The following is a 144179-nucleotide window of genomic DNA, read 5'->3' as shown; positions in this document are numbered from 1 at the left end:
TAGTATCAGTTGATGGCATATATATAATGTGGTTGATCTTGGGAAATGAGTAAATGGTGTAGTATTAGCTTTTCACATTATAAAATAACTTCTTTGAGACAATGTGTTAATAAAGCACAGTTAGAAACTAGGAGTAAACAGGACATGGTTGCACTGACCGAAACGGACTAGTCTTGCATTCTGGAAGATTCAAATAGAGTCCGGTCGTCCTGTTTGCGTCTCCCACGGTTTCCCTCGGGGTTTCTTCTGGAAAATTCTTGGATAGTTTCTACTATTCAGGTGATGGTCAACTACCTGACACTTCCCTGTAAAGATGACGTGTCTTTGTGTAAGCGCATATATTACTTATGTTTCTTGCTATTACTCTGTAATACCATGACATACGCAATAACCATGAGAAAGTGATCCAAGGATAAGCCGAGCGGAGTGGCAGTGCGTTTTGAGGCGACATGTCACGAACTGCGCTGCCCCTCCCACCGGAGGTTCGAGTCCTCCCTCGGGCATGGGTGTGTATGTTGTTATTAGCGTGAGTCAGTTTAAGTAGTGTGTAACTCTAGGGATCGAGGACCTCAGTAGTTTGGTCCCTTAGCAACACACACACATCTGAACATTTGATCCAAGGATGAATGAAACTGTAAGTACAACTGCTGCTAGCAGTGGCGTGAAAACGGCTGCAAATTTTGCAGACACCACAGCATATAGCGAACACAAGTCGTTATGTTTCTCTGTAGGGTAAATACACAACTAGCCATTAAAATTGCTTCACCAAGAAGAAATGTAGATGATAAACGGATATTCATTGGACAAATATATTATACAACAACTGACATGCGACTCCATTTTCATGCAATTTGGGTGCATAGATCCTGAGAAATCAGTACCCAGAACAACCACCTCTGGCCATAATAACGGCCTTGATACTCCTGAGCATTGAGTCAGAGCTTGGATGGCGTGTACAGGTACACCTGCCCATGCAGCTTCAACACGATACCACAGTTCAAGAGTAGTGAGAGGCGTATTGTGACAAACCAGTTGCTCGGCCACCATTGACCAGACGTTTTCAACTGGTGAGAGATCTGGAGAAAGTGGTGGCCAGGGCAGCAGACGAACATTTTCTGTGTCCAGGAAGGCCCGTACAGGACCTGCAACATGCGGTCGTGCATTATCCTTATGAAATGTAGGGTGTCGCAGGGATCGAATGAAGGGTAGAGCCACGGGTCGTAACACATCTGAAATGTAACGTCCACTGTTCAAAGTGCCGTCAATGCGAACAAGAGGTGACCGAGACGTGTAACCATTGGCACCCCATACCATCACGCCGGGTGATACGCCAGTATGGCGATGACGAATACACGCTTCCAATGTGCGTTCACCGCGATATCGCCAAACACGGATGCGACCATCATGATCCTGTAGCCGGCCGTGGTGGCCAAGCGGTTAAAGGCGCTACAGTCTGGAACCGCGCGGCCGCTGCGGTCGCAGGTTCGAATCCTGCCTCGGGCATGGATGTGTGTGATGTCCTTAGGTTAGTTAGGTTTAAGTAGTTCTAAGTTCTAGGGGACTGATGAACTTTGAAGTTAAGTCCCATAGTGCTCAGAGCCATTTGAACCAATGATCCTGTAAACAGAACCTGGATTCGTCCGAAAAAATGACGTTTTGCCATTCGTGCACCCAGATTGAGTACGCCATCGCAGCCGGTCCTGTCTGTGAATCAGCGTCAGGGGTAACCGGAGGCATGGTCTCCGAGCTGATAGTCCATGCTGCTGCAATCGTCGTCGAACTGTTCGTGCAGATGGTTGTTGTCTTGCATGTCTTGCAAGCGTCCCCATCTGTTGACTCAGGGATCGAGACGTGGCTGCACGATCCTTTACAGCCACGTGGATAAGATGCCTGTCATCTCGACTGCTAGTGATACGAGGCCGTTGGGATCCAGCACAGCGTTCCATATTACCCTCCTGAACCCACCGATTCCGTATTCTGCTAACAGTCATTGGATCTCGACCAGCGCGAGCAGCAATGTCGCGATACGATAAACCGCAATCGCAATAGGCTATAATCCGACCTTTATCAAAGTCAGAAACGTGATGGTACGGATTTATCCTCCTTACACGAGGCATCACAACAACGTTCCACCAGGGAACGCCGGTCAACTGCTGTTCGTGTATGAGAAATCGATTGGAAACTTTCCTCATGTCAGCACGTTGTAGGTGTCGCCAGCTGCGCAAACGTTGTGTAAATGCTCTGAAAAGCGAATAATTTGCATATCACAGCATCTTCTTCCTGTCGGTTAAAGTTCGCCTCTGTAGCACGTCATCTTCGTCGTGTAGCAATTTTAATGGGCTGTAGTGTATATCTTTTGATGCACAAGGTAGACTTTGAAATTCGCGCCCCTAAGCTGCTGTGTTTCTTGTTACAAGGAGTCCAACTCTCTCCCCGCCCCTCATTGTCGTGCTTTCCCACCTCCGTAGCAGAGGACGTTACAGCGTGCATGTCTGGTGGCTCCAGACTAGGGGATCCTGGTGGTGGGTAAAATTTTCACAGCCAGTATTTGGCCGGCAAGGAGAGGAGAGATGAAAGCGTGAAGTTCTGATCACTAGTCTTTGAGCCAATGTCCTGGATGAAATTCCAAATCTCTGTGTACTGTCTCATTAAGTGAGGGAATGTGTCATTATTGATGGGGACGTGAATCTCGGCATCTCACTTGGTGCTCTTCTAGAGGAGAGGACTTGCGTTTCATCGTCTCCCTTCTCTCATCATCATCATCATCATACAACACAAACATAACACTGCACTATACTCGCATCCATTACACTCACCAACAATTTACATGTGACTCATCTCTCATACATCCGTATGGAAAGGGGCCAATAGCGCAGGGGAAGCATACCCTCTCCACTAGGCGGTTAAAACCGCCCGTAGGACATATCACCTAGTAATGCTACACGACATTCAATTTAATTTTTACTGTCGTGCTTCCGAGCACTGCCGCCCTGCAAAGCACAGACAAATCATAAATCAGCTGAGCGATCGTAATGCGAAATATGCTAGAGCTGGAAGAGTGTCACGCAGGATAGATTACGATTATATACGTGTGGCGTTGCTCTTTAGGCTGTGTCCGAAAGAACAGATAACATTCTTGATCCCGCAGCCATACATGTGGGTGATGAAATGAAATACATTCTTACAGCTGCCGCACTAGCGCACTGAAATGAATTCAATGAAAATTTTGTACCAGACCGGGACTCGAAATCGAGTTTCCCACTTTGCGCCAGCGGTCACTTTGGCAGCTTCTGCTATACGATCTTACTTTCCGTCCGACCCGAACAACCCAAGTTGTCGCACACTACTTTGGCCCCCTGTCCACCATTCTCGGAGCCCGCCGCACCACGTGGGATTCCCGCTAGAGCTCATATGGGAGAGTGCATCCGCACTGGTATGATGTTAGCGGCCGTTAAGCCACACATATTTTTATATCCTCGGTTTCTATTCTTTCGGGCACGTCCAACCGTGGTCACTCGAGTGAAACGGGATATCTGGGTTCGAGTCCCGGTCCAGCAAAAGTTTTTACTTGTTGCCATCGAACTCATTTCAGTGCGCAGTTGCGACCAGTGTCATAATTTATTTCATCTTGTATGTAAATGGTGTTTTATTGTTATTGTAAAAACCCAATTTTTTGCTTGCAGCTTAATGTATTATCTTTTGTTACAATTAGTTTCGTCCCACGTAGATCCTCCTCATGGTATTTAAAAGATCATACATAATAACTAGGTAATTTCATACACATTGTTGCTAGGACTTGGAGTGTTCCTTTGTTGAAGACTCTGTACTGTCGGCACTTCATGAATGTTCTGAACGAGTAGTATACATCAACATATAATTTAAATTTCCTAATTTTCAGTCACATACAGTGTGAGTTGCTAAATAAGAATAAATGGAGTGAACCAGTAATCGAAATGCATCGAATCAGTTGTAATAAAAGATCATATAGCTAGGAGGTCAAAATGACTTTCGTTAACATTGAACTACTATTTCTTATCGCTCTTGAAAATGTTAAGTGATGTTTTACCTTTCGTTGTGAACAATCAGCCTTATTTCCCGTTATTGTTAATGAAAATAGCCACTGTTGTCATTAATGTAACAGCCATTGCCCTCTTCATTCACTGATCAGCAGTTCACACCCGAAGTGTTTACATTTTATGTTAAAGGTTTAAATCTTCCTTTTCAGGCGTTGTTTTTATTTATTAACAAGTTTTACGAGCTGTGGACTCCAATGTAAGACAACAGGTTTACACGTTTCCATTTCATATTATTAGACTAAAAATTCAAAATTTCTTCGGTTAGAACGAAGGTCAATCCTGACTTTTATGCACTCTACACTCATATAATCTTGCTGGATTTCCAATGCTTTTCTCCCCCACTGGCTTTTATCAGAAAGAACGTTCTCCACTGAGGATTTATTGGCCTATTCGTCTTGAAATGCGCTCCACGGGAAAAGTCATTTAAATATAAGTATTCTTAAAGAAGAGTAGCATACGTTCGTAATATTTGAGGTTTATTAGAAGCTTGATATCATTTTGAGCACTGATAAGCGTGAACAGTTTTTCCTGTGGTGAAATGTGCGAATATTCTAAGCCACTGGTACGAAGCTGTTATTTCAAGACAATATTATTTAATTTTCCCTGCCTTGATAATCTAATACATATTACCTTCCGTAGTACAAGATTTATTTTTTAAAGAATACCTTTTTTATAGCACTCCACTTAGACAATCTGCAATTTGCATGAACTGTAACACTTTCAGCAACGAGAGTTCAGAAGTACAGTTAACAGGTTAGGTATGTGACATTAATATTTTCACATCATGCCAGTAATAACATTACTACTCACATGGATGTGCATCGATCTCGTCTGCTTTTTCATGGCGTCGTCGTCAATGGTAGTTCTCTACGGAACTGCAAGTAGCGACAGAATAAATTTTCTTCTTAATTGGGTCCATAAAGTCGGTAAAGTAGGTTGTATAATGTGTATTTCAATTGTTATGATGTAGCAGTTGTATTGTTACTCTGACAGATATTGTGAGATTCCATAGAACTTGAGTTTCTCCATCTCAGGTCTACCTTCAGTTAGTATTACGAACAATATTTCAGTACTCCAGAAAGCGTCTAGTACGTAAAAAGGTGTAAAAATAATTATTCACAATAAGACAAATAAACATTATTAACTAAATGACACACTGAACTGTTTACTCTTACGAGACAAGATGTAGTAGTATTACGAAGAGAAACACACGGGAGAACATTACCAAGTGAATCAGCTTGTTGTACATAGAAGGTAAATATACAGATCACTAGTATTTAATTTTCCAATAAGAAATAGCAAAATAAGAAAGCGAATAAGTCATTACGAACAGCATTGTGAAAGCATATAGTAGTCACGATAGATAATAAGGCAATACCCACCACAGTGGTACAACTTTGCATGCCTAATAGGTCCGCAGATGATGAAGACATTGAAAGAATGTATGACAAGGTAAAGGAAATTATTAATGTAGGTAACGAAAACGAAACTTTTAATTTGAAAGGGGAGTTGAGTTAAAAAGTAAGAGTGGGTAGAGTAGAAAAAATAGCTGGAAGGCATGATCTGTGAATAAGGAATGAAAGGGGAAGTCGCCTGGTTGAATTTTTCACAATGTATAAATTAATCACTGCTAACATTTGGCTAAAGAATCATGAACAGAGGTAGCATGTATGAAAAAGATAGGAAGTGATAAGACAGAGGTTTCAAAATCAGTTTTTGAACTACAAAACAGTTCCAGATGTTACAATTTATTGATTGTGTACTAAAGTTTAAAACTGAGTAAATCGCGTACTGGAACGAAATAAAACAGGCAGGATCTGGACAAATTAGAAGATCTGCCAGGGTCTGGATAAATTAGAAGATTTATCCAGTCACGACGCATGACCCCTATTCATACCTCTGTCTCTGTCGGTATATCTTTTCTATTGATAACATAAGTGCTAGCTGCAAGAACCACAAATATTCTTGGGCTGCCGGAGGCAGATATCTGACGAAGTAGTGTATCAAGATGAGAATATTTGTCCGTTTGTCTTTTTCGTATCGTCTAGTCTCATTTAGCCTGACGAGTAGCACCAGATACGCAACATGTAATACTCAGTAAAACTGTTTGTGGGTATGTTTAGGTAAAACTCAAGATACACGATTCCTAATTAAATAACCATTTCTATGTTTCAAGTTTTCCTTCATCACATGTAATGTGGACTCATTTAGCTTATAGGCTGAGCCAGTCCTACGAACGTATTTTAACCCTCATACACAGGCAGCTGATGTTCTCAAGTTTAGAAGTCAACGTCCTTTGAAGAAGTTATCTCCTAATCATTTTCATTAGCCTCTGTTTAGCTGTTCCATATTTCATGGTGGTCCTTCATAAGTTTTCACCTCATTTCATATTCTTCCTCGTCGTCTTAAACTTGTCTTTTGGTGGTGTCTGCAATTGTGCGATTTTTTTAACCATCTCTTATCATTTCTTTCAATGACATATCCCAATTTTTTTCCGTGTCAACTCCTTAGTCCGAGTCAGCTCATGTCTTCCTTCTATTTTACATATTGCTTCCTGCAAAAGGCATTTAGTATGCATATTTCTATTTTGGTGAGCGTCATTTTGATTTCGGTTTCTTGCTTTTGTGCTGAAGCTGCGTCTGTCGACAGAACCAAGTATGGCGATAAGAATAGTAAAACAACTGAGTATTTTTTCTCTTTACGTAGAAGAGACAGACCGCCCTTCATGTAAAATCCCCGAATTCCAGTATCTTTTGTAGGTTACTGTTACTGAGTTGTCTTGTAACATATCTCCGAAATACGTTTGTACACGTGGGGTGCTACATAATTTCATTGTTGCCTGATCCATGCAATCATCATGAGTTTATTTTGTACTAACTGCATTAAAGATCTGCATTCTTTATGAAATTCTTCTTTAGTTAATAGTTACCTGCTAGCACCTCTGTTTCATCTGTAAATCTTTGGCGATTCAGTTTCTTCCCTGCTACGAATTAAAAAAATTTCAGAAATACTGGAATTCCCAGTTTGTTTCCTGGTTCAGTGTAAAAAAGGAGTCCCTCGACTAGTTTTATTTAAATTGTGATGTGCTGTTCATTAATAAAAGAAATGTAAGCTCGTATGACGGCCAAAATATTATTTGCATGAAAGAATGTATATAACCGTAAATAAAATACATTTTCATTTCTGTTGGGATACTCGTATTAAAGCGGCTCACGTTTCGGTTACATTCGCCCTCAGCGAGCCTACGCAGCCTTCCATCCCACCAGAACATGATTACTAGTTACGCTTATTAATATACCTCAGTCCAAAAATTCAATTCATTACGGCGTAATTGACGGCTTATTAACACTCTTTATGTGTGTGCGTGTGTGACACTTAATTACCACCCTGCCTGCTAATTAAAGCGCAGCGCTGACTACGTGATAATTATAAGCATCCGTTTGTCCTCGGTGGAACGCAGAGACAGCTCGAAGCGGACAACTGCGAGTTGGTGGTACCGACAGCCACCCACAGTTAGTCAGCAAAAGTCCAAAACTTCGAACCAGCAGAGGGAGAAGTAGACGACGTACACTCAAGCACAAAGATGATCTTGTGATTGCCCTCTGGTTTACGAGCTACAATATTCAGTTATAATGTAAATATATGGTTGAAGATGAATGGTTTCAGTATCCTACAAATCTCCTTTTTGCTCTACCATAGTTTGTAATGTAGGACTTAAAGAGATCCTCTCGCAGATGTGTTTAGCAAAAAAATAGTGAAAATATTTTTATTGCTCCTGTTACTTCATGTGCTTTATATCACACGTTTGCTATAAAACAATAGAACATTACTAAAAAAAACACAAATACTACACTGACCACACTTCGACTCATCGGTAGCCGTTGTAAGAAATTAATGTATCAATGATGCTATACTGTGGGACCATACATTCCATAGCGATTCCGAAAGCAGCAGGGATAATATAACGGAGTGAAAGGCTATTCAATCTTGTGCAAAAACCAGATAGCAGAGGGGCATGAATGGAAAGCAGTGGTTGAGAAGGGAGTGAGACAGGGTTGTAGCTTATCCCAAATGCTATGCAATCCGTACAGTGAGAAAGCGTATAGGAAACCGAAGAACAGTTTGGAGTAGGAATTAATGTTCAGGGAGAAGAAATAAAAACTTTGAGGCTTGCCAATGACACCGTAATTCCGTCACAGACAGGGAAGGACTTGGTTCAAATGGCTCTGAGCACTATGGGACTTAACTTCTAAGGTCATCGGTCCCCTATAACTTAGAACTACTTAAACCTAACCAACCTAAGGACATCTCACACATCCATGCCCGAGGCAGGATTCGAACCTGCGACCGTAGTGATCGCGCGGTTCCAGATCATAGCGCCTAGAACTGCTCGGCCACCCCGGCCGGATGGAAGGACTTGGACTAGTAGCTAAATGGAATGGACAGTGCCTTGAAAATAGGTTATAAAATGAACGTCAACAAAAGCAAAACTAATGGAATATAGTCTAATTAGGTGATGCTTAGGGAGTTAGAATAGGAAACGAGAGACTGAAAGTAGTAGAGTTTTGTTTTTGGGGCAGAGAGGATATAAAATGTATACCACCAGTAACAAGAAAAGCGTTTCTGAAGAAGAGAAATTTTTGGCATCGAATATACACTCCTGGAAATGGAAAAAAGAACACATTGACACCGGTGTGTCAGACACACCATACTTGCTCCGGACACTGCGAGAGGGCTGTACAAGCAATGATCACACGCACGGCACAGCGGACACACCAGGAACCGCGGTGTTGGCCGTCGAATGGCACTAGCTGCGCAGCATTTGTGCACCGCCGCCGTCAGTGTCAGCCAGTTTGCCGTGGCAGACGGAGCTCCATCGCAGTCTTTAACACTGGTAGCATGCCACGACAGCGTGGACGTGAACCGTATGTGCAGTTGACGGACTTTGAGCGAGGGCGTATAGTGGGCATGCGGGAGGCCGGGTGGACGTACCGCCGAATTGCTCAACACGTGGGGCGTGAGATCTCCACAGTACATCGATGTTGTCGCCAGTGGTCGGCGGAAGGTGCACGTGCCCGTCGACCTGGGACCGGACCGCAGCGACGCACGGATGCACGCCAAGACCGTAGGATCCTACGCAGTGCCGTAGGGGACCGCACCGCCACTTCCCAGCAAATTAGGGACACTGTTGCTCGTGGGGTATCGGCGAGGACCATTCGCAACCGTCTCCATGAAGCTGGGCTACGGTCCCGCACACCGTTAGGCCGTCTTCCGCTCACGCCCCAACATCGTGCAGCCCGCCTCCAGTGGTGTCGCGACAGGCGTGAATGGAGGGACGAATGGAGATGTGTCGTCTTCAGCGATGAGAGTCGCTTCTGCCTTGGTGCCAATGATGGTCGTATGCGTGTTTGGCGCCGTGCAGGTAAGCGCCACAATCAGGACTGCATACGACCGAGGCACACAGGGCCAACACCCGGCATCATGGTGTGGGGAGCGATCTCCTACACTGGCCGTACACCACTGGTGATCGTCGAGGGGACACTGAATAGTGCACGGTACATCCAAACCGTCATCGAACCCATCGTTCTACCATTCCTAGACCGGCAAGGGAACTTGCTGTTCCAACAGGACAATGCACGTCCGCATGTATCCCGTGCCACCCAATGTGCTCTAGAAGGTGTAAGTCAACTACCCTGGCCAGCAAGATCTCCGGATCTGTCCCCCATTGAGCATGTTTGGGACTGGATGAAGCGTCGTCTCACGCGGTCTGCACGTCCAGCACGAACGCTGGTCCAACTGAGGCGCCAGGTGGAAATGGCATGGCAAGCCGTTCCACAGGACTACATCCAGCATCTCTACGATCGTCTCCATGGGAGAATAGCAGCCTGCATTGCTGCGAAAGGTGGATATACACTGTACTAGTGCCGACATTGTGCATGCTCTGTTGCCTGTGTCTATGTGCCTGTGGTTCTGTCAGTGTGATCATGTGATGTATCTGACCCCAGGAATGTGTCAATAAAGTTTCCCCTTCTTGGGACAATGAATTCACGGTGTTCTTATTTCAATTTCCAGGAGTGTAGATTTAAGTATCAGGCAGTCATTTCTGAAAATATTTGTGTGGACTGTAGCCACATGCAGAAGTGAAACATGGGCGATAACCAGTTTGGACAAGGAGAGAATAGAAGCTTTTGAAATGCGGTGTTACAAAAGAATGCTGAAGATGACATGGCTACATCCCGTAACTAAAGAGGAGGCGCAGAACAGAATTGGAGAGAAATAAAATTATGACATAACGTGACTAGAAGAAGGGTCGGTTGATAGGACAAATTCTGAGACATCAAGAGAAAACCAAATTTCTATTGGAGGTACAGTATCGGCCGGCATCTGACGGCCGCACTTTGAAACACGCGCAGCAAGTCACGGCGCTGAGTTTCCTACAACCGCAACCGAAGCATGAAGGCGCTGACACGAACATTTATGCCGCTGCAAATGACTGCAACCAATCCCTCGCCGGAGCTTCAGCGGGAGGTCAACTTAAGTTAAAACATAGGCGCACAGAACCCATTTAGGTGTTTACCGTTTCATAACGTTTACAGACTTTCATTGTAGTCAGGGCTCGTTATTTACGTAATATCCATTGTATTGAAGACCGTCTGAAATGTAAACCTTTCTATCTGTACATATTCCAACATTCAAATCTACTGTTAGCAACTGTTGCTGCAACTACAGCCAGCAAAGCTATATATTACTTTTACTAGTTGTTAGTAGATGTAGTATAATTCAAAATATGAATTCTCTGTGCACGAATCACATCTATTGCTCACTTACGTATCCACCAAATTACTACAAAGCGTACGAAGGAAGTTACAGCCGGAGAGAAGTGCGATAGGTTGAAGATTGTTTAGAGGGAGACCAAGAGATGTATACAGTAAGCAGATTCAGAAGGATGTAAGCAGCAAGAGTTATTCTTAGATGAAGAGGGTTGCACAGAATAGAGTAACATGGAGAGCTCCAGCAAATCAGTTTCGCCTGAAGACGACAACGACAACAACAGCGAAGTGCTGTCACCTTTCTAGACAATGTTAATAACACAATGTAACGAAAAAGTCTCTTTCAAGATCACACATTTGTTTATGTAATTATTATGCGATACTACCTGTGCCCACTAATAGTAATTTCTGTCAGATTGTACATCTACACCTATAACTAAATCTACATCTATCCTCCGCAAACGCCGGCCGCCGAGGCCGAGCGGTTCTAGGCGTTTCAGTCTAGAACCGCGCGACCGCTACGGTCGCAGGTTCAAATCCTGCCTCGGACATGGATGTGTTTGATGTCCTTAGGTTAGTTAGGTTTAAGTAGTTCTAGTGCTCAGAGCCATTTGAACCAGTCGCGTATGGTTCGCGGGAAGAACGACTGCCGGGAAGCCTCCGTGCGCGCTCGAATCTCTCTAATTTTACATTCGTGATCTCTTCGGGAGGTGTATGTAGGGGAAGCAATATATTCGATACCTCATCCAGAAACGCACCCTCTCGAAACCTGGACAGCAAGCTACACCGCGATGCAGAGCGCCTCTCTTGCAGAGCCTGCCAATTGAGTTTGCTAAACATCTCCGTAACGCTATCACGCTTACCAAATAATCGTGTGACGAAACGCGCCGCTCTTCTTTGCACCTTCTCTATCTCCTCTGTCAACCCGACCTGGTACGGATTCCACACTGATGAACAATACTCAAGTATAGGCCGAACGAGTGTTTTGTAAGCCACCTTCTTTTTTAATGGACTACATTTTCTAAGGACTCTTCCAATGAATCTCAACCGGGCACCCGCCTTACCAACAATTAATTTTATATGATCCTTCCACTTCAAATCGTTCCGTACGCATACTCCCAGATATTTTACAGAAACAACTGCTACCAGTGTTTCTTCCACTATCATATAATCATACATTAAAGGATCCTTCTTTATATGTATTCGCAATACACTACATTTGTCTATGTTAAGGGTCAGTTGGCACTCCCTGCACCAAGTGCCTATCCGCTGCAGATCTTCCTGCATTTCGCTACAGTTTTCTAATGCTGCAACTTCTCTGTATACTACAGCATCATACCCGAAAAGCCGCATAGAACTTCCGACACTATCTACTAGGTCATTTATATGTATTGTGAAAAGCAGTGGTCCCAGAACACTCCCCTGTGGCACGACAGAGGTTACTTTAACGTCTGTAGACGTCTCTCCATTGAGAACAACATGCTGTGTTCCGTTTGTTAAAAACTCTTCAATCCAGCCACACAGCTGGTCTGATATTCCGAAGACACTTACTTTGTTCATCAGGCGACAGTGCGGAACTGTATCGAACGCCTTCCGGAAGTCAAGGAAAATGTCATTTACCTGGGAGCCTGTATCTAATATTTTATAGGTCTCATGAACAAATAAAACGAGTTGGGTCTCACACGATCGCTGTTTCCGGAACCCATGTTGATTCCTACAGAGTAGATTCTGGGTTTCCAGAAATGACAAGACACGCGAGCATAAAACATGTTCTAAAATTCTACAACAGATCGATGTCAGAGATACAGGCCTAAAGTTTTGCGCATCTACTCGCCGACCCTTCTTGGAAACTGGAACTACCTGTGCTCTTTTCCAATAATTTGGAACCTTCGGTTCCTCTATAGACTTGCGGTACACGGCTGTTAGAAGAGGGGCAAGTTCTTCGCGTACTCTACTTAGAATCGAACTGGTATCCCGTCAGGTCCAGTGGACTTTCCTCTGTTTAGTGATTTCAGGTGCTTTTCTATTCCTTGGACACTTATTTCGATGTCAGCCATATTTTCGTTCGTGCGAGGATTTAGAGAAGGAACTGCAGTGCGGTCTTCCTCTGTGAAACAACTTTGGAAAAAGGTGTTAGAATTTCAGCTTTACGCGTGCCATCCTCTGTTTCAATTCCATTATCATATGAGAGAAAAGTCACATGTGAAGTGTTGGTGAGTGTAATGGATGCGAGTATGTTGTAGTGTTATGTTCGTGTTGTATGACGATGATGATGATGATGACGAGAGAAGGGAGAGGATGAAAAGCAGTGCCGGTATACAGTCCTCTCCTCTCGAAGAGCACCAAGTGAGCTGCCGAGCTTCACGTCCCCATCAATAAGACACATTCCCTCACTTAATGAGGCAGTACACAGAGATTTGGGATTTAATCCAGGACATTGGCTCAAAGACTAGTGATCAGAACTTTACGCCATCATCTCTCCTCTCCTTGCCGGCCAAATACGGGCTGTGAAAATTTCACCCACCACCAGGGTCCCCTAGTCTGGAGCCACCACACATGCACGTTGTAACGTTCTCTGCTACGGAGGTGGGAAAGCACGACAAGGAGGGGCGGGGAGATAGTTGGACTCTTTAAATGCTGCCTCGGAATGGATTTGTGTGATGTCCTTAGTTTAGTTAGGTTTAAGTAGTTCTAAGTTCTAGGGGATTGATGACCTCACATGTTAAGTCCCATAGTGCTCAGAGCCATTGGAACCATTTGAACCTCCGCAAACCATCTTATGGTATATGGTGGAGGGGAGTGGTGGAAAACTGGTGTAGCACATTCATTTTCCCGTTTCCTCTTTCAGTCGCGAATGGTTCTCCGGAGGAAGATTGCCGGTAAGCCTCCGTGTGGAATTGAACCTCTCTCATTTTGTTTCATTGCCCTTTTGCACAGGAGGAAGTAATACGTTCATTGCCTCCTCCAGGAACGTATTCTCTTGGAACTTGAAGCCCACCAAGAAGCAGATTGCCTTTCTTGCAGAGTCTGCCACTGGAGTTGGCTGACAATTTCCAGGACACCTTCTCACTTACTAAATGAATCGGTAACGAAAAGCGATGCACAACTACGGACCCTCTCATTTCCCGCTAGCAGTCCAGTTTGGTGCAGATTCCAGACTGATGAGCGATATTCGATTATTGCTCGGACGAGGATCTTATAATCTACCTTCTTCGCATGTGGACAACACTTCTTGAGGAATGTTCCATCTTTAGACAGCTGCCTTCCCGACGATTTATTTTATGTTATCACTCCGCTTTAAATCTTTTGTATCCCGCCTGGAAGGCGGCGCGTGGGTTGGATCAGGAAAAGGTAAAACACGTCGGTACTGCTGTACGAATTTAAAGCCCCTTTACTCAAACAAACAGAGTACATAACTTGGAATGAGGTGCGAAGCTGAAGCGAAGTGTCCAGACTGGCTGCACCTGATGAAATGGGCCGAATCTGTTGCGATGCTCGTAGAGCTCTCCAGTGCCGGGTAGAGGGCGCTGTCATCGGTGTCGTAGTACCAGCTTAACTGGTACCTAAGCCGTGGTATCGTAGCTATCGATACCACAAAATAGCTCCGTACGCATACCACATTTAGTGCATGTGAATGCATCTAATCGTATACTAATGGGTAATTTAGCCTGTTTATGATTAGTATGTTACATTTGTTTACATTTAGGTTGTACTGCCAGCCTCTGCACCGAGAGTTGATCCTCTGCAAGTATTCCTGCAATACGCTAAAATTTTCAAACGTTGCGACATCTCTGTATACACCAACATCGTCTACAAAAAAGCTCGTGGGACTTCTGACGTTGTCCACTACGCAATTTAAGCATATTGTGATGAGTACTGGCGTTATGACCGGACGAAACTACAATCGTTCGGCCCTATCTGTGGATTCTTTGACTTTTCTAGGATATGGCTCATCAAGACTATAACATATGAAATATTAGTTCACTTTATTACATGAATGACACAAAGATGTACTTAACTTGATATAATCCTGTGTCACAGGAGTTCTTGATGATTAAATCATCACTTTGAACTAATTAACAAACTGTTCCCTTGAAGCGCGACGTTCAAAATTTACAAAAGTACATTTGGACAACACTTGCGCTAATAGGTGATTCTGACTGCTTCAGCTGAAGTCACAAACTCCTCCTCGGCTATACACTGACCTCCGTCAGGACACACTGCTGTGCTGAGAGAGGGGGCATGTCTTCTTCACCACCTACCATGAACAGCAGCGAGACATCTCTAATGTCTGTGGTATCGGTGTGCGTTGGCGACTTTGGTGTTGCACCATGATCCTTGGACGATACCCCAAATGGTCCTATAATACTCTCTTGGTGTAGGTGTGAAGTTACTTTTACGTCTGCAGACTTCTCTCCGTTGAGAATGACATGATGTATTCTGTTCACTAGAAACTCTTGAATCCAGTCACACAGCTGGTCAGAAATATAGCACGTTCGTACTGGGTTCATTAGTAGTCACTGCGGAACTGCATAGAACGCCAACTGGTCATCAAGAGACATGACATCAACTTAGGCATCGGTATCTACTGTTTTTTCAGATGTCGTGGACGATGAAGGTGAGCTCCGTTTCACATGATTGTAGCTGTTACAGCCCATATTGATTCCTACAGAGATGAAACTTCCTGGCAGATTAAAACTGTGTTCCGGACCGACACTCGAACTCGGGATCTTTGCCTTTCGCGGGCAAGTTTGGAAAGTAGGAGACGAGGTACTGGCAGAAGTAAAGCTGTGAAGACGGGGCGTGAGTCGTGCTTGGGTAGCTCAGTTGGTAGAGCACTTACCCGCAAAAGGCAAAGTTCCCGAGTTCGAATCTCGGTGCGGCACACAGTTTTAATCTGCCAGGAAGTTTCATACCAGCGCACACTCCACTGCAGAGTGAAAATCTCATTCCTATAGAGATGTTCGATCTCCAGAAACGTCATAATACACAATCGTAAAACATGTTCCAGAATTCTACAACAGCTCGATTTCAGAGGTGCAGGTCTGTAGTTAAGTACGTCTGTTCGACGAGCCTTCTTTAAGACCAGAAAGACATCGCACCTTCTCCCAATCACGGCAGTCGCTTTGCTCCTCCAGTGACGTAGGGTACGCTGCTGCTAGAAGAGGAGCAAGCTATTTAGCATGTGGTATGTAGAATCGTACGGGTAACCTGTCAGGTGCAATAGCCTTTCCTGTTGTGAGCGATTTCAATTTTTTTTTTTTGCACTTTTTTTATCTCATGGTCACTTATTTCGGCATCTGTACCATTTTGGCATGCGTGCTTCGATTTAAAGGGCTTTAACTTGGAAGTGCGATCCGATAATACAATCACGAGCAAATACATTAAACATTATTGTTATTTGGTAGAGTTAGCATTCTTATCTCTTGCAGGCTCTGCTTAGTTCTCTGCGTCATAGCCGCGTATGATAGCCGACCGGTCTTAGGCGCCTTGCCATGTTTCGCTCGGCTCCTCCCGTCGGAGGTTCGATTCCTCCCTCGGGCGTGGGTGCGTGTGATGTCCATAGCGTAAGTTAGTTAAAGTTAGATTAAGTAGTGTGTAAGCTTAGGAGCCGATGACCTCAGTCGTTTGGTCCCATAGAACTTACCACAAATTTCCAAATTTTTTCTGCGTCATATGACTGTATAGTCGCACCGTGGATTGACTGCCGGTGTGACAGTCGAGCGCAGGCTGTTCTGGACGCACGGGTTCAACACATTCGATCGCGCCCACGATGTTTGAAATGTACCCCGTAGCTCGATTCGAGAGTAACGTCAGTTGGCGGGTCAACTGGTACACACGACAGGAACTGCCATCAACCATCGCGGTTGGTAACAATGGTAAATAATAAATCCATCCCCGATCATATAAGGATTTGCAAAATCTCCGTCTTAAGAAAACCTGGTTTTTCTTGCTTCTCAATATTTATGACGTCATATCTCCTGAACTATGTGTCGTGTAATTTGTGACGTGACCGGCACATACTACTGAGCGATATTTTATGGTTTTTCTGCTCATTTCTTGGCTAGTTTTGGCAAGAATATAATGCCTACAGAGTGTGGAGGAAAGCTGCAGATTATCTTTTTAGGAAACGAGCGGGCCAAATGCACACCTCATGGTCTAGCTTGACCACAGGAGGTCAGTCAGAGAGGCTCTGGAAAAAGCAAGATGGTCCCCACGGCCTTGAAGCTGGAGGAAGCGATTACGATAAGTTCTAGCCCCAGCCTTCGTGGCGAATCCTGCTTTCTCCTTTGAAGGCAGCGGCCGCTAAGCCTTTGCAGGTCTCCAGAGTATAACTGTGCGTGAGAAATTCACTTTCTTGTTCGCAGATCTAAGAACTGTCCGACACATCTACCTTCGCCCAGCGCGAGAAAATTCACTGTCAAATTACAGCAATGTATATATTGTAATACAAGAACTTGTTTGGCACTGCTTTACACCAAAATATAGCTGCCTTCCTAGTCACACTTCATTGCAACTACACTTGATTCAAAATTTCAGTGCGCCATATGATGTTAATATAATTGTTACTGTCTTATTATTCATTTTATCTCACCTCTATGTTGCTCTCTGTGTATAGCACAGTATTTACATAATACCATGTAAGTAGCATTCACACAAGCTGGTTACTACAACTGTCAACTTAATCTGTAATATTACATGCTCATAATGTAAGGTTTATCTTTGTGTTTTAATTTTCATTACGTTATGTCTGTTCTTTAAAAAAAGTCATACTGTGAAATCAAAGCAGTCTGTATATTGTAGTACCTCTGAGAGAGAACATATTTGGCACTGTTGTATCTGTAAAACTGCAATCTTTGTGCCAACTTCACATGTGGCAAATACTTTTTGGTGTGTGTGTGTGTGTGTGTGTGTGTGGTGCTTAAAAACAATATGGTGATGTGCAAATCATATAAATGCGTCTTATATTTTACAATATTTGAAAAATACAATCCTGCAACTTCGCAACAAAATTGCGTGGAATTTTCGATGTAAGTACTATAACCACTTAACGTCACTTATTCATTTACTCTGTATTTCATCGTTTGGAGGTTAGTTACGTTCATGTAGGGCGCTTCTAAAACTGTTTTCTACCGTAGGGCACCAACACACGAAGAATATTTTGCTACAGTGAAAGAATAAAAATCGAATACTGACCAATTTTTAAAGTGCATCTTGCAAATCTTCTGAACAGCCGTCTGATGATGAACTTGTCAGTTCGAAACCGGTTACGGGGCTATTTACTTAAATAAATAAGAGTATTAATAGTGGCTGGTTGCTGTCTTCTTCTTTGTAAGAGTCAACCTACATTAATTGTATACAGCCACGGTCTCAGCATGTCAGTTTTAGACAAAATAGCAAATTCATTGCTTCTTTTTTATAAATCTTGTTACCCAATCAAATGAGTCTTTTTCGCCACCATGTTTATGCGCGGAGGTCTCGACCAGTGAGTGGAACATGGGTAGTAGCTGAAACCAACCTCTAGCTGTTAAGATGGATTCTGTAAGCCAAGAAGGGGAAATTTGTGCTAGATTCTTCTGTATTCTAGTAAATAAAGAGCGAAATTGCCACTATTGCTTGTGGCAATGGCTCTAGGCCCTCACCTCCACGAATAGTTGTTCTGAAAGTCCTGAGTTAGGTTTAGAGGAGGAGGGTTCTGGGCACTTGTCGCGGGGAAGCTGTTTGGGGCACTCGTGGTCCAGAGGTCGTCGGTGGCAGCCTTTTTCCGCCGCTATCTCGACGATCTCCGTACTGGGCTGACGTACACGTTATGGCGCACGTTTACTAAGTGTTGATTAACTTTTGCATTTTGCACTAGCTCTGTCCACTTCCTAAGCAGCTCAAACCTTGCGGGATTTGCTACTCACCTTGGGTTACCTGCTTAGTTGTAGTATATCTATTACCCTTGACTCGTTTATTTTCCATTTGCGAGCTGCACAGACTAGGAAGTCCTTTAGCGCTTCCCAATCGGTCTTCCACGTAGATGAGGTACATCCACAGTGTGAGCAGGATATTCATGATTAAATTGAGCTGCCGGCCAGGGTGGCCGAGCGGTTCGAGGCGCTACAGTCTGGAACCGCGCGATCGCTACGGTCGCAGGTTCGAATCCTGCTTCGGGCATGGATGTGTGTGATGTCCTTAGGTTAGTTAGGTTTAAGTAGTTCTAAGTTCTAGGGGACTGATGACCTCAGAAGTTAAGTCCCATAGCGCTCAGAGCCATTTGAACCATTAAATTGAGCTCCTAGACAGTTTTGTGTTTCAGCATTTACACGGCTCTGTGGGTATTTCGTTGGAGCAATTTCTCAGTCAACATAGTAATGACCTGATGAAACTATAATCGTACGCCCATAACTGTGGGTTATTTGATTGTTCTGGGAGATGGCTTATCGGAATTACAACACATGAAATGTTATTTCACTGTATTACATGAATAATATAAGATTTCGTTCATTTTATACAATCCATTGTCACAGGAAGGAGTGAAATAGTTACAAATGTTCTTGAACTGCAATATGGCGCACAGTACACACAATTACAAACTCTTCTCTTGAAGTAAAAGTTCGGAAGTTAGGATGTACAGTCTTAGACAAAAAACGGCCGCCGGCCGGCCGCCACAGAGATTAAGTACGAGTCGTTCACTTAAGGTGGCCAATAAAACTGATCGCCCCTGACAACTCTAAGTCCGGCCATCTGCACAATCTGGCAACGCTGTAAGATGGGGAAGTGTCAAGAGGAAGTGTCATCTACTTCCGAGGTTTTGTCGGATTGTGTGAGCTCGTGGTCTAGTAGAATCTAGTGGATTCTAGACTTATGGTCGCCTGTTCGCGTCCAACTGTAATGCTTTTTTTTTTCGGCTCTCCCCTAAAGTTATGAATCTGATTGAACATGGAACATAATTCGCTTCACATTCTACCCACCGGTAATAACAATAACTTCTACAAACAATTCCGCAGGACAGCTCATGGCTGCGACGTGATCAGAACAGCTTACACTCGAGCGTTTCCTCGCGCTGCAGCGGCTACCGGCCACCGGCCAGCCGCCACCCGCCGCCTGATATCCGGCGCCGCTCAGGTGAACGCGGCGCGACGCTGTCAGTGTATGTGTCAACTGTCATTTTCGAATATCAAGCTCTAGTTACCATCTTACAGTTAAGCATTGGGTTTTGCTTACCTGAAAATCATGAACCATGGTTAAGCATTATAAAAATTGAGTCGCACGTGGAAAAAGGTGTAATATCTCCAACACAATATATACATTTGGTATAACAGAGGGGTGAATGCAGAGGAGGCAGCTAGAAAGATTTGAACTGTGTGTGGAGCGAGTGCTTTTGGGAAAAATACGCCAAAAAAGATATTCTTGTTTCAACAAAGATTGTTCTGGCATGAATGATTTTCCATATTAAGGAAGTCTCGACTACTGATATGTGTGATGGATTACCACTTAACCATCAAGCGACATTTGCATTCAACAGGGAAAGTTCAGAAGTCTGGTGTAGGAGTACTGCTTGCTCTAATTCGAAACAAAAATCACCGGAGTGACTATTATTGAACGTCATCAGGTCGCTCATTGAGCACTCCTATGCAGTACTGTTACTGGTAACGAGTTATGATGCCTTTACCGTTAACTTTCTAAGCAGAAATGAAAGGCTGAGCCCCACCAAAAGACAAACTCGAGCAAATGGTAGTGTGAACATAATAGTTTACATCTGATGGCACCAAGAATGTGTTTTGGGCTACGAATTCTGCTCCAAGGAGTGTGTGCATCACAGCAGGAATTTGCTGCCAACAACTGAGACACCTTTCGGTCGCAGTGTAAGAAAAACGACCGACAAAACTACATCACCTGTCCTACTGTACGATAACGCACTCTGTTGATTTGAGAAACAAAACTATCCAGGAGATTGATAGGAAAGTCGTCTTTCAAGCACTTGTATTGATAGGGAAGTCATCTCTCATATCGTCATATACTCGTAGAATTTTACGTTTCCCGCTCTTGATCGATCAACCGTCAAGACAACTCATTTCTAGACGAAAATATTCTTCAAACCACACTGGTTTAATAGCATCGTTAGAAGCAGTAGGTTTCCACGGGCGTGAAATTTGTAAACTACTTTAGCATTGTCACATTGTTTTAGATATCGTGAAAGAAAATTCTGCTGCTGATTAATTTCTGTTAGATGATTACTGTTGCGTTCAGTAAACTAATGGAAAACGCAATTAAAATATTCACTGCACTAACACAAATTAAATTCAGCTCACTGTAGAAACATCACGACGGCTGTCTATCATAATAAAGATCTAAGTATAAGACAATTGCGCCTATTTTAACACTAATTAGTTAGATATTACCGACTTTTGACTTCAAAAAGGTCTGTATTAACTTCATTCCCTGTACCATTCGCAAGTATTATGAAAATGTGGCAGTTCATAGATAAAATTATGTATTCACAACAAAAAATACGTCGGCTGAAAACGAAAGTGGCATTATGAATTTAGCAGTACCATAAGGTTTTCTCTCTGACTAAAAGTAGCAAGACGAATTTTGATCGAGCGTTGTCTTACGACTCCCTTATTGAGTTTGTATCTGCCTGCTTGTAGCTATGCTACAAAAGAATTAAAAATCTGGCTTCCAGCGAGTCTCGAAAGGCGAACGAAAGCAGCTTGCACCTGGTAGCCAAGCATGTTACCTGGAATTGGTTGTTTCCTAAAGTGGGTAGACATCATTTTGAGGTTGAATTGTTGGCAAATGTCAGTCAGACATATGCAGTTATTATAAGTGTTTCGGTGTGTTGAATTTGCACCAATGGTTTTTCTATAGGGTTTTTCTGTCCCAAATACGAAGTTGAAGTCTGCCAGCTGTTTCACAGAGGCAGACCGCACTGCAGTTCCTCCCCTAAATCCTCGCTCGAACGAAAAAATAGCTGACATCGAAATAAGTGTCCAAGGAATAGAAAAGCAACTGAAATCACCCAACAGAGGAAAGTCCACTGGACCTGACGGGATACCAATTCGATTCTACACAAAGTACGTGAAAGAACTTGCCCCTCCTCCCCCCCCCCCCCCCTTTCTAACAGCCGTATACCGCAAGTCACTAGAGGAACGAAAGGTTCCAAATGATTGGAAAAGAGCACTTGTAGTCCCAGTCTTCAAGAAGGGACGTCGAGCAGATGCGCAAAACTATAGACCTATATCTCTGACATCGATCTGTTGTAGAATTTTAGAACATGTTTTTTGCTCGCGTATTATGTCATTTCTGGAAACACAGAATCTACTCTGTAGGAATCAACATGGATTCCGGAAACAGCGATCGTGTGAGACCCAACTCGCTTTATTTGTTCACGAGACCCAGAAAATATTAGATACAGGCTCCCAGGTGGATGCCATTTTCCTTGACTTTCGGAAGCCGTCCGATACAGCTCCGCACTGTCGCCTGATACACGAATTAAGAGCCTACGGAATATCAGACCAGCTGTGTGGCTGGACTGAAGAGTTTTTAGCAAACAGAACACAGCATGTCGTTCTTAATGGAGAGACGTCTACAGACATTAAAGTAACCTCTGGCGTGCCACAGGGGAGTGTTATGGGACCATTGCTTTTCACAATATATATAAATGACCTAGTAGATAGTGTAGGAAGTTCCATGCGGCATTTCACGGATGATGCTGTAGTATACAGAGAAGTTGCAGCATTAGAAAATTGCAGCGAAATACAGGAAGATCTGCAGCGGATGCGCACTTGGTGTAGGGAGTAGCCACTGACCCTTAACATAGACAAATGTAATGTATTGCGAATACATAGAAAGAAGGATCCTTTATTGTATGATTATACGTTAGCGGAACAAACACTGGTAGCAGTTACTTCTGTAAAATATCTGGCAGTATGCGTGCGGAACGATTTGAAGTGGAGTGGTCATAAAAAATTAATTGTTGGTAAGGCGTGTGCCACGTTGCGATTGATTGGTAGAGTCCTTAGAAAATATAGTCTATCAACAAAGGAGGTGGCTTACAAAGCACTCGTTCGAATTACACTTGAGTATTTCTCATCAGTGTGGGATCCGTACCAGGTCAGGTTGACAGAGGAGATAGAGAAGATCCAAAGAAGAGCGGCGCGTTTCGTCACAGGGTTATTTGGTATGCGTTATAGCGTTACGGAGATGTTTAGCAAACTCTAGTCGGAGAGACTGAAAGAGAGGCGCTCTGCATCGCAGTGTAGCTTGCTGTCCAGGTTTCGAGAGGGTGCGTTTCTGGATGGGGTAACGAATATATTGCTTCCCCCTACTTGCACCTCCCGAGGAGATCACGAATGTAAAATTAGAGAGATTCGAGCGCGCACGGAGACTTTCCGGCAGTCGTTCTTCCCGCGAACCATACGCGACTGGAACAGTAAAGGGAGGTAATGACAGTGGCACGTAAAGTGCCCTACGCCACACACCATTGGGTGGTTTGCGGAGTATAAATATAGATGTAGATTAGTATTTTCATGTCTCTTGGTGAATTTTGTTCATAGTTTTTCGAGTATGTTACAGAATTTTTCGACATTTTCGGTGTTTTTCTTATTTTCGATATTCGTCGGGGCATGTGCATTAATAAGTGTATATTTTTTATTGGGGCTCTGAATGAGCATAGTCATAAGTCAATTGTTGATGGGTGTGATTTCTTTGACAGAGTTGATGATAGATCTGTGTTCGACAAATGCCATGCCGAAGATTGGTGCGCATTTCGCTATCTTTTGCTGTGTTTTTCTCTTCAAGATGCGATGGTTACCGTAACGCAAGTCAGTTAGTCGTGGTTCTGGAAGAGCAAGCATGAGAATTTTTTGTCGGTCGTTTTCCTATGTGAGATTATGTGGTTTTCGTGTCTGGATCAATGTATCGGTGTTTAGTTTGTAAACGCATGTTTTCTGCTTGTAGGGAAATTTACCAAAGATCTCCGATATTCTCTGCCGTGCTAGCCTGGTCTCCCCAGAATCCGAAAATCCTGCTGCCGCCTTTCGACGGGCGGGTTGTGCACCACCTGGGGTAAAGCTGACTTGGCATGCACTGTTCATGTTTGTTTCTGTTTCAATGGTATGGCGTGGGTGATACCAGGACCAGACAGGACCATATGGTGCTGAAGCCTTAGGAGGAAAATATTTTCAGCCGAGCTCATTGAGCTAACAGACGGTGACCAGAGTACCGGCGATTTTCACTCAGACGTGTCTGGATTTTGTGTTCAACGGATTGAGTAGCCGTTCAGAATTGTGTTATTATTTGGTTCACCCAAAGTATTTGATTTCCTCGCTACCACCCATATGTGGGAGGCTTTCCCCTATCCACCACACTGGATTATAATTATCATCATCATCATCACCACCACCACCACCACCACCACCACGTCATCAGCAAATCCGATATGGTGTATCTTCCCATCACTGAAGTAGATGTGTATTGTTCGGTTCAATATTTCCATCACCTAAATGTGGGTTATAATTACGTTACATTGCTGCTAGTGGACATATATCTAACTTTACTCCATCAAAGGAATTATGTGCCCAGCATTGTTGCATTACAGACGTTCAAATTATCCGATTTCTGTAATTACATTTCGATACCAGATCGCTCTAATCGGAATCAGCCAGTCAGTCTTAATGGGGATATCCGATTACGGCTCTCCTCATACACGATAGGCTGGGTAAACCACATTCTTAATCGGACTGTTGAATCTCGATCACTTATCTATGACAGGGCATGAATTCTTAAACACTATGGAAAATACTAATACAATGTGCTTATTACAAATACGTTATTTGAATAGAAATACATGAAGTAACGAGAAAACAATTTATTTACAGGAACAGTGCCCCATCCGTCATACCAGAGCAGTGCAAGAGTGGTTTCAGGGCCAAGAGAGGATCAATCTGTTGCCGTTTGTTACACGATCACCGAACATCAACCCGATAGAGAATATGTGGGCAGAGGTAACAAGGTCATTGACAAATGGTTCAAATGGCTCTGAGCACTATGGGACTTAACATCTATGGTCATCTGTACCCTAGAACTTAGAACTACTTAAACCTAACTAACCTAACGACAGCACACAACACCCAGTCATCACGAGGCAGAAAAAAATCCATGACCCCGCCGGGAATCGAACCCGGGAACCCGTGCGCGCAAGGTCATTGTCATGTGGACCTACAAATGCAAGCGACCTTCGGACGAATATAGAAAACGTATGGTGGGAAGTAAACTATGACGCTACACTATCGATGACTTAATGAAATCAATGCCCCTACGCCTTCGATACATCTTAGGTAATGATGGTGGGTGGGTTGGTTACTAAAAGTACACTCGTCCACAAAACCCATGTGGACAATTATCTGATAATCGGTCAAGCTTTGTCTTGTCGCAGCTCTTTAGCATACAAATCCATTTCTTTTCAGTCTCCTCCTTACAATTCTTGCAATGCAAGGTAATTGAAAAATCTCATCCACTCGACGCCAACTGAGGAATTGATTGGAGCATGTGTTGTTCATCACACAGTAGTCGTCACCCTCACTGGAATCAATTACTGTTTGTGTGTGTGTGTGTGTTTTCGTGTTTACGCACAATCTGAATCAATACTATTAACATTAGAGACACAACTAACAATAAATATTGCATCAAATATGACTGTAAGGTATTTTAATGCGATGGTAAGTTACAAACTGAATTTTTACCCAACCCACGTCCTGAATATTACGTTAAGTAAGTAAGATATATTACATCCATAATATCGTTAGGAGAGACAGTGCGCTCTTGTTGTCGCGGCTCGTAAGTGCTGCGACTAGCAGTGCCCAATACCGCCGCGATTTGTTTATGTTGGCTGAGCGTGGACACTGCAGCAGACGCTTCGCGATGTTGTTGTTGTTGTGGTCTTCAGTCCTGAGACTGGTTTGATGCAGCTCTCCATGCTACTCTATCCTGTGCAAGCTTCTTCATCTCCCAGTACCTACTGCAACCTACATCCTTCTGAATCTGCTTAGTGTATTGCTCTCTTGGTCTCCCTCTACGATTTTTACCCTCCACGCTGCCCTCCAATGCTAAATTTGTGATCCCTTGATGTCTCAAAACATGTCCTACCAACCGATCCCTTCTTCTAGTCAAGTTGTGCCACAAACTTCTCTTCTCCCCAATCCTATTCAATACCTCCTCATTAGTTACGTGATCTACCCACCTTATCTTCAGCATTCTTCTGTAGCACCACATTTCGAAAGCTTGTATTCTCTTCTTGTCCAAACTGGTTATCGTCCATGTTTCACTTCCATACATGGCTACACTCCATACAAATACTTTCAGAAACGACTTCCTGACACTTAAATCTATACTCGATGTTAATAAATTTCTCTTCTTCAGAAACGATTTCCTTGCCATTGCCAGTCTACATTTTATATCCTCTCTACTTCGACAATCATCAGTTATTTTACTCCCTAAATAGCAAAACTCCTTTACTACTTTAAGTGTCTCATTTCCTAATCTAATCCCCTCAGCATCACCCGATTTAATTTGACTACATTCCATTATCCTCGTTTTGCTTTTGTTGATGTTCATCTTATATCCTCCTTTCAAGACACTGTCCATTCCGTTCAACTGCTCTTCCAAGTCCTTTGCTGTCTCTGACAGAATTACAATGTCATCGGCGAAGCTCAAAGTTTTTACTTCTTCTCCATGAATTTTAATACCTACTCCGAATTTTTCTTTTGTTTCCTTTACTGCTTGCTCAATATACACTTCGCCATAAACAGAAAGAAATCACCTTGGCTCTGATTGCAGTGAGCGGGCATCTCTACCTCCATGTTCTTATAGCAGCAAACGTGAGACTCTACTCACATGTTCCATGGAGGAATTGCAACGGGTATCATCAGAATATTTACCAGTGATGAAATGTCCACTCTATTTGAATCACAAAAATATGGGAACATTCTCACAAAGTAATGTGAGATATACCAAAATTTATCTAAGACGCAAAAATTAACTGCAGAGCTTCCATGCACACAGTATTAGCACATAAGGAAATATTATGCCTTGGAAGCGTATATTTCATTTCCTCTTCTCATATCAACGCCCTTGTTTTATTATGAAGTGAGAAAATAAATACGAAAACCTGAAGTTCCTAGAAGCATATAAGTCATTTCCTCACCTCATATCATAGCTTTTGTATTAGTATGAAGTAAAAATAAACAGTTTAGGGTTCCGAAGCATAATATGAGACCAGATTCTTATCGTAGGCGCTATCGGAAAAGCAAAAAGCAGGGAGCTGTCCATTCTTTTGTCCAACAGTATGTTTCCTTTCATGCATTACTACCGCTCCGAGATTCTTATTTAAGCACTTGTGGGCATCAAGTTCTTCAGCAGAATAAGCCCTATGTTAATGTGCTAATTACAGTATGAGAAAAATGCAACAAAGACGAGTTCCCCTAGAGCAGTGGGGATATTTGCACATGTCTGTATTCAGCAACGACTGCCGACTGCCACAACACTTCGCAGAGTCCATGCGGGAGGCAACACAACTGTGCGTGCAGTTCAGACTTCATTCAGTAAGACGTCAGGAGATGGACGGAAACGTCAAATTTACGCCACTTTCCGAGTTTTATTCAATCCAGAATGACGTGTTATTAAGGTAGTTGAGCGTTCTAGCAGGTACACTTTGATAATTTTCATATGAGTATCCCGACAGGCAAAAGAACCCGTTATTGTCAAACCATCGGGAACTGCATTAACATCAAACTGCAAGACGTTGAGACAATACGTCGACTCTCCTCTTCGCTGGGTGACCTATTACTATTATTTATGATTCTCTCCGTCCTAGGCGTAATGCAAATGGAACTTCACATTTCTGAGGCGCTTGCCGCTATTCTTGACAAACATCAGCAACTTGTAGTCACTGCGAGTTACAACTTCGTATTGATAATGGTACAGGTCGTCAGTAGTTGTGGTGGTGTTGTTGTCGAACAGCTTACGGCGACGTTATTGGTGGCGCACATAATTTAGCGCTGACTACCTACTTAAGTAAAGATAGTGTGGTGGCGTCGTCGCTTCTCTTTAAGTGGTATCAGCTTGAGTAATCCGTTTTAACGAACATAGTAGTCCATCCGCGAGCTGCTAATAATACAGTGTGACTACAGAGATCATCGTGCGGGTATTACATTAATTCTGCAGTGAACTGCTTAACGAATATTACCCTCAGCTATGCAACTGGAATGACTCATTATACAGGTACTCTACGTTTCACTTGGTTAACTGATCGCTGCAATGCTGCTTCTACTGTTCGTAAATACTTGTATACTGACCATTCGTTATTTAACTAAATATGCGCTACAATCTGATTCGCATGTATGTGACATGGATTAGCGTCGTCAAAAACAATGACTAAGGGTTGGATGCCGCTGAAATCCCGTTACATTGATAGCAAGACAAATGTTCGCAAATAGCCGGGCGCGGTGACCGTGCGGTTCTAGGCGCTCCAGTCCGCTGTTGCTACGGTCGCAGGTTCGAATCCTGCCTCGGGCATGGGTGTATGTGATGTCCTTAGGTTAGTTAAGTTTAAGTAGTTCTAAGTTCTAGGGGACTGATGACCACAGCAGTTGAGTCCCATAGTGCTCAGAGCCATTTGAACCATTTTTTGTTCGCAAATCACCTCTTAAATATCGAAAGACGAACGTCCGCACTGTCACAGCGCGTTGAAATACAGCAACGACGGCAGATGAAACAATGTGACCGACCAGCCTTCGAACCTGGACCTTCTTCTTACTAGACAGACGCGCTGACCACTGCACTATTTTTTTAAAAAAGTTTGAGAAGTCTTTCAGCACCAGGTAGGTGGAGGTAAAGAGGGCAGCGGTCGAAGATCCGAGGCCTGGCCACAATGCCTCCCCGATATCTGTTTACTGAGTAGCTGCATTATTCCCATGTATTCCATGTTTGTTGCCATATGTGCCTTAAAGTGTAGAACAAAATTGAAGTACTAATTGGCTCTGAGCACTATGGGACTCAACTGCTGAGGTCATTAGTCCCCTAGAACTTAGAACTAGTTAAACCTAACTAACCTAAGGACATCACAAACATCCATGCCCGAGGCAGGATTCGAACGTGCGACCGTAGCGGTCTTGCGGTTCCAGACTGCAGCGCCTTTAACCGCACGGCCACTTCGGCCGGCGAAGTACTAATTAAGGTAAAATAAATTACAGATTGCCGCCTCCAATGGCGTGCGTTCCTTGTAGAACATAACTTATAACAGTCGAAAGGGTGACGGAAAAATACATAACATACATTCATTCAGGAACATATTCACAATTTGAGTTATTATGCACTGGATGCATATGAGGTCTGTAAAGAATCCATATATTTTTCAAGAAATGAAAGAAATTTCGGAGCCGGAGGGGTTTTGCCAAATTAGAACAGTTCTGACCTTAGAACCAACGTAATAGAAGATTCCAGGAATAAAAAAAGTGAAAGAATAGTATTCTGCTTCTAATCGATAAAACTATCCACATCTTTGTAGCTCACATAAAGCAATAGGCAAAACATTTTGAAACTATTCCTTATATTTGTTATTCTTCTTCAGCTTAAAATGTTCTTCTGCTATATAAAACATGTACTCTTCTAAGTTCGAAGTTTTTTTTCTTGTTAACACGTAAAACACAAACTGTCCCAGAAGCCATGAAAAACTGTTATTCTTTGCGGACGGGTAACATTTCCAATCGGGTTGTAAAGCTTGAGGTTCCAAATTCTGATTCTATTTTCACATAAGAAGATGTGCGCTACAGTTTCTACAAGCCGACATTTGTCACAGTATGGAGATGGTCTCAATTTGATTTTCCATAATTGTTCCGCTGTGTGTATGGTTTCGTTTACAACGTCGTACCATACGGCACTGACTCTAGTTGGTAGAATTTTATTGTTGATATTTTTCCAGACGTTCATTCAGTTTTTATGAGGTTAATTTACCTGAACTGGGTTGTGAAGACCATGTCTGGTAATATAATCATAGGCGGTTCTGGTGATGGTTTGTGCTGGTAGAAGTCTTATACAGCTGCAATCGACACAGTACTTTCGGATGTAATGTAGGCTGTCATCTAAATGTGCTACATTAACAGGAGCGTTCCTATCCCCAGTATCTAACAAGAAGAACAGAAGTTTCGTGATGCCTGTCTTATTGGCATGTATTACTATAAAAGCACGAGTTAGAAACAGTGCGTCACATCTAGATTTAACGTCTTTAATCCCAAGTCCTCCGTTTTGCCTCTGCAAAGTCCCCGTGTGGAAGGATACTTTGAAGATATTTTGTTTCCACGTATACCAACACGCTGCAGCTAGTATTTTATGTGCGGTGACCTGCGGTATCGGTAAGACTGCTGCGACATCTTATATTTTGCTAAGTATGTATTTATTTATAAACTGACCTTTCTGCAGTCGGTCTAACGATCGCATGTTATGGTCCTTCAACAAGGCTCCGATGACATTAAGTTTCCGCTCCCAATTGTTCGTAGCCATGCACTTGGGATTCGCCCTGAACCACAACCCGTGTTGGAGTCTCTCTTCAGTTACATATAACCAGTGTGCACCTATTGCACTATTGTAAGAACTGAGATGCAGTATTTTGGATTCAAAATTTTGTAAATTTGTGGTAAGATCTTATGGGACCAAGCTGCTTAGGTCATCGGTCCCTAAGCTTACTCACTGCTTAATCTAACTTAAACCAACTTACGCTATGGACAACACACACACCCATGCCAGAGGGAGGACTCGAACCTTCGACGGTGGGCACTATCGGGACACAGGAGCACCTATCTACACACGCTCCTCGTCAGACGCGAATTCCCATCTTTGCCGCATACCACACGCGCGGTACCTTCCGCCCTCCACCCCCCCCCCCCTCTCCCTCTCTTACATTATTCGACTCGCTCGCGGCCACACTGTATTCCCGTGAGGGTTCGGACGATGACGTGTGTCTAGCACTGAAAACTTTCGATGACCCGTAGAGACCTGAATAATCATTCAGGATGTTTCAAGAGGAATAGTATATATTGTAGGAGGTGGTAGTATAGAAAAATTGCAGAAAAATGCCATATTACATGTGTCCAATTTTTAGAGTACATATAGCTGGGTTCAATGCATTTTCGTTTTGTATGTTGGTCCTTACAGGAACCAGTTGTCTACACTTCCTTGCAAATGAGCTTCCATCGTTAATGGAAGAGGTTTCTTTGGCTGCAAGAATGCGTTTGTTCCTCCAGCATGACGGGGCTCCTGCACATTCTAGTCGTCAGGTGACAAAGTATCCAAGCCTAACATTTCCCAGAAGATGGGTCAGTAGATATGGGCACTTTTCTTGGCCACCAAGGTCCCCAGACCTTATCTCTTTGGATTGTTGCCAGCAGGGATGGTTAAAGGTGAAGTCTACAAAGAAAACGTAAACCCAAGAGCCGATTTGATCGTTCGGATTATGAATAGTGCAGCCCTCATAAAAGAACGCAAAGACGTCCTCACAAGAGCTACACATGGTGTTATCAAGGGAAGTCAAATGTGCATTGAAGTTAGCGGAGGAATTTTTGAAAATCAACTTTGAACGTCATCATTTGCCTTTCCTTTGAGTTTGTTAGGGTTACGTACTAACAGCTGTATCTCTGTACTCAATAAAAAGTGGACGCATTTATTTGGAATTTTTTATGCATTTCGTCTGTACTACCACCTGCTAAAATATCTGCTATTCCTCCTGAAACACTCTGAATATGGATATATGTGTGGTGTCTGTTCTTTCGGACATGTTCGAAAGAAAAGACACTACGAATCAGGGTTCGAACCTGGTCAGGCACAAATTTTCATATGATGCCGTTGTTATATTTTAACGCCAATGACAGCCTGGACACCTGTCTTTCGATATTTAATTGATTAACAAGGCTGTCTATTTCGATTCGTAGTGTCTGTTCTTTCGGAAATGTCCGAAAGAACACACACATTTCTATCTTAAGTGCTATTCGAAAAATGTTTGGCAACTCAATGATAGTGTCGGACTGGAGCTACATCAACCTACTCATTTCATTAGATATAGTTGTAATTTTCTGAACAATTCCTCTTTAATAAGAAACAGCGACAGCGTCTCTCATCGTTTACTTTGTCAGATACCTGCTTCTTCCTGCCCTAGCCTATACTACAGCAATGAGTGATTGCTCACATTCTTGATACCTGACTGGACATGCTACTGCTACTGTAGCCAAATCCCACTGGAACAGTATGTTTCAAGTCAGATGGTTTTGCTCCTCCCCTACTGTCATTGAAAACGATCACAAGGAAATTAAGTATAGGAGTCCTATGAAACCCTTTAGTTCATACTGCAGTGCTGTGCAGATGAAAAAAGTAGTTTTTCACAATTATCAGATGACAGATGGAATTTGTCAGATTCCACTAATTATCACTGCATTATTAATTGTTGGTTCACAGGCGTTTTTCTGCCGCTTATTGTAACTGTTTTTTGAATGTTAGACCTGTAAGAATAGACTCATCAATTTTTCGCCATACGGAATGTTCGATTTCACCTTAAGTCTTCACGTTTCGAGCAAAGGCAGAATATCCGTCAGAAAAGCAGACAACAAAAAGCCAGGCCATGCCTGTCTTCTGGCGGATGTGCTAATGACAGTGATCTCAATAACAATATTGTACAGCAAAGATACGTTGACAATTCAACCACTGGAGAATCTCCAAAAATTGTGATCGCGTCTGGTGAATACGCTTTCAAGGTTTCGGTCCGATTAAGACAGTAAAACACAAATAACTGTCGCAGTTATTAATTTATGACATTTAGTTTGCACTCATTGCATCGATGTGTTACAAGTAAGTACACTCTAGCGCCTAAACCTAGTTACAGAAATGCGAATAAGACTCATTGACGTATAATGAGGATATTGCGGCCCTTGCCACCCGCAACTCTCAGACGAAGCTCTAGTCACTTCCGAGGTCACTCATAGAACACATCAGCTGGTATCCTTCCTGGCAGTATAACTGAAATTTCGCAACAGCGCAGAATATGTTTGGCAACTCTGTGACCGACGCGTTACTTCCTTGATGGCACAGATCTATCCTGCTAATTTCACTTGACATTATCGTGTCATTTCAATTGAATAATGTGATTTTCTCTTGAAATGTGACACGAAGATATCAGTTAATGCTTTTGAGTCAAGGGAAGTCGTTCCACACGGGAAATACAACTACTCTCGTCTCTTATGTTGCGGTTTATCTGCCGTAGCGGCTACTGGGCCAATAAGTAAGTCACAGATTCCCCATGTGGTCGTTAGCTCCCCGGTAACGTGCTTGCCTGTCAGGTGTACACTGCCTTTGTTTGTCTTTCGAGACTTGCTGAAACTCAAATATTTAATTCTTTTGTAGCAGAGCTACAAGCAAGCGGATACAAACTCAATAAGTGAATCGAAAGACAATACTAGAGCAAAATTGTATGAAGTGTTGTGGCAGTTAGCAATCACTGCTGAATACAGACATGTGCAAATATCCTCACTGCTCAAGGGGAACTCGTCTTTGTTGCATTTTTACCATACTGTAATTAGCACATTAACATAAGGCTCATTCTGCTGAAGAACTTGATGCCCACAAGTCCTTGAATAAGAATCTCCGAGCGGTAGTAATGCATGAAAGGAAACATACTGTTGGACAAAAGAATGGACAGCTCCCTGCTTTTTGCTTTTCCGATAGCGCCTACGATAAGAATCTGGTGTCATATTATGCTTCAGAACCCTAAACTGTTTATTTTTACTTCATACTAATACAAAAGCTATGATATGAGATGAGGAAATGACTTATATGCTTCTAGGGAATTTAGTTTTTCGTGTTTATTTTCTCACTTCATACTAAAACAAGGGCGCTGATATGAGAAGAGGAAATGAAATATACGCTTCCAAGGCATAATATTTCCTTATGTGCTAATACTGTGTGCATGGAAGCTCTGCAGTTAATTTTTGCGTCTTAGATAAATTTTGGTATATCTCACATTACTTTGTGAGACTGTTCCCATATTTTTGTGATTCAAATAGAGTGGACATTTCATCACTGGTAAATATTCTGATGATACCCGTTGCAATTCCTCCATGGAACATGTGAGTAGAGTCTCACGTTTGCTGCTATAAGAACATGGAGGTAGAGATGCCCGCTCACTGCAATCAGAGCCAAGGTGATTTCTTTCTGTTTATGGCGAAGTGTCTGCTGCAGTGTCCACGCTCAGCCAACATAAACAAATTGCGGCGGCATTGGACACTGCTAGTCGCAGCCCTTACGAGCCGCGACAACAAGAGCGCACTGTCTCTCCTAACGATATTATGGCTCTAATATATCTTACTTACTTAACGTAATATTGAGGACGTGTGTTGGGTAAAAATTCAGTTTGTAACTTACCATCGCATTAAAATACCTTACAGTCATATTTGATGCAATATTTATTGTTAGTTGTCTCTCTAATGTGAATAGTATTGATTCAGATTGTGCGTAAACACGAAAACACACACACACACAAACAGTAATTGATTCCAGTGAGGGTGACGACTACTGTGTGATGAACAACACATGCTCCAATCAATTCCTCAGTTGGCGTCGAGTGGATGAGATTTTTCAATTACCTTGCATTGCAAGAATTGTAAGGTGGAGACAGAAAAGAAATGAATTTTTTATGCTAAAGAGCTGCGGCAAAACAAAGCTTGTCCGATTATCAGATAATTGTCCACATGGATTTTTGTGGACAAGTATAATTTTAGTAACCAACCCACCCACCATCATTACCTAAGATGTATCGAAGGCGTAGGGGCATTGATTTCATTAAGTCATCGATAGTGTAGCGTCATGGTTTACTTCCCACCATACGTTTATTATATTCGTCCAAAGGTCGCTTGCATTCGTAGGTCCGCATGACAATGACATTGTTACCTCTGCCTACATATTCTCTATCTGGTTGATGTTCGGTGATCGTGTAACAAACGGCAACAGATTGACCCTATCTTGGCCCTGAAACCAATCTTGCACTGCTCTGGTATGATAGAGGGGGCACTGTTCCTGTAAATAAATTGTTTTCTCGTTACTTCATATATTTATATTCAAATATCGTATTTGTAATAAGCACATTGTATTAGTATTTTCCATAGTGTTTAAGAATTCAGGCCCTGTCATAGATAAGTGATCGAGATTCAACAGTCCGATTAGGAATGCGGTTTACCCAGTCTATCATGTATCATGAGAGCCGTAATCGGATATCCACATTAAGACTGACTGGCTGATTCCGATTAGAACGATCTGGTATCCAAATGAAATTACAGAAATCGGATAATTTGAACGTCTGTAATGCACCAATGCTGGGCACATAATTCCTTTGATGGAGTAACATTTAGCAACTGTCTAAGAAAAAGTGAGAAATATGTCCACTAGCAGCATTGTAACGAAATTATAACCCACATTTAGGTGATGGAAATATTGAACCGAACAATACACATCTACTTCAGTGATGGGAAGATACACCATATCGGATTTGCTGATGACGTGGTGGTGGTGGTGGTGGTGGTGGTGATGATGATGATAATTATAATCCAGTGTGGCGGATAGGGGAAAGCCTCCCACATATTGGTGGTAGCGAGGAAATCAAATACTTGGGGTGAACCAAATAATAACACAATTCTGAACGGCTACTCAATCCGTTGAACACAAAATCCAGACACATCTGAGTGAAAATCGCCGGTACTCTGGTCACCGTCTGTTAGCTCAATGAGCTCGGCTGAAAATATTTTCCTCCAAAGGCTTCAGCACCATATGGTCCTGTCTGGTCCTGGTATCACCCAGGCCATACCATTGAAACAGAAACAAACATGAACAGTGCATGCAAAGTCAGCTATACCCCAGGTGGTACACAACCCGCCTGTCGAAAGGCGGCAGCAGGATTTTCGGATTCTGGGGAGACCAGGCTAGCACGGCAGGGAATATCGGAGATCTTTGGTAAATTTCCCTACAAGCAGAAAACATGCGTTTACAAACTAAACATCGATACATTGATCCAGACACGAAAACTACATAATCTCACATAGGAAAACGACCGACAAAAAATTCTCATGCTTGCTCTTCCAGAACCACGACTAACTGACTTGCATTACGGGAACCATCGCATCTTGAAGAGCAAAACACAACAAAACATAGCGAAATGCGCACCAATCTTCGGCATGGTATTTGTCGGACACAGATCCTACATCAACTCTGTCAAAGAAATCACACCCATCAACAATTGACTTATGACTATGCTCATTCAGAGCCCCAATAAAAAATATAAACTAATCAATGCACATGCCCAGACGAATATCGAAAATAAGAAAAACAGCGAAAATGTCGAAAAATTCTGTATCACACTCGAAAAACTATGAACAAAATTCACCAAGAGACGTGACAATACTAATCTACATTTACATTTATCCTCCGCAAGCCACCCAATGGTGTGTGGCGTAGGGCACTTTACGTGCCACTGTCATTACCTCCCTTTCCTGTTCCAGTCGCGTATGGTTCGCGGGAAGAACGACTGCCGGAAAGCCTCCGTGCGCGCTCGAATGTCTCATTTTACATTCGTGATCCTCTCGGGAGGTGTAAGTAGGGGGAAGCAATATATTCGATACCCCATCCAGAAACGCACCCTCTCGAAACCTCTACAGCAAGCTACACCGCGATGCAGAGCGCCTCTCTTTGAGTCTCTCCCCGACTTGGGTTTGCTAAATATCTCCGTAACGCTATCACACCTACCAAATAACCCTGTGACGAAACGCGCCGCTCTTCTTTGGATCTTCTCTGTCAACCTGACCTGGTACTGATCCCACACTGATGAGAAATACTCAAATATAGGTGGAACGAGTGTTTTGTAAGCCACCTACTTTGTTGATAGACTACATTTTCTAAGGACTCTCCCAATCAATCGCAACGTGGACACGCCTTACGAAAAATTAATTTTATATGATCATTCCACTTCAAATCGTTCCGCACGCATACTGCCAGATATTTTACAGAAGTAACTGCTACCAGTGTTTGTTCCGTTAACGTATAATCATACAATAAAGGATCCTTCTTTCTATGTATCCGCAATACATTACATTTGTCTATGTTAAGGGTCAGTGGCTACTCCCTACACCAAGTGCCTATCCACTGCAGATATTCCCGCATTTCGCTGCAATTTTCTAATGCTGCAACTTCTCTGTATACAGCAGCATCATCCGCGAAAAGCCGCATGGAACTTCCTACACTATCTACTAGGTCATTTATATATATTTTGAAAAGCAATGGTCCCATAACACTCCCCTGTGGCACGCCAGAGGTTACTTTAACGTCTGTAGACGTCTCTCCATTGAGAACAACATGCTGTGTTCTGTTTGCTAAAAACTCTTCAATCCAGCCACACAGCTGGTCTGATACTCCGTAGGCTCTTAATTCGTTTATCAGGCGACAGTGCGGAACTGTATCGGACGGCTTCCGAAAGTCAAGGAAAATAGCATCCACCTGGGAGCCTGCATCTAATATTTTCTGGGTCTCATGAACAAATAAAGCGAGTTGGGTCTCACACGATCGCTGTTTCCGGAATCCATGTTGATTCCTACAGAGTAGATTCTTGGTTTCCAGAAATCACATAACACGCGAGCGAAACACGTGTTCTAAAATTCTACAACAGATCGATGTCAGAGATATAGGTCTATAGTTTTGCGCATCTGCTCGACGACCCTTCTTGAAGACTGGGACTACCTGTGCTCTTTTCCAATCATTTGGAACCTTCCGTTCCTCTAGGGACTTGCGGTATACGGCTTTTAGAAAGGGGGTTGGGGGGGGGGGGGGGGCAAATCCTTTCACGTACTCTGTGTAGAATCGAATTGGTATCCCGTCAGGTCCAGTGGACTTTCCTCTGTTGGATGATTTCAGTTGCTTTTCTATTCCTTGGACACTTATTTCGATGTCAGCCATTTTTTCGTTCGTGCGAGGATTTAGGGGAGGAACTGCAGTGCGGTCTGCCTCTGTGAAACAGCTGGCAGACTTCAACTCTGTATTTGGGACAGAAAAACCCTATAGAAAAACCATTGGTACAAATTCAACACACCGAAACACTTATACTAACGGCATATGTCTGACTGACATTTGCCAACAATTCAACCTCAAAATGATGTCTACCCACTTTAGGAAACAACCAGTTCCAGGTAACATTCTTGGCTACCAGGTGCAAGCTGCTTTCGTTCGCCTTTCGAGACTCGCTGGAAGCCAGATTTTTAATTCTTTTGTAGCAGAGCTACAAGCAGGCAGATACAAACTCAATAAGGGAGTCGTAAGACAACGCTCGATCAAAATTCGTCTTGCTACTTTTAGTACCTCTTAGTGTCAGAGAGAAAACCTTATGGTACTGCAAAATTCATAATGCCACTTTTGTTTTCAGCCGACATATTTCTTGTTGTGAATACATAATTTTATCTATGAACTGCCACATTTTCATAATACTTGCGAATGGTACAGGAAATGAAGTTAATACAGACCTTTTTGAAGTCAAAAGTCGGTAATATCTAACTAATTAGTGTTAAAATAGGCGCAATCGTCTTACAGATACTTAGATCTTTATTATGATAGACAGCCGTCGTGATGTTTCTACAGTGAGCTGAATTTAATTTGTGTTAGTACAGTGAATATTTTAATTGCGTTTTCCATTAGTTTACTGAACGCAACAGTAATCATCTAAGAGAAATTAATCAGCAGCGGAATTTTCTTTCACGATATCTAAAACAATCTGACAATGCTAAAGTAGTTTACAAATTTCACGCCCGTGGAAACCTACTGCTTCTAACGATGCCATTAAACCAGTGTGGTTTGAAGAATACTTTCGTCTAGAAATGAATTGTCTTGACGGTTGATCGATCAAGAGCGGGAAACGTAAAATTCTACGAGTATATGACGATAGGGACAACTGTTTGAGAGATGACTTCCCTATCAATACAAGTGCTTGAAAGACGACTTTCCTATCAATCTCCTGGATAGTTTTGTTTCTCAAATCAAGAGTGCGTTATCATACAGTAGAACAGGTGATGTAGTTTTGTCAGTCGATTTTCTTACACTGCGACCGAAAGGTGTCTCAGTTGTTGGCAGCAAATTCCTGCTGTGATGCACATACTCCTTGGAGCAGAATTCGTAGCCCAAAACACATTTTTGGTGCCATCAGATGTAAACTATTATGTTCACACTACCATTTGCTCGAGTTTGTCTTTTGGTGGGGCTCAGCCTTTCATTTCTGCTTAGAAAGTTAACGGTAAAGGCATCATAACTCGTTACCAGTAACATTACTGCATAGGAATGCTCAATGAGCGACCTGATGACGTTCAATAATAGTCACTCCGGTGATTTTTGTTTCGAATTAGAGCAAGCAGTACTCCTACACCAGACTTCTGAACTTTCCCTGTTGAATGCATATGTCGCATGATGGTTAAGTGGTAATCCATCACATATATCAGTAGTCGAGACTTCCTTAATGTGGAAAATCATTCATGCCAGAACGAACTTTGTTGCAACAAGAATATCTTTTTTGGCGTATTTTTCCCAAAAAGCACTCGCTCCACACACAGTACAAATCTTTCTAGCTGCCTCCTCTGCATTCACCCCTCTGTTATACCAAATGTATATATTGTGTTGCAGATATTACACCTCTTTCCACTTGCGACTCAATTTTACAATGCTTAACCATAGTTCATGATTTTCAGGCAAGCAAAACCCAATGCTTAACTGTAAGATGATAACTAGAGCTTGATATTCGAAAATGACAGTTGACACATACACTGACAGCGTCGCGCCGCGTTCACCTGAACGGCGCCGGATTTCAGGCGGCGAGTGGCGTCTGGCCGGTGGCCGGTAGCCGCTGCAGCGCGAGGAAACGCTCGAGTGTAAGCTGTTCTGGTCACGTCGCAGCCATGAGCTGTCCTGCGGAATTGTTTGTAGAAGTTATTGTTATTACTGGTGGGTAGAATGTGAAGCGAATTATGTTCGATGTTCAATCAGACTCGTAACTTTAGGCAAGGGCCGAAACGTAAAAAAAAAAAAGAAAAAAAAACCACGAACTAAGATGTAACATCGAAATTTATGACCACAAAATAGACCAAGCTTAGGAATTGTCTTACAACGGAAGCAAAATAGTGGTCGAATCGAGGAGATCACAAGAAGTAGACTAACATAGCCATAGAGTGATTCCCGACTTGAATATTAACAGAGCTCAGCTTGAATTTTATCTACCGATTGATTTATTGACAACTAGTGGGAAAATAAATTACCACAATAAGCACTTCTGGGGGCATGTAAAACCTCGAGCGATCGTGGAAGCAAGATATTAGCTTCACTTGAATATCAGTTTTTAACAGATTCAAAGGTCCTTAACTGTTAATCAACACATTAATAGGTGTTTTTTATCTACAGTTTCTGCGGGAGAAACAAACGACGTTATTTGAGATTTTTCTCTTACAGAAGGACAGCGGATGTGGTTTATACTTGAGGAGGGACCACCACATTTTCTGTGCTGCTTATGATTGTCCAGAAATCAAACGAGTAACGGGCGATGAATTGATCGAGGATGTCCATAGCATGTCTTTCCCTTTCACCTGACGTTAATTCCTGATGTTTCTGGCTGTGGAAATATTTGAAGACATCGCTACATTTTAGATGTGAATAAATCAGAGAGTAGTAAGCCTATTCTTAACGGAGGAGGACAGAAGGATATGTATGACTGTGTGAAAGCCTAACTGAGCTACTCCTTTAGTCTCAAACAGATGTAGCTCTCATAGGATAGAACGGCCGACGTCTCAAAAAGTACGACTATTGTTACAGTGCGAAGTACCCCCTGGCAAGCACTTCACTACGAATTGCAGAGTATAGGCACATATATAAATATGTTTATAGACTATTTATGTAGTTTTCACCAGTGCAGTCTCTCGAAAGAAAATCGTGTACTTGCATGTAAACACCGTTTTAACAAGAAAGGTACGTAGTGCAAATCATTAAGCTGGTGTCACAGAAAAGCCCTTTCATCACCTCGTATAAGTGCTTTAGCTGTCGGTATTGAGTACGTAAAACTGCCATAAACCAGGGTGGAACTGCATAACAGTTGCCAATTGTCAGTATGGCTATATGTCTAGGAAAATGTGGATGAAAACATCATCATTGGTTAACCAGTCCCATGTACGTGCTACCTAAGTACATTCGCTTGAGATGAGTATAAACTGTCATAGATACAGCGACGTCTATTTACATGGTAGCCCGTCGTCCAGGGAAGCGGAATCTGTGTTATTTTATCTAGATTTTTCGTATCTCTCTGAGTCTACACTGACAATAATCCAGGCCACTAAACTCTGTCACCTTTGACTGAAAGGCGCGTCGCCGTTGAGGCGAAGCAGTACACAGGCAGAAGCCTGAATTTTTTCTCTCGTGAATGATATGGGTCACTCATATGACTGGCACATCACCAGTCGACACTGAATTGATGCTGCCAATGAACCGAATTCTGCCACCTGACTTACCCACGGCTGAGCCTATATGATCATTCCATTTCATATACCCATAAATTATTCCTTCCAAGTATTTGTACGACCTTACTGATACTAGTTATGACCTACTGATGTATTCACATGATATTACTTTACATTTCTCAGCCCTGAAGTATTACCAACATCTGACTAAGTATTTGTGCAGCGTTTTTCATATAATACTCGGTCATCTCTTGTTCGCATTGACGGCCCTTTGAACAATGGACGTTACATTTCAGATGTGTTACGACCCATGGCTCTACCCTTCATTCGATCCCTGAGAAACCCTGCATTTCAGCAGGATAATGCACGAACGCATGTTGCAGGTCCTGTACAGGCCTTTCTGGATACAGAAAATGTTCGACTGCTGCCCAGGCCAGCACATTCTCCAGATGTATCACCAATTGAAAACGTCAGGTCAATGGTGGCCGAGCAGCTGGCTCGTAACAATACGCCAGTCACTACTCGTGATGAACTGTGGTATCGTGTTTAAGCTGCATGGGCAGCTGTACCTGTACACGCCATCCAAGCTCTGTTTGACTCAATGCCCAGGCGTATCAAGGCCGTTATCACGGCCAGAGGTGGTTGTTCTGGATACAGATTTCTCAGGATCTACGCACCCAAACTGGGTGAAAATGTAATCACATGTCAGTTCTAGTATAATATATTTGTCCAGTGAATACCCGTTTATCATCTGCATTTCTTCTTGGTGTAGCGATTTTAATGGCCAGTAGTGTAATTCTCCCTGTGCGGCCAAATATCATGTCGGATGCCTTTTCGTATGAATCATCTACAAATGACAGCTCCGCCAATGCAGTACCGTTTTGTACCTTGTGTAGTCCATACTGTCGCCATCTGTATACGTGCCTATCGCTTTCTCATTACTAACATCATCTCAGGGTATAAACAGCAAGTGCCCCAACAGAATTTTTTGAGGAAAGCCTGAAGTTACTTACACCGCAGTCGATGACCTTCTATCTAAGATTACACGTTGCACCTGCACCCGTTTTATCAAGTAACAAGGGGATGTGGTAGAGCAAATGTGGCGAACGTTCCAGTGTTTTGGTGTGAAGAAAAAAAACTTCTGTGGCTCCTCTTTTAAACTTGTGCGCGGCCGACATTTCTTGTTTAAGTGCGGCACTGCCAGGATATAGGCTCGGGCGTTGTCGCGGCATTAGGGAATTGAGTTGTGACTCCTCGGCCTGCGAGTACTGCAACAATCACCGCGGCTTTAACACCAGCTGCCGCTTCTTCTCCTGCGTCGACTGCTTGGCGTGGCGTTGTGTGCAGCCGTAGAGTCGTAGCGCCTTAGGGGGGGGGGGGGGGGGAGGGGATTCTCAGTGTGCATCAAGTCGAGTGTGAAGCCGAGCCTCCGAAGCTCTTCTGTTCCCCGCCTCACTCTTGAGGAAATCTGCGAGCTGCAGTCTGCTTTCTCGCGAGCTGCCAGGGAAAAAGAGGCCACCCTTCCAAGTCGCTCGGCTGCCGAGCCCTTATCGTATTGTGCCTCCGAATTCTGTTAAAGGGAGGCTCGTTCTGCGACGAATATCCGGGACTCCGTTATACACAGTCCGCCTGGCACTCAGCAAAATGCCAACATGGTGGTACTGGAAAGGTAGGTGATATATCTGTGACACATAGGACGTTCACAGTACCGCCACGGCAAGAGATCCGCGCGTGGGCGGTCGTAGAAGGTGGCAAACAAAGACAGAGCGGAGTAGGAATTGAAGACGAATCAGTCAGACGACATATCATGACCATTTAGTAATGAACAGCTCGGTGGTGTACTCATCATTTTTCTATCAATTTTATTTCTATGTCCTTGAAAATTCAATCACGATTTAAGCAATGAATGAAATTTTCGTGCATAAAGAAACTTCATGTTACTGATTCCTAACATTCTGAGAAACAAAAATCTAGATACAGATTTAGGCTGCCAATCAGTTTGAGAAGCTTTGCTACTTTAATCAAAATGGTGATAGGTATCAAAAACTAATAAAGTTTTAAACTCTTCTTCATCGTGGTGACATAGAGTACAGTGCCAACCACGCTTTCGAAGCTTGGAAATGAGCTGCATCGCGAAACCTCTGTCAGCAAAAAGATGTGGTCAGCTTCTGTCTGAGCAGAGGGGCTTGTCATCTGCTCTCCCACATACCTGCAAAGGTTTAATATTTCGTAGTGGGAAGCTTACAGGAATATGGGGCCAGTATTTCGCGCTACTACTGCAAAACAGTGGCGCCAGTCTCGTGGTGAGATTCATCCCCTTTTGTCACCCTGACCTGATCTCTTGCCTCAGTACCCTCCCGTTTGATCGTAAATCTGTTTACCTAGCTATGGTTTCAATATATATTCTCTGTGTCGTTTATGACACCATAACTTCAGTGAAGTCTGCCCTCGGCTAATTACTGTCTTTTGCATAATTCAAGTTTCAGAGTACGTTATTATTTTTGTTAATCCTTCTTTAAATCCTACCACCTTTCCTAGTATGCAGTCAATAATCAAGGTTTTCCTGCAGGTAAGGATGTTGTCAACGCCTTTCGCGATCGAATACTCGATAAGTAACCATTTTAAAATATCGGTCGCCTGTTAATATTTTTACTGTACCTGCAAACTGGTGCAATCTTCTTTCATTTTCGCCGATTGGGATTCCAAGAGCTGTGGAAGACAGTGGGGTTAGGTAGCCTCAGAATCATGGCTAAATTTTAAATTAAATCTTCTGAAATCTGCTTCGCCCTAGAGGACCACATCATGTTTCCTGCTTTTCGCTGACTTAGAGCTCTGAAAATAATAAATGCAGAAATGAGTGCTGAAATGAATAACAGCTGAATGCACTCGAAAGTTACCGTTCACAACCCAGACAGAATATGCAAAAGGACTGGTTTCTCTTCTAACATTCTGTCGTGTGTTCCTACGAGAGCGAAGTGTCCTACATGAACGGAAAAATATACGTATCGTTCCTTAATACTATTTACGGCCTTTAGATTTGACTGATTTCACGAATTCCTTTTAGCACTCATGTGGATGACCACACACTTATCGTTATTTGGGATCAACTGCCAATTTTCGCATCATTCAGATATCTATTCTAAATCGTTTTGCAGTTTTTTTTTATCTTCTGATGGCTTTATTAGTCGATAAACGACAGCGTCATCTGCAAACAACCTAAGTCGGCTACTCATATGTCTCCCAAATCGGTTTTATAGATAAGGAACATCAAAGGACCTATAACACTACCTTGGGGAACGCCAGAACTCACTTCTGTTTTACTCGATGACTTTCCGTCAGTTACTACGAACTGTGAGCTCTCTGACAGGAAGTCACAAATCCAATCACATAACTGAGACGATATTCCATAAGCATGCAATTTCACTACAAGCCGCTTGTGTAGTAAAGTGTCAAAAGCCTTCCGGATATCCAGAAATACGGAATCGATCTGAAATCCCTTGTCAATAGCACTCAACACTTCATGCGAATAAAGAGCAAGTTGTGTTTCACAAGAACGATGTTTTCTAAACACATGTTGACTGTGTGTCAATAGACCGTTTTCTTCGAGGTAATTCATCATGTTCGAACGCAATAGATGTTCCAAAATCCTGCTGCATATCAACGTTAATGATAAAGGCCTGTAATTAAACTGCAACCTTGTAATTAAGGAAGGCAGGATTGCGTTACAATTATGGACGGGGCCCGAATCATTTACTACTGGTTTGATTTGCAATTTCACTCATTTATATAATATTAGAAATATATATAAATAAATTTTGAATACAAGCCGGTTAATTCGGAATCAGACTGTTAAGGTAAGTAACCACAATCACGGCTGAAGGCCTTTAACGCGAAAAATGGCAATTAATTAATAAATACATAAAATACAGACTGCCAATAATTTTGAAGATAAGCCAATGGGGTCGCAATAAGAATTTTAAGGCAAGTAACCATAATCACGGTGAAGGCCTTTAACGCGTAAAAAAATTTAAAAAACATTCATAAAATACGGACAGCAAATAATTTTTGAAAACAAGCCAATGTGGTCGCAATCAGAATTTTAAGGCAAGTAACCACAACACGGCTGCAGGCCTGTAACGCCAAAATGGCACTTCTAAAAAATTTAACAAATATACCGTCAAACGGAGAATGGCATAAAAAAACAAACAATGGATCACCAAACTGGTGAGACAAACGATGGTAACTTAATAATACAATAATAAAATAATAACGGAATAATAAAACACAAGGGCCAGTGACAGACGGCGCTCCAGGAATCGACCTCTGAGTAGGTCACACCAAAAACACTTTCGCGAGCGAAGAGAAAGGCAGCCAAGAGTTGCATTCAGATCACAAGATAGTAAGTCGGAGTAGTGGTAATGTAACAACAGACTAATGATAATCTTGGTGAGGCTACCTGACATCCAACAAAACAAACGCAAGATGTAAAATTACGCCAAAGCCGGAACCGGCAGTCTGGGCTCTGCCCGCAGAATGCTGTGCTTAGAGCGCCTGGAACAAGAAGGAATGACTCCCATTAAGGTAGAAGAACGCCACCCGATCTACAATCAAGAAGCTATCAAACTTACACGCCTCACCGGACAGTGGCGGCAAGGCGAGGAAACGTACACTGACGTTACATACACTAACCTCCAGGGCAGGTAACTGGGGCGTTGGCGGCCACAAGACACAAAAAAACAAAACAAAAAACCACTGGTTGAACTTAACAATGTAAGAAGCTTAAAATAGTAAGTAGTAATTAGAAGCTCAGAAAGCCTAATCAGATCCGCCTTCCCCAGGTACTCCACTCGCTGCTTTTCGCCTCGGCGACACTACGAGCAGCAGCACGAATTCAAGTCACTGGAGAATCGCGAGATTTCACAATGGTGGGAGTTACTCTGTGCGAATTGCAATGCACTCAACTTAAACATGCAGGATCCGGTTTCGACGAGGTCGGGCACCCTCGTGATCACCACCCTTCGATGCGGCAGTTGTCCGCAGCTCGTGGTCGTGTGGTAGCGTTCTCGCTTCCCGCGCCCGGGTTCCCGGATTCGATTCCCGGCGGGGTCAGGGATTTTCTCTGCCTCGTGATGACTGGGTGTTGTGTGATGTCCTTAGGTTAGTTAGGTTTAAGTAGTTCTAAGTTCCAGGGGACTGATGACCTCAGACGTTAAGTCCCATAGTGCTCAGTGCCACTTGAACCATTTGATGCGGTAGCCCGTACACGCCGCCAGCGGTCTAGTCGTGTTGTCACTCTGCACGGACTTCGCTGCTACCCAACCGAACTGCGACACTCACACCACACAGAAAAAACCCGAGGTCGGCCCAAAAATAGGGCAGCAGTTACTACATATCGATAATCGCCGCTGGTGCCACTGGTGGACAGGCAACGCTTACGAATCCGAGTGGCGCCAGTGAACACGACAAGAATACAAACAACGCAACCATGCCAACTAAACGATACGGTTTGGCAGGAACTTCACACGACACCAACGCGAGTCGCAGCACGGCTCATAAGTGGGTTACTCCTACTACCTTTCTTGAATTCTGGCGTGACCTGTGCAACTTTCCAGTCTTTGGGTACGGATCTTTCGTCTAGCGAACGGTTGTAGATGATTGTTAAGTATGGAGCTAATGCATCAACATACAGTGAAAGGAACCTAATTGGTATACAGTCCGGACCAGAAGACTTGCTTTTATTTAGTTATTTAAGTTGCTTCACTACTCCGAAGATATTTACTTCTACGTTACTCATGTTGGCAGCTGTTCTTGTTCGTGATTCGAATTCTGGAATATTTACTTCGTCTTCTTTTGTGAAGGCATAGCGGATGACTGTGTTTAGTAAATCTGCTTTGGCAGCACTGTCTTCGATAGTATCTCCATGGCTATCACGCAGAGAAAGCATTGATTGTTTCTTGACGCCAACATACTTCACATACGGCCAGAATCTCTATGGATTTTCTGCCAGCTTTCGAGACAGAGTTTCGTTGTGGGAACTGTTATGAGCATCTCCCATTGAAGTGCGCGCTCAGTTTCAAACTTATGTAAAAGATCGGCAGTCCTGGGGATTATGGCATGTTTGTTTCGTTGTTTCTGCAAAAGTCTTCTGACCCGTTTTGTGTACCGATAAATCGTTTGTCAATTTGTTTTGTGTAGATCTTAGATGTTTCCTGATGTGACGGTGGAACTGATGCAGCTACAGTTGATTACGGTTACTCCAAAGGACGAGAACGTCACTGTTGTAGTAGCTGCGAAATATGGATTGCCGCATAGAAGCTGAAATGGACAACCTTTTTTATGTAGTCAGACATAACATCCTGGAGTTTGTTCCCGTTGTTTCTATTAATTTGTATGATATACATTTTAAAGTACGCTAACTTGTGTGAAAATCGGAGTACCCTGAATGAATAGAAACTAAAAGTATGTGTGGAACAGCGATATATGAGTATGACTGTGTAGCCACAATCAGTGAAGAGTCATCAAACGAAGTGGTAGGATGAAAGTAAGCAGCAGTACAGTTACTGGACGCCGCAGGTGACGATAACACAATGTGGGTAACTTAGAATGGAGCAGAATCATCGGATTCCGTGAAACTGATTTTGTCACACCGTGACATTTCAGTTCATGTAAATCATGCTGCTACTACAGAAATGGTCGTAAACGACGAGTAATGGACCCTGCAATATAACCTCAGTTTAGACGACCAATACCTATAATTTTCCTCATATAACCGTAAAGAATTATACAAGGTCGTTCGCAGTGATCGTTTGACAGTGGACCGCTGTGGAAAAGGTGCGCACCTGTCTGTGTAGACGGCTGGATGCAGTCTGCTGATGGATTTACTAATGATACTTATTCCACTTCGTCGGCTTCGAACGGCCTTAAACCACAAATACCTCCGTCTGCAATAAACACCCGACTGCCGCCATGGTGTGGCAAAGTGTTATCTTGCATCTCGAGTCTCACTTAGCCTTGTCCCACAATAACTGATGGAGGACAATAAACTAAGGTGAAATTTAAGGGCCTGAAAAAAGGCAACGAATTCTAGGAAAATTACAAGTTTTGCTTAACACTGGGCTACCTGTCAGCTGCTTTTCCGAGGGCTAGCGCTCGTGCATAGTCTTACGACCGGACCAGCTGTAGAAAACATTCGAGGGCAGCAGAGGCGCCTATTCGCAGTCTGACGGCGCCTGATACTAACAACGAGTACGTCAAGGCTCGTAAGCCCACAGGTAAGATCAGCAAATCACAGGTAACTGAGTACGACAAAGCAGGAAGGGACGGCAGCAGGCAGCATATCGAGAGGCAGCCGATACCGGCGCGGCCGCAAATGATTCCCTAACGGCGCAGAGTGCACTGTGCAACCTAACCGTCACTACACATCTCAGTAGCAGCGCCGCGCTATAGCATAGAGCTCCCTCCAGTAAGGGTCAGTAGCAGTCCGCTTTGAACTATACTCAGTAAATTACCTTAGCTAAATTCCCCCGCTCTTCGGACAGCCGTAACTACACTCCTGGAAATGGAAAAAAAAACACATTGACACGGTGTGTCAGACCCAACATACTTGCTCCGGACACTGCGAGAGGGCTGTACAAGCAATGATCACACGCACGGCACAGCGGACACACCAGGACCCGCGGTGTTGGCCGTCGAATGGCGCTAGCTGCGCAGCATTTGTGCACCGCCGCCGTCAGTGTCAGCCAGTTTGCCGTGGCATACGGAGCTCCATCGCAGTCTTTAACACTGGTAGCATGCCGCGACAGCGTGGACGTGAACCGTATGTGCAGTTGACGGACTTTGAGCGAGGGCGTATAGTGGGCATGCGGGACGCCGGGTGGACGTACCGCCGAATTGCTCAACACGTGGGGCGTGAGGTCTCCACAGTACATCGATGTTGTCGCCAGTGGTCGGCGGAAGGTGCACGTGCCCGTCGACCTGGGACCGGACCGCAGCGACGCACGGATGCACGCCAAGACCGTAGGATCCTACGCACTGCCGTAGGGGACCGCACCGCCACTTGCCAGCAAATTAGGGACACTGTTGCTCCTGGGGTATCGGCGAGGACCATTCGCAACCGTCTCCATGAAGCTGGGCTACGGTCCCGCACACCGTTAGGCCGTCTTCCGCTCACGCCCCAACATCGTGCAGCCCGCCTCCAGTGGTGTCGTGACAGGCGTGAATGGAGGGACGAATGGAGACGTGTCGTCTTCAGCGATGAGAGTCGCTTCTGCCTTGGTGCCAATGATGGTCGTATGCGTGTTTGGCGCCGTGCAGGTGAGCGCCACAATCAGGACTGCATACGACCGAGGCACACAGGGCCAACACCCGGCATCATGGTGTGGGGAGCGATCTCCTACACTGGCCGTACACCACTGGTGATCGTCGAGGGGACACTGAATAGTGCACGGTACATCCAAACCGTCATCGAACCCATCGTTCTACCATTCCTAGACCGGCAAGGGAACTTGCTGTTCCAACAGGACAATGCACGTCCGCATGTATCCCGTGCCACCCAACGTGCTCTAGAAGGTGTAAGTCAACTACCCTGGCCAGCAAGATCTCCGGATCTGTCCCCCATTGAGCATGTTTGGGACTGGATGAAGCGTCGTCTCACGCGGTCTGCACGTCCAGCACGAACGCTGGTCCAACTGAGGCGCCAGGTGGAAATGGCATGGCAAGCCGTTCCACAGGACTACATCCAGCATCTCTACGATCGTCTCCATGGGAGAATAGCAGCCTGCATTGCTGCGAAAGGTGGATATACACTGTACTAGTGCCGACATTGTGCATGATCTGTTGCCTGTGTCTATGTGCCTGTGATTCTGTCAGTGTGATCATGTGATGTATCTGACCCCAGGAATGTGTCAATAAAGTTTCCCCTTCCTGGGACAATGAATTCACGGTGTTCTTATTTCAATTTCCAGGAGTGTATTTAGTACTTTATTAACCTTCCTTTTAAGGAAGTGTGAGTCAGTAGAGAAGATAGTTAATAGGTTGCCTCAAAAGTATTATGTTTCATTACTTAGGCCACGAGCAGTGTTGATGTGTCATTCCTGGAGCCCACAAATAGTTTGCGAAAACTATGTTCAGTCCTGTAAGAACCCTCCTAGATACCACTAAATGTTAAAGATATGTTTCTGATATGAAGATGTGCACTGAACCTGGATCTAATCTCCCCGGAGGATTAACGACGAGAGGCGATGTGCCTGCCAGCCGTGATGTGGTTTTTAGGCAGTTTTCCACATCCTCGTAGGTGAATACATTGCTGGTAACCAAGTCCCTCCTCAGTTACACGACTTGCAAACATTTCGATAACTTTCGTTAAATTTCTCATGAATAACACTACACGTCGCCTGTTGGGTTACACGGGATGGCGACAAGAAGGGCATCAGCCCTATTGAAACGAACCATGCCGTATACGTTCATAGCCATGTCGACCCTGCGTCAAGGTCTGACAAAGGCAGAAGAAAAAGAAGAAGAAGATATACAGTCCCATAGTTCTGATTATTTCTGTATTAGCATGCAACTAAACTGTGATGTGAAGCGCTATTAAGTCACATATATCTCCCTTGGTTCCATTATTTTCGTGTATCAGTTGGACTGGCATATTGGGTAGCTAGCAGTAAATCAGCCACACCGGACATACAAAACAGGCACCCCTTGAAACATTACGCTGATACCATGTAACACCACCTGTAACATTAATAATGGCCTCAACACAAGGACAAACAGAGAATCCGTATCTAATTATTGCCATTCACTGATGAGTGCATTCCCTACAGTTAGAAAATGACGTGGATGTTAATTGCTAAAGTAAACCACTGTGACATTAAGATCGAACGATTTTTCAAGTCAGTGGACGTGTTTTAGGGTGCCTGAGTGGTTGTTCAACCAGGAATGTATGTGTGTAACTCTGTGAACCGAGGTTTTGTCATGTCGGAAGAAATGAGCATTCATAAATGAACTCATAGAAGAAAAGGTATCATCTACTAATCGCGAAAGTTGACATACACATCCTAGTTTGTGTTTTCGGTAACCCGAACGAGGTACCTCAAGTCATGGTACTAAAAATACACCCAAAATATCGTAGAAACATATCGAACCTGAGCTGTACCGTCCTGAGACGGCGCTTTAAAAGGATCAATGAGCCGTGGGTGCAAACCACGATCTGTGTCACTGGAAAGGAGGTAAGATCACGACTCGTGGGACCAAAATGCACGATTCCAAGCTGCTGTGGTCCAGTTTCTGTGTTGTTTGGAACATTAAAGTTTCCGATGTAAGTAATGGCCCCCCGCGAGGTATTCGACCGCAGACATCCATAATATGCCGTTCCCTTTGCAACGTTTTCTCGAAAACTGTTTGAAATGGATCTACACTGGCAGCAGTAATACCTGTCCAGTTTGAAACTGACTGCCATAGAAAATATGTGACACTTGTTTCCGATCCCTGTCGGTCGTAATTTTTTTACAACCAGTGTTCCTAAGCCATATTATAAGGGGCAGTCAAGTGAAAACGAGACAGAAGAGGAAAGTAAGTAAATTGTATGTCATTCAAACGTAATTTCCATAACTGTCCATACATTTGCCCCACTGTAAGACAAGCCGTCAATATGCACATGGAAAAATGCTACCCCTTGGTCTTTGGGGAGCGAACCCACAGTCCTGGGTTCAAGACACCTCAGAGCATAAAGTTTTCATTAACAGTAAGTGTTGGCGGCCGAAGACTTACGGTATCAAAAGTCACCCCCATTCTGCCAACGGCCTTGTCAAAGAGGGTGGAGGAGTAGACAGAGGTTCAGGGCACTCTCTTGTCCTTTGGGTGGAAAACTGCCCCTAAAGGCGGAAGAATCGGCAGTGATCAACGGCATGGGGAGACAGAACGCAATGGAAACAATTGCATCAAAACACTTAATTTGAATTCACAGGACTTGTGGTCTGTAATGTTAAAGTGTCATGATGATCTCTCCATTGCCAAAATATTCAGGAATAGTCCCCTATTCGGATCGTCGGGAGGGGGACCGACAGGAGGGAGGTGACCACGAGAAAAAGATTGAATAAACAACGAAAGGGTAACGTTCTACGAGGCGGAGCGTGAAATGTCAGAAGTTGGAACGTGGTATGGAGGGTAGAAAATCTGAAAATTGATATGCTAAGCTGCATTCTAGATGTCGTAGGGACCAGTGAAGTGAAATGGAAAAGACAAGGATTTCAAGTGAGTGTAGGGTAATATCAACAGCAGAAGAAAATACACTCCTGGAAATGGAAAAAAGAACACATTGACACCGGTGTGTCAGGCCCACCATACTTGCTCCGGACACTGCGAGAGGGCTGTACAAGCAATGATCACACGCACGGCACAGCGGACACACCAGGAACCGCGGTGTTGGCCGTCGAATGGCGCTAGCTGCGCAGCATTTGTGCACCGCCGCCGTCAGTGTCAGCCAGTTTGCCGTGGCATACGGAGCTCCATCGCAGTCTTTAACACTGGTAGCATGCCGCGACAGCGTGGACGTGAACCGTATGTGCAGTTGACGGACTTTGAGCGAGGGCGTATAGTGGGCATGCGGGAGGCCGGGTGGACGTACCGCCGAATTGCTCAACACGTGGGGCGTGAGGTCTCCACAGTACATCGATGTTGTCGCCAGTGGTCGGCGGAAGGTGCACGTGCCCGTCGACCTGGGACCGGACCGCAGCGACGCACGGATGCACGCCAAGACCGTAGGATCCTACGCAGTGCCGTAGGGGACCGCACCGCCACTTGCCAGCAAATTAGGGACACTGTTGCTCCTGGGGTATCGGCGAGGACCATTCGCAACCGTCTCCATGAAGCTGGGCTACGGTCCCGCACACCGTTAGGCCATCTTCCGCTCACGCCCCAACATCGTGCAGCCCGCCTCCAGTGGTGTCGCGACAGGCGTGAATGGAGGGACGAATGGAGACGTGTCGTCTTCAGCGATGAGAGTCGCTTCTGCCTTGGGGCCAATGATGGTCGTATGCGTGTTTGGCGCCGTGCAGGTGAGCGCCACAATCAGGACTGCATACGACCGAGGCACACAGGGCCAACACCCGGCATCATGGTGTGGGGAGCGATCTCCTACACTGGCCTTACACCACTGATGATCGTCGAGGGGACACTGAATAGTGCACGGTACATCCAAACCGTCATCGAACCCATCGTTCTACCATTCCTAGACCGGCAAGGGAACTTGCTGTTCCAACAGGACAATGCACGTCCGCATGTATCCCGTGCCACCCAACGTGCTCTAGAAGGTGTAAGTCAACTACCCTGGCCAGCAAGATCTCCGGATCTGTCCCCCATTGAGCATGTTTGGGACTGGATGAAGCGTCGTCTCACGCGGTCTGCACGTCCAGCACGAACGCTGGTCCAACTGAGGCGCCAGGTGGAAATGGCATGGCAAGCCGTTCCACAGGACTACATCCAGCATCTCTACGATCGTCTCCATGGGAGAATAGCAGCCTGCATTGCTGCGAAAGGTGGATATACACTGTACTAGTGCCGACATTGTGCATGATCTGTTGCCTGTGTCTATGTGCCTGTGATTCTGTCAGTGTGATCATGTGATGTATCTGACCCCAGGAATGTGTCAATAAAGTTTCCCCTTCCTGGGACAATGAATTCACGGTGTTCTTATTTCAATTTCCAGGAGTGTATTTAGTACTTTATTAACCTTCCTTTTAAGGAAGTGTGAGTCAGTAGAGAAGATAGTTAATAGGTTGCCTCAAAAGTATTATGTTTCATTACTTAGGCCACGAGCAGTGTTGATGTGTCATTCCTGGAGCCCACAAATAGTTTGCGAAAACTATGTTCAGTCCTGTAAGAACCCTCCTAGATACCACTAAATGTTAAAGATATGTTTCTGATATGAAGATGTGCACTGAACCTGGATCTAATCTCCCCGGAGGATTAACGACGAGAGGCGATGTGCCTGCCAGCCGTGATGTGGTTTTTAGGCAGTTTTCCACATCCTCGTAGGTGAATACATTGCTGGTAACCAAGTCCCTCCTCAGTTACACGACTTGCAAACATTTCGATAACTTTCGTTAAATTTCTCATGAATAACACTACACGTCGCCTGTTGGGTTACACGGGATGGCGACAAGAAGGGCATCGGCCCTATTGAAACGAACCATGCCGTATACGTTCATAGCCATGTCGACCCTGCGTCAAGGTCTGACAAAGGCAGAAGAAAAAGAAGAAGAAGATATACAGTCCCATAGTTCTGATTATTTCTGTATTAGCATGCAACTAAACTGTGATGTGAAGCGCTATTAAGTCACATATATCTCCCTTGGTTCCATTATTTTCGTGTATCAGTTGGACTGGCATATTGGGTAGCTAGCAGTAAATCAGCCACACCGGACATACAAAACAGGCACCCCTTGAAACATTACGCTGATACCATGTAACACCACCTGTAACATTAATAATGGCCTCAACACAAGGACAAACAGAGAATCCGTATCTAATTATTACCATTCACTGATGAGTGCATCCCCTACAGCTAGAAAATTACGTGGATGTTAATTGCTAAAGTAAGCCACTGTGACATTAAGATCGAACGATTTTTCAAGTCAGTGGACGTGTTTTAGGGTGCCTGAGTCGTTGTTCAACCAGGAATGTATGTGTGTAACTCCGTGAACCGAGGTTTTGTCATGTCGGAAGAAGCAAAGGTATCATCTACTAATCGCGAAAGTTGACATACACATCCTAGTTTGTGTTTTCGGTAACCCGAACGAGGTACCTCAAGTCATGGTACTAAAAATACACCCAAAATAGCGTAGAAACATATCGAACCTGAGCTGTACCGTCCTGAGACGGCGCTTTAAAAGGATCAATGAGCCGTAGGTGCAAACCACGACCTGTGTCACTGGAAAGGAGGTAAGATCACGACTCGTGGGACCACAATGCACGATTCCAAGCTGCTGTGGTCCAGTTTCTGTGTTGTTTGGAACATTAAAGTTTCCGATGTAAGTAATGGCCCCCCGCGAGGTATTCGACCGCAGACATCCATAATATGCCGTTCCCTTTGCAACGTTTTCTCGAAAACTGTTTGAAATGGATCTACACTGGCAGCAGTAATACCTGTCCAGTTTGAAACTGACTGTCATAGAAAAGATGTGACACTTGTTTCCGATCCCTGTCGGTCGTAATTTTTTTACAACCAGTGTTCCTAAGCCATATTATAAGGGGCAATCAAGTGAAAACGAGACAGAAGAGGAAAGTAAGTAAATTGTATGTCATTCAAACGTAATTTCCATAACTGTCCATACATTTGCCCCACTGTAAGACAAGCCGTCAATATGCACATGGAAAAATGCTACCCCTTGGTCTTTGGGGAGCGAACCCACAGTCCTAGGTTCAAGACACCTCAGAGCATAAAGTTTTCATTAACAGTAAGTGTTGGCGGCCGAAGACTTAAGGTATTATAAGTCACCCCCATTCTGCCAACGGCCTTGTCAAAGAGGGTGGAGGAGTAGACAGAGGTTCAGGGCACTCTCTTGTCCTTTGGGTGGAAAACTGCCCCTAAAGGCGGAAGAATCGGCAGTGATCAACGGCATGGGGACACAGAACGCAATGGAAACAATTGCATCAAAAACATTTAATTTGAATTCACAGGACTTGTGGTCTGTAATGGTAAAACTGTCATGATGATCTCTCCATTGCCAAAATATTCAGGAATAGTCCCCTATTCGGATCGTCGGGAGGGGGACCGACAGGAGGGAGGTGACCGCGAGAAAAAGATTGAATAAACAACGAAAGGGTAACGTTCTACGAGGCGGAGCGTGAAATGTCAGAAGTTGGAACGTGGTATGGAGGGTAGAAAATCTGAAAATTGATATGCTAAGCTGCATTCTAGATGTCGTAGGGACCAGTGAAGTGAAATGGAAAAGACAAGGATTTCAAGTGAGTGTAGGGTAATATCAACAGCAGAAGAAAATAGTATAACAGTAGTAGGATTCTTTATTAATAGAACTGTTGCGCAGAGAGTGTACTGCTGTGAACAGTTCAATGATAAGGTTGTTCTTATCAGAATCGACAGTAAAGCAACACCGGCTACCATACTTCAGGTATACATTCCGACGTCGCAGGCTGAAGATGAAGAGATAGAGAGAGTTATCGAGGATATTGAAAGGGTAATCCAGTATATAAAGGGACATCAGAATCTGATAGTCATGGGGGACTGGAAGGCAGCTGAAGGAAGTCAGTAAAAGAAAGGGTTACAGGAGAATATGGGCGTGGGACAAGGAAAGAGAGAAGAGAAAGACTAATTGAGTTCTGTAATTAATTTCAGTTACTAACAGCGAATAATCTGTTCAAGACTCACAGGAGGAGGAGGTATAATTGGGAAAGGCCGGCTGATACGGGAAGATTTCAGTTAGATTACATCATGAAGTTTAAGAGGTTAGTCGGGAAGAATCAGTATGCAAAGAAGTGGGATACAGAAGTACTACGGAATGACGAGATACGCTTGAAGTTCTCTAAGGCTATAGATACAGCAATAAGGAATAGCTCAGTAGGCAGTGCAGCTGAAGAGGAATGGACATCTCTAAAAAGGGCAGTCACGGAAGTTAGAAAGAAAAATATACGTACAAAGAAGGTAACGGCGAAGAAACAGTGGGTAACAGAATAAACCCTTCAGTTGTTCGATGAAAGAAGAAAGTACAAAAATGTTCAAGGAAATTCAGGAATAGAGAAATACAAGTCGTTGAGGAATTAATTAAATAGGAAGTGCAGGGAAGCTAAGACGAAGTAGCTGCATGAAAAATGTGAATCGAAAAAGAAACGACTGACTCAGCGTTTAGGAAAGTGAAAACAACCTTCAGCGAAGTTAAAAGCAAGGGTGGTAACATTAAGAGTGCAACGGGCATTCCACTGTTAAATGCAGAGGAGAGAGCGGATAGGGGGAAAGAGTACATTAAAGGCCTCTATGAGGGCTAAGATTTGTCTGATGTGATAGAAGAAGAAACAGGAGTCGATTTAGAAGAGATAGGGGATTCAGTATTACAATTAGGCAGAAGGGATACATAACATTCCATCAGAATTTCTAAAATCAAAGGGTGAAGTGACAACAAAACGACTATTTGAGTTGGTGTGTAGAATGTCTGAGTCTGGCGACATACCATCGGAAAAATATGATTCACACAATTTCGAAACCTGCAAGAGCTGACTAGAATAATATACAGAAGAATGGAAAAGAAAACTTAGAATGTGTTAGATGACGATCAGTCTGGCTTTAGGAATGCTAAAGGCACGAGAGAGGGAATTATGACGTTGCGTTGATAATGGAAGCAAGACTAAAAATAATCAAGACACATTCATAGGATCTGTCGACCTGGAAAAAGCGTTCGACAATGTAAAGTTGTGCAAGATGTTCGAAATTCTGAGAAAAATAGGGATAATCTATAGGGAGAGACGGGGAATGTACGACATGTATAAGAGCGAAGAGGGAACAATCAGCGTGGACGACCAAGAACGAAGTGCTCGGATTAAAAAAGATGTAAGACAGGGATGTAGCCCCTTTGCTCCTACTGTTCAACCTGTATATCGAAGAAGCAATGATAGAATTGAAAGGTTCAGGAGTGGAATTAAAATTTCATTGTGAATGGCTATCAATTACACCATTCGCTGATGACATTGCTATCCTGAGTGTAAGTGAAAAAAAAAATTTACATGAGCTCCAAAATGGAATGAACAGTCGAATGAGTACAGAATATGGATTGAGAGTAAATCGAAGAAAGACGAAAGTAATGAGAAGTAGCAGAAATGAGAATAGCGAGAAACTTAATATCAGGATTGATGTTCACGAAGTAGATGAAGTTAAAGAATTCTTCTACGTAGGTAACAAATTAACCAGTGACGGTCGGAGCAAGGAGGACATCAAAAGCAGACTAGAACTGACAAAAAGGGCATTTTGGCCAGGAGAGGTCTACTAGTAACCAACATAGGCATTAATTTGTGGAGGAAGTTTCTGAGAATGTGCGTTTGGAGCACAGAATTGTATGGCACTAAAACACGGACTGTGGAAAACAGGAACAGAAGAGAATCGAAGGATTTGAGATGTGGTGCTACAAACGAATGTTGAAAATTAGGTGGACTGATGAGCTAAGGAATGAGGAGATTTTGCACAGAATCGGAGAGGAAAGGAATATGTGTAAAAAACTGACAAGGAGAAGGAACGGGATGGTATGACACCTGTTTAGACATCATGGAATGTAGAGGGAGCTATAGATGCAGAAAATAATTGAGGACGCAGGTTGCAAGTGCTATTCTGAGATGGAAAGGTTGGCACAGGAGAGGAATTCGTGGCGGGCTGCATCAAACCAGTCAGAAGACTGATGACTTAAAAAAAGAAAGAAAGAAACCGAACCGCGATTGTTGCTAGGCGTGCACATTTCGTTAGAAGCAACTTCACGGTCACGCCTGTTTTTCTTTAGCGCTCCAGAAATATGGAAATCGAATGAGTAAAGATCAGAAGTGTTTGGAAGTTGTGTAAAGGCTTCTCAGCGAATCTTCTGCAGCTTAGCTGGAACGACTTTGTTTCCGTAGGTAACTGCAAATTGCATGGAGTCATTGTCTGTCTCATTTCAAAGTGGCGTAAATGTATTAAGTGGACTAGTAAGTGAATAAGTGTAAAAAATCATATTTTAATTTTTGTCGTAAAAAAATTATCTGAAGCTTTACGAACAAGAAAAGGTTTACGTGGAAGTAATTATACCGCAGAAAGCCTCAAAATTAGGGCAATTTAAAAGTGTTTGCACACATGACAACGCCTCCATGTGACCCAGACAGCTCTGATAAAAACAGAATTTTGCTCTAATTTTTTTTAAAGACATTTTTAGTGTCAAACGTCTTAGTGACACAAGATTATTAGAGAAGTAATTACATGATAAGACTCAAAACCCAAATGATAGTTTTAACAACTATATATGGGAACGGATACCAACACTTATTCTGTTGAACTGAATACGTTGGAAATAAGTGTGTCAGATGCTCTGCTATGTTTCAACCACGGTGCAGTGTCAACATATAAGGTTACAGAACTGATGAAAGTGCTTGGTCGACTAAATATGCAATGAACTTTAATTGCCACTGACCGCAGGAGACACTTCGGAGCAGAGAAATCGGTGGTGGAAGCCACTAAATAAGCAAGAATAAGAAGAAGTGTCTAAAAAAGAAAAGTGATGGAGAATATCAGGAACAAGTTGTAAATGAATTAGTGTTATGCAGTGTAGGTAAAGAAACAAGCTTTAACTTGAATTCACGGAAGTTCACGTTTTTGATTATTTGTTGCACATTGGTTAAAAAATATTAGAAATAAAGGGCCGCCACAAAAGGTTAAGGACTGGACATGGTTGTTGTAGCAACTTCAGGTAGATATGGGGCTGGATCAGTTCACCAATGTGTGAATGTAATCAAGAAGAGCAGACTATTAAACATTTAGTCCAACGCTGTCCACTTCATTCATACCCTGGAATTCCCCATGACTTGTTCACTCTTACACCCAGCTTAATTAACTGGTTGAAAAACACGGACTTTAAGGTTTAATCTTGTCTTATATCATATGCATATTGTGTAAGTAGGCTGTTTATGTTTTCTTATTGGCAACGTTACGTAGCGCTCTGTATGAAAATCACTGGCTGTGCTGTGCGCAGTCTGTGGCTAGTTCGCATTGTTGTCTGCCATTGTAATGTTGGGCAGCGGCAGCTGGATGTGAACAGCGCGTAGCGTTGCGCAGTTGGAGGTGAGCCGCCAGCAGTGGTGGATGTGGGGAGAGAGATGGCGGAGTTTTGAAATTTTTAAAACTGGATGTCATGAACGGATATGTATATTGTGAGTTTTCAACATTATTAAGGTAAATACATTGTTTGTTCTCTATTAAAATCTTTCATTTGCTAACTATGCCTATCAGTAGTTAGTGCCTTCAGTAGTTTGAATCTTTTATTTAGCTGGCAGTAGCGACGCTCGCTGTATTGCAGTAGTTCCAGTAACGAAGATTTTTGTGAGGTAAGTGATTTGTGAAAGGTATTGGTTAATGTTAGTCAGGGCCATTCTTTTGTAGGGATTTTTGAAAGTCAGATTGCGTTGCGCTAAAAATATTGTGAGTCAGTTTAAGCACAGTCTTGTATAATTGTTCAAAGGGGACGTTTCAATTGTATAAAATCATTTGCCTTATATCAACTGTATATTTATAAAATCACCATATGATTAAATAAATAAATAAATAACCAACGAATAAATTAAAATAAAAAAATTGTATATTACTCCTCGCGTACATGCTTGAGGAGCAATTCATCTCAATTTCGGAATGGTATCTTTATTAGTGTTCCCGCAATGAATTTCACCAGTTTGAGGTACATTGTATCAAACCAGAGAGCGTTGTCCAAGGACAGTAAATAACGTACAAAAAGATTTATGTTTATTGCTTTGTTAGATTTTTGAAAAAGAAAGCTTAAAATTGGCTTATATGATACACTGACTCAGGAGAATGCACCCTGAATTATCAGCGCTGTCACCCAAGGTGCTGTTGTTTGGATTGAGAAGGGAGTTAAAAGCGTGAAGTGGAGTTCATTAGTTATTGAGATCTGTTTCAGAACAAGATCAGTTACTATTCCCATTTCTCTCCCACCTACAGCAGTCATGGAGATCGTGTCATCTTTCCAACGTCGCCGCGCGGGTCGAGATGGCTCAGATTATAACGGATGGAGCTGGGTTCGGTCAGAGGACGTAGTATTTTTCATGTTCGTGTCTAATCAAGAAGAGCGAAGGCTGCTTACCTACTTGCTTTATGACGTTGGAAACTGATGAATAAAAAGAATGAAAGATAGTTGTAGCAAAACCATTGTCGTAAAGAACCTAATGCTCCACTCACACAATCACTTTGCCCTGGTCTACACAACTGAATGGGATAAGAAATAGTCTGGTGAGCCTGTATCCGTGTAGACGGCTGGCAATGGAAGAAGTAGGGAGAGGGTCTGTTTGTTCGTGGAGACCGAGAATGGCCACACAGCGACGCGGCAAGTTCCTGGGAAGCATTCTGCAGCGCAGTGAGTTAATCCAGGCAGCCGCGCGGAAGTAATTACCAACAAGTCGAAGGCGGGCGGCGGCGGCGGCGGCAGCAGCAGCAGCGCCCCGCTGTGCTGCGGGCTGCCTGCAGTGTAGGCGGCGGCCGCTCCAGCTCGCTGCAGTAATGCGGCCAACAGGTCGCAGCTGCGCCAGGCGCCGGCGCTAACGAAAAACGCTAATTGAGAGTAGGCCGCCAGCATTCGCTTTATCGTCTTAATTAAAATGCTCCGGCTCTTAAAATGAAAGCGGGGTGCGTGCCTCTTCTTGCGGAAAATTGAAATTTGTTTCTTGGTCTGTGGTCCAGTTATAAATTTATCCTGTGTATTTTACGGCTGCTGGGCCTTTTTGTCCAAGTAATGTGGAACGTCAGTTCGGTTTCGTATGATGTAATACCGCTTCTTACAAGCACAACAGCCATATCTGCCTTAACGCAGAAGATCTTGCATTACAGAATGAGATTTTCACTCTGCAGCGGAGTGTGCGCTGATATGAAACTTCCTGGCAGATTAAAACTGTGTGCCGGACCGAGACTCGAACTCGGGACCTTTACCTTTCGCGGGCAAAGGCAAAGGCGAAAGGCAAAGGTCCCGAGTCGAGTCTCAGTACGGCACACAGTTTTAATCTGCCAGGAAGTTTCAATCTTGCATTACTTCGTACTTTTGTCTGAGACTTCATGAGAGACTATGACTACGGTTTTAAAAGCCCTGAAGCATTATCGCTTTATGCAGAATCTGACACATGTGTGAATAAATGCACTCTGACTTTGTTTCTAAATTATGTAGTGATGAGAACTTCCACATGGAGCAACAGATTAAGGAACAAGGAGAAACGGAAAAAATAAGCCTACACCAGATATTGTGCAGCTACTCACTAATTGTGTGCACGAATGACACATTATAGATGTAAATGGTGACAGAAATGTGTTAGCACTCTGTATGCTACAGCATCTAGCGAATGGGAAGCGAAAGAAAGCAAGAGAAGGGTTTAACGTCCAGTCGACATATAGGTCATTAGGGACGAAGCTCGGACTGTTTCAAGGACGACGAAGGAAATCAACAATGCGCTTTCAAAGGAACCATCCTGGTATTTGCTGGGAGCGATTTAGAGAAATCGTGGGCAACGTTAATCAGGATGGCCGGACACGAATTTAAACTTTTATCCTCAAGAATGCGTAAATCGAAATATGAGCTAGCGCAATAGCAGAAGTTTATGTTGAAGTCTCCTTCCGTGGGCACATGCATGTGCCTTGGGATTCAACATGTGAGTGCTGATAGAGTTGTTTAGAATATTTCTAAAATGTACACATCCAATTCCTGATGACCTACAGGGATGGAAAGCTCCCCCTCAGGTCATGCAAATGTAAAGGAAACGAGGTCTGGCAGTGAATAACAGTTTATTAAGAGAAAATTACTAGATGTGGCCAATTTTAAGCGTGAGAGTATGGGTACCACGTCTCACACAGACACATTAATAAAGGAATTCATCAAACTATAGAAGGAAACCAGTGGCCACTATAATAGTGACTTTGTTCCCAAAACACATAAAAAAATTAACTCACTGAACCAAAAATACTAATATTTCAAAAGACAAGGGGCTGTAAACAAAGACTACAGCTGTGGTATCGATAGCAACGATGCCACAGCGTATTAAAGTTATTAAGTTGGCACTACGACAGACACCGACGACAGCGCCCTCTAGTCGGTGCTGTGCAAATCTACGACCTCCGCTCGAGATTCAGCCATTTTGATCAAGAGCAGACGGCCGGGAGACTTCGGTATTTGCAGTACCGACGTGTATTACCTTTCCTGCTCCTACCCACGCGCCGCCTTCCAGGCGGGACACAAAAACAGCCGTGGCAACTGTAGGTGGATATATGTAACACTAGCTGACTGAAAATTAGATCTGTAAAATGAAACCCTGATGAAAACTGACTGACTTCACACTCGTCTCATCTCTGCCGCTGCAACGATGGATTGCTTACCACTCTTCAGCTGTGCAAGAGTAGAAGATGATTGCAGTAATGGCTGAAAATTCTGAGTTCAGATTGGCCTCAGTATTCTACTTCAAATTAGACACATCTCTTTCTCTGCAGTGACCTGGAGCACGTATATTCTGTGGCTGTGGCTGTGACGAAATGTGTTCTGATACTGCTCTATTAATCTTAACTAGTTCTACCGGTGCTGGAATTTTCCCAGACAACTACAACAAACGTTGCGAGTTCCAACCAATGATAATTTATTAAACAAGTTTATCAATTTCCTGCTCTTGCGGATTTTGATGTAGTTAACAAATAAGATCTATTTTTTCACTGACACAGGGAAGAAGGCAAAAAATCTCTTCCACTAGCAGACAGATTTTCGGTCATAGACAACCACATAATATGTGGATGTGGGAACTCACCCCCGCTACCAAAATACTTAAAATAAACCAACCAGAGAATCCTAACACAAATCTGAACAAACATTCCAGCAGGCTGTTCAAATGGTTCAAATGGCTCAGAGCACTGTGGGACTTAACATCTGACGTCATCAGTCCCCTAGAACTTAGAACTACTTAAATCTAAATAACCTAAGGACATCACACACATCGATGCCCGAGGCAGGATTCGGACCTGCGGCCGTAGCAGTCGCGCAGTTCCGGACTGAAGACCCTAGAACCGATCGGCCATCGCGACCGGCTCCAGCAGGCTATGTACGAGCTGCACAGCTGCTGCCATGCTTCGTAGGCTCATGTTTTCTCCTGTCTTTCAGATTCTTATCTTGGCTAAAAAGGACTCCTTTTGCCTCTCGCACAAAGCCTCACTCGGCTCTTCTGCTGGACTGGTACAGCAGACTTCCCTCCTCTGCTCTCTCGTTGCAAGGGGACCAGCTTTCAGCAGGAAACATCTTTACAACTATTTCGTTTCCTGAAGAGAAGCGTCCTACTCGCGAGTGAGCTAGAAGCCCCAGGGCTGCCAAAATAACAAAGCTCGCTCAGTTACCAAGAGGAAAGATGACACAGAAGTAATCAGAAATGCAACCACTGCCAGTAGTGAATATTGCTTAGAGTTTTCATGCAGCACTTGTGCTTATTAGACGATAGAAAAGTCGGCCAATTGCGCACAAAGGGATAGAAAGGTGAAGTATTGATACTATGCGACAGTAGAATCGGCAAAAGGAGACGTATATGTCAGCCATTAAATAATATTTATGGGCGAAGTAGTTTCCGCCAGCTACTTACGAAGTTCAAGAGGGGATACATATTGTTGACATAAGACACAACACTGACATGGAAATCTCGTAAAAGACATAAACGTAGTAAATAATGTTTTTAACAAAACCCCACGTAATATGAAGTACAATGGTTTTAAATATGAAAGTAATTTGGAATAAATGCCTGGCTAAGAATAAGGTAATTAGCCCCTACATAATATTACAAAGTCACATAGTGCTTGTATATAAAAGTCAGTAAATATACACAATTATATGACACAATTCCACTACTACTCTTTGCACCAACAATGACATTCAGACGTAGAGGGAATGATACCTCATGCTGTGGAGTGAAGAAACGAGTGTTTGTGCAATACGTTTGCAGTAAGATTCTAAAGGTTCTCTCGATGAATGTGTGAACTGAAATTCTAAGTCTTGGCAGGTAAGATTTAAAGAGCATAGCGGGTGACGCAGGCTGGCGGCGTGAGTCATTACCGAATCAAGTCAGGAGTAACACATGGTGCGAGCATGCACAGAGCTCTTCAAGATCACATCTGTATGTAGCTATGATCAAAACAAAAGCACTGATGAACCACTGTCGTGGTATAACGTAAACAGTGGCATTGTTTATAAACACACAAAAGCAAAACAAAAGATTACGTATTAATGTTGTAATAGTACACGGAAATTTGTTTAAAATTATTACGTAACTAATTTAAGGCATAAAATTGTACTGGAGCTGTATGTTGAGATTGAAGACGGGAGAATGGAGTGACAGTTATTGAGCAAAGCACCAATTTGGAAAGTCAAATCATTGACAACAGTATCATCAGTATAGGTTGCTGTTGTGGGCTGTTTGCGTATGTTCTCATAAAAGGCGTGAGTGTAAAGTTCTGCCATTTTCGCGTATTTGTGAAATGTACGAATGTATAAATGTGATTGTTTTATTTTTTACCATGTGAAGTGGACGTCTGTATGGTGTCATAATAATAGTGAGGGAAAGTGTAAATAACGTCTCAGCGAATTGAAAGGATGTCAGTGCGCCGATAATGTTGGTATAGCAATTTCACTTTTTATGACAAATACTTTGTCTGATTTAATGGTTGGCAATGCGCCGATATTAGTTTCACAGCAGTATAAAATTTTGTGATTGAAACTTGGCTAGGTAATAGCGGGCTGCAGTAAAGTATTCTAGCAGAAATGAGAGACTGTAAATTTAAAAAAAAAAAGACTGTCAACAACATAAAGGTGCAGAATGATGCTACTTCGAAAATCTTTACTATTAGAAAAATAATTAGAAAATTAATTAGTATATAAAGTGTTACTAAAAGTTAATGATTTTGGGATATAAGGTTATACACAAATTCTTGAGGCTAACAATTACTTTTTTCAAATCACAAAATAATTAAGGCTATGATTGTTAATGATTTTGGGATATAAGGTTATACAAGAATTTCTGAGGGTAACAATTACTTTTTTCCAATCACAAAATAATTAAGGCTATGATTATACAAATTAATTTAAAATCTGAGATGGAAAACTATAGGGTAGAGTAAACTTTTGAAAAGCAATAACAAATTACTAGTATAGTGGAAAGGTATGACTCTTGAGAGATAACAACTGAAAAATTTATAAAAAATTAGTAAAAATTTTTTTGTTCCAGAAACTGATTGTTGTCTGCGAGAACATCCCAAATCCTGAAAAATTTTAGGATAACGGGAATGTGTAATATTTGTGGCCTTACAGTCATCATATTCGGCTACAAGAAGCTCTTCGTAGAGCAGCTGATAAGCCAGGAGTGGCAAGATGACGTAATGTGGTGTGCGATACCGATAATAGATTATTTGTTCAGTACGGGTACCGTGCGAGAGGCCGCGTAAATTTTGGAACTTTTGTTGTTAATAGTAAACAAACTAAAGCCGGCCGAAGTGGCCGTGCGGTTAAAGGCGCTGCAGTCTGGAACCGCAAGACCGCTACGGTCGCAGGTTCGAATCCTGCCTCGGGCATGGATGTTTGTGATGTCCTTAGGTTAGTTAGGTTTAACTAGTTCTAAGTTCTAGGGGACTAATGACCTCAGCAGTTGAGTCCCATAGTGCTCAGAGCCATTTTTTTAAACAAACTAAACATCGTATTTACTTGCATTTCAAATTAAAGCATATCTGAACAGCGTGCTAACATTCCATTATTTCACAAGTATTAATAACCAGCAGAATAATACAGTCGAAAAAGGAAGAAGCACTTTGGAGATCTCCGGATCTCGCGCCTACCTTGGAGGACAGACATGTTATCTGCCGCGGTTGGTGTCAATTAAAACATTATTCACAAACTCTGGTTATTTTGTCATGTAGTTGAGAACAGTATGTTAGTAATTGCGGAAACACGCGGTTCATTATTTTCTTCAAGAATGGAAATTATTTGTGACACTAAAGTTGAATGTGAGTTTCTGGTCTTCTGCTAATAAAAAGCAAATGGCATCTCATGTAAACAAAGTAATTGGATATTTAATTATTTCTAAAATATCAGTTGCTCGTTAGTTTATTACAGCCTCAAGGTAACGTATTTACGACCTACGTACTGCTTTTTGCGCAGGGCAGAACTACTATAGAACACTGGAGGTTGGTGAACTTTAATTAGAAATTTTGCATTCCACTCAGGGCAGACGAAGCAAATAGACGCGTCACTTGTACTAAAATCTCAGTACAAATGAGATCACTGGCACGACATCTTTGGTAACAGAGCAAGTATGAAGGAGAGAAATTTTTTAGGAAAGTGGGTTTATCACACACACATAAATCTCTCTCTCTCTCTCTCTCTCTCTCTCTCTCTCTCTCTCTCTCTCCCCCCCACCCTCCCCCTCTCCCAACACAACCCTCTGCCTCTCTCCCCATCTCTCCCCCACTTTCTTCCCCTCTCCCACTCCTGCTCTCTCCCCTCTGTTTCTCTTTCCCTCTCCCTCTCCCTCTCCCACATCTCCCACTATCCCTCCTACTCTCTCTCTCTCCCCCTATCCCTCCCCCTCTCCCTCTCTCTCCCTGCCTCTCTCTCCCTCCCTCTCTCTCCCTCCCCCTCTTTCCCCCTCTCTCCCCCTCAGACACCCTCTCCCTCCCTCTCTCTCCCTCCCCCCTCTCCCCCTCACCATACCACTCCCTCCCCCTCTCTCTCCCTCCCTCTCTCTCCATCCCCTCTCTCCCTCCCTCTCTCTCCCTCCCTCTCTCCCCCTCCCTCTCTCTCCATTCCCCTCTCCCCCCCTCTCTCCCCCTCTCCCCCCATTCCCCATCTCCCCCTCTCTCACTCCCTTCCATCCCCCCTCTCCCTCCCTCCACCTCTCTCACCCTTCTTCCCTCTCTCTCCCTCCCTTCCTCTATCTCCCTCCCTCTTAATCACTCTATCTCCTCCCTGTCTCTCCCTTCCCCTCTCTCCCCCCTCTCGCCCATCTATCTCTCCCTCCCTCCCTCCCTCTCTCTCCCTCCCAATTTCTCTCTCCCCCCTCTCTCCCCCCTCTTTCTCTCCCTCCCAATTTCTCTCTCCCCCCTCTCTCCCCCTCTCCATCCTCTCTCTCCCCCTCTCTCCCCCCTCTCACCCCTCTGTCTCTTCCCCCCTCTGTCTCACCCCAATCCCAATCTGTCTCTCCCCAACCCCCCCTCTGTCTCTCCCCAACCTCCCTTCTGTATCTCCCCAACCCTCCCCCTCTCTCTCTGCAACCCCCATTTGTCTCTCTCCAACCCCCCTCTGCCTCTCCCCAATCCCCCCTCTGTCTCTCCCAACCCCCCCTCTGTCTCTCCCCAACCCACTCTCTCTCTCCCCAACCCCTCTCTCTCCTGACCCCCTCTCTCTCCCTCTCTAACCCCTCTCTCTCTCTCTCCCTAACCCCCTCTCTCTCCCTCTCTAATGCCCCCTGTCCCTCTCTAACCCCCTCTCTCTCCTTCTCTAACCCCCCTCTCTCCCTCTCTAACCCCCCCTCTCTCCCTCTCTGACCCCCTCTCTCTCCCTCTATAACCCCCGTCTCTCTCTAACCCCCCCTCTCTCTAACCCCCCACCCTCTCAGTCTAACCCCCTTCCTCTCTCTCCAAGGAAGAGGGAGTTTGGTCCACTGTTGAAAACCTGACTCTTCCTACATAGCCATCATCCCATTGGCTTATTCTTCGATACCAGCAAGGTGTACGATACTATTTAGAGACACTGTATTCTCACACAGTAGCATAAAATGGGTTTTCATGGCCACCTCCCCATCTTCATATGGTCTTTCAGGTCTCAATTGTTTTTTAGGTCCTGAGTTGGTGACACACTGTCAGTGCCTTTTGAGCAGAGGACTTTTATCGCTCAGTGTAGTGTTTTAAGTGTAACCATCTTTGCCATAGCCATAAACAGTATCATGTCTACTGAATGGAGTCCTGTATAATACTCCTTCATTGTGGACCGGTTTGATGTATTCTGTTCCATCTCCAATGTTTCTTAAGTGACTCGTCAGTTGAAACGTACAGTCCAGATGTTAAAGGAGTGGGCTGCAAGAAGAGTTTTGAGTATCCTTCATACACACATCAATAAACAGTTTTTGATTACCCCAGTTCCCGGAACTCCTGGAGATAGACGTTGACTGTGGATATTGCATCACAGAAACAGTTCCTTCGACTGTTCAGAGATGTCACTAAACCCGCCCAAATATGTAAACACCCATGCATGAGCAGCGACTATTAGACGAGGGGGGGGGGGGGGGGGGCGTCTGACAGCCGATCAGTTGTCAGTTCCTCAATTCCAGTCATTCCACCAGGAACGAGGTACACAGTTCGTGTCTGTAGTTCAACCATGCTTAGACGGTCAATACCGCGGTTCGATTGCGTCCGCATTTTTACTTTATGCCAGGAAGTGCTCTCAACAAGGGAAGAGTCCATGCGCATCGGAGTCAACCAAAGCGATGTTGTTTGGACATGGTGGAGATACAGAGAGAGAGGAACTGTCGATAACATGTGTCGCTCAGGCCGTCCAAGGGCTGCTACTGCCGTGAATGACCGCTGCCTACGGATTATGGCTTTTCGAGCAGCGACAGGACGTCGTGTTACGACTCCAACTGTGCGCAATAGGGTGCATGATGCGCAACTTAACTCCCGACGTCCATGGTGGGGTCCAGCTTTGCAACCACGACACCATGCAGCGCCGTAGAGACGAGCCCAAGAAAGTGCCGAATGGACCGCTCAGGATTGGCATCACGTTCTCTTCGCCGATGAGTGTTGCATAGGCCTTCAACCAGACAATCGCTGGAGACATGTTTCGAGGCAACCTGGTCAGGCTGAGCGCCTTAGACACACTGTCCAGCGAGTACAGCAAGGTGGAGGTTCCCTGCTGTTTTGGGGTGGTATTATGTGGAGCCAACGTACGCCGCTGGTGGTTATGGAAGGCGCCGTAATGGCTGTACGATACGTGAATACCATCCTCTGACCGATAGTGCAAACGAATCGGCAGCATATTGGTGAAACAATCTTCTTCATGGGCGACAATTCTCGTCCCCATCGTATACATCTTGTGAATGACTTCTTTCAGGATAGCGACATCGCTCGGCTAGAGCGACCACCGTGTTCTCATGACATTAACGCTATCGAACATGCCTGTGATAGACTGAAAAGGGCTGTTTATGGACGACATGACCAACCAACCACTCTGAGGGATCTGCGCCGAATCGCCGTTGAGGAGTGGGACAATCTGGACCAACAGTGCCTTGATGAACTTGTCGACAGTATGCCACGACAAATACAGGCTATGCAAAAGGATGTGCTACTGGGTAAATTACCAGTGTGTACAGCAATGTGGACCAACACCCCTGAAGGTCTCGCTGTATGGTGGTACAATGTGCAATGTGTGGTTTCCATGAGCAATAAAAAGTGCGGAAATGATTTTTATGTTGATCTCTATTCCAATTGTCTGTACAGGTTCCGGAACTCTCGGAACCTAGGTGATGCAAAGCTTTTTTTATGTGTGTGTGTGTGTGTCCATTTTAATCGTTCTTTTTATATCTTTAATTTATGTGACTTGCATGTGAGGTATACCATAATACATTTTAAGGACACGGTGAGCTTTCTGGCTCTTAGTTTTGACTCCAGATTGTTGTGGTTGTCACACCTGAGATACCTGAAATCCAGGACCCAGAAGGCACTGCACATCATAAAGTGCTTTAGCCAGAGGTCCTGGGTTTGGACAGGAAGCGTCTGCTCCAGTTTTATAGGGGTTTCAGATGTTTGCAGTTAGACTATGGTTGCACATTGTGTGTATCAGTGAGGGATTCTGGAAGAACATTGATTCTGTAGACCATGAGGGGATCTGGCTAGAAATGGGTGCTTATAGGACCACTTCCATATATAATCACTGTGTTGAGGCTTGTGAAGTGTCACTTACAATCAAACAGCAACTCCTCGTGGTGTGCGAGGCGTGTTAGTTCCTCACATTTCCAAATTCGCCTGCATATCATACTCTTGCTTGCTCTTTGAGTCCCTTTTCTCCAATCGTCCACAAGCAAGAAGGCCATTTGGTATCCATGTGCGGCATATGCTGGAGTGACTTGATGTGGAGCAAGTACAAGACTACATCCAAGGCTTTTACGGTCGGCCACCTTGGTTTGCTGTAGAGGCCTAGATTCGGTGCAGTTTGGAAGAGATTACACAACTGTAGTTGAAACTTCCTGGCAGATTAAAACAGTGTGTCCGACCGAGACTCGAACTCGGGACCTTTGCCTTTCGCGGGCAAGTGCTCTACCATCTGAGCTACCGAAGCACGACTCACGCCCGGTACTCACAGCTTTACTTCTGCCAGTATCTGGACACAACTGTAGTTCTTTTTAAATACATTTTTAACTGAGCAGCACAATTCCACAGCTTCCTTTACGGATAGGTCAACACAGGAGGTTGCTCTGTTGCTTTTCTTGATCGTGTCCTCAAGGTTCACCTACCTAAAGATTTTACTTTCTGAGACACGGAGTTATATGAGATGTTGCGGGCATTGGAGTAGATGAGACGTGTTTCGAGAGCTAAATTCTTTGTCTGTTCATATTCTCTGATTGCTCTGCAGTCTCTCCAACGCTTGTACGCTGCTGACAGGGTTGTCCAGATTATCCAGGACGCCCTTCTCAAACTACAACTTCTGGGGAAGGAGGTGTGCTTCTGCTGAGTAGCAGGGCACATAGGTATTGTGGGAAATGAAAAGGCAGTTGTAGCAGCCAAAGAATCATGTCTTGATTCTCAGTTATTTCAGTGTGTCATTCTCTGCATGCTGTCAGCACGCCATTGAGGTACAGACTCATGCGTCGAGGGGAAGAGGAGTGGCTCTAAATGGCAGATAATAAACTGCATCTCGTAAAGCGGACTACACAGCCATGGCGTACGTCCTTTCATTCACGAATATGGAATGCTGTCCTCGTTACTCGTCTTAGCATGGGCCGCAGTCCTCTGTCACACGGATTCTTGCCCCAGCGATACGACCCTCCAATGAGTGGGGCTTGTGGCGTAGATTACTGTGCGCCACATTTTACTAGACTGTGTTTTATTTTCGGATCAAAGGGCAGCGCCAAATGTGCTGGCATATCTGCCCTCTATTTTAAGTGAAGTTCAAATGAATGTGGTGAGCTCTTTAAGGTTTTGCGATTTGTCCAACTTGTTTCCAAATATTTTAAGGAGATGTTTGTGGTATCGATAACTACGATGCCACGACGTAGGTGCAAGTTCGTAGGTTGGCACCACGACACTGACAACGACGACAGCGCCCTCTAGCCGGCGCTGTTCAGCTCTACGAGCGTCGCTGCAGATTCTGCCCATTTGATCAAGAGAAGAGGGCCGGGACACTTCGCTTCAGCTTCGCTTCATATAGATACTTTGCACTACTTACGACAGGCCTAAGGATTCGCACATACGTGCTAATCATTACAAAGTTATGTAACCATTAATTGATTTGGTTTTTGCCTATAGTAAAATATTTAATTTTACACGCAGTCCCGAAGTGTTTTACCTCTCCTGCTCCTACTCGCTTTCGTCATTCGGCCAACCTTTGTTTCCAGGAGCAGACCTACGCGCCGCCTTCCAGGCGGGATACAAAAATGTTCCTAATGTGTTCACAGGGTGTTGGCACACCTGTGTTTTTTGTAAGTGGTAAGTGGTCAGCCGGTCACATACACCTGTGCCGTTGTTATAGATCTTCTGTGGTTTTACGTCTGTTTTAATCAGTGGTGTAGCAGCTTTCACGCTTTCTTCGTCGTATTGTGTGAGTGCGATTGAGGTGGCGATAAATGAACGAGTGTCGGTTTGTAGGTTTCATTCTCACTGTGTGCAACAATTTTAGCGATTTCATTCCACATTCCTTTCTTTTAAAATGTTACAGATTATTGATAACCTTGCCGTTGAGCTCCCGTAAAGCCAAAATGAGCACCAACACACACACACACACACACACACACACACACACACACACACACACACTTCAAAGAGTGGTGCTTGTGCCGTACGGATAACAGTGCGACACATTTTACGAGACTGTGTTTTGTTTTCAGATCAAAGGGCGCCAGCTCATTTGCCGACAGATTTACCCCCTATTTTAATTGACAATCAGACGAATTTGGCAACACTTTCAGTTTTTCGTGAGTTATCGGACTTGCTCCCTAAAATTTATCATAATATTTTTAACGTTCCTCTGGATTTTAGATTTCTTCTTGACTTATTAAGATTTACTTAACAGTTTTAAAACGTCTGGACGATTTAAACGCTCTCTTCCATGATGTGAGTTGGTGTGGTCGTGCGGCTGATCATGGGTGAGTTTGGAGGACAGTAAGTGCGATTTTATCTCATACTTCTTTTTATCTCTTTCCCCACATTTTCTCTGTTGGAACCACATTCTTTTCTACTAATTTCGTATAAGCGCTGATAGTCTCGTCATTAAGGGCCACTACCCCCCCCCCCCCAAACACACACACCATTTTAACCTGCTTGCTGTACTGAAATCTTTGTCTGCCATCACCACTTTCATGTACTACACTTCCTTTTACCACAACATTAACTGTTCTTTGGTGCTCCAGGATGTATTCTTTCAATCTTTACCACAGATTTCCTTCCTCGGTTCAGTAGCTCTCCATTAGTTATCTTATCCACCTACCTAATCCTTAACAATTCTGCTCATCAGATTCAAAGTCTTCTAATCTTTTCTTATCATAGCATTTATCATTTCAATATCATACAAGGCTATACGCGAAACAAATGGTTGCAGAAAAGACTAATTTCCAAATTAAGTGTTAATTTGTTTGTCTTCTTCAGAAAATCGTTCCTACTATTGTTAGCTTACATTTCTTAACTTCCTTACATCTGGCGTCGTCTTCTTCCTTGCCGCGGAAATAGGAAGACTCGTCCACCGTTCCTGCGTCTAATTTCGTAACTTATTTCATCAACTTTCATCTACTCTTGTTAATTTTTATTTTCGTCCTTCTTACAACTGTGTTCTAAGATACTGTCTATAACTTTTAACTAATCCGACAAGTTCTTTGCCGTCTCTAACGGAACCACGCTGTCATTAATGCATGTTTTGATTTCTTATCCTGGAATTTTCTTCTCCAGACGCTTTTCGGTTTTCTTTAATAAAATGGTTCAAATGCCTCTGAGCACTATGTGACTAAACTTCTAAGGTCATTAGTCCCCTAGAACTTAGAACTACTTAAACCTAACTAACCTAAGGATATCACACACATCCATGCCCGAGGCAGGATTCGAACCTGCGACCGTAGCGGTCGCGCGGTTCCAGACTGTAGCGCCTAGAACCGCTCGGCCACTCCGGCCGGCCCGGTTTTCTTTATCGTATTTATTAAGTACACTTCGAACGGCAAGCGGTATAGTCCAACGCCCTATTTCAAACTCGTCTCAACAACGGCCTCCATTTCACGTCGTGAGTCTTTGAATATCTGTCTACCTTCTGTAAAAGGGACAGACAATACTTCGCTCCCTGATAACTTTTACACTTCCAAATAGTGTATCCAGTTAACATTGTCAAAAGCTTTTCTTAGGACCAAAAGCACAACAGATATAGATTGTCTTCTATCTGACTTCTAAAAAAGTCGTAGGGGCAGTAGCATTTCGCATATTCCTACATTTCACCAAGTCGACATTACCAATAGTTAATTTCTAGTTTTGATGATTCGTATCAGTATTTACAAACTATCAGCGAACTGACAGTTCGCTAATATACACGCTTGTCAGCACATGCCTTCATCAATAATTTAATTATTACAAACTTCTTGAACGCTGAAGGTATTTCATTTGTGTAACAAGTGTCGTACACCAGGCCGAATTGTTTCGTTGTGGTATATTCTACCGTATACCACAATACCCTTGAGAGAATACAAAGTTAACATGTTTCAGCTTAGGTCTTGCAGTGGTCTTTAAAATTCTTGTGGCAATATCGCGTACCCCACCGCATCGTCTTCTACCTCCTCTTTCCTTTCTACAGGATGGTCCATTGATAGTGACCGGGCCAAATATCTCACGAAATAAGCATAAAACGAAAAAACTACAAAGAACGAAACTCATCTAGCTTGAAGGGGGAAACCAGATGGCGCTATGGTTGGCCCGCTAGATGGCGCTGCCATAGGTCAAACGGATATCAACTGCGTTTTTTTTTAATAGGAACCCCCAATTTTTATTACATATTCGTGTAGTAAGGAAATATGAATGTTTTAGTTGTACTACTTTTTTCGTTTTGTGATAGATGGCGCTGTAATAGTCACAACCGTATAAGTACGTGTTATCACGTAACATTCCGCCAGTACGGACGGTATTTGCTTCGTGATACATTACCCGTGTTGAAATGGACTGTTTACCAGTTGCGAAAAGGTCGATATCGTGCTGATGCATGGCTATTGTGATCAAAATGCCCAACGGGCGTGTGCTATGTGTGCTGCTCGGTATGCCGGACGACATCATCCAAGAGTCCGGATCGTTCGCCGGATAGTTACATTATTTAAGGAAACAGGAAGTGTTCAGCTACGAACTGAAACAAATCATGATGCCCAAGTAGGTGTTTTAGCTGCTGGCGCGGCTAATCCGCACATGAGTAGCAGACAAAGTGCGCGAGAATCGGGAATCTCAAAAACGTCGGTGTTGAGAATGCTACATCAATATCGATTGCACCCGTACCATATTTCTATGCCCCAGGAATTGCATGGCGACGACTTTGAATGTTGTGTACATTTCTGCCACTGGGCACAAGAGAAATTACGGAACGATTACAGATTTTTTTGCACGCGTTCTATTTCGCGATGAAGCGTCATTCACCAACAGCGGTAACGTAAACCGGCATAATATGCACTATTGGGCAACGGAAAATCGACGATGGTTGCGACAAATGGAACATCAGCGACCTTGGCGGGTCAATGTATGGTGTGGCATTATGGGAGGAAAGACAATTGGCCCCCATTTTATCGGTGGCAATCTAAGTGGTGCAATGTATGCTGATTTCCTACGTAATGTTCTATCGATGTTACTACAAGATGTTTCACTGCATGAGAGAATGGCGATGTATTTTCAACATGATGGATGATCGGCACAGAGCTCGCGTGCGGTTGAAGCGGTATTGAATAGCATAATTCATGACAGGTGGTTTGGCCGTCGAAGCACCATACCATGGCCCGCACGTTCACCGGATCTGACGTCCCCGTATTTCTTTCTGTGGGGTAAGTTGAAGGATATTTGCCATCGCGATCCACCGACAACGCCTGACAACATGCGTCACTGCATTGTCAATGCATGTGCGAACATTGCGGAAGGCGAACTACTCGCTGTTGAGAGGAATGTCGTTACACGCATTGCCAAACGCATTGAGGTTGACGGACGTTATTTTGAGCATTTATTGCACTAATGTGGTATTTACAGGTAATCACGCTGTAATAGCATGCGTTCTCAGAAATGATAAGTTCACAAAGGTACATGTATCACATTGGGACAACCGAAATAAAATGTTCAAACGTACCTTCGTTCTATATTTTAATTTAGAAAACCTACCTGTTACCAACTGTTCGTCTAAAATGTGAGCCATATGTTTGTGACTATTACAGCGCCAGCTATCACAAATCGAAAAAAGTGATCCAACTAGAATATTAATATTTCTTTGGGTACTACACGAATATGTAATAAAAATACCGGCTCCTATTTAAAAAAACGCAGTTGATATCCGTTTGACCTATGGCAGCGCCATCTAGCGGGCCATCCATAGCGCCATCTGATTTCACCCTTCAAGCTAGACAAGTTTCGTTCTTTGTAGTTTTTTCGTTTGACGCTTATTTCCTGAGATTTTTGGCCCGGTCACGATCAATGGACCACCCTGTATAATTGTCTTCAAAATTTCTTTGCTTTTTTTTGTCGATTACGCTTCGCTTTTGGAGGCTAGTGTAGATGGATATGGCGTGTGATCGCCGCAACAGTCTGCTGGCCCCTGGATGGCACCACGACACACGTCTTGGCTGCAGGACAGAGAGCCTGCGTACAGAGTGGAGGCTGGTGTCGCGTGTCGCAGGTATGGCAGGTAGCAGGCAGCAAGTAGCAGGGTGCGTTGGCAGCGGGATGTATGGGAGTGGCGGGTGGCGCCGGCAGATAAGACCGGTCCGCTGTCCTCTCCCGCTCAGCCGCCACTCAGCGAGCGCTCCCCGCTGCTGGATCAGGAGAAATATGGGCCACACCGGCCGGAGACGTAACGCCCAACAAATCCACCGCCGGCGTTTCGTGTGCGCAGCTGTAGATTACGACCCAGCGCTGACGTGCAGCCGGCACCGCGTTACGTTAACTGTATCTCCCCTTCCGCTTCTTGGTCTCCTGCGGTCTGCTGGAGACACGTGGAGAAACACCTCATCTGAAAGGACAAGCTGCTGCTTGAGGACGGAGCCTATTCTCTTCCGCACGAGCTACACTACCGGCCATTAAAACTGCTACACCAAGAAGATGACGTGCTACAGACGCGAAATTTAACCGACACGAGGAAGACACTGTGATATGCAAATGATTAGCTTTACAGAGCATTCACACAAGGTTGGCGCCGGTGGCGACACCTACAACGTGCTGACATAAGGAAAGTTTCCAACCGATTTCTCATACACAAACAGCAGTTGACCGGCGTTGCCTAATGAAACTTTGTTGTGATGCCTCGTGTAAGGAGGAGAATTGCGTACCATCACGTTTCCGACTTTGATAAAGGTCGGATTGTAGCCTATCGCAATTGAGGTTTATCGTATCGCAACATTGCTCCTCGCGTCGGTCGATATCCATTGACTGTTAACAGAATATGGAATCGATGGGTTCAGGAGGGTAATACGGAACGCGGTGCTGGATCCCAACGGCCTCGTATCACTAGCAGTCGAGATGACAGGCATCTTATCCGCATGGCTGTAACGGATCGTGCAGCCACGTCTCGATCCCTGAGTCAACAGATGGGGACGTTTGCAAGACAACAACCATCCGCACGAACAGTTCGACGACGTTTGCAGCAGCATGGACTATCAGCTGGGAGACCATGGCTGCGGTTACCCTTGACGCTGCATCACAGACAGGAGCGCCTGCGATGGAGTACTCGAAGACGAACCTGGGTACACGAATGGCAAAAAGTCATTTTTTCGGATGAATCCAGGTTGTGTTTACAGCATCATGATGGTCGCATCCGTGTTTGGCGATATCGCGGTGAACGCACATTGGAAGCGTGTATTCGTCATCGCCATACTGCCGTATCATCCGGCGTGATGGGGTGCCATTGCTTACACGTCTCGGTCACCTCTTGTTTGCATTGACGGCACTTTGAGCAGTGGACGTTACATTTCAGATGTGTTACGACCCATGGCTCTACCCTTCATTCGATCCCTGCGGAATCCTACATTTCAGCAGGATAATGCACGACCACATGTCGTAGGTCCTGTACGGGCCTTCTGGATACAGAAAATGTTCGACTGTTGCCCTGGCCAGCACGTTCTCCAGATCTCTCACCAACTGAAAACGTCTGGTCTATGGTGGCTGAGCAACTGGCTCGTCACAATACGCCAGTCACTCAAGTCCGTTATTATGGCCAGAAGTGCTTGTTCTGGGTACTGATTTTTCAGGATCTATGCACCCAAATTGCGTGAAAATGTAATCACATATCAGTTCTAGTATAATATATTTGTTCAATGAATACTCGTTTATCACTTGCATTTCTTCTTGGTGTAGCAATTTTAATGGCCAGTAGTGTAGTTCAGCGACGGCAAATGTTCTTTCTCCGTCTCGCATGTAGGTTAACGCAGATACACATGTTAGATCACTTCTAAACTTAGTTTCTGCTAACTAAAATTGTAATACTATATGCCATTACTTTATTTTTTTACTGTTTCCAAAATTATCTGTTAACATACAAGGTAACATGAGCGTTATTAATTTTTTTCTTTTTTCTATCTTTCATTCCCATCTCCTCAGACCAGGGCAGGCTGTCTAGAACTTTGTTCGTTTTAACCCAATGTACCAATACGTTGCAAGTGAGGTTGAGAGTTCTCAGTTGGGTCTAGTTGGAACAGGACCTTCGGTTCCGAAATTCGTATAATAACCAAGGGAAAACGTCCTGAAAACCTCGGTCGGAACTAGGGACTTTAATTATTTCTGTGACAGTGCCGACCACTGCCAAAGACAAAGATTGACATTTTGTGTGTCCGTGTGCAGAACAATTAGATAAACAAATCAACTGTCCAGTTAATATCATCTTCGAGTTTGTTTCTAAATAACACAGTTTGCTTTTGCTGCACAATAGAAGAAAACAGTTATGCCCAATGTTATATGCAAAGAAGTCTCTCCCCTCTGAAGACGTATGTATATGACAGCTCATACAGCAGTCTCTTAGCATCTGAGAAGGCGTAGTATAGTGTCGATTGCGCGAATTGAATTGGGGACCTAGAAACGACGGATAGGCCTCGTCCCGCTGTAGCCCTCAGTGATGCACAATCACAAACCAGGCCACAGCAGTCCACCTACCCCACCGCCGCCACATACCGAACCCAGTGTTTTTGTACGATCCCCAGTGAACCCCCCCCCCCCCTGGGAACGTCTCATACCAGACGAGTGTAGCCCCAAATGATTTCGTGGTGCCGAGCGGTCTAAGGTGCTGCAGTCATGGACTGTACGGCTGGTCCCGGCGGAGGTTCGAGTCCTCTCTCGGGCATGGGTGCGTGTGTGTTTGTCGCGTTTAGTGTGTAAGCTTAGGGACTGATGACCTTAGCAGTTAAGTCCATAAAATTTCACACAAATCTGAACCTTTTTTTTTTTCATGGTTGAGTAATTGAAGAAAGTGTTTCTTCAGCAATCGGTGATATAGTGTAACAGGCACAATAAGGGGAACCAGCCCACATTCGCCGAAGCAGATGGAAAACCGCCTTAAAAACCATCCACATACGGGCCGGCACACTGGACCTCGACACAAATCAGCTGGGCTCGGGAAACAGCGTGTTAGACCGCACGGTTAGTCGGGCGGGCAAGGCGTAGCAACTTCCTTGACATTACGCGAATTCAAACCAAAACAATTATGAAACTCTTAATCGACAAATTGGCTTCAATCAAAAAGTTTTTCGTTTTCAATTTAATCACAATGTTCATTTTCAGTCATATCTGACCGCAACGCTCCATATGCAGGGTGTTTCACAATTCTTATTACATGCTTGTAGGATCTGTAGATGGTACTTAGTAGATAAAGTTTTTTGAGGAAACGACATCCAGTAATTTACTGTTTGAATGTAAAATACACTTGAAAGTTGTGTAAGTAGGCTGTTTAGGTTTTTATATTAGTAACGCCACGTAGCGCACTGTATGAAAATCACTGGCTGTGCTGTGTGCAGTCTGTGGCTGGTTTGCATTGTTGTTTGCTGTTGTAGTGTTGGGCAGTTGGCTGTTAACAGCGCTTTGCGTTGCGCAGTTGGAGGTGAGCCGCCAGCAGTGGTGGATGTGGGGAGAGAAATGGCGGAATTTTGAGAGCGGACGATCCGGATGTGTGTCCATCAGAAAAGTACATTCGTAAGAATGGATGTCATAAACTGCTATATATATTATGACTTTTGAACACTATTAAGGTAAATACATTGTTTGTTCTCTATCAAAATCTTTCATTTGCTAACTAAGCCTATCAGTACTTAGTGCCTTCAGTAGTTTGAATCTTTTAATTAGCTGGCAGTAGTGGCGCTCGCTGTATTGAGTAGTTCGCGTAACGAAGATTTTTGTGAGGTATGTGATTTGTGAAACGTATAGGTTAATTTAGTCAGGGCCATTCTCTTGTAGGTATTATTGAAAGTCAGATTGCGTTGCGTTAAAAAATATTGTGTGTCAGTTTAAGCAGTCATGTATAATTTTTCTAAGGGGACGTTTCAGTTGGGTCACTTTCAAATCTTCCTCTATAATTCCCAGAAGTCAGTAATAGTACTTGTGAAGCACCCTATACAACTGTACGGGCACGATCGCTCATGAAACAGAATAAATACATAAATCAGTTAAACGCTCTCTGCCCTCAGAGATGTATTCCTTACTAACTAATCGCTGCTCATCATAACTGACTAAAAGGTCATTTTCTTACTTCATTTATAGATCACATACAAACTCCGCTATGCTTGTAGAATCTCAGCAACTTTAATCACCTGGAATGACACATTCTTTATGCCACTCTATAGACAGTGTTTCCACTAACCATTTGTCCTGAGCCGTTCAAATCAATATTTTCACACATCCAAAATTCTGAAAATCTCATGCCAATCTTCTCCTTCTTTTTCTTTACTTCCTTCCGCTTTCCTCCAACTGTCTATTGCCCTGATTTCTACAGTTAATAATCTCTCTGGGAACAGTGCCAAACAACAGAAATTATGCAACACTTATATACATGTGAATTTACTTACTTCGTAATGCATAGGTAATACAGAAAAAAAATACACTGTCTGACATAAAATGTGAAGCACTTTGAATGGAAGAAGCAAACCAAATGAAACTACGTGGACAGAGAGCTTATGTAATGTTATTTCTGTCATTACAAAATGGAGACAAATTGACAAAGAACTGGGCAATATGAACCAACTTATCAGTATGACGTTGGACCCTATTTGGCCTGGATGCATGCATTGGTTCGGTAGGCAGGGTACCAAAGCTGTAGTGTTCTCTCTTGGTGCTAGCTGACTCACGATTGTTGTAACTAGTCCTTGATATCCTGGATATTAAAACAGGGATGTAGTTGAGACCCAAGGCAATCCACGCGTGTTGTATTGGGAACAGATCTCGAGTTCTAGTTCATCACCTGAACGTCAAACAAACAATTCATAGAGACAGGTGCCGTAGGTGGACGAACATTGTTCTGTTGGAAAATGGTATCACAATATTGTCACATAAGAGGAAACACACGAGGATGCTGGATGTTGGGCAAGTAGAGTTGGGCCATCAGGGATCCCTCAATCACTACCAGCCATTACCTGAAGTCACACTCGTTGGCTTCCCAAACCACTACAGCAGGAGTAACATTACTGAGCCTGTCGAAAACATTGGAAGAATGGGACCTCGCCACAGGTCGGCATCACACTTGCTGACGATTGTCATCTAGTATAATGGAGGTTCGCGATTCATGGCTGAACACAATGCGACGCCATTCATCAACAACCCATGCTTCCCAGTGACAGCACCACTCCAAACGCAGCTGTTGGAGTTGTGATGATAACGGGACCTTTGCATGGGACAGTAATTCCCTAGTCTGACCGCTGCTAATCTCTTACCAAAGGTGCCGGTTGACACAGGATGATGAAGTCCATTGCTTCTTCCAGCTTGGTAGGCACAGGTGTGAAGGGGTTATGGTGTTCTTGGTAGACAAAAGGGCGATCTACCTTTGTGGCGATCAGACATGGTCGACTGGAAACTTGATTACGAGTACGACTGCCCTCATGTAACTGTGCAATCAGTAATCAGGACACCGTCACATCTGAATGCCTAAAAACCTGGTTATTGTTTGATTCGACCATCTGACGACATGGAGACCCACAATGAGACTTCTTTCAGTGTTGGCTATTGAAAACGCTGAAAACGCTGTCTAACACGAGTACGCACCATATCTGTACACTTCACCCGTGGTTACCCTATATCTTACGCTGTTAACACATCTTACATACCCTACCAGGACTGCAACAATATTAAACAGCCATTAGGGGTTCAGCATTCCTTTGTTAGGTACAGAATTGGCGACTCTGGAGTTCCTGAGCTGCAGACTGGTAAGCATCACCAGTCCTCTGTCACAGCAGCCTTTGGGGATGCTTTAGCGACCACTCTGCAATGTGTGTCCGAGCGGTACTAGGCGCTTCAGTCTGGCACCGCCCGACCGCTACGGTCGCAGGTTCGAATCCTGCCTCGGACATGGATGTGTGTGATGTCCTTAGGTTAGTTAGGTTTAAATAGTTCTAAGTTCTAGGGGACTGATGACTCAGATGTTAAGTCCCATACTGCTCAGAGCTATATGAACCATCTGAACACGTGGTCTGCAGTTTCTCGTTAGTAATAGCGTAATTGTTGTTCATTGGGTTTGTTATCGCGTTTACCTTTGCTTCTGTGAAAGTACGTTTGCAACACTGAAAACACCTGTAGTATACAAACACCAAAAGGTACAACCCAAAATACATTGTGATGCAACAACCCTCATATTCGAAACTACTGTTGTGTTGTTTTCCGTCGCTACGAAAATCGTGCATCATGGCATCGCTATGTCGCCCTTCCATGGCATTATGGGGAGCATACTCGGCAAGTGTACATCAAGGAATCTGTCGATACTGCTGCCTAATACTTTTGACGTCCCTCTCCAGGACGACAACGCTACAGCAGCGGCCTCTATGTGATGAGGACATAAGCGCCGCGACCGACTGGTGTTCAATAGCTGCTTCAAGACTAGAGACTTGGATAGCAGCGTCAACTCTAGATCACTTCGCTTGTACCTTCTATATAGAGATTGTTTATAATGAAGAAGTTTGATTATTTTGTATGTCGCCCTTTGCTTGCAACACATCTGTGTGGTTGTAGAAGTTAGGTATTACAACTTTTCTTTTTGTAATAAAACTCAGTAATACGATTTGTTTGAATGTTTGTCTAGCGGACAGACACCAGAGTATCGAATGAAAAATTGTGGACGAAGAGTAAATTGGGTGTTACTATTGCCAACGACCAAATACAGTGAGTGAATGGAACAATTTGGTTTCCAAACCAGACACACAGCGCGTATCGTCTATGTTGGCCCTGTTGTGAAGATATTTTGTGTGCAGTGCAAACACAGAGATTAATGGTAATAAGAGATCAAACGACGTGCAGTTACTTTGTAACCAGCCACTGGAGATCATGGGTCCTTCATCTCAAACTGCTCAGAAATCATCCCTGAAAAACCTCCAAAATTTTGTTGGTGGAGTACAGTTTGAATCTGTATAGTGTATACTCCACAAAGCAATTTTTTTTATTAGATGATGTACCTATATGCAACCCACAAAAAACACTGACAGTAACAAGGTTCAAGAAGCATCTAGACGAGAAAAGCAGTTTCGTAATAGTGCCGCTCTGTACCCCTTTTTTGACATGTAAAGTTCCTCAACATACTAGTTACTGCAGCAAGAAATCTCGAAGAAAACAGGGTTTTTGTACTATCTCTTACATGTTGTGTGCAATAGCGATTCAGTGATAACTTTAAGAACTTGGACGGAAACGTAGTTGCATGCGAGGAAACAGAATGCAATAGAGCGTCGTCATCTGTTTTGGTATTCCTTTTCTGTACAAAAAGGAAGAGATCTGTACTAGTGTTATTCGCCTTCATCTCATGTGACGAACTACAAAACTCTTTACCGCATATCACAGTGGCGTCATAGAATTGGTGCCATGGAGGCATAGATGCCTGGAAAAAAAATCACCTTGACGCTACAATGGAAAACTGAATCAGGAAGTGAGGTGAGCAGTTTATTGGTTGGTGTGAAGATCATATCCTCATGAAACTTACATGTGAAGTGTCATGGTGTAAAAAATTATATAAAACACACAAAGAAGGGAGTAAAAATTTTCTACATAAAAAAATGTTTGTCTTGGTGGCTACTACGCTTACATATACCTACTTTTGTGAATGATATGCCTGTGAACGTTTAAAAAGTATTAAACTAATACGAAAATTATGTACTCAGATATCGAAATTCTTGTTTACTGCAAATGATATGTTTTCGAGCCTACCTTCAGGTTATTTGAGGTCATCTCCACTGTGCAAAACTGTTAGAGAGTCTAAATAACTAAATTTCTCGTTGGAGAACATAGACTAACATTAATGTATCACAGATATATGATGCTTTTGGGGACCATTATAAATGCCTACGGTTTTGCCCCATTGCGCTATATATATTATCTTGTCAACTCTGCTCCCGAAATTCATACATTTCATGCATTGTAATTAATACCAAAGTCGGAAATATTTCTTGTGTGATCCTTAAATTCCAAAGATACCACCTGCATTGTCCAAGGAAATGAGAAGAGATTTCGCATCATAAGCAGAATATTGTTTTTCACAGAACTCACAGTATTAAACCAATCACATATTATGACAGAAGGATTACATATCATCTATTGCTGCATGTGAATCAGTACATACCAAATAGTGTAAATAATGTTAATCATATTTAGTTGCGTACAAGAAGCAAAAATGTACGAGGCAAATTTATTTTTAGCAGTTTCTATTGCTTATAGAAGATCAGAAGATCTACTGTTAATGCATGAGGTTTATTTAAGAGTCAGATATTGCTGAAACTAATGTCTTAATGTGAACAATTGTCACCCACCCACACCCACCTGCACAGCCACCCACACCCACCCGCACACGCACACACACACACACGCACACACACACACACACACACACACACACACACACACACAAATATTGCGGAAGTGGTAATGATGTTGATAGCGGTTTTCACAAAATGGACTGCTAGTCAGGGACTAGCATATCAACAACTTGTAATAATGCTAGAAAGTGTATTTTTTGAGCAAACATACACTTTTTAAATTGAAAAATTCTTATTGACATTAACAAACTAACGGTAGTGTAAATTACAATGTTATTGGTGTTTGTTTCAGAATTATGGAACCATTAGTTTACGAGATACAGTAATTTGAGTTGTTCTCATACCGACGTTTATACCATATCTTTGGTAACACAGACTGAAGAACAACACAAGTGCACACTAATAGCGTAGATTCTGACCAGTAACAAGACAACTGACATTCACGGGTTGTGTTCAAAATGACCAGCAGCAGAGGCAATACACGTCTCCAGTCAGGTATGGAACGACAGCTCCAAACGTGCTAGCATTCCAGCGGGGATGTCCAGACAGGCTGCAGTAATACGTCGTTACGTATCACTGGGTGTAGTTGGTATGTCCTTGTAGACTGCGTCTTTCAGAGTTCCCCACAGAAAAAAATCTACAGGAGTAAAATCCTGGGAAGGACCAGCCAAGGCACAGGTCCTCTGCGTCCAGTGCAACGATTTGGAAACGAATCGTTAAACTCTTGCCTGACTTACGTCACTTCCTCGTGCGACTGCGCAGCAGCTAACGTGTGGATCAACTGCAACAGCAGCAGAACATTAATATCTCTCTTTTCTGTCGTCACTTATTTCTTTCTATTACTTTGTCTAGGTGTTAGAGTACCACCTTCGCGTAAATGATTTAAAAAGTTGGTAAATAACTGCCGAAATGGCTGACGTCTCTTGGGATATATTGCCGCAATCACCATACAAGAACGAAGCATTCTTCCTATGCTCTCCGTACAGCATGAGCATGTAGACCTTTTTCTGCATTGGTAAATCCCATCATCCAGTCACGACCTACTGCTGTCACACGCTAACAGAATAGCAAGTCGTAATGCTCTTAAGCAACACACAAGGACACAACATCGTTCCTAGCAACTACGCAGGTTGAATGGCACAACCAAGTGGCTGTGTGGAAATTTTAAAAATGCGATAGGTCGTTAACGGCTCGCGCTAGAATCCTGCAACGAACGCCACTGACATTCTAATTTACACTACTTTTAGTTTGTTTGAGTAAACAGGCATTATTCCAGTAAAAAAATTGTATGTTTTCACACAAAAAATATACTTTCTACGTATTATTACAATTTTTTTATTGGCTAATAATACGAGCCCCCGACTACCAACTCATTCTGTGAAAACCGCTCTTAGATAGCACTTCCCATTTGTGCAGTATTTGCGGTGCAAGTTGTGGTGATTCGATATATATGTAGTGCTCTAGAACTAGATAAAGTGGTGTAGTGGATCTAAACATGATGCCATTACAGGCAAGAGGACTGGCTCTGCCCTTCTCTCCACGACACTGGCAGTACCGTAACGTGTTCCAATGGCGTGAAGGATGCGCAGACCATGTATAGGATGCCCCAAGAGAAATCGTCATTGTTCAGGGATATGACAGGAACGATTATTCGAAGCAAGAGGTCTAGTTGACAGGTTCTACAATGCATAACTTAAGATCTATGAGCGCTCTTTCACCTTCAGTACTGTGAATCATCTCGTCTACCAACCAAGTGTTCATACCTCTTAAGATGTGCATTTTGGAGTTCATGCTTACATAACTATTATTTCTTGTGTTCAGATGTGTGTGAAATCTTATGGGACTTAATTGCTAAGGTCATCAGTCCCTTTGCTTACACACTAGTTAACCTAAATTATCCTGTGGACAAACACACACACCCATCCCCGAGGGAGGACTCGAACCTCTCCGGGACCAGCCGCGTATTATTTCTTGCTTTGGACCATTCTACCTCCTTCGAAAACGTGGAAAGCAAAGAACTCGTAATGAAAGAGATTTGCTTCACAGTACCGATGACGAACAAGTGATCATAGTTTCTAAGATACGTATTTTACAGCCCGTGTTTATTAGACTTTTTTGCTTCGTATGATCGTTTCTGTCAAGTCTCTGAATAATGATTATTCCTCTTGGGACACGCTACGCAAGACACTGTCTGATAGCTCCTGGGTCAGTTAAAGGCGAAAAAGACATAATTTTCAGTGAGCCTTGCTGTTGGTCTGTGTGAAAGGAAAAGATCTAGCAACTCACCCACAGAGCAAGGCGACTTTTAAAACCCGGCGAAACATCGCCTGACAGAAGATGAGTGACTCAGAGGTTGCCACACTGTATCTAGTCAGGACAGCTATGGACGCCTTAGAGCGCTAAACGCAAGACGGCAGCACGTGGTCGTCTTTGTCCACGCTGCTTCTGAACGATTACTCCTACTGGGATTTTCGCCACTTGGCTTGTTCACAAGTTGCTCTGAAACTTAAAAAATTTAAAATTCATCATAAACTGCCTTTTGAAGCCTCCTTTTTAATTTATTACCGCAATAGTATCGGCCGCATAAGCATCTTCAGCCCCATGATACATAAACTTGTTTTAGCATATGCCACAGACAATTGCTGGTAACATTCGTGTAATTATACAACTGTTTGATGTTGTGCAACTGGCATTGGTGATATGCTTTACATCCATAGGTTTCGACTGACTTATTGACACCATTAACAATATATGGATTACACAACATCAAACTTTATATTCTGATTAGCACAGGAATATAACTGGATAGTTATACCAGTCATTGGATATGTTGCAGTCAAAACCCGTTTTTAGTTAGAAACTAATTGATACTGATAGCCTTAGTTACAACTAGAATTTACTGCCGGTCAAAAGCGAAAGTCAGTTAAAACTAGTTTTAACTAGGCAAAACGCGTTTTGACGAAGTGGCTCAGTATAAACTAGTTTTAACTGGTTAGAACGCGTTCTAACTAAAAACGGGTTCTGACTGTAACAGATACACAGTACGATCGTCCACAAATCACAAAGCCAGTAATTGGGACTTCGTTTCTGACATTCAAGATGTATTAAGGCCTTTGGTTTGGCACTGTATGCCAGGCTTCTGCGACGTGGCCTTCCACAAAAAATGCAACAATGCGTGCTGTGCTAGCTGTCCTGACCTACCTAGATACAATAGGTGTACCAGTATTGCCATAGCCCACACGTTCCCCAAATCAATAACCTATTAAAAATACGTATCTGATTGTCCGTTGTTCAGAGACTGGAACGCTGCTACATGCCAACCATTACGTAAATTGAACTCTGACACAAAGCTGAAACACCATGGGATGCTGTAACCGTGGCCCAGTCTGGTTAGAGCGGTTGTTGCTGCCAGATGTGGAAGCTCTGTGTGCCAAATTTCTTACTCTATATGTCTCTAACTCACGTACGTGTTTGATAACACACTCCTGGCTTCAAATGGCTCTGAGCACTATGGGACTCAACATCTTAGGTCATAAGTCCCCTAGAACTTAGAACTACTTAAACCTAACCAACCTAAGGACATCACACACACCCATGCCCGAGGCGGGATTCGAACCCGCGACCGTAGCAGTCCCGCGGCTCCGGACTGCAGCGCCAGAACCGCTAGACCACCGCGGCCGGCAACACACTCCTGGAAATGGAAAAAAGAACACATTGACACCGGTGTGTCAGACCCACCATACTTGCTCCGGACACTGCGAGAGGGCTGTGCAAGCAATGATCACACGCACGGCACAGCGGACACACCAGGAACCGCGGTGTTGGCCGTCGAATGGCGCTAGCTGCACAGCATTTGTGCACCGCCGCCGTCAGTGTCAGCCAGTTTGCCGTGGCATACGGAGCTCCATCGCAGTCTTTAACACTGGTAGCATGCCGCGACAGCGTGGACGTGAACCGTATGTGCAGTTGACGGACTTTGAGCGAGGGCGTATAGTGGGCATGCGGGAGGCCGGGTGGACGTACCGCCGAATTGCTCAACACGTGGGGCGTGAGGTCTCCACAGTACATCGATGTTGTCGCCAGTGGTCGGCGGAAGGTGCACGTGCCCGTCGACCTGGGACCGGACCGCAGCGACGCACGGATGCACGCCAAGACCGTAGGATCCTACGCAGTGCCGTAGGGGACCGCACCGCCACTTCCCAGCAAATTAGGGACACTGTTGCTCCTGGGGTATCGGCGAGGACCATTCGCAACCGTCTCCATAAAGCTGGGCTACGGTCCCGCACACCGTTAGGCCGTCTTCTGCTCACGCCCCAACATCGTGCAGCCCGCCTCCAGTGGTGTCGCGACAGGCGTGAATGGAGAGACGAATGGAGACGTGTCGTCTTCAGCGATGAGAGTCGCTTCTGCCTTGGTGCCAATGATGGTCGTATGCGTGTTTGGCGCCGTGCAGGTGAGCGCCACAATCAGGACTGCATACGACCGAGGCACACAGGGCCAACACCCGGCATCATGGTGTGGGGAGCGATCTCCTACACTGGCCGTACACCACTGGTGATCGTCGAGGGGACACTGAATAGTGCACGGTACATCCAAACCGTCATCGAACCCATCGTTCTACCATTCCTAGACCGGCAAGGGAACTTGCTGTTCCAACAGGACAATGCACGTCCGCATGTATCCCGTGCCACCCAACGTGCTCTAGAAGGTGTAAGTCAACTACCCTGGCCAGCAAGATCTCCGGATCTGTCCCCCATTGAGCATGTTTGGGACTGGATGAAGCGTCGTCTCACGCGGTCTGCACGTCCTGCACGAACGCTGGTCCAACTGAGGCGCCAGGTGGAAATGGCATGGCAAGCCGTTCCACAGGACTACATCCAGCATCTCTACGATCGTCTCCATGGGAGAATAGCAGCCTGCATTGCTGCGAAAGGTGGATATACACTGTACTAGTGCCGACATTGTGCATGCTCTGTTGCCTGTGTGTATGTGCCTGTGGTTCTGTCAGTGTGATCATGTGATTTATCTGACCCCAGGAATGTGTCAATAAAGTTTCCCCTTCCTGGGACAATGAATTCACGGTGTTCTTATTTCAATTTCCAGGAGTGTATATTCTTTCTACTGGACGTTACAAACCCAATAAGTAAAAACTCGTCACGTGTATCTTTCCTGCAGTTGCAGTTTTAGTGGCCAACAGTGCAATTATCACCAAAATTCATATGTGTTGCCTCCAAATTGAGACCTGTCAAAAATGGCTCAAATGGCTCTGAGCACTATGGGACTTAACATCTGAGGTCATTAGTCCCCTAGAACTTAGAACTACTTAAACCTAACTAACCTAAGGACAGCACACACATCCATGCCTGAGGCAGGATTCGAACCTGCGACCGTAGCGGTCGCGCGGTTCCAGACTATAGCGCCTAGAACCGCTCGGCCACCCCGGCCGTCTGAGACCTGTAACGCCAACAACATTTGTAGGGATGTAAATATCGAAAATAGTGTGTATACAGGGTTGGGCTTCTCAACTTGGTAGCAGAACTACCAGACACAGAAGTTAGGTAGGAAGTTGCTCGACACACGGCCCGCTATCTGTCTGCGCTGATCGGGAAACATCACTCACGTGAGAGGGCGCGCACTCCTCCCCTTAGACGCAGAGGGCTACGGAGTACTCCCGGCTTATCTGCCATGCGGCGCTTAGTGCTGAAACTTTAATCCGCACTTCACCCGCCGCCTTCAGTTCAGCGAAAAAGCAGAACACTGTCAGCGCTGATCACGTAACTCCCCCCTTCGGAAACTTAGCCGTCCCTGCCGCATGTCGTAGGCGCTCTTCTGTGCCGAAGCAGGCTCCGCGGTGGGACGAGGCTGAAGCAAACAACCGCTGCAGAACCTCGCTCCGAGCACTCGTGACGATACAGGGGAAACACAAGCTAACTAAACAAATGTTCCAACACTTAAGCAACGAAAATGTTCGGATGTTATTCATAATGCGTTTAACCTTTTATTTGGCAGTGTTGCTCTCAAGCAACATCAAATTTACGTTGGCCTTATGGGACAACAAACCCTTCCCTGTGCCTTTTACTGGCATTGTTGCCTCCAGGCAACGTTCCTTTACACACTGCGAATGCCAGTTGTTGTAACAGTTCAAGGCTTTTCACACGTGATGGTAATTTGTGCAGTGATGATGCAGAGATTTCCTCGTGTGAGCAACAGGGGTGTCTTATTTTGGTTCTGAAAGAGTGGATTTCAATAAATTGGCAGTAATCTTAGTAGATTTTCTTCAAGAAATATCCAGAGGTGAGTTTACAGCAGAAATATTTCAATCTAATATTGTTTTGAATTACGTAAATAGTATAAAACTTTTATGTTGCCTGTGAGCAACATTGCCCATAGTTGGGACATGTGTCATTAGTATATTACATATGCTTACGGCAGATATTAAAAACAATAAAATCTGACACTTGCAAGCTCATTTTGTGGTGTCCAACCACTCTCAACAGTAAAATGATGGGACAGCAATGAAAAAAGAAGAACTGATGTGCGATGTCCCAGTATTGTACGTCGGTACAACAAGCATATGGGAGGAGTTGATCTTGCTGGTATCCTCATAGAGCTCCACAGAGTACCAATGAAAACTAGGTGTTGGTACATGAGATTGTTTGGATTTATGCTAGATCTGGGTGTTGTAAATGCCTGGATCGTATTTCGAAAAGCATCTCTGGACAAGAAGACCTCACTGATGTCATTCAGGGCAGATATTGCCAATGGTTTGATGTTTTCAGGGAAAAGGAAAGTAGGAAGGCCCTCAATAGACATAACACCACCACAAAAGAAGAGGAGGAAGCCAACAGGTCCGACTGTTACACGAGATGTCCGATTTGATAATATGGAGCATTGGCCTGTGTACGGTCCCAAAGGTCATTGTCATTATTGTCCATCTGGATTTTCTACAGTCATGTGTTCAAAATGCAATCTAGTGTTGTGCTTCGTTCCAAAGAGGAACTGTTTCCAAAAATTCCATTGCAAGAAGAACTAGAAGGGAAAATGAAATAGTTCTTTTACCCAGCAGGAATGCATAAATGTGTTTATAATTTAAATTATTCACGTACAGGAAACCTTTTGCTTGAGGTTATTGGCAAACACTTTTTTTCTATAATATGTATAAATGTGGTCTACTGCTGGCAATGTTGCTTGTAAGCAACATTTCATATTTTTCATATTTTTTGTCAAAAATGTCTAAAACTGACTGAAATGAATTTCTTTAAGCATAATAAATAAATATAAGCACTGAAAAATGTTTTTTGTTTTTATTTTCACTATTTGCCAAATAAAGGGTTAAAAACATTAATTCACGTAAAAAAGAGTTAAAACAGAGAAACCTGCATTACCAAACTTAAAAACCATAAAATTTTTATATAAATGCGGCCGGCTTTTATCCAGAGGCTTATGATTAACGTGCGGTTTTACAGTTTCGCGCACTCCTCCAACCTTGACGATTGAGTACTCTTCTGTTACGGTTGTCATACCTTAATCGAAGGAATCTTGTACAGCAAAAAACTGAAAGAAGGTCTTCGGGGCTCTGAAACCTCATTTTGAACTAATTTCTTTGAATGACAAAATACCACACAGTATAAGGTGGGAAACCACCTACTAAGGATGGAATATCTTGCTATCGACGTCGAGTATCATCCTACTTGACACGATGCTCTGAAACCTGATGTCGGAACAGTCTACAAGCTCATCCGTGAAAAGGAAATGAGAGGGGAAATTAGTGTCTTAAAAAAAATGAAGGAGGGAGAAGTAATTCGAGAAAGCTGCACAGAATAATTAATTGTAGTCTACATTTTTATCAAATACTACTGTACGACACGTATCGACAGCTATACAGCGAAAAAGCAGAACACTGGCAGCGCTGATGACGTAACTGCCCCTTCCGAAATTGAGCCGTCCCTACAGCAAGTCGTAGGCACTCACTATCTCTACATCTACAACTACAGCATACTTAACAAGCCACTTAATGATGTGTGGCGGACGCTACTTGTCGTTCCATTAATCGATCCCCCTTACACACACCCCTTGGCGCGTGGGAAGAATGACATGATTATCGGTAAGCCTATAATTTTTCGAATTTTCTGGTCGTGGTCATTACGCGAGAGCTATGTGGGAGAAAGTAATATGTTGTCGGACTCTTCCCGGAATGTTCTCTCTCGAAATTTCGATAGTAAACCATTCCATGATGCACAAAGCCCCTCTGGTAACGTCTACCAATGGAGTTTGTTCATCGCCTCTGTAGTCCGCCCCCGGTAGCTGAGTGGTAAAAAAAAAAAAAAAAAAAAAAAAAAAAAAAAGTGGTCAGCGCGACAGAATGTCAATCCTAAGGGGCCGGGTTCGATTTCCGGCTGCGTCGGAGATTTTCTCCGCTCAGGGACTGGGTGTTGCGTTGTCCTTATCATCATCATCTCACACCCATCGACGCACAAATTGCCGAAGTGGCGTCAGATCAAAAGACTTGCACCCGGCGAACGGTCTACAAGACGGGAGGCCCTAGTCACACGACATTTTTTTATCACCTGTGTAAGGCTAACGACTACATAACGATATCGTGACGAAACGCGCCGCTGTTCGTTTGATCATCTCTATGTCTTCTGTCAGTCCTACCTGGCAAGTATCCCATAATGATGAACAATATTGACGGCTAGGTCAACATGCACCTTTGAAATCACTTCCTTCGTGGATGAGTTAAATTTCCTTTCGGTGGACATTCCACTTTACGTCGCCCTGGGTAGTTCGGATACTTCACCTTAAATACTGTTTCCAGCTGATTTTCATCAATAGTAGTACAGTAGTGGCTTCCTTTTCCCATGTATGTAAAATATGTTACATTTATTTACGTTCAGTGTCAACTGTCGGTGCCCCGTCAATATCCTGGAGGTCATTTTGCAAATAGATACTGTCCTTCTGGCGTTGCTACTTTGTTACAGGAAACGTAGAGCCTTGTCTCAAGTGTTTTTTTCTGTTCGTATGTATTTTTCTCTATCCGCAGCACACTTCCGTTCTTTCATTTTTCTCTGTTCCTCAGCAAAGAGTTTTCCCAATTTTATTTCCGTCATTTTCTTAAAAAAGGTCAAATTCTTTGTTTCTGGGAATGAATTTTTTTCTGTTTTCAGTTTCTTCATGAGATACATTCATCTCTTTATGTATATTTTGAGCTTAATTTGCTTTTAGTTTTTGCTGAAACAGAAATTATAACGTCACTCTTTGACTTCGCACGACTATCATTATTTACGAAAGGACGTCTGGTGCAGCGATATTTTTGTTTATGGGCCACACCGTAGAGTTTTGATTAAAATTCTAAGAACAACGTTACGTAAATGAATAGCATGGCTTTCATATACACTGCGTGATAAAACCCGCGAACATCACAGACGAGGGAGAGAAAACGAAATGAAACTTCACATGTTCAGACGGTGTGTAATCTTTATTCAGTGATTACAAAACTGAATTAAATTTACAAAGGCCTTGGAAGTAAGACCCCATTTGCGTGCGTGTGTGTGTGTGTGTGTGTGTGTGTGTGTGTGTGTGTGTGTGTGTGTGTGTGTGTGTGTTGTTTATGACTCAACTGCGAGGTTATCAGACAACCTCACTCACATTCATTTGCATAATCACACTAACTTTTTAACTAGCATAAAAACGCACTGGTATTATAAAACTGGTAATCAGAACTCAAGAAGCATAACAGAAAAGCTAAAATAATTACACAGGGAAACGTGACTGGATGATCGCTTACGAAGAACATGGGTGAGCTAGCCACAACATTAAAAACTTCTCCCTAAAATCTTAAGGAACAAAACAAACAGTTCACAAAGCTTCAAACGTCGTAGCTCATTCATTTCAGAGTCAAAATAGAGGGAAAATCTGTCGGCAAATGAGCTGCTAGTTTGGAATGTTTCTGGGAATTTTCCCGGCTTAATGCACAAGAAATATTCAAAAACTGCCTACGTTGTGAAAATCTTAAATCCCTCAAATCCATCAGTGTCGTCTTATCAGAATAAAAACAGTCTACTAAAATGTGAATTCAAAACAGGTGCTAAATATGTCGGCAAATGAACTGCTTCTCTCTCTTCATACAGACACAGTCTACTCTACGCCCTAAGCATAATGCATTGTAGGGTTTTTTCGCTGGATCAAGAAGCCTTGCGTCATAGGACTGTAGCCTATGAGAAGACGATTAAGGAGGACCTCATTCCCCTGCGTGGGTGGAAGGAGAGACTTTATTAGAAGTGGATTATAATTACTGCCTGTCACTTCCAGCCACTCTTCACATTGACGCATGAGTCTGTACCTAAACAGCTGGCGTGACAGCTTCTATCGGGATGACACACTGAACCATCTGAGCTCAGCGACACGCCTTCTTTGCGGCTACGTCTGCCATTTCGTTTTTCTTAAGACCCAAATGAAATGGCACCCAGGAGAAATACATCTCCTTCTCCCGTCTTTGTAGGTAGAAAATGGGAGCCTGAGTGTCCTGAACTACTTCTTCTCGGAGTACAAGTGTTGTAGAGAGTCGCTGTGAACGACTTAGAGGAGGAAAAGAAAACTGGGAAATCTTCCACTCACCGCCTTACCATAGACGTTATTCTTTCTTTTTCTACGGGTAACACGGATAGACATATCCCTGGGGAACACCATTGTACTGCTCAAATCTGTTTGACAGCCCACCACCGTATCGGTAGCTATTAAAGCTCAGATGACAAGGATCGAATGCATATGGGGAGGTGGTCACGATAGCTCCCTTTCTGGAACTACTCTGTCACCAAATAGCGTCGTACGGCTTACTGACGTCAAATAATATACCTATAATAGGTTGTTTACGCATGAAAGCCTGATGGACAGGAGCCTTTAGCAGGGTCAGGTTGTCGACAGAGCATCGACAACTCTTGAATCCACGATGAAAGTAGCTAAAATGCTGCCTGATCTCTAACGTCCAGACCAGGCAACGATTGACCATTCGATCCATTGTCTTTTCTGCACAGCTCTTTACGGCAGTGGGCCAATAACTATTGCAGCGAGCTATCAAACTTGGCTCCCTCGAAGACTAAGGAAATTGTTCTGCCAGTTATATTAAACATTTTAAGACGATTTTTTTTACTCTGTATGCAAATTTCTCAGCATAATGTATCAGATTTGCTCGTGACTAGGTGCAGTTTCACGCTCCTTTGACGGTGCCGAATCCTGTTCCTACATGGAGAAAGGGCACTTGTATGACTCAAAATTATCCAACATGAAATCCAGCTTATTGGTTACGCCAGTGGTGGGAGCCAAGGAATAGATGGGTGCTTCGACAGAGAGAAGAAATAATTAAAAGGACACATAATCTGAATGACACTGTTGTTTACTTAATTTCGAAGCGGCAAGTCCAGTTGTATTCCAGAAACACGCACCCTCAGGGTTTCAGTATTCATTTGATGAGTATGGTCTTGGGCATTCCGGATTTCCTGAATGGGGACTCGTAAGCGCCGCCAGTCCACTGTAACCTGAAGTTCTGAGCTTCAGCGACCATCGAATGGTGCGGCAGTGGAACGTTGTGTGTCACAGGGAACGAGGATGTTGGCGTGAGCGTCCGGATTACGAGGATGGTAGAAACCTCCAGTCTCAGGGTACGCTGCACGCTGAAGAGATTTCTGGCTGTTGAGGTGGTACAGTAATTAGTGGACAATGTCTAGGGAACCTGCCGCATCACAGATGTATAAGGCTTTCTAGGCATGAGGGCTCTGTCTAGGTGGACTTTCATTTCTCTAGCTGCTCATGGTACGGGGATGGAACACGCGAAATTATCTCCTTCTCTTCTCAGTGGAAAGGGTGGGCCGCTGCGAGGTACTAACACCCAATCAAATAAGGGGGCACGTGTAACCAATTCTCTACACTGAGTAACATTTAAGAATTCTAGTGTCTTTAGTAACAGAATGTATACTGCTAGGAAGAGTGTGATTTTATTTGTTAAAAAGAAAGAGAAGAAGTTTAGAAAATGTGTCACTGTTTTGCATTCAAAAGTACTTAGAGGGGATTGCAGGTACTTTAAAATCGGTTTAGCTGTTAAGAAGAGGGACACCGCTGGTTCCCAACAAGTGACAAAGCTGCAGAAGACCAAGACCCTCGGGGAATATTCCACTGAGACTGAGCTCCACACCACATTAAACTACAGCAAAGATGTGATATAAAGGGACCTGGTGGACACCCCCAAAGATGACTTGAAAGTTGAATGGGTCCAAGAAGGCATTGTAGATGTGCAGAATATTATGAAAAGGGTGGATAGCGATCTTACTCAATCCGACTCGTGTATTCTCACTTTTAATGCCACAAAACTCCCTGAACATATTAAGGTCTCTTTTCTTCGATCAACCACGCAGCCCTATGTCCCAAGCCCAATGCGGTAAGTGCCAGCGCTTTTGGCACATCACTCTTCGATGTAAGGGACAACTCACTTGTGGCAAATATGGTAAGGCTTCCCACCAAGGAGTCAGACGTTCATCGCCTCCAAAGTGTGTGAATTGCTGAAACGTTTTAAGCAACACATTTTGAGAGGCACCCACTGCCTTGCTCATACTGTGGCATCAAGCAGTCAGGCCTGCGAGATGAGTGGTCTGCCAAGCGAGTGGATTTATTCATATTTATCGAGTAACATCAATGACATTATGAGCTCTAGTACCCACAATTGAGCTACAAATTATTCTCCTGTTTGAATATTACGCAACGGAAATGTATAACGCACATCTGACTATTAGAAATTTACACATCTCTGATTATTCACTACGCTCTGGCAATACCACATTTTCTTTCTCACCCAACGGCTTTGATCAACACGCGGCCATCGCACTGAATATGAATGGCGCACACATTATAAATTCTGGATATCATGACTACACACTATTCGAGGAACAAGGCCACCAATCTTTTTCTTTTCACTATCTTTTTCATTCAGATAATTTTTATTATGATTCACAGATAACCTAAACACACCATTACAGTTTATGCTACAATTACACATGAGAAACTCCGCCCAGTGGGCATGGTTCAAATGGCTCTGAGCACTATGGGACTTAACATCTGTGGTCATCAGCCCCCTAGAACGTAGAACTACTTAAACCGAACTAACCTAAGGACATCACACACATCCATGCCCGAGGCAGGATTCGAACCTGCGACCGTAGCGGTCGCGCGGTTCCGGACTGAGCGCCTAGAACCGCTAGACCACCGCGGCCGGCCCAGTGGGGCATGGCTTTACATTGGTTCAAATGGTTGAAATGGCTCTGAGCACTATGCGACTTAACTTCAGAGGTCATTAGTCGCCTAGAACTTAGAACTAATTAAACCTAACTAACCTAAGGACATCACACACATCCATGCCCGAGGCAGGATTCGAACCTGCGACCGTAGCGGTCGCTCGGCTCCAGACTGTAGCGCCTAGAACCGCACGGCCAATCCGGCCGGCTTTACACTGGTGATTCTCTATCTTATGGTCTCGTAATGATCTTACGCTACATTGCACTTTCTGGATAGGATGGTGGATCTTTTGCTATATCTCACACTTCGACTCTCACACCCACCATCACGAAAATTTCCTCCAGACCGAGCGGTACAAATAGGAACATGCATAATCCACTGCATCTGAACCTATCTTGCTACTCTCCCATGCAAACCACACATCCTTAACTTACATGAAATACATCACACTGGCAACATATGATACATCACAAAGAATAGTCACGTTAGAACCACTTCACTTTCTGCTTTCCCACTTCAATAAGTATTCATCCCAGTTTCACACGACACTGCCCCACTTCGTAACTTTTCTTTCCTACTACGAACTCTGGAGGATATATGCACGTCTTCCGGTGCAATGCAAGCCAAGTGACGTTGCTTGATAGACGGCTGACTCACCTTGCTTCTCTCTCAGAGTATTAGAGTTTGAATCTGGCGTCACACGGAAACGTAACACGCAAAGTAATATTAAGAACATATTCGTCACACACGCGAGTCCTCAACTGATACCTTGGACGAGTACTTCTCTTTATCCTTTGTCTCATACACAGATTGAGACTTACACAGTACTCACCACGTGGAAGTGCTCGTCTCTAATTTCAAGTCATGCACACGCCATTTCTTAAATATTTCCGACTTGTAGTACACACGCCAGTAATTCAGCTTAACTTTAGCACTCGGAAGTATTTCGTCTTGGTACTAACACTCACAAGTATTTCAACTTATTGCTACACGTGGTTTCATTGTGACCGTTGGTCACTTCCGAAGATTACTACGATCCCCTTAATATTACCTGTCTGTCATTTAATTCTCCCCCCAAAAGCTCCTGAAATAGAGAAATAATTATTCCAAACTACTCTTAAGTATTTCACATGCATACCATCTCTCCACTCATTTGTCTTTACGGAGCACACCTAAGACAGGTCTTACCAACACAAGATCCAGCGCCACAGTGCTGAAACATGGCCGTCCTTCAGGTCATCTCGCACCTCCGCCGAGGTGGGGGAGCACCATGCTACCATATTGGTCAGCCACATTTCAGGCGCTCAGAGCTCAGGTAAATTTCATCTCTTTGGTTCCACCAAAGGTGACTAAAGGACCGTCTCAAAGATGATCATATATTGCACATTCACTATCTGCGGTTAGCAGACGACCATACATTCATTCATATCACAGATCTCACCAAATTGGATGTAGGTATTTATTTTGTGGGAGTGCAAATGTGATCAATTAAATAAATAAATTTTCATTCTTTCCTACACCGGTATCCGGCTTCGGTGCATTAAGTGACATTGAATTATTATTACAATATGTTGTTCTGACTAGAATAACGAAGAATGTTGTACCTATTTTTGATGTCGAGCGGTACTGTACCCTTTCAATTTCGGGAAACTTCTCAGGAGGCACGAGTGTTATCTGTTCCATACTTAATTATCTTTTTCAGTGACGTATCATGTCAATGATGGAAGCTGAAAGATACTATACCGCCTAGTCCACCCGACTAGAGCCTCAGCTTGGGTGTTCTACAGCCACTTGCTGGCCACGCAACTCAAGCATCAGTGCAGAATGAGCTACAAATGGTTCAAATGGCTCTGAGCACTATGGGACTCAACTGCTGAGGTTATTAGTCCCCTAGAACTTAGAACTAGTTAAACCTAACTAACCTAAGGACATCACACACATCCATGCCCGAGGCAGGATTCGAACCTGCGACCGTAGCGGCCTCGCGGTTCCAGACTGCAGCGCCAGAACCGCGCGGCCACTTCGGCCGGCAGAATGAGCTACATTCTGTACATAAGCTTTTCTTGCATTTCCCTAAAACATTAACTCTGTACTATTATTATGTTCTTATCAGTTTAGTATCTGATACTTCCTGCGTCACAGATTTTGTAGGAAGCCATCAATAACACTCGCCATCCTCCTGGTAGTGGTAGCTCGCACCATGCTGGCGCTGTAGTCAGGCAGCTTCACATAGTTGCAAGGAGTTCTGCCAATCACCGCCAGATGGCAATGGCATCGTTTTCACTGTGGTGGATGGTGACTTTAATGCCTCATAAAGTTCCGCCTTCTGGTCCCAGGAAGATCAATGTGGCCCGACCGACCTCCGTGTCGTCCTCTGCCAGCGGAGTCACTGGATGCGGTACAGTGGGGCATGTGGTCAGCACACCGTTCTCCCGATCGTTATCGAGTGTCTTGACCTTGACACTGCTACTAATCTGTCGGGTAGCTCCTCAGTTGGCATCGCGAGGCTCAGGGCACCTTACCAGTCTTCCCAATTTGGAAAAAATCGCTAGCAGTGCCGGATATCGAGCGAGACTACCACATGGCAATCAGCTGCACTGACAGCTCATCCACCAACAGAGGCGCGCTTAAGTCATCACAGTTCAGACAATCTCTCATCATTTCAGCTGCCTCTATGGTAATCCCACGTCCAATTCAGTTCATCATCTCGTTAACTCTTATCTTTTGTCTCATCCATTTTTAGTTTTTCTGTTAATTCTTGTTTTGTCTCGCATGCATTTTGCACTGATTGTTTGTGGGTCATCAATTTTTAGACTGTTTGCACGTTTAACTTCCAACTTTCATCTCCGTAAGTTGGTACTGGCAGTTTATACAAGTAATTGACTTTCCATTCAAGGAAAACCGATAATTTATTTCAGTCTCCCACTTGAAGATATTCCTATGTTCGTGCTTATTTCTTTGTGTGCTCACCTGCTTCTTGTTTCAGTTGCCTCACCAGACATATCTCTCAGCTGTTTCCATAACTTCAAGATCAATCTACACTATTCTCGTAGCACTGTAATCAAACTTAAGTCCTATTGTCATAGTTCGCTGGATTTGTTCTGGGTCCTAAGAAAGCAAAACAATTCCATCTTCAGATCTAATATGCTTCAGGAAAGATCTATTCACCCGCAGCCTTTCAAAACAGTTTAATGATACGAAGACCTCTCCCAAGTAATTTTACCTAATGTTATTCTCAGTTATGAATTTTTCTTTCTCTTGATGTACTTAAATGGAAGCTACGAGCCGGCCGGAGTGGCCGTGCGGTTCTAGGCGCTGCAGTCTGGAACCGATCAACCACTACGGTTGCAGGTTCGAATCCTGCCTCGGGCATGGATGTGTGTGATGTCCCTAGATTAGTTAGGTTTAATTAGTTCTAAGTTCTAGACGACTGATGACCTCAGAAGTTAAGTCGCATGGTGCTCAGAGCCATTTGAACTATTTTTTTGGAAGCTACGGCGTAACTGTATACATTTATCAATATACTGTTGTAGGTAGGTTGCGATTCATGGCGCTCAAGTCCTATAGCGCAGATTTTATTCTTGCAGTCGAAAGCTTTCTCATACTCTATAAGCCCCATACAAAATTGTATCCGATATTCGTTGCTTCTTTCCATAACTTTGTTGACATTATGGTAGTATACTCGCTTCTAATGTTTGATTGTTTTTTTTGTTAAAGTTCAGATTTTCTCTGAATTATTTAAAATATATGTTTTATTCCACTGACAAAAGGTTAATTCTTGACATCTTACATGCTCCCTTTCTTACAAATTATAACAAAAAATGGATCAAATGGCTCTGAGCATTACGGGACGTAACTACTGAGGTCATCAGTCCCCTAGAACTTAGAACTACTTAAACCTAACTAACCTAAGGACATCACACACATCCATGCTCGAGGCAGGATTCGAACCTGCGACCGCAGCGGTCGCGCGGTTCCAGACTGTAGCGCCTAGAACCGCTCAGCCAGTCCGGCCGGCCAAATTATAACACCTGCAACAATTACGGTGTTGTTCCAGCCATTCGGTTCGGCTTTCGTGCAAATGCTTACAACAAAGCAAATACTGCTTTTGCGTTTCACCCAGTGCTTAAATCATTTCTAATGTTACTACAATATTGATCGTACATCTAAGTCATTAAGAGACTTTTGCTGTTTCCATGGGTCGAACAGCTTTCTCTACGTCTTGTAGTACTTCAGAGGTGCACTCATTCTCACAGTCTATTTTATGAGTTTTAGTTTAATTAGAGCCACTGCATAGAGCTTTTTAATCAAATTTGGGAACCTTTAGTACAGCATTCCTGTTAGTCGTAATAGAATGTTCTGACATTCTGACTTAAGTAATGTAATGTCTACAAAGCATAAGTGCCTGCTTCGCTTTCATCATATCTCGATTGTTCTGGAGTGTCTCCCTTACAATCTTTTTGTTACAATTTCTGAGCGGGCCGCTATGGCCGAGCGGTTCTAGGCGCTTCGGTCCGGAACCGTGCTGGTTCGAATCCTGCCTCCGGCATGGCTGTGTGCAATGGCCTTAGGTTAGTTAGGTTTAAGTAGTTCTAAGTCTAGGAGACGGATAACCTCAGATGGTAAGTCTAGTGCTTAGAGCCATTTGAACCATTTGAAAAATTTCTGATAAACTGTCGTAATAGCTGCTGATTAGTCTTGTAAAGCTCGGTTAATTCCATCTTACGTTGTCATTCACTTTAAGATTTTTTCTCTTCATCATCTGTCTTTGTCTCCACTTCTTTTGCTTACTCTATTCTTCGTCGCCTCCGCTACGAGTCTATCTGTTTCCAGTACGTATTTGCTATATCACCGTCTGTCGTATTTAAATCTACAGACTCTCAATTCTGTTTTCGCATATGACTATGATATTACACACCGGTAAAAATGTAGGCATACGAACGTTTTAATAATATAACGGTGAGCTCTGTCACACTGGTAACTTACGTATAGCGTGTTTTGAGGGGAAAAAAAAAAATAGCGACGCGCATGGTACCTGTACACAGCAACAAAAACTTCTAGTAATATTTCAGTCGATAACGTACGTTTAATTGGGACGGAGTGCATCAAAGCACCGGAATGGAAGCGTTAATAATGCAGTGCAGGTGTGCACAGTGTACGGGCCATCGAGCGGAAAGCGACCGCTTTTTACGCCCTCTGTGCTCGCTCGCTGGCTGCCTCATTCGCTACCGGCCGGTGCGATGCGCCCGACAGTGGCGCCGCGCGGCGCGGTGGCGGTGGGCGCACATAATATTTTAATAGGGCGGCGCGGCGTTTACGGGTGGGAATGCCGCCGGCCAAACCACGCGACCACCACCACCCCCACACCCTCCAACCCCACCAGAACCACCACCACCGGCCTTCCAAACATCCCCTGCAGCCCTCCAGGTTTAATCTGAATTAATTACCCTCGCGTAAAGCTAATTACGCGTATTTAAATGGTGCATATTAACGTTCGGTAATGGGTCCGGGCTATTCGATTATAGCGTCGACACAAAAACGCCGCCTGTGCCCGCGAGACCTTTCCCCCCTCCTCCCCCCCGCCACAACATATCCCATCGCACACACTCTCGGATGTTCACTCCGCAGCGGTGGGTCCCACACCGCTGGCCGGAGTAGCTGAAATTATTTTTCGATCCCGCCATCGCTACTGCACAGGGCTGAGGTAAACTGTTTTGTGTACAAAAACAAATCACGCACCCACGCGCCGGTTACGGCGTGATATTGCACCATTTAATGCGATATACGCCGCCAGAAAGGGTCTTGTGTGTGCTGTTGATATTACGACGCCATTACATTGTCCTATTTATAGTTGGCCAGTTTACTGTTTTCAAATGATGGGATATAGCCTGTTACATAGTCACGTAGCGTACAGTTCTGAGTGCTTTGTGGGAACACTAAAAAACGTGTAACAGATTTGATGTCAGTCGACTAGTTGCAAAACAATTTAGACAAGATATCTGTATGGTATGAGAAGTCGCAATTGACTCTAAAATAATGAAAAGTGTGAAGTCATCCACATGAGCACTAAACGAAATCCAGTAAATTTCTGTTTCACAACAAATCACACAAATCCAAAGGCTGTAAATTCAACTAAATATGTAGGGATTACAATAGCGAATAACGTAAATTGGAATGATCAAATAGGTAATGTTGTGGGTAAAGCAAGCCAAAGACAGCGATTCATTGGCAGAAAACGTACAAGGAACCGCTTGAGTGTCAGGTCAAAAGTTTAGTCTTTAGTATGGCTCATTTGAAAGTTATGTGTTAAAGATGATGACAGGAAAAATATTAGCTGCTAATGATTCACCTTGCGCATTATGTGGACGACAGAAAATGAGTGTCCTGGAGGTGCAGAGATCAACCTTCTATGGATATATGTATTACACTTCACAAAATGTACATCATCGACAAAAAGTTCAAGGCAAACCATTTTTCATTCGGTATTCATAGTGCATGTTCAAGGTGAACACAAATGTTCGCACCATCAAGATCTAAGATGAACTACTTAGGATCAGGAAGCGTGCACGACTTTCACCCAAGTATCCACTCTTAAAGAATTGCATATAGAATCTAGTGCGCCACGAATAAGTGCAGGCATGGATTTCGGGAATTCTTGAAAATCTCGCGCAGTAAGGTAGTAGTGAAGCGACCGATTGGCACATCGGACGCCAGGAGCGGGCGATGTTTATACGTTGCAAACGATTCTGCGAGGCAAGGTTACGACACCGCTCGTAGGCTAGAAAGCACAGCCCGGTAGGCACTGTATACAAATGTACAGTTATCAGGGCACCACAGAGCACCGAGGTGTTGTTAAGAACCCATGTGTTGCAGTTAGAACGGCAACTAGTGACACCTGTGTAGGGGCCGAAGCGGGTTGAGGAAAGCTGACGTCGTGATTATCAAAGAGCACTCCACTTGTCCTCTCTGGAGAAACTACGTCAGAGGCGTCGGGAAAAGACGTATAAATAAGCAATCCCGGAGGCTCAAAGTAGGCACTCGTGTCGCCATTTTGTCCGTGTCCAGAACCGAAGGGAAAGATGATTCGTTGGCGCTGACTGACGCTCGCTGCGTGGCGCCATCGCCGAGTTCAGCGAAAGGCCTACTGTATACCTTCGGTGAAATAAAGTCAATGGCACGCTGGCCTGTATTTCTCTTCACGCTTCGGCGTGAGTCATCCCTGTCTTTCAAACCATATCTCTCAGTCATTCTGACATATTACAACCCCTGAGCTCGAAGCCTTGCTACATCACTTTGATGTAACAGGGTGATGAGAATTAATGGAACGTGATGGCATGCAACCGAATGTGAAATAATCTTTTATGGACCTTACCGTGTAACTGGCCGTCCTTTAAGGCATAGTTGCAGATACTGTGATAATATGTTTTACAAGCCAGTTTATCCATCAAGATAGCCGTCCGGTGTGGCCGTGCGGTTAGAGGCGCTTCAGTCTGGAACCGCGTGGCCGCTACGGTCGCAGGTTCGAATCCTGCCTCGGGCATGGATGTGTGTGCTGTCCTTAGGTTAGTTAGGTTTAAGTAGTTCTAAGTTCTAGGGGACTGATGACCACAGATGTTAAGTCCCATAGTGCTCAGAGCCATTTGAACCATTTTTTATCCATCAAGATAAACACTTGCTGTAACTGTTTACGAATGCATTAAGGCAGTGAGTTAGTTGATCTTGATACAACCATCCTAGTACCTCCAATTTCCAGAGTTCCTTTGATATCCATTTGGTCTTCAAATCTCGATTGGTCGAAGCTGAAAACAAAGACCTTAATGAACGATGGGATTGTTTATATATCTCATCTACAAATTTTCGGGTTAATTCCTCAGTTCGCAGCGCATCGACAAGTTGATATTTCGTTTGAAATTTCGTTATCTTACGTCTTCCAAGTCTGTAGCACTGTTTGAAGTTATGCAACCATCCTCTGCTTCCCTTGAAATCGCTGTAATCTGCGTCGCGCGCAGTTTGATGTGAATGTCGTAGTAGTTCACTGTCACCCTGTAAATTGTATCGAGCATCCTCGAAACGCGCGAATGCCAATTTTTACAAGTGCGCTTTGTCTATCCTTGAATATCCGTAGTTTTTCTTATGCACTACACGGTCCTATTGCTGCGAACTTATTCGAAATCTGTTCATAACTTTTTTCTTTTTTTTCTTACTATGCTGAGGATAATCCTCCTTTCACGTACGTAATTATTTTTAATACCCGCTCCTTGGACAACTATTGTCCTTTACTGCGTTTCACAGGAGAGGGGACTGTGGCACCCCGTTCGACAACGATGATGAACTACGTGGCTCGATAACTGTTTCTGTATGACGTTCGCTTGTAAGCTTGTATCGCCATTATTGTACTCCTCATGTACATTCTCAACACAGTCGAGCGTATACGACACCACAAATTCCACCAACTCATGTTGCAGAATCTCAAATACAGTATTTCAGTCTAAAGAACACTTAGCCGTCTGCCCCAGTGATGATAATCTAACGTGGCCACAGCACATAACAACCAGCTCACTCTTCTAGCCAAATGTGGCACTAACCAAGGAATTTCAATATGGAGAGTAAATGTGGAAATAGTTGGCAGGAGTATCTATGACTTTCACATAGTGCTGCCAGGATACATGATGCACCCTTGTGTGAAGAATGATGGTCAGCAGCTGATCATTCACCAGGATAAGATGCTGCACAATACCACCTTCCTTGATCTGGCGCTGAATCAGCCCTACGTTTAATCTTTTCCGCTGTTAAGTGGCTTCATTTGATGCATCCAAGGCTTTCAGTTGATTGGATCAACCAACCCTCGGGGACCCATGTTCTTTAGCTACGTCCTGTATCGGAACAGTGCAGTTCGACGGTGATCTGTTGTCCTGAGAAGTCATGAGGACTTGCGCAGCTTTCGAGATAAGTTAAACAGGGAGATTCACCATCCCTAGTCTTCTTTAATATGACACTGGACCTCTTGATGGCCCTCTCTTCAACCATATTGGCATTCTCATTCATGAGTGACGCATAAACATTTCTTTTGCAGACGACACGATTCTTATACGCTGGAACCTTGTATGGACTGCTGGGCTGATAGGCAGTACAGTGTTCATCTTCTGGGTCCTTGGTGTCTGGACAAATCCCACAAAGTGATTCTTCCTTGCCCCCGTGGAATCTTATGTTGTGGGTGCATAGGGTAGTCAAAAATAAGTGGATTATATTGATCTTATAAAGATCAATTTACGACACTGAAACGGAAGTCAGCCGAAATAAGTAGAACTGATTTTGAGAGAGGTGTTAAACAGGACGATGCCCTCAGTCCTACAGTAATAAGCTAGGTCTTAGACCAGTTTATCTATTAAAAAACTGAAGACTGACTATATGGACACCTTCAAAGCTGGGTATAGTATCACCTAGTGTTAGGAATGGGGGACCCCTGTGCATACTTCCACCTGCATTCTCAACCTGTGGCAGAGGTTTGAACCACCCAAGACATTGGCAGGTACTAACATGGTCGCCATTAATGCCTCCAAAATGACTCAATACTCTGCTGACTGGTATCATTCAAGGTGTTCACTATGGAATGGCTCTGTGCAGGACCCATTTTGGAACTCTCTCATCAGTGGGTACGTGGATCCATGCAAAACTATGATCTTGTTTGCACTTGGCATTTGCCATTATATTCATCAGTTGGGTATATCCACGCTACAATTCCATTTCAGGTCTAGAAGTGCCTGCAACGTATTAGCTGGATCCCTTCTTTCAGAGGTGATTGGTTCTAGGGCTCCACACGTTGGGTGTCGCACATTACGAGTTCTCACTGTGTCATTTAAGGCACATAGAGTGACAAAATCGTACAAACATCGATTAACTGGAGTGGGGCTGGGTGGAGTAGCCTCATTTGTCGGTGGACTGTGCAGCGCGTATAGTGTTTCCCAGACACGAAAACAACACGACTGGTTGGCACATGTACATCAGCGCTCAGCGCCCTGGCCACTCGAGTGAGGCATCGGCAACAGCATGTTGGTGACACGAAATGTCAGGAGAGATGCCATTTCTAGCAGACATTAAACCCCTCGTTTCACGTATGCTCCTAGAGCCACAAAGCCAACATCAGGAGACATGATGATTTAGCTTTTTTCATGGTACTGGACTTCACCAATTATATCTACAACGAGCTTCAGATGATCCTTACTTTTCTCCAGTGCATCACCACAACATTGGCCACCAGTAACTGTGGTGGCATCTGGACGCCAAAGACCGATAATGTCTTTTGGGAGCTGGTCTTCACGTCCACCAACTTGGCGATGATAGCAATGCTAGTTCTGCTGCGCACCGTTACTGCAGTGACGCATTTGGAATCCTTAACTGTGCACAGTATAATGAACGACACTGGAGTGACCTGAACTTCAATTATGTGTGTTTCTAACAGTGATGTCACACACTCCTTCCACAGGCAAATAAAATTTATATGTGTCTCATTGTTTAATATTCGTGTTTTCTTATAGTTTGAATGGTTGTAGCTTTGTGGTACTCATTAACTGTAATCGTAATGCCTAATTCTTGGAGGAAGTGATTTATAGCCAAATACCGAAGAAACCTTCAGCAATAACTATGACTAAGAACCATGCGGATGGAATGAGGTTCTCTTTACTCGTCTTCATATAGGCCACAGACCTGTGACATATAGCTTCTTGCTCTGACGAGACGACTCTTCAATGTGTGGTGTTTGTAGCGTGCAGATCACTGTGCGTCACGTTTTATTAGACTGTATTTTATTTTCGGATGAGATGGCAGCCGCAGATTTGCTAACAGATCTGCCCTCTGTCTTAAGTAACGTTCAAAGAAATGTGGTGAGAGTTTCAAGGTTTTGAGATTTGTCCCACTTGTTTACTCAAATTTTAGGGAGATGTTCTTAATGTGTTAACCGATTGATTGGCTGATCCATGTTTTTTTTTTTTAGGTTTCAGCTAGTCATGTTTTCTTTTGTCCGAGGTATAGCACCTTTCACTATTTCTCCTGTGTCTTAAGGCGTGTAAGGTAGGGTGTTCGTGTGGGTCAATGAGAACGAGGTGGGAATGAGTGCATGAGTGTCATTTTATAGGTTTATTTCTCACTGTGTGACAACAATTTTAGTACTTTTGTCCACATTCGTTTCTTTTGTGTCCTCGCCGTTGAGCGCAGTAATCCCCAGACACACACTCACGCACTCCCGCACACGCTCAGTCCACAGCTCAGGAACCCCAGGTCGCCAATCCCGTTCCCAGCAAAGGGATGCTGAGTTCCTGAGAACAGGCACATCGGTCACCAATGTTTTCCTGTGCGTTTCTGTAAGGCACCAGGTACGTGTCTACAACCTTGGTAACCCTGGTACCCACTGAAATTTCTGCACCACAGTAACAAAGCAGTCCGTTAGAAGAGTCGAAATGAAATGGTGCAGCTCACTGATAAGCTGCACTATCATGCCGTCAGTATATAACTGCATTTAAAGAGGAACAACACTAGTTTGGTGAAAGTTCACAGCAACAACGAGTCATGATATGACTTAGGTGATACCAGCGCTTCCATTGTGAAAGGCGAAAACCGAAGTTGCGAATCAAATCTCTGTGAAGAACAGCGAATCGTGGAAGAACTGGAATCCCTCGTGCTCGAAGAGCAGGGTATAATATTCGAGTCGACGATGGAAAACTTGAAAACCTCTCGCTGATCAGTTTCAAATATCCTGCACTACATTCTGAACATGGGAAATGTTGCCGGCTTCTGGGATAAGTCACTATCCACACCATTCAAAAAGCATGCCGAGGCGATTCAGCAGCGGTTATGTTACAGCTGCTGCAGGACAATCCAGTTGACTTATTTTTCTGCCTAATCACAGTGGACAAGGGTTAGGTGCAGCAGTATGACCAAGAGACAGAGACGAGTCACTGCTGTCGAAACGGCGAAATTCCACCCCCCATCGGGTAAGTTGATTTTGGGCATTCTTTGGGACTGCCTTGGTGTGATGTAACGGATTGGGCTCCTATGACAGAGACCGCCACAGGACCATACTAAAAAAATCTCTTGTCGAGGCTACGGGAGGCTGCCCTACAGTGTGTTTTCGCTCCGCAAAATCAGCCCAGCTAATTATACACAGGGCGCGGACACAAACGCTTCTTCTGTAGGCTACCAGATTTTATCTCGTCCCCCGTATTCCCCACCGTGTCATCCATCTTTGGGAAAAATGAGTAAAACTGAAGGGTGAATATGTAAACAATAGTCCTCACTTAAGCTTTTTGACGTGATAAACTTTATTACTGCCATGGTGTTATTTTGTAAAAAAAATACTGTTGAAAGTAGTGACGAATAAAACATTTCATTTAAATAACAGTGTCAGGGGAGTAACAACTTCCTACGGTTACACTACTGGCCATTAAAATTGCTACACCAAGAAGAAATGCTGATGATAAACGGGTATTCACTGGACAAATATATTATACTAAAACAGACATGTGATTAAATTTTCACGCAATTTGGGTGCATAGATCCTGAGAAATCAGTACCCAGAAGAACCACCTTTGGCCGTAATAACGGCCTTGATACGCCCGGGCATTGGAGTCAAACAGAGCTTGGATGGCGTGTACAGATACAGCTGCCCGTGCAACTTCAACACGATACCACAGTTCATGAAGAGTAGTGACTGGCGTATTGTGACGAGCCAGTTGCTCGGCCACGATTGACCAAACGTTTTCAATTGGTGAGAGGTCTGGAGAATGTGCTGGCAAGGGAAGCAGTCGAACATTTTCTGTATCCATAAAGGCCCGTACAGGAGCTGCACATGCTGTCGTGCATTATCCTGCTGAAATGTAGCGTTTCGCAGGGATCGAATGAAGGGTAGAGCCACGGGTCGTAACACATCTGAAATGTAACATCCACCGTTCAAAGTGCCGTCAATGCGAACAAGAGGTGACCGAGACGTGTAACCAATGGCACCCCATACCATCACGCCAGGTGATACACCAGTATGGCGATGACGAATACACGCTTCCAATGTGCGTTCACCGCGATATAGCTAAACACGGATGCGACCATCTTGAAGCTGTAAAAAGAACGTGGATTCATCAGAAAAAAATGACGTTTTGCCATTCGTGCACCCAGGTTCGTCGTTGAGTATACCATCGCAGGCGCTCCTTTCTGTGATGCAGCGTCAAGTGTAACCGCAGCCATGGTCTCCGAGCTGATAGTCCACGCTGCTGCGAACGTCGTCGAACTGTTCTTTCAGATGGTTGTTGTCTTGCAAACGTCGCCATCTGTTGACTCAGGGATCGAGACGTGGCTGCACGGTCCGTTACAGCCATGCGAATAAGATGCCTGTCATCTCGACTCCTAATGATACGAGGCGGTTGAGATCTAGCACGGCGTTTCGTATTACCCTGCTGAACCCATTGATTCCATATTTTGCTAAAAGTCATTGGACCTCGACCAACGAGAGTAGGAATGTCGCGATACGATAAATCGCAATCGTGATAGGCTACAGTCCGACCTTTATCAAAGAGGGAAACGTGATGGTACGCATGTCTCCTCCTTACACGAGGCATCAAAGTAACGTTTCACCAGGCAACGCCGGTCAACTGTTTGTGTATGAGAAATCGGTCGGAAACTTTCCTCATATCAGCACGTTGTAGGTGTCGCCACCTGCGCCAACCTTGTGTGAATGCTCTGAAAAGCTAATCATTTGCATATCACAGCATCTTCAGCCTGTCGGTTAAATTTCGCGTCTGTAGCACGTCATCTTGGTGGTGTAGCAATTTTAATGGCCAGTAGTGTAATTTCGAAGACATCATTCCTTCACTTCATGCAGCCCATACTGCTATTTACGAATTGTAGTTTTAACATATTAGGGACATAAATTTTTCGACTGGTAAACGCAACACATATTGGAATAATTTTATCGTTAAGAACTGATACTCTGTTTGTTTCCTGAAAATGAGCTTCTGCCTGTCGTCCTGCACATGAGACGCTCCCTCGGCCAATGGGTACCCACCACCAACGACACTGCTCGCAGAACCCGGCGGACAGGGGATGTGTCTGGCTACCTGGCTAGCAGCTTCTGCTGACTCCGACACTCCATTAATTCTGCAGTGGCGCCAGTTTGGGGGCTGCAGGGGGCCAAAGTTGTCCTCACCCCCGGCGGGGGTAGCACAGTCCGGGACGTCTTGCAGCGGTGTGAAACTTAATGAGCAAACTTTTAAAAGCACTAATTCGGTTATTAGTATGCATGAAGAGTTATCAGCCGGCTCCTCCCCACCCCTACCAGTCTGAGAATAATAATAATCGTATAATTTTCTCCATATCGCCGACACGGCGGTGGAGAAGAATAAGAAGAAGACGAAGAAGAAGTAGGTGGAGGAAGAGAGGGGGAGCTTTTGAGCGTATATTAAAAGCCGAATTAGACGGAGCTGGCCCTTTCGGAAAGAGAGAGGCCACGGAAATAATTTCCTTAATTAATTGAGCCGTGGTTTATTATTTTTGTTTCTTGCGCACTAATTAGAAATGCAAGAGGAACAAGTAAGGTAATATTTTTGAGTTTTCTGAAGAGCGGAACTTGCGTTGTTAAAGATTGTTTTAATTAAGCCGAGCCACCTGCATTTCTTTCAGGACTGCAGCAGCAGGAGCAGCTCTTGTTCTCCTCCGCTGGACTCTATTATTCGACGAATCTTCTGGCAGAAATCCGAGGCCGCTTGCACTTGGGTACGAGATACAACGAAGTGTAGCGAATTCAGTCATATTGCAAGTAAGTGAACGAAGCAAATGGCCCAATCACTATCTTAGCTCCCTCATACTGGTGGCTAAAACCACTCGTCGTTCTCGCGTGCGACAAGGGATATTCCTCTTCTTTCAAAATGGTTCAAATGGCTCTGAGCACTATGAGACTTAACAGCTGAGGTCATCAGTCCCCTAGAACTTAGAACTACTTAAACCTAACTAACCTAAGGACATCACACACAGCCATGCCCGAGGCAGGATTCGAACCTGCGACCGTAGCGGTCGCGCGGTTCCAGACTCTAGCGCCTAGAACCGCTCGGTCACTCTGGCCGGCTCCTCTTCTTTACTGATATGAATGTTTATTAAGAAGTATCTCTTGGTGACGCAAAAATTCTTCACGCCTTTTCGTTGGTAACTCTGCTGACTGCCGCTATGAATCTGAAGTAGTCTGGCCAATTACAATTTTGAATCAGGAAACTCACTCGTTTCACCAAGTTTCTTTCATTCATTGTCACTCAAATTTGGTTGAGATTAGAGGAAATGTTTCCTGTTTCTGTAACAGTTATTCTGAGTAGCCGTCTTAAATTGTTTGCATATGATGCTGTCATTTACCGTCTTGTAAAGTCATGAGATGATCAAAAGACTTGCAAAATGATTTAGATAAGATATCTGTATGGTGGGAAAAGTGGAAATTGACCCTGAATAAAGAAAAGTGTGAAGTTATTCACATGAGTACTAAAAGAAATCAGCTAAATTTCGATTACGCGATATGCCAGACAAATCTGAGGGCTGTAAATTCAACTAAATACTTAGGGATTACAATTACAAATAACCTAAATTGGATCGATGAGATAGATTATATTGTGGATAGAGCAAACCAAAGACTGTGATTCATTGGCAGAACTCTTAGAAGTTGCGACAGGTCTACCAAAGAGACTGCTTACACTACGCTTGTCCACGCTATTCTGGAGTATTGCTGTGCGGTGTGGGATCCGCATCAGGTGGGACTGACGGATGACATCAAAAAAGTACAAAGAAGGGCAGCTCGTTTTCTATTATCGCGAAATAGAGGAGATAGTGTCACAGACATGATACGTGAAGTGGAGTGGCAATCATTAAAACAAAGGCGTTTTTGGTTGCGACGGGATCTTCTCATGAAATTTCAATCACCAGTTTTCTCCTCCGATTGCGGATACATTCTGTTGGCACCCACCTACATAGAGAGAAATGATCATCACGATAAAATAAGAGAAATCAGGACTCGCTCGGAAAAATTTAAGTGCTCGTTTTTCCCGCCTGCCGTTCGAGAGTGGAACGTTAGAGAGACGGCATGAAGGTGGTTCATTGAACCCTCTGCCAGGCACTTTATTGTGAATAGCAATCACGTAGATGTAGATGTAGTTGTAGAGTCATATGCACGCATAATTCTCTACTAGAGGAAGAAAGACTGTCCACTCTAGTTGGGCAATCAGTATAAATTTAGAAAACGAAATAAATACTGGTCATCTGAAATTGCTTTGTATCGCCTTGGGGTTTACATAGAAGTAAATAAAGAAACAGAAGACCTAGAGAGGATGAGCAATGTCATTTATCGTTCCTCCCTGTTCTCTTATCCACCATGTCTTCTTGATTCATTCTATAGCTCTTTCGAAAGAGAAAGACTTCATACTTTAGAGTAAGACACTAATTGCAGAGCAGTACATGAACTGATTGCGAAAGCACGCCTGCCACGTGCACGGCCGGCACGGAATTACTAAAACTAATTGTTTTAAATTACTGTCATTGATCTTAAATGAAATGTAGCATACATACAAAGTCCAACGCGCAAAGTGAATATTAGGTTACGATACTTAATCTTGGATCAGAAATGAAAACTGGAAATCTTTTTGCAAAATTTTGATACAATCATGGGATGAAAAACTTGTCGATGGCAAAGATATTTCAGATGTGGGCATAAGGTAGCGTGTTAGATATTAATTTTCTGTTTTTACGTGTAACGCAGCTGACGGTTTCGGACAACAGTATTTACAAGGGTCACTCCAAGAGGAAGGCACACTATTTTTTAAAAAAAATCCATCTTTTATTCTACATGTTTGAAAGTTTTACAGTGATTAGATACATCTTTTAGGAACAATATTTTCACTTCTCCACACAATTTCCGTCCCTCTCAGCTGCCTTACGCCATCTTGGAACCACCGCCTGTATACCCGCACGGTAAAATTCTGAACCAACCTGTTGGAGCGACTGTTTGGCAGCGTGCACAAGGGAGTCATCATCTTCAAACCTTGTTCCACGAAGAGAGTCTTTCAGTTTCCCAAAGAGATGATAGTCACATGGAGCCAGGTCACGACTGTAGGGCGGGTGTTTCAGTGTTCTCCACCCAAGCTTCCATTGTTTTTTGACTGACATGTGGTCGTGCATTGTCGTGCAACAGCAAAACATCCTGCTTTTGCCGATGTGGTCGAACACGACTCAGTCGAGCTTGAAGTTTTTTCAGTGTGGTCACATATGCATCAGAATTTATGGTGACTCCACTTGGCATGATGTCCACAAGCAAGAGTCCTTCGGAATCGAAAAACACCGTAGCCATAACTTTTCCAGCAGAAGGCGTGGTTTTGAATTCTTTTTCCCTGGGTGAATTTGCATGATGCCACTCATTTGATTGCCTCTTCGTCTCTGGTGAAAAATGATGGAGCCTTGTTTCATCACCTGTCACAATTCTTCCAAGATATTCATCTCCACCATTCTCGTACTGTTCCAAAAGTTCGCTGCATACCGTTTTTCTTGTTTCTTTGTGAGCCGCTGTCAACATCCTGGGAACCCACCTGGCACAAACCTTTCTTTACGCCAACTCTTTCAGTATTTTGCAAGCACTTCCTTCCCCTATACCAACGTAGCGTGACAATTCGTTCACTGTGATGCGTCTGTCAGCAGTCACTAATTCGTTAACTCTTTGCACATTGTCTGGATTGTGTGCAGTACGAGGCCTGCCAGTGCGAGGACAATCCTCAATATTACCGTGCCCGCTTTCATCACGTAACCTGCTTGCCTACCGACTAACTGTACTTCGATCGACAGCAGCATCTCCATACACCTTTCTCAACCTCTTGTGGATGTTTCCCACTGTCTCGTTTTCACAGCACAGGAATTTTATGACAGCACGTTGCTTCTGACGAACGTCAAGTGCAGCAGCCATCTTGAGGACATGATGTGACGGCGCCACTAACGGGAACAGGTTGAACTAAGTTTGAAAACAAGCGGGAAGGATGTATCTACACACTGCAAAACTTTCACACACGCAGAATGAAAACTATATTTGAACAAAAATAGTGTGCATTTCTTTTGGAGTGACCCTCGTTCATTCTAAGGCGAAATGACAAGCGAGGCACCAGGGAGGAAATATCCAAATGGAACGGAAACTGTGTAGATGTGATGTGCAGATACAGACAGACAAGAGATTACAATTTCTGAAAAATTGGGATTTATTCAAGAGGAAAAGCTTCACAAACTGAGCAAGCCAATAACGCATTGGTCCATCTCTGGCCCTAATGTGAACAGTTGTTCGACTTGGCATTGCTTGATAAAGTTGGATGTCTTCCTGAGTGAGATCCTGTCAAATTCTGTCCAGTTGGCGTCAATATCCCAAGCCGGTAGGATGGTCGCACCCATAATGCTGCAAACTGGGGAGGGGTCTGGCGACCTTGCTGAACATGGTAAGGTTTGGTAAGCACGAACACAAGCAGTAGAAACTTTCGCTGTTTACGGGTGGGCATTGTGTTGCTGAAGTGCAGGTCCAGGAGGCTTGGAACGAACAGCAACCAAATGGGGCATAGAGTGTTGTCGATGTAACGCTGTGCTGTAAGGGTGTCGCATGTGACAACTGAAGGGGTCCTACTATAAAAGGAAATGGCACCCCAGATCCTGGTGACTCCTGGTTGTCAGGCCGTATGCCTGGCGACAGGCAGGTTGGTATCACGCCACTGTCTGAGGTTTCTCCACAATCGTCTTTGCTGGTCATCGGGGCTGATTTCGAAGCGGCGCTCATCACTGAAGACAATTCTACTCCAGTCACTGTGATTCATAGCCGCCCCACTGCAAAAAGGCATGTTAGTGTACAGACGTCAATGCTAGTCCCCGCCAGGGACACCATAAGGTCAGCCCCCTTCCTGTCAGGCGTCTATTAACAGACCTGGAGGTCACTGAAGCACCACCTGCATGTCGGGCCGGCGATAATGATGAATCGAGGCCCTGAGTGCCACTCTGACGATTGCTCGGCACTAAAGTTCTGTCATTTCTCTTGGTCGACCGCTTCCTTTTTGGCGATGTGTTCGGCCATGGTTCACCTGTTCCTGCTAATATCGCCAAATAATGATACCGCTCCTGTTCAAATGTCGAACGAATCGCCAATTACTCCAACTGGCTTCTTTGAGCCCAATTGTGGTGTCACCGCCAGACACCACACTTGCTAGGTGGTAGCTTTAAATCGGCCGCGGTCCATTAGTACATGTCGGACCCGCGTGTCGCCACCGTCAGTGATCGCAGACCGAGCGCCACCACACGGCAGGTCTCGAGAGACTTACTAGCACTCGCCCCAGTTGTACGGACGACGTAGCTTGCGATGCACACTGACGAAGCCTCGCTCATTTGCAGAGCAGATAGTTAGAATAGCCTTCAGCTAAGTCAATGGCTACTACCTAGCAAGGCGCCAGTAGCAGTATATTGCCTGAATCTACAGAGTCTCACTTGTATCATCAAGAACGCTGTATACAAATGATGGATTAAAGTTAAGTATTCCAGAAGCTACGTACTTTTCTTTATAGCATTCATTACGTATCCTGTTTCAGACCTATCTCTAGCCTGCGTGAGTTAACGCGTGCCTTTCGGCTACTTCCAAGTGGCGTGGTTGTCTTACTACGCCACAACACCAACTACATGGCCTCTTTCAAATGCCTGTCTGTGAGGCATAAGGTAGTTACTATCCAACTGATTACACGAAATGAAATAAGCAAATATTATATGCCCTGGTACTGACATGTCCCCTTGTGACCAATTTGCCAATTTGTGTAGCTTCTTTGTGGTACGTCTTTTTTTTTTTTTTTATTTGAAGTTTTGAACACATTAACTGATCGCACTATAGACCACTTTATTTCTGACTCTGTGTGACGAAAACTAACAGCTAAATTTAATCTATTAATTTATTCCTTTCTTCAAGCTTTACCTGGTACATCTGTAAGCCATTCTCCTTTTGTTGATCAAATGCAGAAAATCAAGGTGGACTGTCGTTTGACTTACTTCACTGTCGTGGCGAAGACTCTACATGTACACATCTGCGCCGATATAGGCGTCGTCAAGTCCCTTAGTCGCATCCTCATGTCTTTCGACTGCATCAGTGGAACGTAAATTTTCGTAAACCATACTAACCCACTTTGTGCGTCACAGCTCTGTGGATCCGCTAGCGTCGGACCAATATTTTCGTCTGTTGAACGAAGGCCTCACAATTTACGTTCCAGAGACCAAGATAGTACAGCCTGATCATGACCACATTATTAAAAAATAGCTTCTATTACATTTTTGATTTGTTTGGTAAGTTAAAACAGACTGACGTAATTATTGAAGCAAATGAAGTAGTGTTCGAAGTTGCTGAGCATATTGCACATAGCCAAAATTTTTTCGTGTAGTTCATTTGTGAAATATACGTTAATTCATTGTATTATTAAATCATTGCGTCATGCCACACTTCCCATTGTAATAAACGTTGTATAGAATTATGAAGTACTCTACCAAACATTATTATTCCCGATGTAGTACACAAACAACAGTCATAGCATGAAGCAAAACTACTTGTGGGTGCAGAGTCACTGGGAGCGAAACTAGAATGGAGAGAGCACAAGTTACTCTCTCACCTATTTTTCGCAAACAGAAAATTATTAAAGATTTTATTACAACCTGACGCACCTTGAGCTAGAAATTAGAAAGTTAACGGCCTGAGCAGACGTTGATGGACCCTGGTAGGGCGATAAAAGCGTGAGGTATTTTTATGGTTCTTAGCTCATATAAATGGCATGTTGGGAGTTGAAAGCTGTTGGCGGCGAGCCCATCCCTCAGTAAATCTTGCCAGACAGCCCACAGCTGTATAGGGCAGACAGAGCAGCCCCTTGTCAAGACAGGCCTCCAGCAGAACAATGCTGCTATACCTGCATTGGCGCCAGCCGAAGGCTGGGCTGGGGGTAACGGACTGAAGGGACGTGTCTACACAGTGGAGCCGTAAACTGGGCATTGTGTGCAGAGCCACGTGTAATAAAAGTTCACAAGTTTTTGTGTTCGCCGATACTGCAAATAGGCCTGTGACCCACTTCTATTGGTCGCCTCGGTTGTATAAGAAACTCTGGCGTCTAAGAAACCCTTAGAGATAGAATCTTTATTACACCTCATAGCTAAGACTAATGGGCTCCAAGGCACAGGCGATTTAGATAAAGAACTATAAGAATGTATATGTTCGCTCTTTTCTGTGGGAAGCGATGAGACTTCAGAGAAAAACATCTTCCTTCTCCAATAAAACTTAGAAAAGCCAGTAATTGGCAGTTTAGTTTTTTTCCAGAGATGCAGACTTCGTAACTCTTGCCCTGGTTTGACATGAGTGGGGATATTTAGCGCCTCTAGAAACCTATGATTGCCTCAAGGCGACGTGATGGCGGTGTCGTTTGTGCACTTCGTGGCAAAACGGATTTTTTTTTCTGAAGAGATGCGAAGCACTCGGGTGCTGGACTTTTGGTATGGTAAGGGAACTTCTCGTCGATGCTCCGGCATGTGTGGTTGGTGCTTGGGACCTGTCCTGAGACTGACTTCACTTTTGAGTAGTTTAGGCTGGGGAGCCTGTGGTGAAGTTCTTACTATACCAACAATTTGACTTCAATTGTCTCGGGCTACTCGTTTGCTGAGGACACACTTATTCATTTTGGTTTACCAGTCTTGACGTTTGGTATCCCTGTGCGCTCTGTCTTGTAAGTGAGCCAAATTGGTCCTTGGCACAACCAGCAAACACTGAAATCTACCATGAATTCAGGACTCTGGTAGAGAGTAAATTTCGATCGACCTCCCTGATCACGTCTCGCCTCCGCCACACACATCCCACCAGCTGATATTTACATCACCACACGAAGCAAACAGGGTTATGTACTGCTGCTCCGGCCTTGTCAGGGATCACATATCTCAATCGCCACTTGCTTTCAAGTGCACCTACATAGAGGAAATTCTGTGGATTTGAACAATCAAAGTCTGCTCAGCATCAGATCAATTCAGACTCCTTTATACACATTTTTGTGGCCAGAGCACTTGACTCACTTCTGCCAACCAGGATCCTTGTCTACTGTGGTCTTAAACCACCTGTTAGTGTTTACAGTACTCAATCAGAAATTGTTTAGCATAATTTATGGCCGGCCAGTGTGGCCGAGCAGTTCTACGCGCTTCAGTCTAGAAACACGCGACCGCTACGGTCGCAGGTTAGAATCCTGCCTTGGGCATGGATGTGTGTGATGTCCTTAGGTTAGTTAGGTTTAAGTAGTTCTAAGTTCTAGGGGACTGATGACCTAAAATGTTAAGTCCCATAGTGCTCAGAGCCATTTGAACCATAATTTATGTCTGTCTTTGTTTTGGGAAAATTAATGTTGTCTGTAAACAAAATTTTGCAAACATTCTCAGTAATTTTATATAACAGCCCCACAGGTTAACTTTCAGAATGACTCATGCATAAGGCAGCTGTTGGTGCTTAAGAAACAGTATACACATGTTTGTGAGTAGAAAACCAGGGAGAAGGCCATGTCACCATATTCAAATCTAGCAGGTGTTGAAAATACTTCCTCCCACTCCAGGACGCTGGCACCCTCAATCCAAGAGAGCGAAGGTCCGCCCTGAATGGTTACTGATAGTAACTCAAATCAATAATGATAGTAATACTGATACTAATACTGTCCTTTAACTGTCGATTATAAAGTAATTGTTATTGTAATAACAAAGCCCACGTTATATCCTCATAAGTCCGGGCTTCTTTCTGCGAAGAGGTTATTATTGAGGAAGTTTAAAGATACGAGGTGTGGCTAGAAAAAAACCGGACTAGTACTGGTGAAACAATAAAACGAATGCAATAAGGCTGAAAGTCGCGTGGCCTGTCACGTGACTCTCGCTCCGCCTACTGCTCGAGTTTCATCTGCCTCCTGCACTCAGTCTGCCCGTGGCGTCTGTTTTAAGTAGTTGACGTTTTGTCTGTGCGTCGGAAAATGTTGAATGTACAGAAAGAACAGCGTGTTAACATCAAATTTTGTTTCCAACTAGGAAAATCTGCAAGTGAAACGTTTGTAATGTTACAACAAGTGTACGGCGATGATTGTTTATCGCGAACACAAGTGTTTGAGTGGTTTAAACGATTTAAAGATGGCCGTGAAGACACCAGTGATGACACTCGCACTGGCAGACCACTGTCAGCAAAAACTGATGCAAACATTGAAAAAATCGGTAAACTTGTTCGACACTTTCCTTGTCAACTCCTGTTAACTCAGACACTGCTCTGATTGTTAAACGGCGATCTTGTCGAACAAGTTTACCGATTTTTTCAATGTTTGCATCAGTTTTTGCTGACAATGGTCTGCCAGTGCGAGTGTCATCACTGGTGTCTTCGCGGCCATCTTTAAATCGTTTAAACCACTCAAACACTTGTGTTCGCGATAAACAATCATCGCCGTACACTTGTTGTAACATTACAAACGTTTCACTTGCAGATTTTCCTAGTAGGAAACAAAATTTGATGTTAACACGCTGTTCTTTCTGTACACTCAACATTTTCCGACGCACGGACAAAACGTCAACTACTTAAAACAGACGCCACGGGCAGACTGAGTGCAGGAGGCAGATGAAACTCGAGCAGTAGGCGGAGCGAGAGTCACGCGACAGGCCACGCGACTTTCAGCCTTATTGCATTCGTTTTATTGTTTTACCAGTACTAGTCCGGTTTTTTTCTAGCCACACCTCGTATATCCACTGTTATACGCATCCGTGCAGACCTAACTCTTATCTTTTTGGAGATTGCGGTGGCGACGTGGCGCTTAGTTGGTCCATCAAGTCCTATTCATCGCTGTGAAAATGTTCGGTAGGAAGCCACGAACATATAAAGCCCAGTGCGGTTGTGATCTACTCTGCTGGAAGATCACATTTTGTTGAAGAAGAGGAAGCTGACAGACAACAAATCGCCCAGAAGTGTCCATCTAAACGGTTTATGTACTATTTGCTTTATGAAGGAAAAATAGTCCAATTGCGTTGTGTTTTATCGGCTCACACCATAAATTCACTTTTTCGCTGTCTCTGACATGTTCCCGAAAACTGCTGGAGTTCTCCAAACGCCTAATGCGAATGTTGTACTGACTAATTTTTCCACATGTGTCGAAGGTTTCTTCGTGAGAGAAAATGACATTTCGTATGTAGCTACGTTTTTGTCCGATTTTTCCTTCTCAGTACCATATTTTCACCATCAAGACAAGCACACATTGAACAATGTGGGCGTGCAAATGAAGTCGTTTATGCAGCACCTTGTGAACTGTTGAGCGAGGGATGTCATGCTCAGAGAACTGACTTTGATGAGCTTCTTGGAAGGTCTCTCTGATCTCCTCTACTACTTCATCTGAAGTGCATCTCCTACCAGGATCTGACTGGTTTACATTTCGAGTAGCTAGGAACTAGTCATACCAACTGCGGTGTTGTCCGAAGAATGGGATGCCAAGGGAAAGCTGACGCCTCACAGCGAAACTACAGAAGAGTATAGTCGCTGCATGACGTACAGATGAGTGTTCAACACTAGCGTAGTCACGCTCCTAGAGCTTTGCTACTCCACCGCAATCAGTAGACTACTTCCGGCTGAGCAGAGGAATACTCACCCCGGTTTGCAGTCACTGGTCAAGACGACAGCATCATCTTAGATAGACCGCCACTGTACTGAATGTCTTAGGCAGATCTCTAAAGTGAAAATTGTGTCTGTTGGGCTTAAATTATTCAGTCAATTTATCTGTACCAAGTGGTATCTTGATTCCAGGGACACTAGTAAATTCTGAGAACTTTTCTGTGGAAATGGACTATAACAAATTAATTATGTCTTCATGTCCATATCATAACAATGTGAGCTGATATTTTATTTACTATAGTTCCGTTCAGCCTCCTCCCAGAGAAAACAAAAACTCCCACTGTTGTACCGGCGAGTGCATTTTAGTCTGGAACAGCACAACACTCAGTCGTATTAATGTCCGGTTACTTCCTTTAATGTTCACGACGCTAATGTCTATGGACAGTAAGGGTTGATTTCGTTTACGCACACCACATCACATACTGGGTTCTTCCTTGCGATGTAGCCATTTCTGGTAATTATTTACAACATAAAACAAAACAAAACTGATCGTTTAGGGAAAAAGATCTATGTAAAACTCTGAGTTCCGTTGCACGATGCCCCCAACCGCAAGTATCTATGTCCCACGGTTTTTCTTCTTTTTAATTGATTTTGGAAATTAAGGAGGTTTCGTGTGGACACCCTGTATGCTGATGAACCAGGCCTCTACCGCAACCTGCTTAATGGCGTTTGTGTGTACCTCTGGAGGATAATGCACCTGCGATTCGGCGTGACATGGATTCCACAAGTCGTTGATCGGTTTCCAGAGGCATGTGGTACATGTAGTCTACGGCCAGGTCACGCAGTTCCAGCAAAATAATGGCCTATAGTTTGTGGGTGTGAAGACGACACCTGGTAGAGTCCCAAATGTGTTCCACCGGTTCCCATCAGGCAAATGGGGGCCAAGATATCAACGTGAGTTTAGCACGATTCTGTCCATGTTCATGGACTGTCATACTTCTTGAAGACGCCATCTCCGTCGGGGATGACATCAAGAATGTAGGGATGATTCGCAGTGATGATCGCTTAGTTCTCCGCTGCCACAGTGTCTTCGATTACTATGGCAGGTCCTAAGGTGTATGTTCCATATAACACAACACTACCCCATTACGACAGTTTGTATTTAAAAATCTATACAGACAGCAAAATCTCGCTTCCCATTCCTCTGTGGTAGTATGCCAAACGTCATGGCAGTGTTATTAGTATCACAGTCAGAAAAAAATTTCAACGCAGCTGAAAACTGATGTGTATATTAAATTCGTCCTAGTACTGTTTCCGTTTCATCAGTGCACCGTTATTCCGAAAGGGTTTCAAAGTGTTCCTCCCTACAAATTGCCAAATTTTCGCTGGTGCTTCTCTGGTGGACAAAGCGGGAACTTAACAACTAATTTCATGGTTTACTGCATGTTCCATATATTTATTTAACCTGATCAGTTTAAGTTCATCAACCCATGTGTTACACAGGGTTTTCTGTATACAGCTTTATCTGCAATACAAGGCACTAAAATAATGGTAATGATTATACTGTATTGAATAGCAATAATAACTACAGTAACAGCAATGAAAAGATGATTTGCCACAAGATTTGCGTATTTTTGAGGCACCATTCGATAGAACAATACTTTCGAGGAACTAATAGCAAACTTTTACTGCTACTGCTACTACTACTATTATTACTACTACTACTACTACTACTACTGCTGAAATAATAATAATAATAATAGTAATAATGATAACAATAATGATGTATATATTAATATCGCTTACTGTCATATTTTAGGGATTTTTATCTCCAGCAAAATATCAGTAGGAACTCTATAAAATTCCTACATGAGGCTTTTGCAATGTTTCCAACGTTTCTGCTATTATGCCATAATGATAATTATAATAATATTATTATTATAGATGGTAAAACCCTCATGAAGAATATTCATAAAGTTCTTACACCTATTTGGCTGGAGGAAACAAACCCTAAAATATCGCAGTGTACCATAATCTACCCATTATACAAAAGAGGGGTGAAAGTGATATAAATAACTGCAGAGGAATTTCATTGCTGACAGTCACTTCCAAAATTCTTTAAGTAATTATGTTGAAAAGCTTCAAGCATAAACGAATCATTTAACTGGCGAATATCAAGCAATTTTTATAAGAGTTGGATTCTGTGTAGAACAAATTCTCAGTCTTAAGATGGTCTTAAAATCCACTACAGCAGACGAACGGTGGATGAAAATAACATTCAAAGGATTAATAGGGAACCAAAACGTGAACAACAGAAAAAATTTAGTGAAAAGCTAAAAATACATAGAATAATATTTTCACCTTGAGAAGTAGAGCAACTCGAGGTTATGAATCCACTCACACCTACGCTTAGGGCACAGCTAAGAAAGATATGCTTTTGATAGGGGTCTGGCTTTACTGCACGACGTGTTTGAATGTGGAAAAAGGGACTGACAAGGCTGTAGTTTGGTCCCTTTCCCTTCAAACCATCAACCAACCAATGACGCGAAAGTATCACCATTCCATTGCTAAAGCCTGGTAAGAGCCCGCTAGATGTAGGTAGCTATCGTCCTATCTTTCTCACCAACGATCCGTTCAAGCTGCTCAAATGTATGGTCAGCCAGCAGTTGGGTTGGCTCCTTTGAGGGCCTTCCGGCTCCATCTCAGGTCGGTTTTCAGCAAGATCGCTCCACCACTGACAATTCCGTCTACCTCAAGTCTGCCAGCCGAAGGGCTATTCAAGGCGTCAGCACCTTACTGTCATCCTATTTGACCTGACAAAAACCTACGATACCTTTTGGCGACACTTCGTCCTCGCTACTCTGCACGAATGTGGTCTCTCGGGCCATCTCTCGATTTTTATAAAGAACTTTTTATTGCTCCACACTTTCTTAGTTCGAGTCAGTACTTCACACCGTTCGCCCATCTTCCAAGAGATGGGGTCCCTCATGGCGCTGTACTTAGTGCCCCTCTCTTTTTAACTGTCATTAATGGTCCCATAGTAGGGGTGGGGTCCTCATTATCCCCCTTCTTATATACTGACGACTTCTCCATTCCCTTTGCTCCTCTTCTATTGGTGTGGCTGGACATCTACTGCAGGGAGCCCTCACACACGGCTTTCACTTTTCATCTGCGAAGACTTGCGTCATGCACTTCTGTTGTCGTCGTACTGTCCACCCACATCTGCAACTTTACCTCGATGACAACTATTTAATGTAGTGGAGCCTTACAGGTTTTTGGGACTGTTCTTCGATGCCCACTTAAATTGGCTTCCCCATCTTCGTCAGCCTAAGGAAAATTGCAGGTGGCATCTTAATATTATTCAATGCCTGAGCCACACCGAATGGGGTGCTGATCGACCTACCTTGTTGCGACTGTAGAGTGCCCTTTTGCCTTCCCGTCTTGACAACGGAGTCCAGTGTATGGTTCACCATCATCACTCTCAGCACTGTGGCTGTTGGACCCTATACACCACTGTGGCACTTGCATTACAACGGGAGCCTTCCGAATGAGCCCAGTGAATAGGTGGAAGGTGGGATTCCTTCTTGCAGATCAGGCGACAGCAACTGCTTGTGAATTATACTGCCCCCATGCATAGTTCACCTCACCATCCCAATTATCACCTCTTTTCCCTAACATAGCGATCCAGCTCTCGCAACGTGACCCAGATCAGTATTCCAACTGTGTGTGCAGTCCCTTCTTGCTGCACTCGACACTTTCTCCCTACCACCTTTCCGGCGGGTCCACTCGCGTTAGCTGGTATGGTCCATGCGTGGCTATAGCTTCATCTGGTTCTTTCGCAAGGCCCAAAATGCTCGGTTCCTCCAGAGGTCCTCCACCGGCAATTTTCTCTATTCTCGGCCAGTTCCAGGCCTCAGAAATAGTCTACACTCATGGCTCAATGATCGATGGTCACATAGGCTTTGCTTACATTCGCTTTGGCCAAACTGAACAGCCTTGCCATTAGCCAGAACTAATACAGTCCACGACCCAAGCAATTGTTTGTGGTGTGCCCACTACAGTTACATTAGATACTGGAGCAGCCATATGTGGTGTGTCAAATCTGTACAAAAAGGTGGTGGAACAAGGCCCAGTTACGAACTTCCCTGATCAGAAATGCCGGGTTATAGTCGGCATTTTAGCTAAGTCTAATAGAGTTACGATGCGGCTTTGAAATTGAGTAATGATAAGCTTAGTCCTTGTAATTGTTCACTTAGTCACAGACTGATATCAGTAGATTTTTACGATGAGAAAGACGCAATTATTGATTTTTCACCAGGAAAATGTTAGTTAACGCAAGACGGCAAGACAATTGAAATAGTTCTTAACAGGCATGAAATAAATTATGGTAAATACTGCCAGGGGTATGAGATACAACTGTTAGGCAATGATGACAGTCACATACCTCAGACGATATTCCATAAGCACGCAATTTCACTACGAGCTGCTCGTGTGGTACAGTGTCAAAAGCCTTCCGGAAATCCAGAAATACGGAATCGATCTGAAATCCCTAGTCAATAGCACTCAGCAATTCACGTGAATAAAGAGCTAGCTGTGTTTCACAGGAACGATGTTTGTGTCACTAGACCGTATCCTTCGAGGTAATTCATAATGTTCGAACACAATATATGTTCTAAAAACCTGCTGCACATCGACGTTAACGATATGGGCCTGTAATCTAGTGGATAACTCCTACTACCTTTCTTGAATATTGGTGTGACCTGTGCAACTTTCCAGTCTTTGGGTACGGATCTTTCGTCGAGGGAACGGTTGTATATGATTGTTAAGTATGGAGCTAATGCATCAGCGTACTCCGAAATGAATCTAATTGGTATACAGTCTGGACCGGAAGACTTGCTTTTATTAAGTAATTTAAGTTGCTTCACCACTCCGAGGATATTTACTTCTACGTTACTCATGTTGGAAGCTGTTCTCCATTCGAATTCTGGAATATTTACTTCGTCTTCTTTTGTGAAGGCATTTCGGAAGGCTGTGTTTAGTAAATCTGCTTTGACAGTCATGTCTTCCATAGCATCTCCATTGTTATCGCCCAGAGAAGGCATTGATTGTTTCTTGCCGCTAACATACTTCACATACGACCAGAATCTCTTTGGATTTTCTGCCAGGTTTCGAGAAAAAGTTTCGTTGTGGGAACTGCTATAGGCGTCTCGCATTGAACTCCGCGCTAAGTTTCGAGCTTCTGTAAAGGATCGCCAATCTTGGAATAGGGATTTTGCATCTGTTTAAATTTGGCATGTTTGTTTCATTGTTTCTGCAACAGTGTTCTAACCCGTTTTGTGTACCAAGGAGGATCAGCTCCGTGGTTTGTTAGTTTATTTGGTATAAATCTCTCAATTGCTGCCGATACTATTTCTTTGAATTTAAAACAGATCTTGTCTACACTTATATTATTAATTAGGAATGAGTGCAGGTTGTCTCTTAGGAAGGCGTCAAGTGAAATTTTATCTGCTTTTTTGAATAGGTATATTTTTCGTTTATTTTTCGAGGATTTGAGGATTACAATATTCAATCTCCCTACGATAACTCTGTGTTCACTAATTTCTATATCGGTTTTGATGCAGGTTATTAACTCAGGATTACTTGTTGCTAAGAGGTCAAGTGTTTTTTCACTAGAAGATGCTCAAACACCTCACGGTGTCCCTCCAGCTACACCTCCTAGACTTTTTCAACCGTATTTGGGTTGAGGGTGAGTTCCCATCACATCCATGCTAGTTGCTCGAACGCATAGTGAGCCGGAAATTGAGTTGATTACTGGTGTCTCGGGGCCTTCTGGCTCCGTCTTAGGGTGGGTTCCATAAGGGCCGCTCTGCCACCTATTATCTTATCTGCCTGGAGTCTGCCATCCGTATGTCATTTGCCCGCCATCAGCATCTTGTTGCCGTCTTTTTTGACATGCGGGAGGCATACGATACAACATGGCGACATTACATCCTCACCACGCTTCAAATGTGGGGTCTTAGGTGCCCGCACCTGATTTTTATTCAGAATTTTCTGTCGCTTCGTTCCTTCCACGTGCAAGTTTGTTCCTCCCTTAGTTCCTCCCGAGTCTAGGAGAATGCAGTCCCGCAAAGCTCTGTCTTGAATGTCTGCCTCTTTTTAGTTGCCATCAATGGGATAGCTGCAGCTATAGGAACGTCCGTATCAGCTTCTTTGTATGCTGATGACTTTTGCCTGTACTATAGCTCCACTGGAAATACAGTTGGTGAAGGGCAGCTGCAGGGCGCTGTCTGCAATGTGCAGTCGTCGGCCGTAACGTGCAGCTTCCAGTTTCCGGCCGCAAAGACTTGCGTCATGCATTTCTGCCGACGTCGCACTGTTCACCCTGGGCCATGGCTTTATCTTGACGGCAACCCTATTGCTGTGGTGGAGACACATCAGTTTTTGGGATTGCTTTATTATGCCCGGTTGATTTGGCTCCCTTATATTCAGCACCTTAAACAAATGTGGTGGTGGCATCTTAACGCTCTACAGTGCTTGAGTCACACTAGCTGGGGTGCCGATCGATCTACCCTTCTATGACTGTATCAGGTGCTGATTCAGTGCCGTCTCGACTGTGGGAGCCTGGCTTACGGTTCGGCATCGCCTTCCATGTTGCAATTGCTTGACCCCATACTTCACTATAGGATCCGACTCACAACTGGAGCTTTCCGCACAAGCCCAGTAAACAGCATCTTTGTGGATGCTGTTGTCCCTCCATTGCGGATCCTGCGACACCGACTACTGGTCGCTTATGCTGAACAGGTTTCTAGCTTTCCCGGGCATTCAGATTACCCTCTCCTGTTCCCCAACTCGGTCGTCCATCCTTCGGAACGGCTGCCCTGTTCAGGGTGTCCGATTGCAGTTCGATTTTGGTCCCTTCTCTGTGGGCTTCAGATTTTCCCTCTCCCACCTCTTTTCCAGGCCCATATACATATACCCCCATGGTGTGGGTCTTGTCCATGCCTTCAACTGGATTTGGCACGAGGCTCGAAAGACTCAGTCCCTCCTGAGCCCCTCCGCCGACGCATTCTTTCCATCCTTGTCACGTTTCACGTCTCTGCCGTAATCAGTATCGACGGTTCGATGGTTACTATTCGAGTTGGTTCTGTTTCACTCTTGGGGATCGATCTGAACAACACTCATTGCTAGATGGCTGCAGTGTTTTCACTGCAGAGCTGGTAGCCATCTCTCGCGCCCAAGAGTATCCGTTCCTGCTCAGGCGAGTCCTTCGTTTTTTGTAGTGACTCCTTGGGCGATTTAGGAGTTATCGACCAATGTTTTCCTTGCTCTCGTCAGGTGACGGCGTGATGGCTACCCAGGAGTCCACCCATACCCTTGCCGGTTGCGGCCGCTCCGTGGTCCAGCACATGAACAGAGTTTCCAGTGCAATGTGCTCTCCACCTCCCCCCCCCCCCCCCCCCCAGCTGTGTTAAGAAGATTCAGGAGGTAGAAAGTCACCTCACGAATTTCGTACTCGGGCGCAGAGAAGGAATTTAAGGTTACTCAGACCCAAATTTTCATCAAGTCTTTCGTCTCTGTATTCACACAAAATGCCCAGAAGGTCAGTGTTAGCACCCACACTGTGACCGTTGAATAGAGCACATCTGTAAATGTAGTTGCACCTGTAAATATAGCTGATAGCCTGCACTGTTGGTCCCTACCACTGAAACAATGAATGTTGCCGAACATAACCTCAGCGTCAATGGCAAACCCTCTCGGCAAACATCGGATGATGTCAGGCAAGGTGTTTCTCTTCCAGCTGCCCTGCCAACATCCCCACAGTCCAAGCAGGGATCGAAGGCCAAATGGACAAAGCAGTCCTCTCCAAAGCAATCGGACCATGCAATGTTGCTGTTGTCTGATGGATCTGATGAAGATCATCCCATTGCTGGTATGGATCACAAAGTTTGCTCGAGGGTATCAGCGAGTAGCGAGTCCCTCAAAAGCTCCCCCCCCCCCCGCCTCCCCTGTTGCCGTATCATCACTGTGGCGGATCGAGAAGGTGAAAAACAGAGTACACTCTCATAGTCGAAATAGCTTCCATACTGCAGTAGAGTGTGAATGGATTCAGGACACATATGGACAAACTGAAACTCCTGGCACAAGCGGGCCCCTGTGCTTGTGTTTACAGGAAACACATTTAAAAGCATCTGGTGCCCCTGTAGTATGGGTCTATACACTATATTGCAAGGATGACCTATTGGGGGACAGGGTGAAGGGAGGGGTCACAGTGTATGTCACTAATGTGCACCACTCCTCCACTTTCCCCCTGGCTACTGACCTGCAAGCAGTTCTAGTTCAAATTCATGCGTGTCAGAGGATCATTGTTTGCTCACTGTCTTACCTCTGCAAGATGCAATAGACCCTGAGGCTCTCACAGATCTTCTAGCATAGCTCCGATGCTCATTACTCCTGCTGGGAGATTTCAGTGCCCATTATCTCTTGTGGGGCTCGACCTCTACTCGCCCTGAGGGTAGGGTTTTGGAGAGCCTCATTATGTCTCACAGGCTGTGCATCCTCAACACAGGCACACACACACACATTTCTCTACAGCTACTGGGTCTTTTTCAGCCATTGACCACTCTTTCTGTTCTCCCGCCCTCGCCGACTCTGTTCAGTGGAGGTCATTGACGATCTTCATTCCAATGACCATTTTCCACTCCACCACCACCAATTGGATGGATCTGTACCGAACGATAAGCAACCAAAACGGATGGTCAGCAGGGCTAACTGTACGTATTTCATCCAGCTGGTTGTGTTTGAACACTGCAACAGTCTGCAAGGAGGGGTGAACTACATAACACGAGTGATCCATCGTGCTGCTAACCTCTCCATCCCACAGTCCCGAGGTCATCTTAGGAGACGACCAGTACCTTGGTGGGCAGATGAGTGCCATTCTACAAACTGGGAAAAGTGTGGGGTTATTTGGCATTTTAGATGCTGGCTGATAACAGGCAACCTTGGGGCCTTTCGAGTCACGAGTGCCAAGGCTCAACGCCTCATTAGGAAGAATAAGAAAACGTCATGCCAAGCATTCCTTGACTCCATTAGTCGTTCTACTTCTTCTATAAGAGTGTGGGAAGCCATCCATAGAATTTCTGGTAAACACAGCCCTTTCCCAATAGCAGCAGTGCTGAAACAGGGGTGTAGCCAAACAACACCCAGAGACATTGCTCAAACGCTGGTCGAGCATTTTGCACGAACTACTTCCTATGCAAGCCAGGATCCAGCGTTTCGTCGCTACCTAGCCAATGCTGGGGAAAAAGTTGAACTTCAGGTCCAAAGCTTCTGAGACCTACTAATCCCCATTCTCCAAATGGGAACTCGAATAGGCATTGACTGAGTCTCGTGTGACTGCACCTGGTCACAACCAAATCCGGCACTGCATGCTTCGACATTTGCCAACAGTGTCGAAGAAAATCCCCCTCGCATGTTTTAATCTAATATGGCAAACAAGCAACTTCCTCAACTCGTGGAGGGAAGCAATTCTGATCCGTCTCCTCAAATCAGGAAAGAACTGCACATCCCAGTAGTTATCGGAGTATCACCTTAATGAGATGCATAGAAAAGACTATGGAGCGAATGGATAACCATCGTCTGGTCTGGTTGTTAGAGATCAGGTAACTCCTTAGCCGCTCTGTGTGGTTTCTGAAGATTTCGGTCCACTGTTGACAATCTGACTCATCTAGAGGCAGCTATTCAGCAGGCTTTCCTCTGTAAGCATCACTGTGTTAGTGTATTTCTTCGATATAAGTAAGACATACGCTACTACTTGGAGACACTGTATTCTGGCACAACTGCATCAATAGGGCTTTCGTGGCCACCTCCCCATCTTAATAGGGTCTTTCCTGTCTCAGCAGTTTTTTATGACCCAAGTTGGTGACACGGGGTCTGGTCGATTTAAGCAGGAGAATGGTGTACTTCAGGGCAGTGTTTTAAGTGTTATCCTCTTTGAAACCGCCATCAACACTATCACATCTATGGTAAGGAGTCCTGTACAGTGTTCCTAATTTTGTGGACGATTTTGATGTTCTCTGTTCATCCCCCAGCGTTGCAACAGCGAGCCATTAGTTGCAACTTACAGTGTGTTGTGGGAGTGGTCAGCAAAGAAAGGTTTTCAGTTTTCTGCTGATAAAGGTGGGTGTGTTCATTTTAATCGTTCTCGTGTTGAAAATGGGGGGAGGGGGGGAACCATCCTACATTTTAGAGACAGTGTGGTTTCTGGGCCTCATTTTTGACTCCAGATTGTCACTGTTGCACACCTGTGAGGCTTGAAAGCCAGAGCCATGAAGGCACTGAGCATCATCAACTGCCTGAACCAAGGTACTGAGGAGCACACTGGGCACGTCTCACTTTTGTGCGTTTGCGGCTGGACTATGGGTGCATGGTGTATGGGTCAGCGAGGCTTTTTCTCATTTGCAGATCGTTGACACTGTCCACCATGAGAGGATTCGGCTCGCCACTGCTGACCAGTGCCATACCCAACCCCTGTGCTGAGGCGGGGAACCGCCACTTACCATCTGGCGCAAGCTCCTAATGCTGAGTCAGGCATGTAAGTTCCTCACAGCTCCGACTTGACCCCCACACCATACTACCATACTATTGTTTGTCCACATCTGGAGCACCTTTTTTACAACTGTCCACAAGCCACGATGCCATTTCAAATAGGCATGAAGCATGTGCTGGAGCCACTCAGTGTTGCACCAGTCCGACCTCAAATCCAGGGTTTAACCATCTGTCGTCTTGGTTACTCGAGAGGCCCAGAGTGATTTTAAATCTGTAGCAGTACAGGAGAGATAGCACTCCTGCTTCCGTTTTTAATGCTGTATTTTCTGCCGTTTTATCTGAGCACCACAACTATGTACCTCTTTTTACAGATGGGTCTAAGCAGGGCGACTCCGTTGGTTGCTCTGTCATTTTCCCAGATCGTGTCCTCAAGGTCATACTGCCTCCAGAATTTACTATCTTCGATGCAGAACTACATGCGGTGATGTTGGCACTGGAGCAGAGGAGACATTGTTCCTATGTTAGATATCTCATCTGTTCAGATATTCTGAGGGCCACTTACTCTCTCCAATGTTTGTACCCAGCAGATAAAGTAATCCAGAATATTCAGGATGTCCTCCTCCAACTACAGCGGCTGGGTAAGGAGGTGTCTTTCTGCTAGGTACCAGGGAACATGGGATTTGTGGGGAATGAAAGGACAGATCGAGCAGCCAAGCAGGCGTGTCGTGACCATCAGGTATTTCGGGATGTTGTCCCCCTGCATGCTCTCACCTCGGTGTTGAGGTATAAAGTTCTGTGCCAATGGGAAGACGATTGGCTAGAAGTGACTGACAACAAGTTACGTGTCAGCAAGTGCACAACTCGTCCATGGAGTACTTCCTTCCAGCCACATCGACGAAACGAGGTCCTCCTTAATCGTCTTTGTTTACGCCACAGCCCTATGACACATGGATTCTTACTCTGGCGAAAGGAGCCTACAATATGTGGTGCTTGTGGCATGCAGATCACGGTGCGCCACATTGTATTGGACTGCATTTTATTTGCCGACCAGCAGACGTCGGTGGATTTGCTGGCGGATCTGAAGTCTGTTTTATGTAATGATCAAACTAATGTGTTTCATGTTTAAAGTGTTGTAAACTGTAGAACTTTCTTAACAAGATTTTGGGGAGATGTTTTTAATGCGTCAACAGGGTGCCTGGATCACCCAAGTTTCTTGTAAGTGGTCAGCTAGTCATATTTCCCTGCGCTTTTATTTTAGGCCTTCTGTGTTTTGCTTTCCTCTCTTTTAATTTATTGATCAGCTATCTTTCCTCCTCATAGGTTTTAGTGCATGTGAGAGTGCATACGTGATAGAGTGACCATGTGGTCAAGTCGAGTGACCCCCCCCCCTTGCTGGTCCAGGGGTTAGAATAGTCCCACGATATTCCTGCCTGTTGTAAGAGGCGACTAAAGGACCCTTTATGTGATGGTACCCTGCAGGGTTTGACCTCCATTCTTCTAAATTTTCCAGAAGTGCAAGCCAACTGTGGAAGGGTGCCTTACAGAGGGCATCATGTCCTCCGTGTGCTGAGATCTTTAGCACACTTCATCATCGTGGATTTGCAGTTGTGCTCATTCTCCAGCTATTGGGTGAGGACACCTTCCTGGGTTCCTTTTCCTTTCTTCACTGTGTGGTGTCTTTTTCTGCACCAACAATGATCATGGACTTCTTTGCATCCCATATCCAGCACAGTAGCCAGTCCGCTGTGGTGGGGCTGTCATGTACACTGTTGGTTGTAGCCCCCTGACTACACAGGGAAGGCTCTGCTGATACCTGCACTGTTAACCCCCCACGTATGCCAAGTAGTAATGTCCATCTCCCTGGGACATCGGAACTCCTGGCAATGGCCATCCTCACAGGTGGCATTTGCTGAGTCTGAGTGACGCCCATGGGGAGGTCCCCTAGCCCCATCAGTTCCACCAATTCTGGTCCGCTCTCAGTGCCATAAGACTACACCTACCCCCTTGATGGTGGAGGCACTCCAGTCCCTGTTGCTACTCTACCATCTACCTGGGGAGCAATGCCCACCCATCCATCAGAGACATCAGTCCTCACTTCTGAGCCAGAGAAGCGTCATTCTTCTTTGGTTGCTCTCGCTAGGAAGAGGTCCCTTGGGTCACTCCCTTCCCAGCTTCCTTCCAGTAGCTGAAGAACCCAACGGCTTCACTGTCCACCTCAGTCACTGAGACTGAATCAGTGAAGGCCTTCCAGTGAGAAAAACCAAAGAAGCAGCGAGAAAAACCCAAAAAGAAGACGACATTACCATGGTACCCACACCACTGCTACCTACAAGCTCTGCGTCTGAGGATGAGGTGGAGATACTGGCGTCACTTGAAGACCTAGATCTCGCTGGTCCCTCAGACACAACGGATATTTCTTAAAAGACATCATAGTCACGGTTGACTGTACGAAATATTAATTATCACGGTTGCAATTTCGGCCTTATGGCTATTTTCAAGTAACAATGCAAAAGTTATATTCTGTCAGTATATAAGACTATCTGACATGAGTATTTGTCTTGTATTCTGACAGAATGTAACTTTTGCAGTGTTGCTTGAAAATCGCCCTAAGGCCGAAATTGCAATCGTAATAATAAATTTTTCATACAGTCAATGGCGACTATGATGTCTTTTAAGAAATATTGTATGACTGTGAATCCAAACCATGAGAAGTTAATCACAATGGATATTGATCGAATGGGTAATCAGTCGGTGGCAGCAGGTGGCCTGAGGTGGAAACTGCCTCCTTGAGCGTTTCATACCTTCCCAACCTCACGATAACGTTATCCTCCAGTGGAAATGCTGCGGTTTTTCCCATCGCAAGGCTGAGCTACGGCAGCTGTTAAGCTTTACACCTGCTTTCTGCATTGCCCTCCAGGAAAGCTGATTCCCGGCAAGCAGACCACTGCCCTTTGCAGCTACAGGGGATATTACATGAACAGCAGCGAATATAATAGACTGTAAAGTGGAGTTTGCGTCTATTTCCTGATCTCGGTATATAGTGAACATGTGCCCCTCCAAACTCCTCTTGAAGCTGTGGCTGTCAGGATAAGGACGTCACAGAAAATAATTGTCTGCAACGCCTGTCTTCCTCCAGATGGTGCAGTACCCCTGAACCTATTGACTGCACTGCTTCATCAACTCCCTAAACTTTTCCTACCTTTTGGAGACTTTAACGCCCATAACCCCTTGTGGGGTGGCACGATGCTTACTGGCCAAGGTAGAGATGTCGAAAATATACTGTCTCAACTCGATCTCTGCCTCATAAATACTGAGGCCAACACATTTCAGTGTGGGTCATGGTACTTTCTCAGCCATTGATTTATCACTTTGCAGCCCAGGAGTTCTCCCATCTGTCCACTGAAGAGGCCATGATGACTTGTAGTGACCACTTCTCCATCTTCCTGTCAGTCCACCGGCGTCATGCCCATGGACGCCTACCCATATGGACTTTAAACAAGGCAGACTGGGAAGCTTTCACCTCTGCTGTCACCTTTGAATCTCCCCCACACGGTAACATCGATGTGGTGGTTGAGTGAGTCACCAGGACGATAGTTTCTCCGGTGAAAACGCGATCCCTTATTCCTTAGGGTGCCCCTGGCGAAAGTCAGTACCTTGGTAGCCGCTGGAAATTACTGAGGCCATTCAAAAGTGAAGGCAGTTTCTATGGCGACATAAGCGGAACCCTTCCCTAGAGCACCTAATAGCTTTTAAACGGCTCTGTACCCACGTTTGCAAGCTAATAAAAAGAAGGAAACAGGAGCGTTGGGATACATCTAAACCATTGGGTGCCATACCTACTTTCCCAAGTGTGGACCACGACCAGACGTGTTTTTGGGTACCAGACCCCAACAGGTGTCCCTGGCGTTAACACCAATGGCATTTTATCTACTGGCTCAAACGCGATTGACGATCACTTTTTTGAGCACTATGCTCGAGTCTCTGCGTCGGAGAATCCCCCCCCCCCCCAGTCTTTCGCACCCTAAAACGGCACACACCACAGTGAACCCTATGAAGCCCCATTTACAGAGTGGGAGCTCCTCAGCGCCCTTGCACATTGCCCCGACACAGCTCCTGCGCCAGATGGGATCCATAGTCAGATGATTAAACATGTCTCGTCCGACTACAAGTGACATCCCCTCGTCATTTTCAACTGGATCTGGTGCGATGGCTTCTTTCCATCGCAATGGTGGCAGAGCACCGTCACTCCAGTGCTCAAACCCAGTAAACATCCGCTTGACGTTTATAGCCATCGGCCCATCAGCCTCACCAACGTTCTTTGTAAGCTGGTAGAACGTATGGTGAGCTGGCGGCTGTGTTGGGTCCTGGAGTATCGTGGCCTACTGGCTCCATGCCAGGGCGGTTTCCGCCAAGGTCACTCCACCACTGATAATCTTGTTTCCCTCGAGTTTGCCATCCGAACAGCCATTTCCAGACGCCAACACATGGTTGCTGCCTTTTTTGATTTACGAAAAGCTTACGACACGACCTGGCGACATCACATCCTTGCCACATTTTATGAGTGGGGTCTCCAGGGCTCGCTCCCAATTTTTATCCAAAATATCCCGTCACTCTGTACTTTTCGTGTACAAGTTGGTGCCTTCCATGGTTCCGCCCATATCCTGGACAATGGAGTCCCACAGGGCTCTGTATTGAGTGTCTCTCTATTTTTATTGGCCATTAACAGTCTAGCAGCCGCTGTCTTACTTTCTCTGTGTGCAAACGAATTCTGCATTCGTACTAATTCTCGAAACTGGGGTTGCAGAGTGGCGCCTACAGGAAGCCATCCACAAGGCGCAGTCATGTGCTCTAGCCCATAGCTTCCAGTTTTCCCCACCTTGGCTATGGGAGTCTGGTTTATGGTTCGGCGGCGCCCTGAGCGTTGCACATATTCATAGCTCTCCTGAGCATCCGAATTACTGTCTCGTTTTCCCAACCACTGCAGTTCGTCTCCCCCAGCGGCGGCCCAGGTCAACGCTACACTTGTGGTTCGCATCTGATCCCTTCTGTCTGCTGGAGTCCTTCCCTTTACCACCTCTACTCGAGGTCCATTCACGTACCCCTGCATGTTACAAAACTAGACTGAAGCTTTGCCTGCCCTTTCGCATGGCCCTAAGGACTCAGTTAATCCCGCGGCTGTGCACTGTCACTTCCTCTAGAGTCTTGACGTGTTCTGGGGCTCTGATGTGGTTTACACCGACGGCTGGATGGCTGATGGTTATGTTGGATTCGCTTACGTCCACAGAGGCCATATTGAACAGCATTCGTTGCTCGATGGCTGCAGTGTTTTCACTGCAGTGCTGGTTGCTAAAACTCATGCACTTCAGTACATTCTTTCATGCTCTGGCGAATCGATTCTTCTCTGTATTGACTCCCTGAGCAGCTTACAAGCTATTGATCAGTGCTACTGCCGCCATCCTTTCGTAGCGACCATCCAGGAGTCCATCTATGCCTTGTAACGGTCGCTTCTTTCAGTAGTGTTTGCCTGGGCCCCAAGTCAGGTCGGAATCCCAGGAAATGAACTTGCCAACAGGCTGGCCAAACAGGCTACACAGGAACAGCTTCTGGAGATCGGCATCCCCGTAACTGGCCACCAGGTTTTTCGGTTTTGGGAGATGGAATGGCATAACAATACGCACAACAAACTGTGTGCCAATAAGGAGACTAGGAATGTGTGGAAGTCCTCCATGCGGGCCTCTCGTCGGGACTTTGTGGTTATCTGCCAGCTCGGCATTGGCCACACTTGGGTGCCCCATGGCTACCTCCTGCTCCCTGAAGACTCACCTCAGTGCGAGCGCGGCGCGCGGTTGACAGTGGCTCAGATACTGTTAAGCTGTCCTTCTTTGGCTGCACTGCGTCATAATCTTCGTTTACCGGACTCGTTACAGCTAATTTTAGCAGACAACTCCTTATCGGCTGATTTAGTTTTACGTTCTATGGGTGAGGGGGCTTTTATCCTTCTATCTAAGTTTTAGCGTATGAACTTTGTCCCTCTGTTTTCTCTCACCTACTGCTTTTAGTCTGGAGGTTCTAATGATTTGCAGAGAGGCTCGCTTGTCCCTTATGTTCTCGTGATCAGCCAGCCATGGTAATCTGCTCTCTTGTTTTAATCTCTTCTACCTGTTTCTTGCGTCTCTCTGTGGTTCTCTTGTCCTACTTTGTTCCTTGAAGTGTTTGTTGCCCTTCTGTCGTTCTTGTTATTCTTCCTTCCTCTCGGTATTGTGCTATTCGTCTCGTTTGTTTTATTGTTTCCCTCGTGGAATTGTTTTAACAGGAACAAGAGACCGATGACAAGCAGTTTGGCGTCCCCCTCCCCCTTTTTAAACCAACCAATCAATCATTTAGACTGCATGTGTGTGCGAAAATTTTAGTTCGTATCCACATTCGTTTGTTTTCATAAATGTAAAGGCGCTGATGACCTCACAGTTGAGCGCCCATAAGTTCCAGAAACACACACACTAACACACAATCCATGAAACAGGACTGCACTTCTATAATGATGTGGTATTCTATAGGAGAAGTCCTGACACCGATGTATGGTGCATATGCACACCTGTAGACAGTACTACACTCCTGGAAATTGAAATAAGAACACCGTGAATTCATTGTCCCAGGAAGGGGAAACTTTATTGACACATTCCTGGGGTCAGATACATCACATGATCACACTGACAGAACCACAGGCACATAGACACAGGCAACAGAGCATGCACAATGTCGGCACTAGTACAGTGTATATCCACCTTTCGCAGCAATGCAGGCTGCTATTCTCCCATGGAGACGATCGTAGAGATGCTGGATGTAGTCCTGTGGAACGGCTTGCCATGCCATTTCCACCTGGCGCCTCAGTTGGACCAGCGTTCGTGCTGGACGTGCAGACCGCGTGAGACGACGCTTCATCCAGTCCCAAACATGCTCAATGGGGGACAGATCCGGAGATCTTGCTGGCCAGGGTAGTTGACTTACACCTTCTAGAGCACGTTGGGTGGCACGGGATACATGCGGACGTGCATTGTCCTGTTGGAACAGCAAGTTCCCTTGCCGGTCTAGGAATGGTAGAACGATGGGTTCGATGACGGTTTGGATGTACCGTGCACTATTCAGTGTCCCCTCGACGATCACCAGTGGTGTACGGCCAGTGTAGGAGATCGCTCCCCACACCATGATGCCGGGTGTTGGCCCTGTGTGCCTCGGTCGTATGCAGTCCTGATTGTGGCGCTCACCTGCACGGCGCCAAACACGCATACGACCATCATTGGCACCAAGGCAGAAGCGACTCTCATCGCTGAAGACGACACGTCTCCATTCGTCCCTCCATTCACGCCTGTCGCGACACCACTGGAGGCGGGCTGCACGATGTTGGGGCGTGAGCGGAAGACGGCCTAACGGTGTGCGGGACCGTAGCCCAGCTTCATGGAGACGGTTGCGAATGGTCCTCGCCGATACCCCAGGAGCAACAGTGTCCCTAATTTGCTGGGAAGTGGCGGTGCGGTCCCCTACGGCACTGCGTAGGATCCTACGGTCTTGGCGTGCATCCGTGCGTCGCTGCGGTCCGGTCCCAGGTCGACGGGCACGTGCACCTTCCGCCGACCACTGGCGACAACATCGATGTACTGTGGAGACCTCACGCCCCACGTGTTGAGCAATTCGGCGGTACGTCCACCCGGCCTCCCGCATGCCCACTATACGCCCTCGCTCAAAGTCCGTCAACTACACATACGGTTCACGTCCACGCTGTCGCGGCATGCTACCAGTGTTAAAGACTGCGATGGAGCTCCGTATGCCACGGCAAACTGGCTGACACTGACGGCGGCGGTGCACAAATGCTGCACAGCTAGCGCCATTCGACGGCCAACACGCGGTTCCTGGTGTGTCCGCTGTGCCGTGCGTGTGATCATTGCTTGTACAGCCCTCTCGCAGTGTCCGGAGCAAGTATGGAGGGTCTGACACACCGGTGTCAATGTGTTCTTTTTTCCATTTCCAGGAGTGTACACGCTCATTTGGCAGACACATCATATTTGGAGACAATTTCGAACAAAGAAATGTGTACCAAAACTAAAGCTGACGGAATTCTCAAACTCTCCAATATTCCATCACATCCTTTGTACCACATGGATTATCCCCTGTGACAGTAATTTTTCCTTCAGTTCTGAGGCATCTATGTCCAGAATATCATGGTATGTGGTGAAACCCTTGCTTGAGTTGAGAGAGTTGTACATCTCAACAATCATATTATAGTCACCCAATTTTTGTGACTTCTGAGAGGTATGCACCTGTTTTTATGTGCCAATTTCAAGCAAAATGGAATCATTTTGTAACCATTAAGTAGATACCATCTGGCTCCCCTAGTCTCTTGTGAAGACAAAAAGAGATCACTTCTTCCAACGTGCCCTCCTTCCTCTTCAACTCTGATTTATCACTTCTTTAAACCTCTTACTAAAGACAATGTGATTTAGGGAATCTAGCTTCCCTCTATAGTTTGGATGAGTGGGTTTGAGACTTGCAAAGTTCACACTTGTTGTGTGTGGAGTTGTTGTATTGAGTAGATTCACCGTGATATTCCCAGGAGCAGCTACAGGTCCATGAACAGATATAGATCCACCTAGAGCCCCATGTGCTCTGATTACTCATATTGCACTCAGGAGCAGCAGGCTCTCCAGAAGTTTCGCGCTAACAACTGTTTGCCTCAATAGTCATATACCTCATCGGCATGCAGTACAGCTTGAGACAAAGAGGCATTTTGTAAAGATTTTTCCCTAGGATCTCAACAGTCGTTTGCTGGGCACGGGATTGATGACCCCAGAGCTCCTGATCTTGGTAAACGCTGCCAGTTCTCTATCACTGTAAGCTGTGGGCATCCTCGGCGATCACTTTGTAGTGTGATTGTGGAACATTGTGTGTCACAGGAAATGGGGATCTTGAGTTTACTACTCAGATCTTGAGGATGGCAAAAACCCCTATAAAAAACCTTAATCTCTAGAAGTGCTGTGTGCTGATGAGAAGCATTGCTTTTGAGAAGGAACAGTCGCTATCATGCAACCTCGAGGTAATCTGTCACACCTCAGTTGTACAGCGCTTAAATAGGCAAGGAGGGCTCTGTCTGGGAAGACACTTAATCCGCTAGGTGTTTCTTCTACTCCTAGTGGTTCATGTGATATTTTGAGCAGTACTGCCTCCCAAATCTCAGAGAGGCCTCGTCTGGACAGTCCACCTGAGATACTTCTGAATGCTTCCAGTTTAAGTTATGGACCACATCCTATAGCTCAGCGGTCGACAACTGGCGAACCGCGTTCCAGGTCCAGACCGTGGAAGGTCAAAAACTGGCCCACCAAAAATATTTTGAAAATACATATTCAAATTATTTAGAAACCTGTTATTCCGTAAATAACGGTTCCTTTGTGCGCCATCCTCATAATGTTTTCTAGAAGCATACCATTAATAAAATAAAGTTAACCGCTGAATAATTACAATTCTCAGTGGTTAATTATAAATAAGTAGTTACTATGCTGTGCAGTGCAGGAGAACGCGCTGAAGCGTGGGGGCGGAAGGGAGCAAGCTGATCCACTAGCGCATCCTGTTCTACCGATCTATATAAAAGCTCTGTACCGACGACTGCAACACAAGAATTTTATTTAATGAATAAGGAAATTTTTTATACAGAACTTTTTGTCGCTCTCCATTTTCTTAGTTCGAGTTGGTGCTTCACACAGTTCGCCCCACATCCAGAAGAATGGGGTCCTAACAACTGTGTATTAACTGGCCCACTATTTTTAACTGCTATTAATATTCTCGCAGCAGCAGTGGGGCCCTCAGTTTCCTGTTGACGATTTTCGTATTTCCTTATGCTCCTCTTCTATTGGTGTCGCTGAACGTCGACTGCAGGGAGCCATACAAAAGGCGCAGTCCTGGGCCCTCATACACGGCTTTCGGTTTGGAGCTGCCAAGACTTACGTCATACAATTCTGTCGTTGTCATACTGTCCACCCACATCTGGGACTTTACCTCGATAGCCAACTACCAGGTGTACCGGTTTGAAATGAGCGTTTTTTTTTTTTTGTGAAAATGAAACACAAATTTTGAACTGAAAAGTAAAAACATTTTATTCAGAGTACTGACCATTGCTTTCTATACA

This window comes from Schistocerca nitens, chromosome 8 (assembly GCF_023898315.1).
Source record: "Schistocerca nitens isolate TAMUIC-IGC-003100 chromosome 8, iqSchNite1.1, whole genome shotgun sequence".
NCBI lineage: Eukaryota > Metazoa > Arthropoda > Insecta > Orthoptera > Acrididae > Schistocerca > Schistocerca nitens.
This window is presented reverse-complemented; position numbering follows the sequence as displayed.